The sequence below is a fragment of the Canis lupus genome, chromosome 27, assembly GCF_003254725.2.
Source record: "Canis lupus dingo isolate Sandy chromosome 27, ASM325472v2, whole genome shotgun sequence".
Taxonomy (NCBI): Eukaryota; Metazoa; Chordata; class Mammalia; order Carnivora; family Canidae; genus Canis; species Canis lupus.
Window position 1 is genome coordinate 1,951,468 of NC_064269.1, and position 136,501 is coordinate 2,087,968.

Sequence of the window (136,501 nt, forward strand, 5' to 3'; positions counted from 1 at the left end):
CTTAAGTATTAAGATATTGATACTTATATTTTTTAAAGATTTTATTTATTTATTCATGATAGACTCACACACACAGAGGCAGAGACACAGGCAGAGGGAGAAGCAGGCTTCATGCAGGGAGCCCGACGTGGGACTCAATCCCAGGACCCCAGGATCACGCCCCAAGCCAAAGGCAGATGGTCAACTGCTGAGCCACCCAGGTGTCCCTGATAAATATCTTAGATAAATATCTCAAGATATTGATAAATATCTGTGATAAATACTGACCAGTATAAACATGAGTCACAAAATTCAATCCCTCACCTGAAGCCCTAGCCTCTAGAGACAGCACAGGATGATGGAAAGAAGTTAGAATTTGAGTCTGGAGAGCGGAGGGGGATTCTAGTCCCAGTTCCATTTTATGTGTCTGGGAAATGGGGATAGTAACATTACTACTTCCCAGGGCTTCTGCCGGCCTCCAATAGAATAGCCTGGAAATGCTTTCCACAGGCTGTAACAATGTTTTGCAGCCACTAAAGAAGTATGTCTTGCATGTACTGACAAAAGATGTCAGGTGCATGAATGACTCTGTTGTCTTCCCGAGGATTTTAATTGTTTTAACAGAAAAACGAGATACATTGTTATGTAAAAAAGTTGCAGATGAGCATGATTCAACACTTTGATCAATTTTTTTTAAAGACTTTATTTATTCATTCATAGAGACACAGATTGAGAGAGAGAGAGGCAGAGGGAGAAGCAGGCTCCACACAGGGACCCCAACGTGGGACTCGATCCGGGGTCTCCAGGATCACACCCCAGGCTGCAGGCGGCGCCAAACCGCTGCGCCACGGGGGCTGCCCCCTTGATTCAATTTTTAAAAAAGATTTATTTTAGAGAGAGAGAAAGAGCACGCGCGGGAGCACATGAGCACATGAGAGCACAAGGGGAGCACACGGGAGCACGTGGCAGAGAGGGGCAGAAGGAGAGGGTCTTAAGCAGAGTCTGCGCTAAGCGTGGAGGCCAATATGGGGCTTGATCTCAGAACCCTGAGATCACAACCTGAGCTGAAACCAAGAGTCAGACACTTAACTGATTGTGCCACCCAGGTGCCCCTGATTCAATTTTTATTAAAAACAGAAACAGGGACGCCTGGGGGGCTCAGTGGTTGAGCGTCTGCCTTCAGTTCAGGGCATGACCCTGGAGGCCCGGGATCGAGTCCCGCATCGGGCTCCCTGCATGGGGCCTGCTTCTCCCTCTGCCTGTGTCTCTCATGAATAAATAATAAAATAAAATCTTAAAAAACAAACCAACTGGCACACCTGGCTGGTTCAATCAGTAGAGCATGGGACTCTTGATCTTGGGGTCATGAGTTTGAGCCCTATGTTGGGTATAGAGTTTACTAAAAAAAAACAAAAAAACAAAAACTAATATTAAATCTGTGAATTAGACTCCAAACATTTATTTTTTTAAAGATTTATTTTTATTTATTTATGATAGACATAGAGAGAGAGAGGCAGAGACACAGGCAGAGGGAGAAGCAGGCTCCATGCAGGGAGCCCGACGTGGGACTCAATCCCGGGACTCCAGGATAACGCCCTGGGCCAAAGGCAGATGCAAAACTATGGAGCCACCCAGGGATCCCTGACTCCAAACATTTAATAGTGGTATGTAGAGTGAGATTAAGGGAGCCTGTTGTTTTTTTACATTTTTTATATAAATCGTATAATTTTTTTTAAGATTTTATTTATTTATCCATGAGAGACACGGAGAGAGAGGCAAATACACAGGAAGAGGGAGAAGCAGGCTCCACGCAGGGAGCCCAATGTGGGACTTGATCCCGGGACTCTAGGATCATGCCCTGGGCCGAAGGCAGGCACTAAACCGCTGAGCCACACAGGGATCCCTATTCTTTAAACATATATTTCTGTATTTCATTTGATCATTTTACAATGAGTTCATATAACTTTATTGTAAAAAAAAAACTGTAAAGCAAATGTGAAGTATTTTTATGGCATTAGATCTAATCCCAAGCATGACAAATTTTTGTTTTATAATTCTATTCTGTGCTTCTGTGAGGAACCGGTGGCAAAAAATAATAATAAAAGGAACAGAGAACCACAGGGTTGGGGTGGGAGGAACAGTGATGGGGAGTAGAACCTCGACCTAGCCAAAGGGCTATGGCCATTAGTGGGGCAAAGCCCCTCCTCTTCCTGAGCAGGGACTAAATTTCCAGGAAGAGATAGTCCTCCAGGTCTCAGAACCCAGCACCATCCTCATGACCCAACCCTCCTTCCTTCTTGTCCGCTGGCTCCTGGTTCCTTGGGATGTTTCTGCTCTCCTCAGGATCTCTTAAAAGTTCCAAATCAAATAATCATGCATCCAGCTGGATGGGAAGTCAGAGAATCAGGAGCCTCTTAGTGAAAGATGGTGGTGTGTATCAAGTCTGACACCACGCTGACCTTCCCACTTGAGGAAGAGGAAATGAGTTCAAGTGGAACATACTGACACCCTACTCAGCTGCTCACATACCCTGGAGTCGAAGGCCTCAAATAGCTTGAGACTTCTATCTGGGCCAGGACCAAGGATAAACACTTCTGGGAATCACCCCACCACCAGGATGTGTTGGAAAGTTCTATACCCCATGACAGCCTCATCCATTCACTCTCGTATTCTGATCTAGTTAGGCTCAGCTGGACTGAAAAAGTTTTATTTATTTTTTTTGAAAAAGTTTTAAAATAAAATATAAAAGCAAACACTCATGTGGTGCTTACACTGTGGGCCAAGTGGTGTTCTGAGCACTTAAATACAATAATGCTTTTAGTCCTCAACAGAGCCCTATGAGGTAGAGACTATATTATCATCCTTACTTCACAGATGAGGAAACTAAGGCACAAATTTGAACCCAGGTAGTCAGGCTCTGGTTCCCTGCTCTTAACCGGTTGCCGATACTGCCTCTTGGCAGAGCATCATAAGCGGTGTTTTGCAGGCAGTGTGCTCCCGGTGAATCAATCTCACCTTTGACCCATATGGGCAGATACGAAAATGTGGACCAGATGGCTGAGGCCAAACACTCCTGGTCTCTTGCCCTTGTGCCAGGACAGGGCTTGGGATGAGGGAGCAAGGCTAGAGGGGAAAAGGCAGGTCAGCAAAGACCCAGGGGACACAGGCAGTACATGTCATAGAAGGAGCACTAGGTAGGCAGCAAGGAGCCCAGTTTAGCTTTGGCTTTGCCATTCACTTGCTTCATGCTCTTTATTAAAAAAAAAACAAACATATATATATATATATATATATATATATATATATATATATATATATCAGCACCTACTAGTACACTGCATGGCAAACAGTAAGTGCTTAATAAAAATATATTTAAGACTGAATGGACAATGCGCAAGATGCCTTGGAGCTCCTAACACCCTGTGCATCTGACAGGAGAGAGCCTTCCCCACTCTTTATCTGCCACCAGCCCCTTTGGGGAAAGGTCAGCGGGGACAAAACTAAAGGAACGCCATTGGTCTGTCTCTTCTTCCTATTTCATTATCACTTAGAAATGTGGGGCCCCCTCACGCTTCCATCAGTAAGTAATCACTGTCATCCCAAAAAACAAATCACTAACTAGGCTCTGGACTCTAGTCAAAAGACTCCCCAGATAGGCAGCTCTTGAAAAGCCAGGTGTGAGCTCACCCCTCTCCTTCCAGGTATTTACTGAGCACAGCCACGGGCAAAGCACCCACTACGGGTATATATCGGGGACACAGAGGCAGGAAGACAGCACTGGCTCCTGCCCTCAGACCACACTATAGAGAGAGATGGAAAGTCTACAAATAACTCTAAAATATGACTCGACCAAAAAAAAAAAAAAAAAAAAATATGACTCGGTCCAGCTCAATGGGGCAGAAAAAGGAAGTGGAGTTTTGAAAGAGCCTCTCAGTCTCAAGATGGGGGGGGAAGGAAAAGGTATCTGTTTTTCTGTACTTAACCTCAACTTCTATTCCCTTCAGTCTGGGTGGGGGAACTTTTTTTTTTTTCCTTTCTTCACTGAATAGGGACTTGAGCCCCCCGCCCATTCCTCCTCCTCCTCTGCCTCCCTGTCAGAACCGCATCCACGCTGCATTCCTGCAGCACCAGCTGATATTATCTCTCTGCACATGTTGAAACTCGCAGATTCCGGTACATCTTGCATCTTCCTGTCTGGAAGGTAGACTGGGACCTGGGGAAATAGTGTCAATCCCTTTCCAAAACGGGTGGATCCTCCATGCCAGCTCAAGCACATTCTGGGACATACCCTTGAGCCTACCCTCCCTTCATCCCCACCTTTCTTAAGACTGGCTCTCCTTCTACCGAGAAGCCTGGGTTTTGGTGGGAGGAGGAAAGGGAGATAAAATCAGGTGAGGCAGGGAGGGGCCCACAGAACTGGTGTTCCCACTGGTACTGTTTCCTGCCCTGATGGCTTCCTCACCCTCATTCAGGCTGGGTGGGGAAGAATCAGGTCCAGACAAAGTGTCCCAGTCCCTCAGCCATTCACTGTTCTTTCCCCTTGGTAGTCCTTCACTTAGGTTTCATGGAAGGATACAGGACACAGGACCTGGTGGGAGCACGTGGTGCGGGACAAACAGTCCCTTCTGCCACAGAGACAGAAGGCAGGTAGCATATGTGTGCTGAGGTGCAAGCTTGTTTCTGCAGGAAGGTTTCAGATTTGCCCCAAGGGGTGGTCACAGAGGCAACTCAAGTCCCTGGAATCTCTGTTCACACCACCTGCTCCAGAGACTGTCTCACCCTGATTGTGGAGCAAGGGTCTTGCTGGGCAACTGGAGAGGGTACCTGTCCCCAGGGCAACAAGATATAGAAGACCCAGGAGCCTCAGGCAGTCCCCACCCATTTCAGCAAAGGGGCAATGCCACAGCTCTCGGTTTAAACTGGAGACAGTCTTGGAGACTAGAACTACAAATGCCTTTTGCTAATAAGCCCACCTTCAGCCTCAAACTCTCCGGCTGCCCACACACCAGAAACTACTGAGGTGGGTGCAGGTGAGGATGAGCAAATCCAATCAATGACCAGTTAAAAGTGTTTATTTTTAAATGGAAAGGGGAGAGGGAGTAACACAGAGGCAACTTGTGGCATCTTCTTTCCAGGCCATCACCCCCATGTACTCTCCAACCCAAAGCACTGGCAGGAGGGGCCCCAGGACAGGCTGAGGCCCAGACAGTTGCAAAGTCTGTCACGGAGAGATCTGTATACCACCCCGGAGAGGTGGGATTCGAGAGTCCTTCCCAGTCCCCCTTGTCCTGGAACCGGGCTAGAGCTCAGGGGCATAGGGCTCCCCGGTGGGTGAGGGTACCCGCAGCTCAGCATTGTGCCTGACCACGGTGAAGAGTCCCACCACTGCCAGCAGAGCCATCACCATGACGGCAGAGCAGATGCTGAACATGTTCCGAGTGCCCGTTTTGTGATCACTGTCATGGAGAACTAGGAGCCCCAGGCAGGCCAGCAAGTGCAGGGGCACCCGGAACCAGTTGAGTACACCAGCTTGCTCTGTCTCGGGGATCACCTTTCTCCGCAGGAAGCTCATGCTGGGAAAGTACAGCCCACAGGCCAATTCGATAAGGAGAAAGGCTATGAAGGACTCCACTGGACTCTCCTGGCCTGGGCTGGTGGAGAAAGTCAACATGAAAAGGGAGAAGACAACGATGAGGACAGCAAGGGAGAGTAGGTGCATGGGCTGAAGGTGGTACCTCTTGGAGGTAGCAATGCGGTACAGCGAAGAGCCAAGCAGGCTGGCTGCCATGAAGCTGGAGAAGACAATGCCCAGCGGAGCCCCATGTGGGTCCAGCACAGGCGTCCAGAGGAAGACAAAAATGAAGATGACGCTCTCAAACAGGGCTTGTATGGTGCCTAGCAGCAGCACGCGGCGGTCCGACAGGAGGCAGCGCAGGCCTCCAGCACAAGTCCTTGAGAAGGCACGCTGCCGATCATAGTTCTCTCCCCAGTTATGAAGGGCCAAGGCCCCAGCCAGAGCCAAGAGAGGGATGGCAGCCACAAAGGGCGCCACGGGCCCCAGCCCCATCCAGCAGGCCACCGCTTCAGCTGCCACACCTGCCGCTACAGCCAGCACATGGTTCCAGAAGGCAGCTCGGGCAAAGGTAGCTGGGATCCACTCAGCAGGGAAGTCATGACGCTCCACGTGTTCATGGACGTACCAGGCCTCGAAGGCGGAGAAGAGCAGCGCTGTGGACAGCCCTCCGAGGGCTCGGCCCATCAGCAGCACAAAGTAATCCCAAGAGAGTTTCGTTAAGCAGCAGAGAGAGTAAGTGAGGGAGAAGAGGACACAGGACTTCTTGCGACCCAGCCAATCCACAAGGGAGGAGGCCACCAGTCCAAAAAGGACTGTGGAGGCAAGGCCACAGACATAGAGGATGGCAATCTGCCCCTCCAGGAAGTGGTAATGCTGATAGAGTTTGTAGAGGTAGGGGGCCTGGAGCCAGTCAGCCGCCAGGGCCAGGAAGTAGACCTGATAGAAGTCCAGTTGAAACCGGAGGAAGGAGGGGTTGCTGCAGGCCCTTCCAGGGGGCTTAGCCCGGCATCTTGACAGCTCCAACCCCAGGCAGGAGGCCAGGAGGACCACAAAAGCAAGATAGGCAGTCACCAGCATGGCGGGCCCCCGGACGACCTAGGTAGGGGAGGAAGGGGGGGTGGGATTTACATCCATTGCCCGGGCAGCACTGCCAAGGGGCGGGTGTCCACGCAGAAGCAGCTGCACCCACCCCCCACCCGACCCCACCCCCGCCACCTGCACTTCCCCGCCGCTCAGCTCCACTCCCCCGGAGCTCGGACCGGAGGGACCAGTTGGGTGGGTGGGAGGAGCGGCCCGCCAGGCCGGGTCTCCCGGGACACTGCGGGGCAGGGCGGGGCGAGGGGAGAAGGAGCATCCGCCCCACCCTCGCCCGGCGCAGCAAAGAGGGGGTCCCCTCGACACGGCGACGGCGGCCGCGCGGGTGGAGGGGCTGCTGCCCTCGCCCAGCTCGGCCTCCGCAGGCGCGTCACCCCCACGCTCTCCGGGCCGCTGCACTGGGCCCCCGAGCGTCCCGCCCGCGCCGGCCTCCAGGGCCGCTCCAGGGTCCCGCGCGCGCACCCCGGGCCCGGGCCCCCCCGCCGCGCCCCCGAGCCCCAGCCCGGCGCCCCCGCGCCGCCACGCCTGCTCGCGCCTCGCCCCAACCGCGGCTCACCTGCTGCCCCGGGCTGCGGGGACGCCGCGGACGCGTCCGGCTCCAGGCCGCCCCGCCGCCCAGCCCGCTCGACGTCCGGCTCCGGCTCGGGCTCGGGTTCCAGCAGCGCGCCCGCCCCTCACAGCCCGCTTCCGGGAGCCGGGGAGGCCTCTGGCCGCCGCCATGATGGCCCCGTCACGTGACGGGGTGAGGCGCCCAGGCCCCGCCCCCGGTCCGCCCAGGCCCCGCCCCCGCGCTCCAGGCCCCGCCCCCGGCTCCCGGAGGCCGCCGAGCAGGGCGGTGGTGGCGGCGGCAGCTGGCCCTCCCCGCGGCCTTCCCGTGACAGCCGCTCCTCCGACTCCCGGGTACCTGCGGCGCCGCCTCCACATAAAGACCCACTTCCTCTCTCTCCTCCGTCGCAGGGCAGTGCCGCAGTCCTGCCGACGCGCGGGCTGCCCTCCGCGGGCCGGTCCCGCGGTAGCGCCCTGGGCCCCGACGTGGTGCGGCGCAGACACCTGAGGGAGGCGGTGTGGGTCAAGGGCCTGGGGACTGGGGACGCAGCCGGCCGAGGCCCCAACCCCAGATCCGTCACTTAGTGTCCCAATTTCTTTGCCTGCTGTCAGGGGGGAGCAGTGCCCGAGGAAAAAGGGCGAAGGGTCAGCCCACCTCTCGCCCCTTACCAGCCGTGCTCCCCTGGAAAGGTTCTTTCCCTTGTGCTCCAGATTTAAGAGTGGCTCGACGGCTTCTCACCTCACTGAGCATGGAAGCCCAGGCCTTCGTGATGACCTAGAAACCCTCTGTGTCGGGTTCCTCTGCCACTTCTCTGACTTTATCTACAATTCTCCCTCCAGACTCTTTTTTTTTTTTTTAAAGATTTATTTATTTATTCATGAGAGACACAGACTGAGAGAGAGGCAGAGACACAGGCAGAGGGAGAAGCAGGCTCCATGCAGGGAGCCCAACATGGGACCCAATCCTGGATCCCGGGATCATGGCCTGAGCCAAAGGCAGGCGCCCAACCACTGAGCAACCCAGGCATCCCTCTCTCCAGACTCTTCCTACTCCATCTGTATTGGGGACCTCCAGGGCCTTTGCACACTGTGCCCTGCAAGGTTCTTCTCCCAAGACCCACATGATTCCCTCCTTCAGCCCCTCGGGTTTCCTGTTCCAAGGCTGCCTTATCAGAGAGGCCTTCCCGGGCCATCCTGTTGAAAACAGCAACACGACCACCTCCACTAGAGATCTACCTGCTGTCCTTCCAGCCTCATTCCCCTTTGCTGCCTTTTCTCCATAGCACTTAACACCATCTGGCACATTATGTATTTTATTTATTTATTATCTCTTCTCCCTAAAGGTTTTTATTTGTTCACTTGTGTTTCCAGTACTTAAAACAGTTACTGGGGTGGGGAGTGGGGTGGGGGGAGGCACCTTGCTGGCTCAGTCAGAAAAGCATTTGCCTCTTGGTCTTGGGGGTGGGGTGGAAGTGGGAGTTCTAACCCCATGTTGGGTGTAGACATCACTAAAAAAAAGAAATGAAGTTGAAGAAAAAACCCCAACAGTTATTGGTAAGTAAAAAGCATTCAATAAACATTTGATGAAGAAATGAATAAATTAATCTAGATAAATTAGTCTAAAAAGTGCTGGCCCCTATTAGCTGGTAACTCTCATCAGTCATCTATATGCATCTAAGCTCTGTTTTAAGAATTCCTGGGCTAGGGCAGCCCCAGTGGCTCAGCAGTTTAGCACTGCCTTCAGCCCGGGCGTGATCCTGGAGACCCAAGATCGAGGCCCAGGACCAAGTCCCATATCGGGCTCCGTGCATGGAGCCTGCTTCTCCCTCTGCCTGTGTCTCTGCCTCTCTCTCTGTGTGTGTCTCTCATGAATAAATAAATAAAATCTTAAAAAAAAAAAAAAAGAATTCCTAGGCTATCTGCTATAGACCAATTAACTGTCACAACAACCCATAAGATAGGTACTATTATTATCCTTGAGAGTTGGAAAGGTTATATAATATGCCCAGAGTCTCATGGTAAGAGGTAGAATTAGAACTGGGACCCAGATCTTTCCAGTTCCACTCTCATGTGGTTTCTGAGAAGATTAAATGAGTTTACTCATTTGCACAGGCGATTAGTAAATGTTGGTTTCCTTTATGCTAAAGCTTGGAAGGCAGAGGGATTACATCTTGAGAATACTTTTTTTTTTTTTTAAGTAAGCTCCACGCTGGGCGTGGAGCTTAACACAGGGCTTGAACTCACCACCCTGAGATCAAGGCCTGAGCTGAGTAAGATCAAGAGTCTGATGCTGGGATCCCTGGGTGGCGCAGTGGTTTGGCGCCTGCCTTTGGCCCAGTGTGCAATCCTGGAGACCCGGGATCGAATCCCACGTTGGGCTCCTGGTGCATGGAGCCTGCTTCTCCCTCTGCCTCTCTCTCTCTCTGTGACTATCATAAATAAATAAAAATTTTAAAAAAATTAAAAAAAAACGAGTCTGATGCTTAATTGACTGAGCCACCCAGACACTTGGAGGAATACTTTCTTGTAATAAACAACCAAGATAACCTACAAGTTCCAGAGTTTATTCCCAACTGGCAAACTCCTACAGAGTAGGAAGGGGTAATGGTTCCATGGTTCCCATGCATTCATATAGAAACACAAAGATTAAAAACCATGTTTTCCCCAAGGTAATTCAGTGAATGAGAGGATAAGTAACCCAAATACTCTCCATCCTAGTCCTGGACTAAAGCTTCTTCGAACTCATGACACCTGTTTCTTTTGGAGAGGAGGTCATCCTGAATGAAGGCAAGAGTGGGGCAGGATGGCCTTACATTCCTGGCCTCTTTTCCAGGAGGGAGGCCAATTTTCTCCCATTGTTGAGCTGCATTTTGCTCAGAAGCACTTGGCAAAGAGAGACTTACAGCAAGATTACATTATTTTGGATTTTTTTTTTTTTTTGTCTTTGGCCTATTGTGGGACCTATTAAAAATGTGTTTAGTCTTAAGTCTCCCCGTCCCCTACAGAACTGTGAAGCACAGCTGGGAAACATCCTAACATGGGAAATGTGCCAGCAGAGGACTGGAAAGGATAAAAGGCAGCCTGTGAGCACAACCCATCTCTAGGACATGCTTCTAGTAGAGGGCAAGGAGGGCTGAGGTCTGTGTATTGGAGAGCCACAGGGGAAGTCCTGTTTTCAGGGAAGGTGGGAGAGTGCTCTGGGGATAACTAGGAACCCTGCTCACCAGAGGAGCATCATTTAAAACTGGTATTATGAAAGTGTTCAAACATACACAAGGGTAGAGAGTGTAGTTCTACAAACCCCTATATAAATGTAATAATATTAATTTTGTCACTTTGTTCCTTCTACTCCTTTCAGTCCCTTTTTATTTGCCAAAATTTTTTAAAGTAAGTATGTCACTTCACTCCATACTTTGACCCTACATCTCTAGGAAATAAGGCCCTTTTCTTACACAACCCCAAAGCCATTTTACATCTAACAAAATCAATACTGATTTCTTGGCATTGTAAATAACCAGTCCATAATTAAAAGGCTCTAAAATGCTCTTTTTTACAATTGGGTTGTCCAAATCAGGAACCAAACAAGATCCACATGCTCCATATAATAGTTGTCCTTTAATTATTCTTTATTATTATTCCCCACCTCCCCCAGCCATTGACTAGTTGAAGAAGTTGGGTCAGATTTCCTTGAAAAGTTTCCACATTCTGAATGTGTCTTCCTACTTTCTTACTGTGTCATTTAAATTGTTCCTCCATCCCTGAGATTTCCTTTTAAATGGAAGTTAGTTCTAGAAGTTTGATTTGAATCACATTCAGGTTTTTTTGTGTGTTTATTCCTTATTGTTTGGCAAGAGTCTTTCTTGGTGGTGCTGAGTGCTTCAGATTAGATCACATCAGGATGTACGAAGTGGGTGGTTGTGCCCCTTTCAGTGGTGGTAAGATTCATCAGTGGGGTCAGGTGGTGACAGCTTGATTCCTCCATTGTAAAGTTCCCCATCAACCATCATCTTTGGTTTCCTCCATTCATGATTCTCCCTTTGATTAATTATTTCACTAAGAGTTGCAAAATGGTTTTTCTAATTCCATATTCCTTCCACATTAGCTGGAATTCTGCCGTAAATGAGAAGTTCTCTCCACCACTTAGAGCTATTTGGCTACCCTGGAATATAGTTTATATAGGACAAGCAGCATAAATACTTAATTCTTTTTTTTTCCCCAAAGATCATTTTTTTTTTTTAAGTAATCTCTACACCCAGTGTGGGGCTTGAACCTACAAGCCCAAGACCAAGACTTGCATGCTCCACTGACTGAGCCAGCCAGATGCCCCAATTCTTTTGCTTTTTAATTGCTAATATTCAGAATAAGAAGTTGAAAGAAGGGCAGCCCGGGTGGCTCAGCAGTTTAGCGCCACCTTCAGCCCAGGGCCTGATCCTGGAGTCCCGGGATCGAGTGCCATGTCGGGCTCCCGGTACATGGAGCCTGCTTCTCCCTCTGCCTGTGTCTCTGCCTCTCTCTGTGTGTGACTATCATAAATAAATAAAGATTTTTAAAAAAATAAATAAAAAAAAATAAAACCTTAAAAAAAAAAGAAGAAGTTGGAAGAAGCACCTTTTTTAAAAAAGGTTGAGAGCGGGCAAGCCCTGTTTTTTTCAGCTGTATTATAGAGAGTAAAAAAGAGGACAGTCCTGCCGGAGCCTGTTGGCCGGGTTGTGAACCCTGGAAGGCAAAGCAAAATTCCCACGGATCGAGCTCCATTCAAGACGATGGGCACGCCTTTGTCCTCCTGCTGCCTGTGTCCTGGCTCACATCGAGTCCCTCTTTCTCCTCTGCACTGGGCCTCTCTTCTCCTCTCCTCTCGCTTCCCCTTCTCTCCTCTCTCTCTCTCTCTCTCTCTCCTGTGTGTGTGTCTCTATGAATAAATAAATAAAAATCTTTAAAAATAAAAATAAAAAAATAAAACGTTTGAGCTTAGACCTGAGTAGGGATGGAGGGCCTGGATCATGGAAGGGGAAAGGAAGGTAGCTGTGTCCAGCCCTTGCTCACATCAGTGCTTGGGGCATGTGGGAACAGACAGACATTGGAGGACTCACTGTCCTGAATCTCATGTAGCAGTGAGATGGGCATGACACAGGCATGGTGTGCGGGTACCTCTAGGACCCCCAGAGAGAGAGAGAAAGCCAGATATGGGGAGGCAAGAGAGAGATGAGAAGTGAAAGAAAAGCAGATAGATGCAGAAGACAGGGGGACAAGGACAAAAAGGAAAATAGAAATGAAAGGGATCGGGCAGCCCGATGGCCCAGCGGTTTGGCGCCACCTTCGGCCCAGGGCGTGATCCTGGGGTCCCCGGGTCGAGTTCCGCGCCCCGCAGGGAGCCTGCTTCTCCCTCTGCCCCTCTCTTTCTGTGTCTCATGAATAAATAAATAAAATCTTAAGAAAAGAAAATCTTTAGGCAGCCCGGGGGGCTCAGCGGTTTGGCACTGCCTTCAGCCCAGGGCGTGATCCTGGAGTCCCGGGATCGAGTCCAGCGTCGGCCTCCCCGCATGGAGCCTGCTTCTCCCTCTGCCTGTGTCTCTGTGTCTCTCATGAATAAATAAGTAGGTAGAATCTTTAAAAAACAAAATTAAATTAAAAATAAGTCAGATGGGGAAATGGAGGGAGAAATAGAGAGAGAAGAGGGAAAACTGACATAGAAACAAAGTTAGCTGAAGGCAGAATGTCCCAGGGACGCAAGGAGAAAGTAGGAATGGAGAGAGATTTGTAGGAAGACAGAGGAAGGGTAGAGAGAAGGCTACCCAGGGGTAGAAAGGAAAGAACAAGGGGCCCCAGAGGAGGAGGCTGAGGAAGAGAACACTGGAACAGACTAGTATCTGAGGACTTGAGGAATGTGGGGGGGCACTTGGGGGCTCTCGGCTTAGGGTTCAGTCCTGGGCAGCTTCCCCTGGTGGCTTCTCCAAACCCTCAGCCCTTAGGGACAGGGATTCTGAGCAGCCAAGTGGATGGGATCACTGGGAGCCTGAGTCTAGGGTTCCTAACCGCCCTTGTCCCTGTACCGGAGGAGCATCGGTGTCACAGGTGGGGTTATTGCTGGAAGGCTGAAGTCATGAAAGACAAGACATCCAAAAAAAAAAAAGAAAGAAAGAAAAGGAAGACAAGGTATCCAGGCAGAGAACACCAGGTTCCTAGTAGCAAAGGACCACGAAGAGTGTCATAATATCCGGGGGGGCAAGAGCCAGGAACCCCCTGCTCACCTTCTCTTCTGGTCCAAGAGCCACTGACCGTCTTGGTCTGACTGAAGATGAGAGGTAAGGGGTCCAGGGCCTCTTGGTCAGCCAGGGACATGGGTGGAGGTCCACGGGGCAAAAAGGTGGCCTCTGGACCAGAATCCCCTCCTGCCGTAGAGGAGGAAGGCACCTTGTCCACGCACACTAGACGGGAGCCAAGAAGGCCCTCCTCCGGCAGACGCCGGCTGGGGAAGAAGCTGTCCAACGTGCTCACCTTCGGCGGCCGCGAGGGAGACTCTGAGAAGCGCTTTCTGTTCCAGAAGTCGCGGAAGAGGAGGCCCTGGAGCCGGCGGGACCAGAAGCAGAAGCAGAGAGGAACACCAAAGCTCATGGCCTGCTCTCAGGGCTGAGGGGGAGCCCCCGCCTCTACCTGTCCGGCCTCTCGTCCCTTCAGAGCTTCTGCGTCCCCAGGAAGCAGGTGGCAGGAGAGCTGGGGAGACGGACCACCTCTCGGGGGCCCAGAGCCCCCTAGACTATCAGACAGTGCCTCTGGGCACTGCGCTGTCCCCTGAAGCGGGCGGCTGGGCCCTCAGAGCAGGGGTGGACGGGGCGGGGGCCCTGGCAGGTCGCTGGGCCCTCGGAGCACGGGTAGGGGGGGCAGGGGCCTGTGGAGCAGGGGTAAGGGGGGCAGGGGCCCTGGCAGGCCGCTGGGCCCTCAGAGCAGTAGGGGGGGCAGGGGCCCTGGCAGGCCGCTGGGCCCTTGGAGCAGGGGTAGGGGGGGCAGGGGCCTATGGAGCAGGGGTAGGGGGTGCAGGGGCCCTGGCAGGCCGCTGGGCCCTTGGAGCAGGGGTAGACCGGGCAGGGCGAGGCGCGGCAGCAGCTCAAGTACGGACCAGAGCCCGGGACGCAGGAGCTGTGGGGACAAGTCCAGGGAGGACAGGCGGGGCAGGGGGGGCAGGAGCAGGTACAGGGGGGTCCGGGGAGGCCAGGACAGGAGGGGCAGGTAGCTGCATAGGAGGGATAAGCCGGGCAGGAGCAGGCGGGAGGAGGACAGCCAGGGCAGGGGCAAACACAGGCGGAGGGCGGCCCGGGAGGCCAGGGCGGGGCAGCTGGGGGGCCGTGCCTGGGGGGGCTCGGCGGCCGTGGGTGGGTGGCCCTCTGGTTCCGAGGCCCCAGGCGCAGGCCCAGGGAGAAGTCCATTCCCCTGCGGAGCGGCCGGCTGGGGCTCGGGGGAAGGGCAGGGGTGAAGTAGGCGGGGCGGGCGAGCGAGGCAGGGGTGGGGGCAGGATTAGACCTAAGACCCTGCTGAGCCTCTGCGGATCCTGCCGGGAGCTCGGGAGCTCGGACCTCCCCGGCCAGCCCTTCCCCTCCGGAGGCCCAGAGCAGAACCCTCCCGCCAGGCCTCCAGCCCTTTCTTCCCACTGTTCTTCTGCTGGGCTCTGGATGCTCTTTTTCTTTTCCCTGCCTGGTGACGGTCTCTCATCCCTGAAGTCTTCCCCTTTATTCAGTCAAAAGGTTTCTTTTGAGTGCCAGGCACCTGACACCTGCCTGGGTGAGGCCCCCTGCCCGGATGCTCCTCCGGCCCCGGCCAGAAAGGCTGCCTCCAGCTCCAGGATAGCCACCCCCTAGGGATTTAGGGGGGCAGCGGGGGCAGCAGCAGAGCTGTCTGAGACCCTGAGCCAGGGATGTTGGCGAGAGCGGACGGTGGAAGGAGGATGCCTAGGTTCTGGGGATTTCCAGACAGGGCAAATCCCAGGTGTTTGCGGGGGGTGGGGTGGGGTGGGGGGAGCAATGCCCGGCTGTCTCTGGAAGACTGACAACCAGCCTGGACAATTATTATTTGAGGACTTATCAAGTATCAGGTAGTGAATAAGGCAGCTAAGTTTCCTCTTTTATAGAGCTCCCATAAAAGCGAGGGGTGGGGCAGGGTGGAGACCAAAATGAAACAGGTAAACAAACAAATACGTGAGCTTATTTCAGAGCATGAGAATGGCTGTGAGAAATGCGGGGCAAACCTGATGAAAGGTGGCTCCCACAGGTAGGTCCAGCAGGGGCGGCTAGCGGGCCCCCAGACAGGTATGACAACGCTTAAAGGTTCGGTGGGAAATAGCAGTCTGTCAAGGCCCAGCAGACCAGGGGAGAGCTGCCTGAGGCTGAATGGATCCCTGGTGGCTGGGCTGTGGAGAAAAACAAGACGGGGAGGGATAAGGAATGTGGCAGGTTGCAATCTAATATTTGGTGGTCAGGGAAGGTGTCACCACGGAGAGGGGAAATGTTAGCAAAGACCTGAAGGAAATGAGGGAGAGAGCCCTGGATAGACCTAGTGGGAGGGCATTCAGCGGAAGGTTGAGCGAGGGAGCAGAAGGGGCAACCCTGGACCCTGGGGGAGGGGGGGGCAAGGGGGAGAGTCCTAAGGCACAGGTGGAAAGCAAGGCAGGGGCCCCTCACGCCAGGCCCCGGCTGGGGTTTGGATCTTACTCCAATAAAAGGGAAAATAGGGGAGGGTCTTAAGCAAGAAAGTCTATTGATCTTCTTGGTCTCCCGCCTGCCCCTGGTTAGAAGGTTCTGCTTCCCTTGTAATTGGTGTAACCACTTTGGGAAACAGTCGGGCATTATCTGATAAATTGAGATGGCCCTTAGGAACACTTTGACTCTTAGGTTTTGTCTTTGAAGTAAGCTTTATGCCCAATGTGGGGCTTGAACTCATGAACCGCAAGATCAAGAGTTGCATGCTTTCGGGACTGAGCCAGCCAGGCCCGCCCCCCCTCCCCTGACTCTCAGTTTTACAGCCTGGAAGATCTCTTGCACATATGTCCTGGGAAATGTGTACGAGAATGTTCTTAGCATTGTTTATGACAGGCATACTGAAAACAACTCAAACATCTACCAACAGGAGGATGAAAACATAAATTGTGATATATGCTTTTTTTATTTTATTAAAAATTTTATTTATTCATTCATGAGAGACACAGAGAGAGAGAGAGAGGCAGAGACACGGGCAGAAGGAGAAGCAGGCTCCATGCCAGGAGCCCGATGCTGGACTCGATCCTGGGACCCCGGGATCACACCCTGAGCTGAAGGCAGATGCTCAACCACTGAGCCACCTGGGTGTCCCTAAAAATCTTTAAAAAACAAATAAAAATTTAAAAATTTAAAAATAGAGAAAAATAATTATCACAAAAGTCAGGATGGTGGTTACTTCTTAGGGGAGGGAAGGCATTATGGAAAGAACACATGGGAGCTTCTGGAGTGCAGGAAACACTATTTCTTGACTTGGATGGCAGTTAAGTAGGCACTTGATTTATCTCAATTTATCTGTACCCTATTCATAATGTATTTATATATTGTGTACAGAAAGAAGATAAAGTACCATTTTATTTTCTCTGGTCCATGCCACCTTGTTCAGATCATGACACTGAAGTCAGATACTTCCTGGTCCACACCTATCTTTCCCACCAGATCTCAAGGAGAGGCAGCAACCTTCCCTTTATTTCTGATACCTATCAGTGCCTGGCATGAGGCGGATAATAAATGTTTGAATTGCACTGCGTTGACGTTCCCGTCTCTCGTCCCATGGAGAGAGGGGCCTGCTGCAGAAGAGGAGGCCTGCTGCGGTGAAGAGCGCCAAGACCTGGGTTCCCAGCTTAGCTTTGCCACTTCCTAGCTGTGTGATTTGGGCAAGCTGCTTAACCTCTCTGGTTCTTGGCTCCCTCTTTGGTGAAATAACTGCTCCCTTCCCAGCCTGCTGTGTGGCTTAAGGTACATGCTGAGCACAGTGCTTGGAACACAGTAGGTGCTCAACAACGGACAGCTTCTAGACCCCCTGGCCCTAGCTCCGCATCTTTTCTTCAAAGGAATCTGCTAGATTGAGGTCACCAGCCAGACATCAAAGATGGCCCCAGAGAGAGGGGCAACACCTTTGGGGGCGGCCCCTGGGGCCAAGGTGGAGCTGTTGTCTGGAAGAGTTGGCAGACTGGGGAGAGCCAGCTGAAGCTAAACTGATCCCAGGCAGTCGATGGGAGTTGGCAGAGGAGATAGGACACCAGGGTTCTGGGAGTTTCCATCCAGGGGAAGTCCCAGGTGTGGGTGCGGGGGTGCCAGGCTGGCCCCACCCAACACCCTGGCTCCAGGGTATGTGGGCCTGGGGAGGAAAGTGGGTCAGAGCAGGGCTGGAATTTAACCCCATTGGTCCCATGACCTCTTTGCCAGCTCCAGGGACTGGCGCAGCCACAAAGAAGCCTGTTCCCTCCTCCAAAGGGCCTTCATTCCTTTTCCCTAGAAAGGAAGAATCTTGGCACCTCGGTGTCTGGGCAAGAGGCACTGGAAGCCCCCCCCCCCTGCCCCGTGGATGGAGGACAGCTAACCCTGGAACCCCTGGATTGAGGCTCTGTACAAAACACTGCTACACCCACAGCCACCCACGACGGGCAGACCCCTGCAGCTCTCACCTCACGCCTCGCCTCACCGTACTCCAGGCAACTGAACATGCTCGGGGTTCCAGGGAGGGGGCCGGTCAAGGCCAGACCCCGAGGGGGAAGGGTGCAAGGCAGAGCAGCTTGGAGGAGGAGGCTTTTCTGCCTGGTGAGGCTGCGGCTAGGCAAGCACAGGAATCCCTCACTCTGGGGGATTTGCCAACGGCGTGGGGCCTTGTTTTCTGTGTATAATCTGAGGCCTAAGCCTGTGGTTTCCTCTTCCCTATCTGTGCCTCTATTTCCCTTTCCGGAGGAGGAAATGAAGGAGTGGGTGGAATCACTCCAGGGTGGGGTCACCAGGTGTCCCGCACCCCCCCCTTTGGCCATTAGGAGGTGCTTATCGTCTGTCCCTTGAAGCATCTCCAAATCTGGGTGAGGAACAGGAATGGAGGGGCCCTCTTCTTTCCCGGGGAGGGGGCAGGGTGACTGGGAGCAGGGACCCTGTCCCAGGGCCTTTGCATATGTTCTTTTGCTGCTTTCCTTTCTCTCCACTCTCTTCCTCAGTTTTGCCCAGAAGCCCCTCCTGATCTCCTTGGCTGGGGGAGAAATCTGTCTATTATTCACTCCCATCGTACCTTATGCCTCTGCACGCTGGTTTATCACCTGCAGTTTTGTGGATTTTTTGGTTGACATCTGACTCCTCCACCAGAATATGAGCCCACGGCAGCCAGAACCATACCTGGGTACTCCCAAGGTCTAGTACAGTACTTGGCATGCGGTGGATACTCAAGAGAAAAAAAAAAAAGTTGTTGAATTAATGAAGGGCGCATGCTCAAGGAAGAAATCGCTAGAGTTGTTAGGCCAGTCCCCAGATCCTGTGTTTCAGACTCAAAGCCTTATTCTGTGTGGGGATCTGGGTGGCACTGAGGATGGTAAGGGCCTTCCACCCACAGATTCATTCACCAAGAAAGCCAAAAACTGGCCAGCGGGAGAAGAGGCCTGGCCAAAGGGAGGACATTGGGCAAGCACCTGGGGCAACGCCGGCCCCAGCCTCAGGCTGGCGGAGCGGGAGGAGGTGGGAAGGGAGGGCAGGAAGGGAAAAGAGAAGACACGTGTTGTACAAAACATGTTTTCATCACACCCTCCCTGGGTGCCCTGGCCTCCAAGCTCCGATGGCACTTCCATGCCTTAATGATGTCCCTGGGGGCTGTAGCGTAGCTCCCCCACCGCCCACAGACATCTGCCAGCCACCTCTGAGCCTGGCACAGGACGGCCCCCCCAGCACCAGAGTAGGCATATGGGATGCTTACCCATTCAACAGTCCTCTGGCTGGTGGGGAGAGGGGAGGGTGCTACTTGGGGGTCGTGAGGCAAAGAAGCACAGTCAGGACAGGTGGGTCAGGTGTCCTGTCCTCACAGTGTCCCCTTCTGGTCTTTGTGATGAGGGAAGCAAAGGAAGCCTGGTCCTGCGGCCCCCAAGACATCATTTCTCCAAGTTGCCAGGGTGACCCAGTGGAACAACCACAAACAGAGCACAGGCTAGAAATAGGGATGACAGAAGGGAAGAAGAAATGAGGGGAGTTCTCTCCACGGCCTCCAGCGTAGGAGACCCCCTTCCCAAGTCTCACCCCGGAATCCCTGGGCAGAACACCGGTTGCCTTTGCCTCGCAAGAGGGACAGAGGAGGAAGTTTGACCCCCTCACAATGCCCCACTTCCCAGATCCCCAGTCTGCTGGCTTTTTGTTTTGACTTCGGAACAGACCCCAGTCACTGGGTCCCGGGGAGGGCGGGGGCGGAGGCGCGGCGATCCCGAGGGGAGGGACCGGCTCAGGGCGGGTCTTCCTGGGCATCGCCCCCTGGCCGGCGTCCTTGGCTGGGGACGGAGCAGGCCACCAGAAGGGAGGAGCCAGTTACCAAAGACGGATGGATGGACAAACACCCACCAGAGACAAAGACAGAGGCAGACAGACAGACAAACCAAAACAAAGAGAAGGGCAGACACAGATGGAATTTTGGAGCTGCTGACCCTTTCCAGCCCCCCACAAGTGTTCAGCCCCCCCCCCTTTAGCTTCCCTGTCTCCATCTGCTGCCCCAGCTGCACAGTCCTAGAGCTCTAGCTCTTGACCTCGACCAGCCCCTGAGCCCCTTTAAGAAGGAGAGGGGGAAAGTGCAGGGAGAGGAGATACCCAGCGGGAAGAGTGTCGGGGGTGGTGCCTGGGTGTGTGTCAGGATGCCCGGCCCAGGGCCAGGGAGGGAGTGGTGCCCTCGCCCGGTCATGAGGACAGGAGACTCATTCACTGTAAACCAAGTACAGATGTGCTGGGACGGGGAGGGGGAATTAGGGCCACATTCGCAGACCGCAGTTGGGCTGGCCCTCCTCCCGCCAGCCACCAGGGCAGGAGGGGTTAACTTTGCAGCCTCCTGGCAAGATCCCTGCCACACAGGCGGGCGCCATCCCACCCCAGCCTGGATGCCTGGGTCCAACTCCCCGACACTTGCCCCTCCCACGCTGCTGAGTGCTGCTCCCAGGGTAACCAAGCAAAGTCAACAGCAGCCAGGCCACCTGGGGACGGGACCCTGGAGTACCTATTCCCAGCTCTTTCCACCCCTGGAGTGAAAAGGAGGGCCTTGTCTGCACCCCCATTGACGTCTCCTGTTCTCCTGAGATGGCCGCAGCACGCCCCTTCTTTCCCCCTCTCCATCACCTGACTCTGGCTACCAAAGGCGGCCTTTCCTAGGGGGGCGGACACCTGGCCCCCAGGGTGGTGGTGAGGACAGAGCAGAGTAATTTCGGTACGGAAAATGTGATGACGTGATCAGGAGCCCACGTCCCCAGTGCTGGCCACCCTGGGAGTGTTACTGGGGAAAGGTCCTTGGGGTGCGTCTCTCCGGCCCAGCTGGGCCCCCTTTACTGCTCTCCTTCTCTCCTTTCTCACCCCCACCTTCGATCCCCGTGGGAGTGTTTGGGGTCCACGCACAGAGCGTGGACTTCAGACCCCTCCTTTCCCCTCACTCTGTGTGCGGTAGAACGGAGACAAACCCCTGGGTTCCCAGGGGCCGGCTGAGAGTCTTGGTGGTCGGCGTCCCCGTGTCCCACACTGACGCTGACCCCGGGCAAGCTCGCTCACGCACAGCCCGGGTCAACAACACTCGTGGCGCATCTACCAGGCAAGCAGGCGCTGGTTGAGGCCGACACACACCCTCAGCTCGGGCTTTCTCCCTCACACCCAGCCCAAGGCTCCTCCCACCCGCAGCCACAGTTCCTCCTGCCCTCCTCACCAGCCTCTCCCTCTCCAGATCCAAGCCCCAAGGTGGAGAGGACACTGGCAGCCAGGGACCCCGGCCCCCTCAGCGGGTGAGAGGAGGAGGTCCCGGCCCGGAGCCTCAGCACCCGCACCCCCCCATCCCACTAGTTAAAGCAGTTTGCTCCTGGCACCGAGGACCACCTGGGACAGGCCGGCGGAAGTGGAGCCCCCCAGGGCCTGCAGGGAGGCTAAGCGAAGGGTAAAGACGGTGGCACCGGGGTCATGCCCTGGGGCATCACTGCTGCGCCTTGGCCTCCCCTCGGCAGGCAGCAGAGCCCGGCCTCGCTCAACCACGCAGCCGCGGACAACCCGGCCGGTCCCCTCGATGGCAGGAAGGGGAGAGGTGCCAGGGCAGGGTGGCATCCCGGGCCACGCCGAGCGCTTGGGCCAGCCTGGCCCGGCCTCCGGGGGGGGGGGCGAGGCGAGCCGGGAGGGCAGGGACCCAGGCGTCCCGGGCCGCCCCGCCCCGCCCCCGGCCCCGGGGCACCGAGGAGGGAGCCGGGCAGGGGCAGGCGGCAGGGGAGGGAGGAGCGAGGGCGGGAGGGGGAGGAGGGAGGGGGGGTGGGGAGGGAGAAAAAGAAAGAAAATATTTTCCGTGTCCCCGCCTGCAGAGTCAGTGTGCGGTTTGGGAGAAAATGTGTCGGATATTTTGGGGCGGTCACGTGGGCGGGCGGGCTCCGAGAGGCCCCGGGACTGTCCCAGCCTAGAGCCCGCGCCCCCCCGGCCCCCGCCGCCGCGGCCCCGGCCCCGGCCCCCGCCGCATCCCGGGGCGCCCGACGCGACCGGGCCCGGGCTCGCCCCCGCCTCCCGTGCAGGTGAGCCGGGCGGGGAGCAGGCCGGGGCGGCGGGCGGCGGGCGGCGGGGTCGGGCCCACGCGGGAGCTGCCGGGCGTGGAAGGGCCGCCCCCGCCGTCCGCGGGGTCCCGGAGCCCGAGCGGCCCCAGCGCCTCCTCCCGGCCGGGCCGTCGGAAGGGCCGGAGCCCGCCAGGCCCGGGGCGCCGCGGCTCGGAGGCCGGTGGACTGGGGGGCGCTGGGGGCCCCCAAGGCGCGGCTCTGCATCCCGCCCACTTGGCCCCCTCCGGCCGGGAGGGGGGTCCTGGGAGTCCTCGCCCTCCCGGGGAGCCCAAAGCAAAGGGGGGAAGAGCAGGAGGGCGGCGGCGACCTGGGCGCCCCCCTGACCGGCCTCTGTCTTCACCAGTGACAGCCCAGGTCCCTCGGCCTGACCCAGAATGTAGGAGGGCATCTCTGCAGGTGGCCGGAGGGTAAGAGAACCGACGCCTGGTTGGGGGGGACAGGGCAGCCCCAGGAGGAGGAGGGGTCTCCAGGGCAAGAAGCTGAGATGACCGTGAGTCCAGGGGGGTGCAGTCCCTCAGGTCTGAGGCTCCTGCCCTTGCTGTCACTCCTCAGATGCTGAGTTGGAGTTGAGGACCACAGGAAGTGTCCCGTATCCTTGAGGCAAGGAGAGAAAGGAACGGGCTGGGGGGCAGGGGGCAGTGTGTGCAGGGTGCCTGGAGCTTGGGTATCCCAAATAGACACACACACACACACACACACACATGCACATACACACACACAGGCATATGCATGCTGCAGCTTAAAGCCTGGTAGGAGTACAGGGCACACACCCCCGCCCCGGCACACCCCCACCCCTGGCTCAGAAAGCCACCTAACTGGCACCTCCAGTTCCCCCCTCGGCCCCACCCTGCCCGTGCCCTCCATTGCCCACACACATTCCACTGGCATTGCCTGCCTGCCTGCCTCCTGGGCACTGCCCCTCCCTGGGGCCAGTGGGGTGGAGGGAGGGCACCTGGGGATGAGAGGTGGAGACTCAAGGGTCTGGACTCCCCCAAGGGTGGCACAAGGCCAGGGAAACCCAGGCCACCGCTGCCTCCTGGGGAGCAGGCTGGGGGCCCAGGCTAGAGCAGAGGATGCCTGGGTTCTCCGCCCAGGCTGGGGATGGGGTCATGGAAAAAGGTGGTCGTGTTTATACAGAGGGGAGGGGGGCAGCGGGTGGAGAGCAGCCGACAAGAGCAGCTTTGTTCCGGGCTCTAGAGCGGGCAGGGCGGCCGGGAGACGCGCGCCCCCCCCCCCATCCGGCAGCCCCCTTCATCCATGCCCTCCCTCAGCTCCACCTCAGCCCTAAGAGAAGCAGCTTTGTAAGGGCCCCTTTTCCCTAGTCAGCCCCACCTCCATCCTGAGGTGGCATCTCTTCCTTCCACAGGTTCCCCAAAGAGCCAAGGCATCTGGGGCCCTAACATAGGATTCCCTTTTACTCTGTACCACTGTCTTCCATCCCTTGGTCCCTTCCTCCACCCTGGACCTAAGACCTTTCCTTCCCCTCCCAGCCAGGGCAGGGGAGCCCGGGCTCAGAAACGGAGGACTCTGTCTCCTTCCCCTCTCCATCAACACTCAGGTCCCTTCTCTGAGGCAAAAGAGAAGCAAGCCCAGGGAGAGCTGGGCTGGCCTTTACTCGTTGCAGCTTCACTCCTCAGTAAGGACCAGGAAGGAGACTGAGCATCCCTCTCTGGGACCCCGAGGTCCTCTTGCCCCACACTCAGGTCTCTGCTTCCCACCTGGAAGTGAGAAGCAAAGACGCTGGGTGCCGGAACCAGAGCCCGGGGGCCTAGTCGAAGGCAGTCTGAAGAAGATGGGGGGGCTCCAGTAGCTTCTCATCCTTGGCATTGGAGGGGTTAATCTACCTGGAATGTGGCCCAGCCTGTTGAGCTATGGCCCAGGGGCCTCTGGGGCCGGGACTCCTGGCTCCACCTGGGCTTAACTAGGGATGAGGACTTGAGGGACCAGGGGAAGGAAAAGGAGAAGGACCCTGGGGGCGTGGGACTCAGCCTTTTAAGCCTGGGGAGACACCGGGCTGAGGAGTTTGAGGGTACCAGGGGTATGCGTGATGCCTCGTGAGGAGCAGGGGTTGCTTCACCCATCAGGCCTGAGTGAAGGGCGGTGATGTTGGGGTCTGAGTTTCTGTAACCTCCACGACAGCCTACCTTCAGTAGTTTGAAGGCCAAGGTAGATGAGAGATAGGAAAGAAAAAAAGGAAGGAAGGGAGGAAGGCAGGCAGACAGGCGAGCTGAGGTACAAAGATGGAGAGATACGATCCTGGAAGCAAAGACGGATGGAAAGAGATGCAGAAATGCCTGCCCTACCGCTGGGCCTGCCCACCCCACGGTCTATATCTGTTTCACTCCCAGTCCTCTGTCCCTCTGTCCCTCAATCCATGATGGTTCTGGCTGCTAGAGGAGGTGTCTAGGCTGGGGTGACTCCTTCCAACTCCCCTAGAGTGGGTGGTTCTGGGCCTCCTGGGAAAGTCAAACTTTCCCTTGTCCGAGGAGCATCGGGAGAGAAAGCACCTGCTCAGCCTTGGTGCTTTCCCCTTTCCTCTCTCCCTCCTTCGTCTCTCCCTTCTCTGGCCTCCGGGTTAAAAATCTCCTGGGGCAGGCTACCCTTGAGGAAGGGGAGACTGTCTGGGAGGGCTTCCTGGAAGCAGAGGGTTCAGAGAAGACGGAGAAAAGGAGATGGGGAAGTTAAGTAAGGTGAGGACCAGGAGAGGAGCTGCTCCTGGCATCACACCTGGCACACAGCGGGGCCTCCATTCATACCTGTGGGTTTGAAGGAGAGTATGCAAGGCAGGTTAGGATGTGAGGGACACCTGGAGACAGAGGTAGAACTGGGAGGGGAAACTGGAAGAGGGGCTATCGAGGAAGACGGAGCCAGAAGGAAACGGGGATTACAAGAGAGCTATGGAGGAAGAGAAGGTACAGAGAGAAATAACACGAGACACACGTAGCATTTAATATGTGCCCTATATTATTTTAAACACCTTACATATGTGAAATCATTAAATCCTCACAACCACCTTATGCAGCAGGCCCTATTATTCCCAACTGACTAATGAGGAAACTCAACTCAAAGGGAGATTAAGTAACACGCCCAACGTCCAGCTAGGGAGTGGTGGGGGTCGATTCAGGTAGCCCGGCCTGAGTCCATGATCCTCATCACTGGACCACAACTCCTCTCCAGAGACACGCAGGGCCTCAAAGTTACTTCAGAGATATGTTAGCTTTCCCCAGAGTGGTAGGGAGTTTATTTTTATTTATTTTTATTTTTTCAAAGTTGTTTTTTTTTTAAAGATTTATTTTTCTTTATTTACGATAGACGAGAGAGAGAGAGAGAGAGAGAGAGAGAGAGAGAGAGGCAGAGACACAGGCAGAGGGAAAAACAGGCTCCATGCCAGGAGCCTGACGCGGGACTCGATCCCGGGACTCCAGGATCATGCCCTGGGCCAAAGGCAGGCGCAAAACCGCTGAGCCACCCAGGGATCCCGGTAGGGAGTTTAAATAGCCTTTTCTTTCTTTCTTTCTTTCTTTCTTTCTTTCTTTCTTTCTTTCTTTCTTTCTTTCTTTCTTTCTTTTCTTTCTTTCTTTTAATTAAGTAAGCTCTACGCCCAACATGGGGTTTGAACTCCCAACCCCGAGATCAAGAGTTTCATGCTCTACCGATTGAACCAGCCAGGCTTGCCGAGAGTTTGAATCCTGGCTTCACCACTTAGGGCCTCGTGACCTTGAGCCAGTCACTCAACTTCAGTTTCCTCCTCTGTGAAATGGGAATCATAATTCCTACTTCACATTTCACAGGATTGACGTGAAGGTTAAGCCGAGTGTCTAGCACTGTTGTGTTCAACGGTCCCTTCTCAGCTTAGGGGTCCTCTTCCCCCCCCCCCCCCCCCCCCCCCGCCGGAGTCCTAAGACCTGAGCTAGTTTCCCCTTCCCTGGAGAGTTTTTCTCAACCTGCCTAAGCTCCTTCCCCTTCCTGCCATGTGGTGGAGGCCCCTGGGCCAGGGCAGCACAGATCTTAGAAGCCTGGAGGGAAAAGGCTCCAAGGGGGAGAGGGCCGGGGCTCGGGGCCTTAGGGTGACCGCTCTCTTATCCCTCCCTTTCGTCTCTTTCTCCCTAGGACTCTTGGAGGCCCAGTGGGCAGGCCAGGAAGGACGGGCACGGAGCCTCCCAGGCTGGGGCAGTGGGCATGGGCGGGGGCTGCGGCTGAAGACCTCCCCCGCCCGCTGCAGACCCCCGGGGATTCGGCCTCCCTCACCGCAGCTGCCATGGCCACCAATAAGGAGCGACTCTTTGCGGCTGGTGCCCTGGGGCCTGGATCTGGCTACCCAGGGGCTGGCTTCCCCTTTGCCTTCCCAGGGGCTCTCAGGGGGTCTCCACCTTTCGAGATGCTGAGTCCCAGCTTCCGGGGCCTGGGCCAGCCTGACCTCCCCAAGGAGATGGCCTCTCTGTGTGAGTCTCCGGGTCCTTGGGGGATGAGGGCAGGTGGAAACAGTAGGCCATTGTAGAGGGTGGATGCTATAGAAAAGTTGGTGGTACCCGGTTAGCACGGCTGGCGGGGTCGGGGGTCTGATCTAACGGAGTAGGTGACAGGAGTTGCAGGAGGCAGTTTGGACTGGTTTGCAAATGAGAGTTCTCCTGCCCAACGTGCCTACAGTGTCGTGGCCACAGTGGCCTCCTGAGTCAACGGCAGGGGGAAGGCTTTGTATGGGCAGCCAAGGGTGGGCCTGGTGAAGTCTGAGGCTGCGTGCCGCCGTGGGTCTGGGGAAGCAGCCGGGGCAGTGGAGGAGTCTGGGAGGTCAGTCAGCCGCCTGACATCGAGAGGTGAAATTGTTCTGAGTTAGAGACAGGCAGCACAAGAAGCAAATGAAATAGTGCCAGGTGCCCAAAGACGTGTGGGGTCAGGGAACCCTCCTGCTGGTGCCGGGGAGGGTGGACGCGGCTGCAGAGAAGGTAGTAGCTCTTGCACCAGAAGTAGTCTGGGGGAGGTGCAGGGGGTGTTCCAGAAGCATCCTCTCCTCCAGCAATGTGGGTTTTCGACTCCTCCCCTCCCTCTGGGTCTGGCATGGTGCCCACGTGCTGTGCAGATCCCTACTTGTTCCTCAGGCCTGCCCTCTCCGGGTTAAGCCTTTGAGTGCTGACAGCAGACAAGCCTTAGGCCTCTCCTCTTCCCTCTGGATCCCCTTTCCTCCTACTTCGTAGTTGGTCTTCCTGACCCAGCCATTCCAGGCCTGGGTGCCCATGACCTAGAGGGCCAGGCCGCTGGGTCCTGCGGGGCAAAGGGGCAGCATGTGAGCAGGTGTAGAGAGTCCTCACCTGGAAAGAAGGGGAGGTGATAAAAGGAGAGGCACAGAGAAGGGCAGAAAACCAGAGGCGTAGAGACAGGGAGATAAAAAGACAGACATCCTTTAGAGCTCCAGGAGCTCAGGGAGAAAGAGGTGGGAGAAAGGGGGCCGTGCCTTTGGGGGGGGCACTCAGGGGGCTGTGTGGGTGTGTGAGGGGGTGACCAGATGGGGCTGGCCGTTCTGCTGGAAAGAGTGTGCTCGTCTGGAGAAGGTGTGTGTGCGCGCCCGTGTGTGCAGACCACGTGCAGTTGCGTACGTCCAGCATGTCCTCGAGACTCTCCCCGCACGCACGGAATTCCAGTGCGCGCAACAAAGAGTCAGTGTGAGGAGGCGACATTTAATAGGGCTGCTGACGGTGTGTCTGGTGCTCGGTGAGACCGGCCCGTGGCGTGTCTGTAGACCAACAGGGGATATCTGGGTGGCACGCAGGTGAACAAGAGAGCACAAAGCCCTCCTTTCTGGAAACCTCAGCCCAGCCGGGCTTCCCCTACCTCATTTACACCCCATGAATCTGTCCCTGAGCCTGAGGAGGTAGGAAGAAACCACCCTCCCCCGTGGAAGTACTGCTTGCAGAGAACCATTCAACTTGGTCCCTTGGGACTTGGTTTTCCCAGGTTTGGGAGCAAGGAGGGAGAGGAGGAAAAGGATGGTGGTGGGGGAATGCTGACAGCCAGCAGCCAAGTCCCCAGGGAAGTTCTCCTCTGCCCTGGACACACTGGATCAAGGTCAGGGATGGAAGTAGTAAGGTCAAGGCAGGGGAAGGGGTCACCCTGGGCTCTATCCCCTGGAGGCCACCCTGAAGGAGGGGGACTGAAAGGAGAGATCCAAGGGAGGAGCCAGAACGGGGCAGGTAGCTGGGGAGGGTGCGGCTGCTGGCAGCGGGGACAGGCCTGGGCAAAGAGGTGCTGGTGGGGTGGGGAGAAGGGGAAGGCTTGGGTCCAGACAGCCTGCATGGGAGTGGGGCATGCAGCACCCAGTGGTAAATGAGAGGGAGGAAGAGGGGAAAGGAGGGGATCCCAGAGGCTGGGAGACCTCCCACAGCGGGAGAGCCGCTGAGGGGTGAGAGTGTAGTCTCTCATTTCTCTGACCCCGCTGTCCCTCTGTGCCTGGGGCCACCCAATGGAGAGGGCTTGGAGGCCTGTCTGATGCCAAAGCCGCACTCACCTTGAGTCTGTGTCTCTCTCTTCACCCCCCCTCCCTTAGTCTATGGGAGGGAGGGTGGTCCATGAAGGAGTCTGGAACTTCTCCCTGAGGCTGCCTCCTGGATCCTACTGCTGGGTCCCTAGCACCTTGGAGACATCCACGTTGAGAAGGGAAAGCTTGCTTCACCTCTTGGGGTTCTCCAGGGGCCTGAGTGGGTAAGGCAGGCATCTCAGAACCGTGTGGTGGGAGGGGAGGGGGACGGGGAGGGGGGCATGTGCTGTGGGGGCAAGTGCAGGCCTGTTTGCACGGGAAAGCAGAGGGGGGTGTGTGTGTGTGCACGTGTGCCGCTGGGTGTACGAGCTCACACGTGTCCGCGAAAGCCCCGAGTCTGTGTCTCTCTGCGTCTCTGTGTTTAGGAACACTGGTGTGCTCTGTTTGCTTTGTCAAGACTGCAGGGAACAGAGTGGGATGGGAGGGAAGGGAAGCCTGGCCCTCTTCCCCGTCTTAAGGAGGCTGTCTGTGGTACTGAGGACCTAGCCCTGTTCATCCTCTGAGCTTGGTGGTGACAGTGTCCCTGGGGCAAGGAGCCCAGGCTGCACCAGGCTAAGTCACATGGAGAAACTGAGGGCAGGCTGGCACAGGAAGAAAAAGAGTTCTACTTGAAAGAAACTGAAAAAGACAGACTCCGAGACCTAAAGGAGGTGACAGAGAACTACCCAGGCGGTCGGTCGCTCGGCACAGCCAACAGAGGGAACCCAGACGCTGGGAGAGGAGGCGGCAGAAGGAGCAGGCCAGGGTAAGGGTGGCGAGCGGGCGGCAGCGAGGCCTCCTCCAGGAAAAAACCCCAGCCGACCGCCTCCTTCCCCTCCCCTCCGGTCTCGCTGGGCTCGGGCTCCAGCTCCAGGCCTACACAAACGGGGCTTTGATTGCAACAGGAAACCTCTCCGGCGGGGGGAGCCGGGCAAGCCGCCGCGGCTGGGGCCCAGGCTGCACCCCCCTCTGCCGGCCCCCTACCCAGTCCCAGCCCCCATCCTGCCCAGCGATGCCTGCACCCCTGCTTTGGGCCCCGTCCCTCATTCACACCTCCCTTCTCTCTTTGGCAGCCCCTTCCTCCAGAGACCCCTCCCCGCTGCCCTTCAGGTGGGACTCTGAGTTAGGACTTACCCTTGGGGTGGGGCTTCTTGCTTTGACAAGCCCCCTCTTCACCTTTCTGAGGGAAGGTTTTGGAAGGAAAGGAGAATTTAGCATGAGGAATTCAGAGCCAGTGATCCTCCACCCCATCCAGAAGGTGGCAGGAGGGGGGCGGGGGGGGGGGGCGGAGGGGTTAGCTGTTCCTCCCTCCACAGCCCCTCGTTGGCCAAACTCATCCTTTGCCAGGGTGGTCGAGGCTCTGAGGGGTGACCTGCAGGACTCTGGGCGCTAAGGGCCTTGTTAGAGGGGGAGGGGTGCGCTTCTCTTTGCCTCTGGGGTCTTGCCTTTGTGGGGCTCTGGCTGGGAGGGGTGAACCGTGGTGGTGGGGATCACAGATTGGGGGGGTGAGTCAGGCAGCAGCCCCCCCTCATACTCCCACCAGGCTGGTGGAGAACATCTGGTTCCCATGAAATGCTAGAAGGCTAATGGGTCTAATTGCTGCAATAAGGGCTGGGGGGACTTTGGGGATAAGAGGGGGCACTAGGTTCCCCCATCCCCTTACCTTCTCCTCAAGGCTGTACTAAGACCGGCTAGAATGGGGGGGTTGGGGTTGTCGGGAAGGGCGGGCCTGGCACTGTCCTGCCTCCTCCCTTCTAAGGCCCCCTCTCCCTGCAGTGCCTGGGAAACACACAGATGGGGTGACGAGGAGTGGGGTGCATCTGGTGAAGAGAAAGGGGGGCTACTGAAGACTCATGACTTCCTGGAGCCCTCCAGCCCCCCCTCCTGTGCCCCATTCCCAACCCCCCTCTCTGTGGCCTGGCCACTTCTGGTTCTAATTACCAACCAGGCAGGCCTGACTTAATTGGGACCTTTCAGATTTCGGAGGAGGAAGGGGGTGGTGGTGGTGGGGGGGGGCTTGAGAGCCTGGAGTTGACTAATCAGAGCTCTTTCCCCCTGGTTTTGGGGGTACTTCCCATTTTATAGTTAATTTTTTTTTTTTTTTTAACGCTGCCCAGATTCTGATTCAGAAATCTATCCTCGCCCTCCCTTTTTTGGTGTGTGGGGGTGCTGGACTCAGAAACTGGGCATTCGAGGAGGCAGGGAAGCTCTCGCTGGGTCAGAAGGAACAGCCCTTCCCACCTGGGCCGCACTTCGCCCCCCCACCCCGGTCGGCCCTGCCCCCACTCCGCCCCTCCCTCCCCTCCCCTCCCCCGCGCCCGCCTGCCCCTCCCTGCCCGCTCTGGCACCCCTTCCTGCTCTTTATTCTTCCAAACTGGCGCCCCCCGCCCGCGGCACCCCCGTGCGCCCCCCTCCCGGTACAGGAGATTCTTAGAAGAGCGCGCCCCGCCCTGGCGCAGCCGCGGGGGGGGGGGGGGGTCGGGCGCCGCTCCCGCTCCCGCTGCCCCTCCCCGCCGCTCCCGCTCCCCGCCGCTCCCCCTCCCCGCTCCCGGGCGCTCCCCGGGGGAGCCGCGCTGACCGGGCCGGGCCGGGCGGGGGCGCGGGGCGGGGGCGCGGGGAGGGGGCGGTTTCCGGGAGTCGCGGCCGCGGGCGCTGTCCCGGGGCCAGGGTCCCCGACTCGGCCGGCGGCGAGGGCGAGCTCTTGACGTGGCCCGGCCCCCGCCCCCCTCACCCCTTCTCCGCCGGGCGAGGGCGCTCAGTGCCCGGAAGGGGCCACCGAGGGGAGGGCACCGCGGCCGCGGGGGGTGCAGTGGCCCCGGGACCCGGGCGGCCGACCCGCAGTTGCGGCCGAGAGGGGCCCCGGCGCCCGGGGGCAGCGGGCACGGAGGACGGGCTGGGGAGGGCGCGCTCGCCGGGGCAGGCCCGCGGGGGCACCGTGGGGGCGGCCGGGGGCTTCGTGCTCCCGAAGCGCCGCGGGCTCGAGGAAGGGGACCCGCGGGGAGGCGGCCCGGGACGCGGCCGGGAGGGAGACTCGGCGGCGCAGGAGGGGGCGGGGGACGCGGCGGCGGCGCTGGCGACGGCCTGGGCGGGGCGGGGCGGGGCCGGGTCAGGGGGAGGTGAGCGCGCCCGGCCCCCCGCCCCGAGGGGGGTTCCCGGAGAGTTCACGGCGGGAGCGCGCCCCGGCCCCGCGACCGGGGGCGGGGAGGACGGGAAGGAAGGAGGCGGCGGCGCGCGCCGAGCCGCAGGAATGTACGCTGCGGCCCCGGAGCGCGCGCGGAGGGCAGCGGAGCGGAGGGAGGGAGGGAGGGAGGGAGGGAGGGAGGGAGGAGCCAGGCCTGGGAATGAGGGGGCGGAGGCGGTGCAGGTCCCCGAGCTCCGGAGCGCGGCGCGCGGGGAACCTCCATGTTGCCCTCTCCGCCGTCTCCCCTGACACCCCTGCCTGCACCGACTTGTGTGCAAAGAGTGGAGTGCGGGGGGGGGGGGGGCGGGCGGGGGGAGAAAACGCAAAAGGAAATGCGTGTGCTCGGTTCCTCCACTGCTTCCCCCCCATTCCCGACCAGGGCACGCGCCCAAGTGCAAATGCGTGCAAAGCCCCGGGGCTGTGGAGACGGAACGCCTGCTAGCATTCCCCCGAGCTGGATGTGCCTGCACAAGCGTTTGTGCATCTGTGGCTCCACGCGCGTGCAGCTGCAAGCACGCGCACTGTTGCATATTTGCAAATTCGTGGTGCCTGCCTCGATCAATGCATGCACGGGTGTGTGTCTCGGCCGGCGCGCGCGCCGGGCGCGAGTGTGTGTAAGTGTGCGCTCCACTCCCAGCTCTGCTCCTCTCGGTGCCCGGCCCCCTTCGCGCTCCAAGCCCCACCCCCCACCCCTCCGGGCTTCGCTTTTACAAAAGGTCTCCCCAGCGTTCGCCGCCGAGGCGCCCAGAGTGAGCCGGACCGCGGCCGCTGCGGCAGCCCTGGCTTTGCGCCCCGCCCAGTCCCTTTCCCCTGCTGGGGATCCCCCTCTTCCCCGCCCACCCCTTACCCCCCATGCAGCCTGGCGCCCTATGCTAGCCCTCCCCCTCCCCCCCTCCAGGAGCGGGGCGCCGCCGGGGGAGGAGGGGGAATCGGCTGCGGGTCCGCGGTGTTCCTAGCACCCAGCTCCTCTCCAAGCCGGGTCGCGATGTACGACTGCATGGAAGCGTTCGCCCCGGGCCCGCGCCGGCTGTACGGGGCGTCGGGGCCCGGGGCCGGCTTGCTGCGCAGAGCCGCGGGCAGCTCCTGCTTCGCGGGACTGGAGTCCTTGGGCTGGCCTCAACCCGCCAGCCTGCAGTGTAGGTACCGGAGCTCCGGGGCGGGGTGCGGGCTGCAGGGGAGGCCGCGGCTCGCTCTTTGCGTGTGTAAACGCTGGAAGTGGGGTGCGAGCGGAGACTCCCCCTGTCTCTGCGAGCGGCGGGTGTGCAGCAGAGGTGCTGGCCCTTTAAACGTGGGGACCTCAGCGACTCCTTTGGGTGTGTGCAGTAGTGTTTGGAGCGCGTGTGGCTCTTGGGGTGGGTGCCTACCCGGAGCTGCGGTTGATGCCGCCCCAGGATTTCTGAGGATGGGGAGGGAGCGGGGTGCTCCTGCAGCTCGCGCCCGGGGGGATACGGCACCCAAGGCCGTGGGTGGCGTTTGTAGGCTCCATGTGGGAAGTTGGGAGCGTGAAAAACACTTGCAGAGCGTGTGAACCCCTGAAGGGTGCAGCCCTTACGTGGGCGGTGTGGGTGTGGGCGTCGGGGTGTCTCGCCCGTGGGCCCCGACGGCGTTGGCAGGTCCGCGCGGGGGGCGCGAGGCCGGGGAGGCGTGTGCGCTGCGCGGCCTGGAGGTCGGCGGGGTCGGGGAGCGCCGCGCACGAGGAGCATCCCGGGTGCGCCCCGCGGGCGGAGGGCCGGGCCCTGGCGCCCCTCCCCCGCCCCGAGGAGCCGCGCAGGGCGCTGCGTGCGGGGCCGGGAGCCGGGGGGGGGGGCCGGGGGGGGCTCGCCCCAGGGCCACGACCTCCAGCTGCGCTCGGAAAAGCGAAAAGTTGAAGGCAAAGTCGGCTTCTGGGGCGGGGGAGGGGGGTGGCGCGGAGGAGGCAGCGGCAGGGAGAGTGGGAGCCCTGGTCCCCGAATATCCATCCTCCCCTCCCTGTGAAATGGGAGATGCCAGGCCTGGGGCCCTGGAACCCCTGTGCAGGGCGGTAATAAAAAGCTGGGGACTGAGAGGCAGTAAAAATGAAGTCCAGATGAGAGGCGGCTTTGAAGCCTGGGCCCGAGCGCCTGGCGGGGGTGGGTGCGGGGAGGAGCCGGGAGGGGCGCCGGGAACACCCCCGAATCCACCGGGGCTGGGAGCGCGCCGGGAGCCCGGGGCGGGCGGGGCGGGCGCCGGGGGAGGGCGCGCGCGGGGTCACCGGGCCGCCAACGCGCCGCTCGCTGGCTCCCGGCTGCGCTGTTTACGACAGTGCTCGGCGGCCTTTTTTTTTTTTTTTTTGGCTTTTTCTCTCTTTTTTTTTTTTTTTCCCTCTTCTGATCTTTTTTTTCTTTCTCGGTTCTTTGCTTTCTGCTTTTCCTTTCTTTTCTTTCTTTTTTTGGTCTTCTGGTTCCAGGGCAGAGCTGCTCAGATTGATTAACAGCTCAGCCCGGAGACTAGAGGAGGGAGGTTGCAACCCGGAGACCGCACTTTGGGGTGGGGTGCGGCAAGAATTAAAAGTGTGGCGTTTATAGGGTGGAGAAAGCATGGGACTGTTATTACTTTGCATCAAATCCTGGTGAATGCTTAACTTTCCTTTCAGTGCCCAATAGGAAGGGGAGTTGGGGGTATGTCGGGAGGGGTGCTGAGCGGGAGAGACTTGCCCGGGAGGGGGCTTTATGGGGCTGGGGCCTCTATTCAGGAGCCTGGCGGTCCCTGGGACTTGGCTGGCAGTGTGTTTTTGCATTTCAATTTGGACCAGTCATTTTGGCCTCTAGGGTCTTGGTGGGCTTCAGGCCTGCTCCCCACACTTTGAGGGAGAAAGCAGCTTAGACCCGTGTCTAAGTCAGGGAGGGAACGAGCTCCCTCGTGGAGGGGGCCACACGCTGTGTTCGTGGGTGTTTGCGGGTGTCCTGGTGCTGCGCTCGCAGGCCGGGTGTTGGTGTGGTCGCTGAGCTGCGCTCCTGCAAACGCGAGCTGGATGTTGTGTGGCAGCTTTAGGACTTGTGCGCCCACGTCCACGGAGTGGCTGGGGCGGGCGTGCTTTTCTGCCCGCCTGTGTGTTCCGCGGTGCCAGGGGCCGCTTGGGGTAAAGGAGCCCATCGGTAGCGCGTCTGCTCCTGGGCCTCGCGTGCTTGTTGATGTGTGAGAGCGTCTCCGAAGAGGTGTGTCAGATTGTGAGTCTGGGCTTCTCAGCCCTGTGCCTCGCAGCTGGGAGCGTTTACAGCCGGTTATAAAGAGTTTGTTTGAAGCTCCGCTCAGCCTGGCCAGGAATTTCCTCAATTTCAGCAATTTGGGCTTTAAAAGGAGAAAAACCTAGAGCCCACCCCCCTCCTCCCCAGCAGGGGCCCCTGCCTAGCCTGGGAGCAGCCTCCCGACGGTGGGGACGGTGGGGTCTCGGCCCAGGGCTGAGAAGGGAATCTGAGCAGGCTTGACCAGATTAGCCTTCTCGTGCGCTTCACCCCCAGATTGACTGCCCTGGGGGGCTCAGGGGGCAGAGCGGTGCCCAGAAGGGGTGACGGCACCGCGGGGACAGGAAGGGCCGTCCGGGGCCTGCTCCCTGCGGCCCCCAGGCCGTAATTGCCCGGCTTTGCCCCAGCCGTCGGGCCGCACCCAGGCCCTTTCGCAAGAGAGGAAATGAGGCAGCGCTCTGCGGGCAGGGCGGGCGGCAGCGCCGGGTGAGCACCCCCCTCCGGCTGCGGGCAGCACCCGTGCCCTGCTCGGCCCCCAGGAGGGCTCCCCAGGCCTGGCCCCGCTCCCGCCCCCCGCCCCGCCCGTCGCGGGGAATCTCACTCCGGCAGGATTCTTATGCTAATGGCGAGAGGGCTCCCCTCCTGGGGGGGGTGGAGCTGGCCCGACCCCGGCCTCCGGGGCTGCCTCCGGCCTGTGGCGGCAGGGGGCGGACGTCGGACCAGGTGGGCTGAGGCCGGTTAGGAGGAACCAGGTGCTCCCAGGTGGGTGCGTGGGCTGCTCCCCATGGAGGGTCTTAGCGCTTTCTCGCCTTGACATGGGCCCCCTAGGTTTGGGCGCCAGGTCCGACAGGTTGAGTAGTTCCTAGATCTTTCCAGCCTCTGAAGATCAGCTACGGACCCGAAGCCCCGAGTCAGGAAGGGCCCCCTGAGCAGCCCCGGGACCCCTCTGAGCTGCGATTGGGAGTCTGGGGGGCACGTTTCGGGGCGAAGTTTGGAGGCTCAGAGTCCAGCGCCAGCTCCCCTCCCCCACGGGCCGTTTACCCACCGGCACCTGACTTTCCTGCTTTGCTACACCCCCAACCGCGCTACACCCCCAGCAGCTCTGGACCTGAGACTCTAAGCAGATACCTCCGTCTCGCCTTCCCCAGCTTCTCCGAGTCGCCGCCCGGCGCCTCGATCTGGTCAGGGGACCCGAGAGCCTGGGCTCCGCCATCAGCTGGCAGGGTGGCACCGGGCTGGCCACTGCCCTCTCCTGGCCTCCGTCCCTTCAGGTGTAAAATGAGGATGTTGGATATCCTCTAACCTGCTTTCCTGTGTCCCGTGTGCTCCACTGCCTCAGTGGTTTCTGGGGAAAAGGACCCTGGCAGCTATTTGGGGAGTGGCTGGAGAGGGAAGAGCAGGGGGATTATCTACCCCGTATTACTTGGGAGAAAACAAGGTCCCCTGGGGCCCACTGAGTACCCCAGCAGGTCTCTTAGCCAAGCGCTAGCTACAGGTGGCCGGTACTTGGCCCAGATCTGTTGCCTCATAAGGAGGATGGTGGGGGCTAGACTACTGGGTGGACCGGCGGGACAGGCAGTGATAAAGAGTGCAGAGCCACAGCCCATGACCCTTCCAGCTGCCCACTTTATAGCTGGGGAATCTGAGGCCGGGGACATTACCATCCAGGGTGGCCTTGGCCTGGAATTTGGGGAACTGAGCAGGATCATGAGGGCTCAGGCTGGCACTGTGGTGCAGGGAGATGGCCAGGCTGCAGGAGGTGCACTGATGGCTTGGGGCTTTCTGGAAGTATTTACTCTAGGGCTGTACGAGGACTTGAAGTCACTGGTGGGGATGGTGTTGTCAACTCTGAGCCAGAGGGAGAAGTAGGGATGGGGTGTGTGCTGTGAGGATGCCTGGAGATCGGAGGGGTCCCGACCCTCACGTCACTGCTTCCCCCCCAGCGGTGGAGACTCAGAGCACTAGCTCAGAGGAGATGGTGCCCAGCTCGCCCTCGCCGCCTCCACCTCCTCGGGTCTACAAGCCGTGCTTCGTGTGCAATGACAAGTCCTCTGGCTACCACTATGGGGTCAGCTCCTGTGAAGGCTGCAAGGTGTGTGAGTAGTGGGGGTGGGAGCATCGGGCCTCTGTCCAGGTTGTGGGGGGAGAGACTCCCGAGTGAGCAGCTGTTCCTGTGGGGTGGGAGGGGCTGCTGCCCACGGAGGTGGCTCCTACACTAGCTCGGGCGGGGGCAACCCTGCAGGCCTGTGAGAGGCTGGTACTCCCAGCAGCCTGCCTCACTGCCCACCCCCACCCCCAACTCCAGGGCTTCTTCCGCCGCAGCATCCAGAAGAACATGGTGTACACGTGTCACCGCGACAAAAACTGCATCATCAACAAGGTGACCCGGAATCGCTGTCAGTACTGCCGGCTACAGAAGTGCTTCGAAGTGGGCATGTCCAAAGAAGGTGGGCCCCGGGCCTGAGCCCTGAGCGGGAGCCTCCTGTCCTTGCGGGTCATGGCTGCCTTCTCCCCACTGACCTCTGAGACCTGGCCTGCCCTGGGGTGCTGCCTCCACCCTGGCCAGGCCTGTGTGGTCAGTGCCATTCACCCGGGAGGCCCCACCCCTTGGGTTCTCCCTCTCAGAGCTTAATCCTTCCTGTGAATGAGTGAAGGGGGGTCGCTGGCTCACTTGGCCCTCTTTCATATGGGGAGGTTGGGGGGGGGCTTGCCGGTCCCTCCCCTGCTCCCAAGACTGAGCCTGAGGTGGTTCTGGGGCGCCCCCCCCCCTGCGCCATTGTGCTGCCAAGGCTATAAGTGGATATCCTGCCGCCTGCATATCCTGCCCCCCCCCTCCCCAGCTCCTGCAGGGTGACAGGAAGGGCAGGATGGAGCCAAAGGGCTTGGGGAGGGAGCAGGGGCTGCAGGCCCTGGGTGGGGCTGGAGAGAGCCAGCCTGGGAATGGGAGCTAATGTACCAGCTAAGGAAACTGAGGCAGTGATAAGGAGTGGACACGTGACAATTGGGGTGAGGGGGGTACCAGAGGGAGGTTCTGAGGGTCCTGACCCTCTCCTTGCGCCTTCACCTTCAAGCTGTGCGGAATGACAGGAATAAGAAGAAGAAGGAGGTGAAGGAAGAGGGGTCGCTTGACAGCTACGAGCTGAGCCCGCAGTTAGAAGAGCTCATCACCAAGGTCAGCAAGGCCCATCAGGAGACCTTCCCCTCACTCTGCCAGCTGGGCAAATACACCACGGTGAGTCCGGTGAGGGCTTTGGGGACGAGGTCGGGGTTGTAGGGGGGTCACAGTCCGGTGTCGAGGACGAGGAAGGGCAGCAGTGCAGAGGGCAGAGCCTGGGGTCTGGGCAGAAGGAGGCCTCAGCTTGCCTTCCGACCTGCCCTCCCTAGAACTCCAGCGCAGACCACCGGGTCCAGCTGGACCTGGGGCTCTGGGACAAGTTCAGCGAGCTGGCCACCAAGTGCATCATCAAGATCGTGGAGTTTGCCAAGCGGCTGCCTGGCTTCACGGGGCTCAGCATTGCGGACCAGATCACTCTGCTCAAGGCTGCCTGCCTGGACATCCTGGTGAGTGGGGGCCTGTCTCCCGCCACGCCTGACTCCGGGGGAGCCCAAGGAGTTGTCCGCACAAAGATTTCAGTGTCTTTCCCACCCCTGTCTGGTCTGGGCCTCCCCAGATCCCCTCTAAACCTGAGGTGGGTTCTTTGGGTCTTACCCCCACCCCAAGACCTGCTCCTGTGCTCCTGGACGCCCTGCGTCCTTCCGACTTCTCTTCCCTCCCCAGCTTCGGATCCTCCACCCCCGCCGCCCTCCCCGCGCGTCCTGCAGGTTGCCCTCCTTCGGGCCTCCCCACCCGGTAGGTGCTCCTGCCCAGACGCAGCACCCACTCCTCCCCGTGCCCACCTCTAGATGCTGCGGATCTGCACGAGGTACACCCCAGAACAGGACACCATGACCTTCTCCGACGGGCTCACTCTGAACCGGACCCAGATGCACAACGCGGGCTTCGGGCCCCTCACAGACCTCGTCTTTGCCTTCGCTGGGCAGCTCCTGCCGCTGGAGATGGATGACACGGAGACAGGGCTGCTCAGCGCCATCTGCCTCATCTGCGGAGGTGCAGGGGCGCCCCCTGGCGGTTACTCGGGCTCCTCCCCCCACACCCCACCCCGGCCCTCTGACCAGGCTGACCTCGCCCCTGCCCTGTCCACAGGCCTCTCAGGCGCACCCCTGAGCATGACGCGGACGGGGGGGCAGAGCAGAGGGAGAGCAGAGGAGACCCCATGTAACTGGTGCACCTGCACCAGATAAGAGGGGTCCGGGCAGGAGCGGTTTGCCAGAGGGGAGAAGGTGCAGGGCTCGGGGCAGGGGAGGTGGCCTGGGTAGGCTCCCGAACGACAGGCAGAGGGCTGATGGGACAGATTGGGGGCCCGGGGGAGCCCTGGGGCAGGGTCTGGGACTCGGCAGCCTGTCACCAGTCTCCTTCCCACCCCTTCCTCTCTCACTGCGCTGTGCTTGTCCCTGTAGACCGCATGGACCTGGAGGAACCAGAAAAAGTAGACAAGCTGCAGGAGCCGCTGCTAGAAGCCCTGAGGCTCTACGCCCGCCGGCGGCGGCCCAGCCAGCCCTACATGTTCCCAAGGATGCTCATGAAGATCACGGACCTCCGGGGCATCAGCACCAAGGGTTAGTCACGAGGGAACCTCTCCTCTCTCCTTCGGGACCTGCTGGTCTCTCAGGTCAGGCAGCGGGTAAGCAGAGACCAGAACAGAGAATCAGGCGGTCTACGCTGGAACCCTAGGCCTGCCGCATGCTCGTGGGGAGACTTCGGGCAAATTCCGTCACTTACTGAACCTTGTTTTCCTGTTTGTAAGCGGGGCTATACGTAGACTGACCCCCTCAGTTACTGTGAGGGCGGAGGGAGCTAACACCACACACACGGAATTAAAAATGCAATTCCTCCGGGCGCCTGGGTGGCTCAGGCAGTGAAGCGCCGCCTTCCACTCAGGTCATGATCCCAGGGTCTGGGGATCGCCCCGCGTTGGGCTCCGTGCTCGATGCGCAGCCTGCTTCTCCCTCTTCACTGCTTATGCTCTCGTGCTCTCTCTCTCTCTTAAATAAATGGGTGAAATCTTAAAAAAAAAAAAAAAAAAAAGGCAGTCCGTCGGTTGCTGTAGCCGCATTTCAGGTGCTCAGTGGCTAGTGAGGATTGTATTTTACGAAGCAGATAGTTCCATCATCACAGAAATTTCTGTCGGACCGTGATGGTTCAGAAGGATGCTTGGCAGGTAGGGGCTCGGTACATGTCAGCTGTGATTATAAAGATGAGTAAGAACAGGCCTGGGAACCACCGGCCGGCCGTGGACATGGAAGGTGGAGTGGGGTGCGCGGGGGTTGCACTGGCAGCGGGCCCGGTGTGACCCTTGAGGAGACCACCTAAAGGATGGGATGGGTGGGCAGCAGACTGGCCGAGGAGGCAGGCAGGGTGGCCTCCGGGACCCCTGGAGTCAGGAGACGGTGACCTGGGACAGTGGTGGCGGGCTTGTGCCGGGAGCCCCCTGGGGAAGAGGTTGGGGAGGTGGCCTCAAGGGGGCCTGGGCTTCTGCTCCCCTGAACCTCTTTGTCGCTCTGTCACAGGAGCAGAAAGGGCCATTACCCTGAAGATGGAGATTCCGGGCCCGATGCCTCCCCTAATCCGAGAGATGCTGGAGAACCCCGAAATGTTTGAGGACGACTCCTCGCAGCCTGGCCCCCACCCCAAGGCCTCTAGCGAGGATGAGGTTCCCCGGGGCCAGGGCAAACGGGGCTGCAGCCCCCCGCCTGACCAGGGCCCCTGACTTCCCCTGCCGTGGGGGTTGGGGCTCTAGGCAGCAGACTGACCATCTCCCAGACACCGCCAGTGCCCGGGGGAGGACCTGCTCTGCCCTCTCCACCCCTTCCAGTGAGCTCCTTGTTTTTGCCAAAGTTTCCAGGGGTGCCTCTGTGTTCATCCCCTTCCTGCTCCAACTGGCTCCCTCTCCAGTCTCGGGGGCCTGCCCTGTTCCCGCTGGGAGAGAGGGCGGAGGGGTGAGCCTCAGTGTGGACTCCCAGATCTCAGCACTGCCCCTCAGACCCCAGGGTCCTGGGCTCCCCGGGGCAGGAGGACGACCCTGCCGGTTCTACAGCCCCCTCCTTTGCCGGGTGCTTAGGCCTCTGGGAGCCAACAGGAACACTAGAGACCAAAAAGGGGATGTAGGGGGAGGGCTGAGCCCACCCTCTTGTCCCAGGCCTTGGTGCCTCACGCACCTGCCGGATGCACGCTGCCCTCTGTGCCCCGTCGTCGCACCAGGTCGCACCAGGTCGGGTTGGGGCAGGCTGGGCCCTGCATTTCTCTGGGGGCCAGAGGGTGAAAGGGACAGATGCAGGTCCACTGGGCACGGTTTGCTTGGGCCCACAGTTGACCTTGTGGCCTCCGTTACGAGCCCCTCCCCCAGCCCTGTCATGTGCCTTGGGCTTCCCCTGCCTCCCATCTCAGCCACCGGGGCAGGGACCCTCCTACACTACAGAGGGGCCCGGGGACCCCCTCTCCCCCCTAGTGCCTTCCCCCCCTTGATCTCCAGAGCAGCTTGGCCCAGGGAGGGGGGTGTGGGCGCTGCTTAGCTGATCCTTCCCTGACCCAGAGGAAACCTCTATTTATTTATTAGCTTTTGTTTACACCCTGGACTTGACCCCTTCCTCCAGGGGTCTTGGGAGGGGGAGCCCAGGGCCCTTGTGACCCCTCCCTCCTTCCTCCAATCCCCAGTTTGTATTTAGCTGCCAAATAAGATCCCCACTGGCTCCCCTTTTTCTCTGGGGGGTCAGGGTGCTGTCTCCTCCCCTCTGTTTACATCTCCCCTCCACCCCGCTGTATCGCATATTGCTGAGTTTTCTATTTTTGCAAAATAAAGTGATGGAAACTCACGACATGTCGCTCCCTCTGGGAAGTGGTAGGGGCAGTGACCCGGCGAGGAAGGTGAGCTCCTGGATTTTGCAGCTTTCCTAGGGAAACCAGAGAAATGGGGATGAAATGTGCCTGGGTGAGGATGGAAGGAGGGTGGGGAAAAGGAAGCCCACAGGGGCCTTCCTGGGTGTCTGGGCCTCCCACAGCCACCAGGTGTGGTTCTCAGATTGGACCCTATGGACCTCTGGGATGGTGTGAATGGGCCCAGAGGTCTTTAAGCTGCCCCACACCCCCGGTTGTGTGTATGTGCGCCTCTGCCCTCTGGGGAGGGGGTTCATTGAGGCTGCACTTGGTTCTCGTGAGGGTCTCTGGGCCCAGAGGAGAAGAAGCACAGCTTGCATCTGAGTTAGTGCTTCTGTTTTACACCAACCCTTTCCCATTCTAGGACCCCACTATCGCCTTGGAAGTCCCTCCCTCTGTCCCTTCTAACCCTTCACCCCATGACCCCACTGTTACCTTCTGTCCCAGTATCTCTCCTTGCCCCTGCGTGCCTTACCTCTGCAACGCCCCATCCTCCGCGCACTGCCTGTGGCCTCTACCCCTGTGCCCCTCGCCCTCTGCGACTCCCCCTCCACACCCCCCCACCTTCTTCCCTGGGGCAGCGCCCTGCCTACCTTGTGCCTGGCTTTCTTCACCGATGATCTGTGCGTGCGAATGGGAGAGGGAGCTTGAGGATGTGGGAGTAGGAGAGAAGAGTGGGGAAAAGCAGAAGAAGAAAGTGAAAGAGGCTCTGGAGGAAACCACAGGGCCTGCTCAGGGCCTGCGGGGAAGGAGGGGTCATCGCCATGGTAACCCCTCCTGGTGGGGGAAGGAAGGGTACGAGGTAGAGGTAGAGGTCTGGTGGGCTGAGGCCGGCTGAAGAAGCCCCCCAAGCCCCAAGGGCTCCCCTGGCCCGGCCACTCCTCCAATCCGCCTGCCGCTCACTCCCACCCGCCGACAGGTGGGCACTGGCCTAGGGGCCGTGGCTTCTCGGTCCCTGCTGCGCCCAGGGGCCTCCTGGCAGCCGAGGGCCACCTGTGGACACAGATCTGCGGGCCCGGTGCTGCTCCAAGCTCCCTGTGGCCAAGCGTGAGGCGGGTGGAGGGGGGGGTGCCCTGTCCCCGGCCTCTCCCCTTCTCTGCTCCGTCCCCGCCTGCGCCGGCCTCGCCCGTCCCCAGCTTCCCAGCTCCGGCACCCAGACTTTCTCAGCCTCTCGCTGCTCCCCATCTTTCTCAGCCCCCGAGGCCTGGAGCCTCTTCCCAGGCCTCGGGTGGGCCGGGTCCTCTGGGGAGCCACTGACGCGCGTCACCTCCTTCAGTTCTCCGCAGCGCTCGGTTCCCCCGGAGCCGGGAGACGAAGGCGCAGGAAGGTCAAGCGGCTCGGGATGGGCTCGGGGACCGGGCCAGGGGCCGGGATGGGCCGGGGATGGGCCCGGGATGGGCTCGGGCGCTCCGGCTCCACGGCCCGCGGGTCCAGCACCCACTGGTACCCCGGGCATCGGCTTTTCAAAATTAGTGCGCATGATCCCTCATCCCCCCACCCCTACCGTCTGCCTCCCTGTCCCGCCCCTGTAGGAGGAAGTGGAGACGGCACAGCCTCTTGGGGAGCGGGCAGCCCTGGATCGAAGCCCCCCCAGTAGCCAATGGATGGCTCTGTGGCCTTGGGCAAAGACTTGTATTTCTTGCCTCTGAGCCTCAACATCTCCCTTTCCTCTTAGCCTCTACATCTGTAAAACTGGGGGGCTGTGTCCTGGGAAAGGTACAGCATGGTGATGTGCCCAGTGAGTGATAGGCGCTCAGAAGGCAGCCGAGCTTCCTGCCTTCCTTCCAGATCCCTCATCGTCATCGTCAACCCCCTTGGCTCAGTTCCACCCCCTTGGGCTCCACCTTCTCCTAGGTCAGTTACCCCACCACCCCGAAATCTCCTCCACCCCACCCCAGGGCGTGTCACTTCCTCCTCTGCAGCCTCCCAGATCAGTACACAAAGGCCACTGCTGCCGGAGGAAGGGCTGCTCTGCACGCACCTGTGAGTACCAGGGCACAGCCCTCCAGCCTCCTCTCCTCACTGGCCCAACCCCCACCTGCTCCCCAACTTCCATGAAAGAGGGTTCCAGGGGGCTCTGACCTGAGGATGGACACCCAGGATCTGGCTGAGACTTGAGAAAGACTCTGAACTCTTTTCTGCATTCCTAAGATCCTCATCCTAGTTCCCTCCTCTAGTTTCTCAAGCTCTCCCTCCGTCCATCTCTCCTGCATGGGTTTCCCAAAAGTGGGGCCGGAGGGAGGCAAAGAAGGTAGGGGAAGCTGCTATCATGTGAGTGCCCCCCACGTGCCAAGGATTATGTCAAGGTAGGGCTCTCCCAACATGACTCCCCAGCTCTACCCCTGCTGCCTGGTGGCTGGTGCTCAGCTCAGATCTGCCAGTGGCACGTTGGTATGGATACCACAGTCCTGGGAGACCGTGGCCCAGGGGCTCAGTTCTCTTCCCTCCCCGTGCTGCTGAGTGGGCAGCAGAGGATTCCACTTGGTTTGGGAGATCTGGTGGTTGGAGAAATGCTCTGTTTCTCAGGTGCTGAGGGGATGTTAGGGTGTATGTTGGAGTCAGGATTGAGGCCAGGAAAATGAAAATCATGGAGGGAAAGAAGGGAAGACTGAAGAAGACCCCTGTCCCGTCCCGCCCCAGAGTGGAGCCCACTGGAGCCGGTGGCGAGAAGGCACAGCTTTTGATGATGATGGTGCCTGGGTTGGAAGGGAGGGAAGTGGCAAACTGAGCCTCACCTGTCTTGGTCCCTGTTCGCTGTGTGACCATGGTGGGCAAGTCACTTGCCGCTCTGGGGTTCAGGGTTCCATTTGTAAAAAGAGGGGGATGAAGTAGACAATCCTGCTGCTCTATGGTCAGGATATGAGGGAAAAGGAAGTAAAACAAAGAGCTGTAAAGAAGTGGAGAAGAGAAAAGCAACAGAAAGATGTCATCAAATTTTTGAATGGGTGGGGGTGGCGGGGAAGGGGAGGGAGAGAGAGATGAGCAGAAAGAAGCAGAAGTTCATGTGTCCCCAAGTAAGGAAGGAGGAGGAAAACTGGGAGTAGGAGGAAAATTGGGGAGTCCTGTGCAGGGAGCCCCAGGGGGCTCCCTTTAGGGGAAATGAGAGGGTTTGAGATCTCTGCGTTTGTCTAATCCTGGGGGCCCCACCTGTGACAGATGAGTCAAAACTGGGTTTTGTGCTGTAGCATCTCCAACCTCCTCGACCACAGGCGTGCAGAACAAGCGGGGCTGAGGTTACAGAGGCTGAGCCCTGGGCCGGCCTCGCACAGACGTGTGGCTCAGTGACATATATACGCTGCACCTGAGGTCTCAAGTGGTGGCAAGCGGGGGAGGAGGATAGCTGAGGTAACAACGTGGCACCCCACCCCTTCCCCACACTGTGTAGAACATCAGTCTGAACCTAGGCCCAGGCTGAGGGGGATGCGGATGCTCCAGGCCAGAGTTAGCCGCCCTCTCTCACACACCACTGGCGGGAATATACCTGGCCTAGCTGCCAGAGAGGCTATGTCAGGAATACTCGCCAACATTACAAAGGATACCTATTTCTTGGCCCTACAAATCCTCTTCCAGGGATTTATCCTACAGATTCACTTGCACACATGTGAAATCTTCATGGCAGCTTTAGTGTTTTGTTTTGTCTTTTTAGGATTTTATTTATTTGAGAAAAAGAGAGAGAACAGAGGGAGAAGCAGACTCCTCGCTGAGCAGGGAGCCTGATGCGGAGCTTGATCCCAGGACCCCGGGAGGGTCCTGAAGGCAGATGCTTAGCTGACTGAGCCACCCAGGGGCCCCTGCAGCATTCGTTTTAACAATGAACAATTAGATAACAATTTAAATCCCCATGAGAGGGGGTCCCTGGGTGGCTCAGCGGTTCAGCGCCTGCCTTTGGCCCAGGGCATGATCCTGGAGTCCTGGGATCGAGTCCTGCATCGGGCTCCCTGCATGGAGCCTGCTTCTCCCTCTACCTGTGTCTCTGTCTCTCTCTCTTTCTCTCTCATGAATAAATAAATAAATAAACAAAATCTTTAAAAAAAATAATAAATCCCCGTGAGAGACTAACTGCCATGTAGTCCATCCATCTATGCAATGGAAACCTATACGGCTGTGAAAACAAAGAAGCAAGTTCTTTACTTTCTTGAGTAACAGGATCTCCAAGTAGTTAAAAGACAACGAAAAGGGCAAAATGGTGTGTACGGTAGAATTGTGATTGTAGGATTCCATCATTAGATTCTACCATTTGAGGAGTATATATACTCACATTGGTTTGTGTGCATGAACAATCCCTAGGACTGTACACAACAGGAGATCATGGAAAAAGATGGTCATTTAGTTGGAGTAAGGTGTGCAAATAAATGGGAGGATGGGGGATAGGAGTGGGAGATTCTCACTATCCTAATGTTTTGATTTTTTAAAAAAATTTTATTTATTCATGAGAGAGAGAGAGAAAGGCAGAGACCCAGGCAGAGGGAGAAGCAGGCTCCATGCAGGAAGCCCGATGTGGGACCCAATCCTGGGACTCCAGGATAACGCCCCGGTCCAAAGGCAGGCGCCAAACCACTGAGCCACCCTGGGATCCCTGATTAATGGAATTGAGCATCTTTCTTCTGCACTTGTTGGCCATTTGTCTATCTTCTTCAAAGAAATGCCTTCTTAAGTCCTTTGCTGTTTAAAAATGAGGTGGTTTGGGACACCTGGTTGGCTCAGCAGTTGAGTGCCTGCCTTTGGCTCAGGGCGTGATCCTGGAGTCCCAGGATCGAGTCCCACATCGGGCTCCCTGCATGGAGCCTGCTTCTCCCTCTGCCTGGGTCTCTGCCTCTCTCTCCGTGTGTCTCTCATGAATAGATAAATAAAAACATTAAAAAAAATGAGGTGGTTTGCCTTTTTGTTGTTGAGTTGTAAGGGTTCTTTATATATTTTGGATACTTACCAGATAGATGGTTTGCAAGTATTTCCTCCCTTTCTGTAGTCTGTCTTTTCATTCTCTCCATAGTGCTCTTTGATGCACAAAACTTTCCTATTTGCACATTTATATTTTCATGAAGTCCAGTTTATCTATTTTTTTAAGATTTATTTATTTATTCATGATAGACACAGAGAGGGAGAGAGAGAGAGAGAGAGAGAGAGAGAGAGAGGCAGAGACACAGGCAGAGGGAGAAGCAGGCTCCATGCAGGGAGCCCGACGCGAGACTCGATCCTGGGTCTCCAGGATCACACCCTGGGCTGCAGGCTGCTCTAAAGTGCTGCGCCACCGGGGCTGCCCATGTTGCTTGTGCTTTTGATGTCATGATGTCATAGCTATGAATCCATTGTCAAATCCAAGGTCATGAAGATTTACCCATTTTCTTCCAAGAGTTTATAGTTCAAGGACTTACATTTGGGTCTTTGATCCATTTTCAGTTAATTTTTGTATGTTGTGAGGTAGGAGTCCAACTTCATTCTTTTACATGTGGATCGCCAGTCATCCCAACACCATTTGTTGAAGCTTGTTCTCTCCCCATTGAATAGTTTGGCACCCTTGTTGAAAATCATTTGGCCGTAAATGGATGGATTTATTACTGGACTCTCAATTTCATTCCATTGATCCATATGCCTACACTTATGCTAGCACCGCACTGCCTAGATTACTGTAGATTTCTAGGAATTTTGGAAGAAGTGAGAGTTCTTGCCAAGATTGTTTTGGCTGTTCAGGGTCCCATGCAATTCCGTAGGAAGTATAGGACCAATTTTTCCATCTCTGTAATTAAAGGCCATTGTGATTTATCTTTTTGATTTAAAAAAATATTTTATTTATTTATTCGAGAGAGAGAGAGAGAGAGGGAGGGGCGGGGGGCAGAGACACAGGCAGAAGGAGAAGCAGGCTCCATGCAGGGAGCCTGACGCTGACTGATCCTGGGACCCGATCCCGGGACCCCAGGACCACGCCCTGGGCCGAAGGCAGGCACTAAACCACCGAGCCACCCAGGGATCCCTATCTTTTTTATTTATTTATTTATTTATTTATTTATTTATTTATTTATGATAGTCACATAGAGAGAGAGAGAGAGGCAGAGACACGGGCAGAGGGAGAAGCAGGCTCCATGCACTGGGAGCCCGATGTGGGACTTGATCCTGGGTCTCCAGGATCGCGCCCTGGGCCAAAGGCAGGCGCCAAACCGCTGCGCCACCCAGGGATCCCTCTTTTTGATTTTTAAAAAAATATCTAGTTATTTATTTGAGAGAGAGTACGTGTGTGTGTGTGTGTGTGTGTGTAGAGAGAGAGAGAGAGAGAGAGAGAGAGAGTAGTGGGGAGGGTCAGAGGGGGAGAGGGAGAGACAGGGAGAGAGAGAGAATGTGAGGCAGACACCCCACTGAGTGCAAAGCCAGATGTGGGGCTCAGTCCCACAATCCTGAGATCATGACCCGACCCTAGCTGAAACCAAGAGTCAGACATTGAATCCACTGAACCAGCCAGAAGCCCCTTAACTTTTTGATTTTTGAAGCATGGCTATAGGCTTGCCTATTCGAATTTTTAATTAATACGTTTTTAAAAATCAGAAATTTGCTTCGTTTTCCCTAGAGGTCATGGGAGAAGCAGGCTCCATGCACCGGGGAGCCCGATGTGGGATTCGATCCCGGGTCTCCAGGATCGCGCCCTGGGCCAAAGGCAGGCGCCAAACCGCTGCGCCACCCAGGGATCCCCTAGAAAGTTTTCTTATGGCCTAATCTTTATGCCCCTCACTGCCTTCCCTGCCTCTTTCCAATACTCCCTCGTCAGCTCCAGCCTTCCTTCCTCTCGTTCCAATTTCCTGACTTTCCTCCCTTAAATTTAGCACCCTTGACCCTCTTCCTTCACTTAGAATCCAAGATTATGAAAGCTGCAAAGGCCGTCCGATTACTTGTTCTCTGTCTCCTTACAGATGTGGAAGCCAAGGTCCAGGGAAACAGCCTGACCTGCCGTAAGCCAGTGAGTGACCGAGGCAGGACCAGAATCCGCTGTTTCCTGTCCGGTTATTCCCGCTGTGGCTTGGAATCCTGGTGAATAGACCTGGGCGGGTGTAGGCTTGAGCGCTTCCAGGCCCAGTCCCCAGACCCTTGTTAGGCCATTTTGCCCACCTTGGCCTAGTGAAGTCTGCACACAGGAGGGACTTCTCCCAGGCTCCCACCCAGGTGTGGTACCTGCCTCTTCCTGACATTTTAAAGAAACTGCTGAATCCACAGGAAGGCTGTGAGGGGAGATAAAGAATTGGGATTTAAGGAAAAAAAAAAGATGAATTGGGGTCGTGGGCTCCCCGTCCCCCTTAAGTAAGCTCTATGCCCAAGGTGGGGCTTGAACTCACCACCCTGAGATCAGAGTCAGCTGCTCTACCGACTAAGCCAGCCAGGTGCCCCGGAGGTAGTTTTGAGAGTGACAACCACAGGCTAAGTTTAGAGGACTGAGACTTTGGAGGGCCTCCCTAAGGGCCCACGTGACCCCGATATTCCATTGCAGGCCATGGTGGCTTTGTTAACGGTCCTTGTTCTCCTGCTGGCCCTGAGGAGAGGGGAGAGTGAATTGGATGCCAAGATCTCCTCCGCAGAGAAGGCCACAGAATGGAGGGATCCTGACCTGTCCCTGCTGGGGTCCTGCCAGCCTGCCCCCTCCTGCCGGGAATGCATCCTCTCACACCCGAGTTGTGCGTGGTGCAAGCAACTGGTAAAGATGGGCCTGTGGCCTTTGAACCCGGTGTATGTGTTTGTGCAGAACAGAGATACGTGTGTGATTGTGTGAGCAAATGTGTGATTTTCTGGGTGCACTCTGCAGTCCCATGTGTGAGTTTGTGCACATGGGACTCCTGTGTGTGACTGTGTGTGTACACATGCATGCAAGGTTCTGTGTGTATAGGTTTATGCATCCGTGTATTTGTGTGTATATGGAGAAGAGTTGTGACCATAACTCTGGAGCTGGAACTCACGCTCGTGTGTAGGTAGAGGGAGCCGTGGTACATACACATGTGGGAAAGTGCATTTGTCAGCTGGGCTGTCATGACAGCATCCCACAGGCCGGGTGGCTTAAGCAACGGGCATCTGTTTCTCACAGTTCTGGGGCCTAGGCATCCGAGATCAAGACGCCAGCCCATTTGGTTCCTGGGGAGGGCCCTCTCCCTGGCCTGCACACAGGTGTAGACCAGCTCTTTGGTGCCTCTTCTGGTAAGGGCAGCAATCCCAGGGCGCGAGGGGTCTCCCTCCGTGCTCCCACCTAACCCTAATTTCTTCCCATTTTCAAATGCCGTCACATTGGGTGTTAGTCCCTAGCACAAAGTGGGTGACTGGGTTTCTGAGTTTGTGTTGGGGCGCGCGCATGAGGTTCCCAGGTATGGAGCCGCCTGTGGCTGGGAGAGCAGAGGGAGGAGCTGGGAGCCGGTGGGCTTTGGGGAGAGGCCGAGGCTGCCCCGGTGGGCGCTCGGGAGGTGTGTTTGCCCGGCTGGTCAGGGCTGCTCTCTGTGCCTCGGGACAGGGCCCAGGGTGGGGGGGGGGGGCGGCAGGTGCCAGGGCCTGGCGGCTGCCTGCACAACAGCCACCACAGGGTCCCAGGCAGAGGGAGAGCTGGGTGGGAGAGGGGACAGCCCCCTGAGACAGGCTCCCTGGGAGCCGGGTGGGCAGCAGGCAGAGCAGGAGGTGCCAGGCCTGGGCCTGGGGACACCAGGCATGTGTCTGCCTCCTTGGGTATCTGTACCTACCGGGGGCCTCAGGACCAGTGGAGCAGCCACTGTAGGCATTCCCTCCCTCCGGCGCCTCCCAGCCCCCAGGTACCGCGGGGGGGGGGGGGGGGGGGGGGGCGGGGTGAGGGAGGGGAGGAGGGCCTGAGCCTGCAGGCAGGTTGGACCTGGAGGCCAGGCTGCTCCTCCCCTGGAGGTAGTGAGTCCCCCCCCCGCCCCCCCCATAGCTGTAGGAAGTCTGTGGCCGGCCCTGCAGGGGGCCGGTGTAGGTGCTGGGGAGGGGGGCAGCGGTGGGTGCTCGAGGAAGTGGGCTGTGACAAGGACCTGTGTGAGACCGCAGGGCAGGAGGGGAGGCATGGGGGCTTGGGGAGCTGCCTGCGAGGTGAGGGCTGCTGGGGCTGCGGTGGGTGCTGGGGGGGTAGGTGCTGCTCGAGGGGGTGTAGGTGCTGGGGGGGTAGGTGCTCGAGGAGGGGGGCGGCGGTGGGTGCTCTAGGAAGTGGGCTGTGACCAGGCCCGGGGGCGGGGGGGTGACCGCGGGACCGGGAGGGGAGGCCTGGGGTGACAAGGACGTGTGTGACCACCGCGGGGTCGGGGGCGGGGGCCCGGGTGGGGGGAGCTGCCCGCGAGCCGAGAGCCGCGGGGTCCCGACGCGCCTCCCTTGGCCCAGAACTTCACGGCGTCGGGGGAAGCGGAGGAGCGGCGCTGCGGCCCCGCCCAGGAGCTGCTGGCCCGCGGCTGCGCCCCGACGGCGCTGGAGGAGCCCCGCGGGCGGCAGGAGGTGCTGCAGGAGCGGCCGCTGGGCTCGGGCCTCCGCGGCGAGGGGGCCACGCAGCTGACGCCGCAGCGGGTCCGCGTGGCGCTGCGCCCCGGTGAGTGGGGGGATGGGGGGAGGATGGGGAGTATGGAAGGATGGGGGGAGGATGCGGGGTGGGGGGATGGAGGGATGGGGGAGGACGGGGGGGGGGTGGGGGGATGGAGGGATGGGGGATGGGAGGGGAGGATGGGGGAGGATGGGGAGTATGGAAGGATGGGGGGAGGATGCGGGGTGGGGGGATGGAGGGATGGGGGAGGACGGGGGGGTGGGGGGATGGAGGGATGGGGAGGACGAGGGGTGGGGGATGGGGAGGACGGGGGGTGGGGGATGGAGGGATGGGGGAGGACGGGGGGGTGGGGGGATGGAGGGATGGGGGATGGGAGGGGAGGATGGGGGTGGATGGGGGGTGGGGGACGAGGATGCCCCCCCCAGGGATCCCGCAGCTGAGCCCCCGCCCGCCGCAGGGGAGCCGCAGCGGCTGGCCGTGCGCTTCCGCCGGGCCGAGGGCTACCCGGTGGACCTGTACTACCTCATGGACCTGAGCTACTCCATGAAGGACGACCTGGAGCGCGTGCGCCAGCTCGGCCACGACCTGCTGGTGCGGCTGCGGGAGGTCACCCAGTCGGTGCGCATCGGTGAGCCCCCGCGCCCGGGCCGCCCGCCCCGCCCTGCCCCGCCCCGCCCCTCCCCTCCCGGGCGCGGCCTCGCGCTCCGCCGCCTCCTCCCAGAGCTGCCGAAGGGGCCCCGCAGGGACTCTGGAGGCTGCGGGCGCCACCCCCCTCGGCCCAGGGCCGCGCCCCAGCGACCCGCCCCCGCCCCCGCCCGCCTCGGCCCCGCGTCTCTCGCCGGGACCCAGTCGCCGCTGCACCCTCGACCCCCTGCTTTGCCGCCGGCTGCACCGTGCACCCTGCGCCCTGCTCCTGCACCCTGCGCCCTGCGCCCTGTGCCCTGCGCCCTGCACCCTGCACCCTGCGCCCTGCACCCTGCACCCTGCTCTCCGCCTCGGGACACCCTGCGCGACCTCCACCTGGCCCGCTCGGGTCTCCGCCACCGCCCACCGCCCGAGCCCCTGAACAGCCCGGCCGCCCTGCCCTGACTGTCCCCGCGCCCCCCAGCTTTGTGCCTCCTGCGCCCCGCAGCGGCCTTCCACCTGCCGCCGGCCGGTGACCTCTGGCCCAGCCTTCACCATGCCCCCTCCCAGGCTTCGGCTCCTTCGTGGACAAGACGGTGCTGCCCTTCGTGAGCACGGTGCCCGCCAAGCTTCGCCACCCCTGCCCCACCCGGCTGGAGCGCTGCCAGCCGCCCTTCAGCTTCCGCCACGTGCTGTCCCTGACCGGCGATGCCACAGCCTTCGAGCGAGAGGTGGGCCGCCAGAGCGTGTCGGGCAACCTGGACTCGCCCGAAGGCGGCTTCGATGCCATTCTGCAGGCTGCGCTCTGCCAGGTGAGGCGCTGCCAAGGGACCGGAGGCCGAAGCCCCGTTTGGGGCCAAGACTGCCACCCCGGGTCTGGCCGGGACCCAATCCTAGGGGAGCCCTCTGGACTACAGCCTCCGTGGTTGGCATATTTATTTTAACAATTTCCTGGTGGATTAGAGTGAAAGATCGCGAGGGAGAGGCAGGTTTTCCTAATTCATGAGGAGGCCTCAACTAACCCAACCCCGCCTGGACGGCTGGGGAGCAGAGGCGCTGCCGGCCCAGGCACACGCAAGCTGACTCAGAACGGGGCTGGCCAACCTTTGGCTCCTACAGCCCGGGTGCACAGCCTACCTCCACCCCACTCCCCCGGCCCCAGGAGAAGATCGGCTGGAGAAACGTGTCCCGGCTGCTGGTGTTCACTTCAGACGACACGTTCCACACAGCTGGGGATGGGAAGTTGGGTGGCATTTTCATGCCCAGCGATGGGCACTGCCACTTGGACAGCAACGGCCTCTACAGTCGCAGCCCAGAGTTTGTGAGTCCCTGCCCTGAGTCACAGCTCCTCTGCCCCGAGGACCCCCACCCCAGCCTTACCAGTGACCACCCCAGCAGCTCCTCCTCTCCATGTCCCCCCCGCTGCTCGGTCACCCCCCGCCCCAGCTGCTCCCTCCTCCTGCTGAGCCTCCAGGGTCCCACTAGCTGGTGGAAGCCTGGTTCCTGGACTTCCTGCGCATTTCCTTGGATGGTGTTTGGGGGGACCTGCGGCGCTCACCTTGTCCCCTCTCCCGTGCCCAGGACTACCCCTCTGTGGGCCAGGTAGCCCAGGCCCTGTCCGCAGCAAACATCCAGCCCATCTTTGCCGTCACCAGTGCCACGCTGCCTGTCTACCAGGTGAGAGCCCGCTGAATGCCACAGCTTCCCACCTGGAGCCTTTCTCGGCTCCCTCAAAGACCCATGCTCCTCCTCCCCGAAAGCCCCCGCTGCAGACCCCCAGAAGCCCACCTCCCCCGAACTGCGACCCACCATTGCCCCGGACTCCTCAATAACCCAGGAGCTGAGCAAGCTGATTCCTAAGTCCGCAGTGGGGGAGCTGAGTGAGGACTCCAGCAACGTGGTACAGCTCATCATGGACGCGTACAATGTGAGGGGCTGGGGCTGGGCCTGGGCGAGCGTGGGGACGGGTCACCGGAGAGGGGTCTGCAGGCTCTCCGTCACAGGCCCCTCGCTCTGGCTCACATCTGGAGAGCTGAAGCGTCTGGCTTGCACAGAGCACGGAGCCCCGCTCGGGGCCAGGAAGGAAAGGAAGCTTCACTGAGCTGCTATTTCATGCCACGCGCTGTCCTAGCGCACTTGCCGTTTGCCATCTCGTTGACCCCCCTAAATCCCTGTTGGCTGACGATTATTGCCCCTATTTTATAGATGGGGATGCAGACACAGAGGGCTGAACGACTTGCCCAGGCTCATGCAGATAAGAGACCGAAGGGCTGGCACTGGCGCCCCTAAGTCCGCCTGGAGCCTGCCTTCACTAAGCTTACAAATAGTTCAGAGATTCTCTTCACGGGAACCATAGGATTTTACAGGTAGAAGGAACCGCAAAGATCCACCAGGGTTTCTTGGGCTGAGGTCTTATCCCTGTAACCATGCCACAGGCTTATGACGGGTCATGGCCTCAACCCACGGCGAGAAAATCTGCGGCAGGATCCAAGTGCTCAGGACAAACTCCCTCCGAAGACTGCCCTTGAGCCCCTCGTGGGCGTAGGCCATATATCCTGATCTGGGGTTTGAGAAGCGGCCGCTGCGCGTTGCCAGTGCCTGTGTCCCCGCCCCCGGCAGGGCCCTTGCGGCTGCACTGCCCCATGTGGTCCCTCCGAGCGCTCACACTTCTTCCTGCAGAGATGCCTCCCGCCTGGGCAGCCTGGTGGGGGCGAGGGGCCCCAAGGCGGCCGAGGGCAGGGTTAGGGTGAAGGTTGGAAGGGCTGGAGAAGGCACGAGGTGGGGCGGGAGTCCTGCCTTCACCTGGTTACTCACTGTCTCCCTTCCACAGAGCCTGTCATCCACTGTGACCCTCGAACACTCCGCGCTCCCTCCTGGGGTCCACATCTCCTATGAGTCTCTGTGTGGGGATCCTGAGAAGAGGGAGGCTGAGGCTGGGGACCGCGGCCAGTGCAGCCACGTCCCCATCAACCACACGGTGAGAGCCGGCCCGGACAGGCCCAAGGAAGGAAGTGGGGGCGGGGGAGGGAAGTTGAAGCCGCAGGAAGAGATGGGGCAGACACGGAGAACAATGCAGAGGCTTGGGGTAGTCCTCGTGTCCTCTGGAAAGGCCTTCAGGAGCGGCTTCCTCCAGGGGGGCTCTGCGAGATGAGCGTCAGCATGACCCTCTCCTTTAAATTCCGAAGGACCAAGGTTCTGGATGATGAATGGGTTTGGGGTGTGCGTGCGTGTGCGCGCGTGCACAGGATCTTGAGTCTGATTTCTGCCCACGCGTCCTCAGGTGAACTTTTTGGTTACTCTCCAAGCTACCCGCTGCCTCTCAGAGCCCCATCTTCTGAGGCTCCGAGCCCTTGGCTTCTCAGAAGAGCTGACTGTGGAGCTGCACACACTGTGTGACTGTAACTGCAGCGACACCCAGCCCCAGGCGCCCCACTGCAGTGACGGCCAGGGGCTCCTGCAGTGTGGGGTATGCAGGTGAGGCCGCCTGCTGCCTTCTCCCCACGTGGCTCCCAGCACACGCCCGAGCCGGGTATTCCTCCTCCGTCTTCTGTCCCCCACTGGCGTCTCTAGACCTCTTGTTCAAGATGCCACCCTGACTTTCACCTAAAGCTTCCCGGACGCGCCGAGACCCTTCCCTCCACACTTCTGCTCCGCGGCGCTCAGCTACACATCGGCGTCCCTTCAGCCGCTCATCTCCCTCCAACTCTTTTGGGATCTTAGGCTTAGAGGATCCTGGGGACGATGGGTCAAGGGATGGTCAGACCCACCTCTCCTCCCCTGGTTGTGCTGACCCTGCCTCCTCCTCCCCTCCCAGCTGTGCCCCCGGCCGCCTGGGTAGGCTCTGTGAATGCTCGGAGGCTGAGCTGTCCTCCCCAGACCTGGAGTCTGGGTGCCGGGCCCCCAACGGGACAGGGCCCTTGTGCAGCGGGAAGGGACGGTGCCAGTGTGGACGCTGCAGCTGCAGTGGACAGAGCTCCGGGCCTCTGTGCGAGTGTGATGATGCCAGCTGTGAGCGACACGAGGGCATCCTCTGTGGAGGTACCTGTGGACTTTGGGAGAAGGGTGGGGTCAGAGTGGGTCCCAAGGGTATTTCGGCTCTGGAACTTCATGGCCCAAGGGAAAGTATCAAAGTTTCTGGTGTAGGAGCTGGAGGGGTCTGGCACACTCGAGAGGGAACTGGACGCACAGGAACAGCCCATGGTGGCGTGTGACACCCATGAGGAGTGAGGAGTATGGTTGTCACCCTGTGCGTGGCTCTCCCCAGGCTTTGGCCACTGCCAGTGTGGAAGGTGTCACTGCCACGCCAACCGCACCGGCTCAGCGTGCGAGTGCAGCATGGACACGGACAGCTGTCTCGGTCCAGAGGGGGAGGTCTGCAGCGGGCACGGGGACTGCAAGTGCAACCGCTGCCAGTGCCGGGACGGCTACTTCGGTGCCCTGTGTGAGCAGTGCTCAGGCTGCAAGACATCATGTGAGAGACACAGGTGAGGCCTTGGGTCTTGCAACTTGGGAGCAGGGGCCCGGGGGGGGGGTGCGGGGGTCGGGGTGCGCGGAGCCGCTCCCACCTGCCCCCTCCCTGCCCTGTGGTGCGAGCGACTGCTGCCCAGCTGGTAACCTATTGGTGTCCACCGGACAGGGACTGTGCTGAGTGTGGGGCCTTTGGGACTGGTCCCCTGGCCACCAACTGCAGCGTGGCTTGTGCCCATTACAACGTGACTCTGGCTTTGGTCCCTGTCCTGGATGACGGCTGGTGCAAAGAGAGGACCCTAGACAACCAGCTGCTGTTCTTCCTGGTGGAGGAGGAAGCCGGAGGCATGGTTGTGTTGACAGTGAGACCCCAAGAGAGTAAGTGGGCAGGGATGCTGTGGACACACCACGGGGAGCCCCGGAAATTCGAAGGGTAGGGCCTCAGAACTGGGGTTGGGGAGGTGACAAGGGGAGGAAACCAGGCCAGGAGCTGAAGTAGAGCAGGGAGTCCAGGCAAAAGTGGAGGCGATGGGCCAAGCGGACAAGGCTAAGGCCCTGGGCCCTGAGGAGAACCTTGCACCTTGCTGGGTCCCTTTGTTTTAATGGCAAGCGAGGCTGGGAGGCTGGACCCGCTACGGGCAACCGTCAGTCCCCGTGGCCGGGCCCCCGGAAGTCCGCGTGGTTTCCTCCCGCAGGAGGCGCGGATCACACCCAGGCCATCGTGCTGGGCTGTGTAGGGGGCATCGTGGCAGTGGGGCTGGGGCTGGTCCTGGCTTACCGGCTCTCTGTGGAAATCTACGACCGCCGAGAATTTAGCCGCTTTGAGAAGGAGCAGAAGCACCTCAACTGGAAGCAGGTGGGGGCTGCCTCCTACCCCCCCAGGCCTTCCCTGGTTAGGACCGCCTGGCTCGCCGCTTCCCGCCCCCCCCAGCCTCGACTCCTTTCACCTTGGCCCCCCCACTTTGGTCCGTGTCTGCTGTGCCCTATGCCCTGCTCTTAGGGCGCTGCTCGATTCCAGGGTGGCCCCTTGGGATCAGACAGGGGAGCAGCCCTGGGGCTTTTCCTCATCATTTCTGCCCTTCTTCCCCAGGAAAACAATCCTCTCTACAGAAGCGCCATCACGACCACGGTCAACCCCCAGTTTCAGGAGACAGGGAGTCTCCTTTCCTGAAGTGGGGGAGAACACTCAGGACTCCTGAGGAATGGTTGTCGCCTGCTTCATCCCCCGAGGGACACCGAGGGGCCTCCTGCTGCAGCCTGGCTTCCCTCCCTCACAAGGAGTGGGGCGTAGCCCCTGCTGCTCCCCGAACGCAAATAAAGTCTTCCCCCCAGAGCACAGCTGTCATCGTGCCTTACCCAAGGCCAGAGCAGGCTGTGGAGCCTGGGCCTCAGGAAAACCCAAGTGCATTCCTCCCCCTGCCACCTGAGGCCAGGGAGAGTCTACCTGACGTGCAGGAAACTCAGGTGGCTGCCGGGGTGGGGGCGCAGCAGGTGGAGGTGGGCTGCTCAATCCTCAGGTAGCGCTGACCTAGGCTACAGAGCCACGCTTCGAGCAGCTCGCTGGTACCCTAAACTCCCTCTGTTCTGGCGGGCAGGGCTTTGGGTTTTTCCCTACTCAGAAGGGATACCCTGTTTCTACTTTCCTTTGTTGCTCTTCTGTGGAGGAGTTTTAAACCGGTGGTTTCCAGGATGCTGGACGTTTAGGGTAGTTATGCTGGGGGGGGGGGACGGAAAACCACTTTGGCCCCAAGGTAAAAGCTTTCCCAAAAAAGAGATAGTATGTAGAAAAGCCCCATTTTCTTTTTATTTAAATATCCTAAATATATCACGAAGGAACATACACTGCACTTTAATGGTAAAAAGATACAAGTTTATAACATCTTATAAAAACTACCATTTAAAAGTGATCTTGTTCATTTGATATTCCCCTCCCCCAATAGCAAAATAAGTATATTAAAAAAAAAAAAAGAGAGAGAGAAAGAGAGAAGAGGACAGAGAGGAAGAGTAGGAGGGATTGTTAAGATAAAAGCCCCAGGACTGCAGCAGAGGCAAAGAGCATCTGGGGAGAGGGTTAGAAGTTGTGGCGGGACCCCACGTCTCATTTAACCCTCCAAGGTCAAGCCATAGGGCACAATCAGTAGCTAAGTGATGAAAGAGGCTGTTGGGGGCTGGACGGAGAAGAGTTGGGGTGCAGGGAAGGGCAGGGCTGGTAGGGCCCGGTCCAAGGGCCCACCCAGAAGTGGTGCTACTCTCCCAGACCCCCAAATCCCATGTCCTGGTCTCTGAGAGCCTGCCCTCCCTCCCTTTCCCTTCACTCCAAATGCACCTGAGGCATCTGTCCAGTGCTAGGCCCCGTGAGCTGAGGAGGGCGGGGGCCTTGGGCCCAGGTGCCTCTGCAGCGCTTAGTCTGTGGTTTCCCTGGGGTTGTGAGGGGGCTCCTGGGCCCCCTGGGAGGCTGAATCACTCCTTTCACCTCTTTGCTCCTCTCTCCTCACACATCCTTGGCCCCAGCAGCTCAGCACCTGGATGACTGAACTAACCACCTACTGCTCCTGAGTTTCCCCCACACCCAATCCTTGGCAGGGGTGCTTCTGGTATGGCTCTTTATACATCTGCTCACAAACTGCCTCTCCTCCGCCCACCCTGGCAGGAGGCTGGGGCCGTGGGGGTCCAGGGCGCACTGTGACCTAAGCACACATCCGCACACGTGGGGGCATAGGTCACTCATGGGATTTTCTCCACACACACCCCAACCCTCAACAGATTAGCTGCAAGTGGCAGGGAACGAAGCCTCCTATTTTCAAAAGTGCTCGTGGGAGAATAGTTTTGTAGATGGAGCTTCCTTCCAAGAATGTATTCCCAGAAGTGAAGGATCAGTTCCAGCCCCAGCCCCAGCACAGCCCTCACACACAGGAAGACCCCTGCCTGCGGGGACCACAGGGCAGCTGCGAGGACTGAGGTCTAGGTTCTGGACCGTATCAAATGGAAGTGCCAGCACAAAGCTGGAGAGCACAGGCAGCAAACACGCGCCCCGTGTCTCTCCCAAAGGATCTCAGGTGCCATTAGGGAAAGTCTGTAGGGTGCCACGCCTTTCTTTTTCCCTGAAATCCTCACATTTCAGAGGTATAGAGCCCCCCTCCCCCCGCCCTCCCAAATAGGTAGCAGCCGGGAGCTTTCTGCGGCTGTTCCCTACACTTTCCAGGAAATGAAGTCACACCGCCTGGAGCTGCCATCCTAGATCCCCACTGACAGCATGGTCAGGTTCACCAAGCCTCCATGATTACTCCCCTCTCCAGGTCAGGGCAGGTCACAGTGGGGGCCAACCAAACCCCAGAACCTTCCACAACAAGGTTTTTTTTTTTTTAATTTCACTTTAGAAAATTCATGTTTACAAGCTTTGGCTTGGGTTAAACACCCTAACCAGCCTGCTGAATCAATCCCAAACCCCCCTCCAAAACAAAGCCCTTCACTCCCCTAAATCGAGTTCCTCAGCTCCTTCTGGGACCTCAAGCACCCTTCAGGTTCCGTGGTGGTGGTGGTGGGGGGGCTGTTTCATGCTCATCCTCCCCTGAGCTGAGGGCCAGAGAAGGGTTTGGCTCAATAATATGCCATCTCCAAACGCAAGCACACATGTGAATGAACACACTCCTGCATGCACGCACACGCACGCTCTCACACGCACACACACACACACACACACCCCTGATCACTTTTTTGGGGATGGATAGGGTGGTGGTGTTGGGGCAGAGAGGAGCAAAGAACGTGATTAAGAACAAAACCTACAATAGGTTTCTTCCTCAGTCCTTTCTCTGCAGCACCCCTTTCCCCCCTAATTCTTGGTTGGGTAGGGATGGCCATTAAGAAGGAAGCGAAGATCTTATTCTTTGGAACCGAAGGCCACACCCTATCTCCTCTACCTGAATACAGTGATAGGACTTGGGCAGGGAGAGCAGCTCACGCTGCTCAACAGTCACATCAGGGGACACCAAACTCCTTTGTTTCTTGAACAGTTGCTGCTCAACTTGGGACTAGTCTCAGGTTGTTCCTAAGACGACACAAGGAGAGACAGCCCCACTTTGATATCCATGACTACGCGCTCAACACCTCTGTCTGGCTCAGGAGTCCATGGCAGCGAGGTAGCCACACACTATCTCCAAGATCGAGTGCCCAAGAGGGCATGGAAGGGCTCCGTGGGCCGTTCTCACCCAAGTTCCCTCCACAAGGCACTTGAGCTGACCCCATCAGGTACTGGGTGGCCTGGGCCATGGCAACAGCCGTGGGCATAGCTCTTGCTTGTCCCCGGAGGAAGTAAGAGGTACCTGCCCACTCTAGTTGGACCCAGCCCTTGTCTGCTCCTCCCGCCATTCTTCCTTCTGTCCCTACAGTGTATAAGGAGACCAATGCAAACTCAGCTGCCATCCCTGATACTACTCTCCTTCAAACAGAAGGTGAGGTGCAGGGCTGTGAACACTGAGGATCAACTGCAACCAAAAACTCAATTTTGGGGAGGGCTGGACCAGCCATAGTCCCTGCTTTGACCAGGGCTCTATGCCTCCATATTACCTGTATCCACAGTGTAGCTGCTAAAATTGCTTTTGGAAAAACAAAAACAAGAACAGAACAGAACAAACAAATCCCTCTCCCCAATCCTTTCCATGTCAGCTGCCAGCTGGAGTCCAAGGCTGTGGGAGCCACACCAGTCTTGGTCCTGTACCTTCAGTCCCCACCTATAACCTCAGCCAAGGGTCCAGGGACTAGCTTCCCTACCCAGGAATGCTGGAGGAACGTCCCAGAGATACTCATAGTCTCAGATTATTTACAGAGCTGAGGCTCTGAGGCCGCTGTCCCCTGATGCACTCTTCTGGTTTCCTGGGTCCACTCCTCCAGGAGGGGGACAGGTACAGACGGGGTGGTGGTGGCACCATCACACCAGAGAGGGTGCGCTCTTCGGTAAATTCTTCTGATCACTCCCACCACCCAGGGCCCCTTGCGCCTATAGAGAAAACTGCCCGTCGGAAGTCTTGGACTGGCACCCTTGGCACATCCGTTTGTGTCTGAGTAATCGATCTGTCCGAGAAAAACACTGAGAAGAAAGGAAGGATTAAGTGTTGAGAGGAGAACCTCAGCTACCTGCTGGCTAGCTCTGCCTTCCCCACACGGGGGCCGCATCCTGTTCCTCAAGCCCTCAACGAGTACGCAGATGGCAGGAGCACACAGTGGTTAAGAGCACAGGCTCTCAAGTCTGAGTCCTGGCTGTGCGCCCTTGGCCACGGTATCTAACAGCACTCAATCTGGACACTCATCTGTAACGAGGCTAAAAGTACCTTCACAGAAGGGCTACGTCATTCATCCAATATTTATTGTCTGTCTCAAGGCAGGTACAGTTCTTGGGGCTGAGGATAGAGTGGAGAACCGGAGGGGCAAAAATCTCTGCCTCATGGAACTTCCATTCTAGCGTTTTGAGATTCAGTGTAAGAGAGTGGAGCAAAGCATCCAGGAAATGTTAGCTGTTATCATTTCTCATCTTTTGTTCGTGTCTTGTTTTGGTCCTCTCACATTCCCATCAGATCAGACACTGAACCCCCCCAGGGCAGAGAGCGTCTTTCTTCTTCCAGGTGCACCAGCTCTGAAGTCTGACTGAATCCTGCCTCTGCCCTCGATCTACTGTGTCCTTAGAAACTTAACTCTCTTTGAATCTCAATTTCCCCCAAAGCCAAATGATGGCAACACAGCTACTTTACGGAGTTAACATGAGGATTAAAAAAATAACCTATTGCAAATATGCTCTCACAGTGCCTGGTGCAGAAGTACTCAAGAAATGCTGCTATTGTTGTGACCATGATTCCCACGGCCCCTCCCCCAAAACAGTTGCATAAGGCCGGAGAGATGCACCTCACCCCGAGGTAGTAAGTCTATGGTGGCCAGGAGTGTGAGGTGGCTTCCTATTGGGCAGAGGATGGCGGCTAGTCCTGGTTCTCGGTGAAGGAAATGTTTGCTGTGTGGGGCGGATGGATGACGTGAGCTTACCTGATGACAACGTTCGCACTGGTAGGGCTTTTCGCCACTGTGCACACGCTTGTGACGCTCCAGGTGGTACTTCTGGATGAAGCGCATATCACATATATCACACTCAAATGGCTTCTCACCTGGCCCAGGTGGAGAGAGAAGTTAGTATTAGGAGGTACACAAGGCAGGGACTTCATTCCAGCTATTTTCCCAGAAACGTTTAATTCTTAGTAATGTGCAGACACCTAATTGGGAAAGGTCCTCAAAGCTGCTGGTCTCAGTGACACTAGAAATCTCTCCAGCTAATTCACTTATCTTCTTCCTCTATTTCTCACGCTCAGCCTCTGAAACATTTTTTAGTATGTGTGCTGCTGAAGTGAGCACATCGGCCTCTAAAAACAAACCCAACAAGAGCTGCACACACACACTAAAAACTACAAACTACTGACTATGAGCAAAAGACTTACCAGTATGAATAAGGATGTGCCGCTTCAGGTGGTAACTGCTCCTAAAGGCTCCAAAGCAGTGTTCACAAATAAAATTTTTGGGAATCTTTACTTGAAAAGAGCCGTTTTGTTCCACTACCACCACCTAGGGGCAACAATCAGGCATGTCATAAGGCTATCCTCTCAGCCTCCTCTCGGCCCCCATCCTACTCTGAGTCAATTTCCAGTTGCTGGACAAAGTAATCTTTCTGATGTTGTCATCTCCCTCATCCCTAGAGTTAAGAGACCCTCTGAGGCAGGAGGTGGGCATGGGTAAGCTGTCTGCCCATCAAACCCAACACCTCCGAATATGACCTGAGGCTGGGGAGGCGGGGGACACTGCCTGCCCTTTGCCACAGGATCCCACACTTCCCTGGCTCCTGTTCCTTTACCAAGGATGTTCCAAAGAGTGCAGAGATCAAAGACCAACGCGGTCTATGGAGGAAATCAGTGACACACTCACTGGCTATGAGTGACCAAAATATCTAGGGAAAACTCCAGGTTGAACCACAGAGGAAAGAAAAGGAGGATTAACCCCATTACCAAATGGTACCAGACTGGGGATTACCCCATTACCTGCCTTTTTAACAGTCTTCTTTGAATGAGAGGACTCAGCCAAGCTGTCATCATCTTTGCGACTCCGGGACTTATCACTGTCTTTTCGGTGGCCCTTTTAAAACAAATCAAAGCTAAACTCACAGTCTATCTCTGCACACAAGACAGGAAACCAAATGCTGCTTGCAGACTTCTAAATGAGAGTAACCACCTGCCCCAAAGGTTTAGAGACGGTATTCATCCATTTCCTAAGTGCTATGGTGTTAAGGGGTTAGAGATAAAGAAAAGTCCTTCCTTAGCTCTCTAATATACCCACATTCATTCATTCCCCAGCTGGATCCCTTTTTCCCACTTCCCTAAACAGAAGCGCTGAGAAATCAAAGCTTGGCATCTCCTGGCAGAGAGCTTGGGCCACCCGACCCCCAGGTGCCACGATGGACTCAAACGCTGTACCTGACTCGAGCACCTCAGCACATCAGGGCTACCTGCCCGCTCTCCATTCTCGGCCTGCTTGCTGGCAATCTGGCTCAGCATCATCTTCTTGCTGGCTGCAGTAGGAACCAAACTCACACCTGCTAGGCCTTCACAAGCCAGGAGACTTGCCTAAGTTGAAAGGAGATGAGGTGTCAGGTCACCTGGCAGGGCAGGGCAAAAACAGGCTGCCATCTTCCGTAGAACTACCTTACACACCCAGCCACAAACAAACTGCCTCCCTAAGGAGCATCCCTCTTCACTCTTCACGAAACTGCTTCCTTCAAGAGTCCTCCCTAACTCACCTCACCAGGAGTCAGTTGTTACTCATCAGCATTTAGATACACATCAAGTCAATAGCCAGGTATCATTGACACTTCGGTCATTAGCAATGTGGTAGGGACAGTGTGTCAACGTGTTACTAGGTACTTCTAGGCCCTGTGAATGGGCAGGAGGGTCGGCTAACCCTGCTGAGCCATGGAAATGGGAGAGCAAACCTTCCTCCTCTTTTTTTTTTTAAGATTTTATTTATTTATTCATGAGACACACACACACACACACACACACACACACACACACAGAGGCAGAGACCTAGAGAGAGAAGCAGGCTCCATGCAGAGAGCCCGACGTGGGACTCGATCCTGGCACTGGGATCAGGCCCTGGGCTGAAGGCAGATGCTCAACCGCTGAGCCACCCAGGGATCCCCATCCTTCCTCCTCTCAATAGCAGCTTCAGGGGCCACTTATGATGGGCGGACCTCACTGGTGCCAAATATATATTCTATCAGGTCCCATAAACATGCTTATCAGCAAAATTAGGTCAATTCTCCCCTTAGATTTTTATGTTTCCTAAGTGTCATCAATTATAACGGGTACAGAAATTAAATCACTTGGAAAGATTTTACCATTGAGTATCACTTTCTCTTGACCCCCAAGTCCATTTATCTGTGTGCAAATCCATATATGCTGTTTTCCATATATAATCCGTTATATCCATTTTCACATTCTCTACTCTATGTACACCTTAAAAATTACTGAAATAGGAACGATTAAAAAAATTTCTTTTCATGGCTATATTCTCCAAACTGACTTTGTTTAGACAGCACTAGAGAATGTACTTTTCTTACTTAGAAAAAAAATTTTTTTTTTTTTAAGAAACACTAAAGAAATAGTTGATCAGTAAACTTCCACAAGTGATTTTATTAAAAAAAAATTACTTTTGGGGAAAAAAAAGTAATAAAAATTAAAAAAATTTCTTTTAGAAATTCCTTTTAGTATATCCTGGGACCCCCTCTCTCTCCTTCAAGGACTTTGGACAGAAAGGTCTAGAGGTGGAAAGTTTAGTTCTGCTGTTTCACCATGTGAGCTTGGGCAAATTACTCCACCTCTTCAGATCTCATTTTCCTTAAATGCAAAATGTTTATGAGAGCATCTACTCTTGCAGGGTTGATGAGAATGAAAATAAGATACAAATGCCTAGCAGTACCCAGTACAAAGTTAGTGATCAGTGAAAGGCAGTCTTCTCAGAACAAGAGTGAACATGATGCCATGAAGTGGGTTGCAAACAAAGGAAGAAGAAAACGAAGGGCTCCTAATCGGCATGAAAAGGAGGAAGCTATGCATGTGGCTGGAAGAAAGCCAATTATACTATAATCAGGCTGTCATCCTGGTGAGACTAGTAAGGGAGGGTCCCTGGAAGAAAGCTGGGAGCAGCTCTGAGGATGCCTGCACATAGCTTTGCTATCCACACTTAAAACAACCTAACAGATCATCCTGTCTCTCCAATCCATCCTGTCCCCTCACAATGACAATTACCTTCTAGATGCACTGATCTGACATTACTCTTAACGTTCTTCAGAAAGCTCCCATTCTCTACAGAATAAAGTTGAATTCCTTAGCAAGGCATAAAAGGCCCTTGGGTTATACTTGTACTTCTCCAGGAAACAACTCCCTCATCCTAACTTTTCCCTTTATCACTAACTACCCTATCCCCATAACCCGTTTAAATTTTTTTTTAAAGATTTTATTTATTTATTCATGAGAGACACACAGAGAGGCAGAGAGAGAAGCAGGCTCCACGCAGGAAGCCTGATGTGGGACTGGATCCCGGGGCCCCGGGGTCACGCCCTGGACTGAAGGTGGCGCTAAACCACTGAGCCAACCAGGCCACCCCCCATAACCTGGGCCGCCCCCCCATAACCCGTTTAAATTCTTTCCTCCTTAATTAGCCAACTACCCGCAGTACTCCTAACCTCATCACATTCTCTTATGCCTCTAAGTCTCTGCCCATGCAGTTCTCCTTGTATGAATGCCCTGTTCTGCTTGTTTATCTAGCAAAATCCCATGCATTCTTCAAGCTTCATCTGCTTCTTTTCATCCAGGCAGAGGTACCCTTCTCTCCTCCGCAGTGTACATACCTTTATTATTGCACGTTTCTTCAATCAACAGATCCATTGATTTTTCTACTGCTAACCAACCAGTATGCAAGGTATTGTGAATATAAAGATAAATTATAGACTGTCTCTCCATTTCCCCCCACCCCAACCCAACTAGCCTGGAAGCGTGCTGGGGACGGGGACAATCTTATTCATCTTTGTATCCCCAGCACAATGCCTTGCATGTAACAGGAGCTCAATTAATTCCCGTTGGAAAAAAAAAAAAAAAAAACAAACGAAGCATTCACCACACTGTTCACTCCCTCATGCCCCTCAGCACTCAACGTACCAAGTGTAAACTGAGCAGTTTTACAAAAGTCCCATCAGTGCCTGTGATGCAGAATAGCCTACCTCCTTCATTTGACTGGAAGCTCCCTGAAGGCAGGGGCTGTGGCCTGTCTCCTTTCCTTCCTCTAGATCTCCCCCTGGTGCTTAATACAGAGCTCGGCTCACTGGGTTGGTCAATATGTTGACTAAGGCAGCATTCAAGAGTGAAACTGCAAACACGCTTCCCAGTGATCTTGAAGGAGGAGGATTCTATAGCTTTTTACCTGAGCCATGCTGATTTCTCACTTAATGTAACCCAAAAGTTCAGGAGTTTCTTGGTCCACCTTTCCTAAGACACTGTTGTGTGAAGAACTGTCACCAAATCACTGTAACAACTCCTTCGTGTCCCTTCAGTCCCGCTGCCATATTGAACTGCCTTTGTCTTCAAATAAAACTTAGTGTCCTCCAAGTGGGGGGGAAGATAGAGGTTCCAAGAATCCCTGGACTCTGCCTGGCTCCTGTCTATGGTCTGAAGAAACAGTCGGCCAGTCTTGGGTTTTCCAAATGAAATCTTCTCGTTGAAGTTCCACGCTCCGTTTCAGAAACCTGAAACCACAAAGGGAGACGGGGCTGTTAGGTGCAACATTCTCAGGCCAAAGGACGTGCGCGGTAGGCTGAACTTTTGTTGTTGTTGTTTTGTCTTGTTTTTGTTTTTGGCTGGGTGCTCTCTGTGAACCTCAGAAAGAGGACGTTAGTCCAGCAGAATTTTCTTTCTAGGTCAGAAGAAGAAACTGGTCTCCAGGGCAAAGAGGAGCTGCCAACGGGAGTAAAAGCGACCAGGGGGCGGCGGGGGGGTGGGGGGGGGGGCGCTCATGGAGGAACTGCAACAGGCCCACGGCTTGGATTTGCCTTTTTACGAAGAGAAGGGGGCGGAGGCCCTTCGGGGCTTTTGTGTCGAGTGGGCCGGGCCGCAAAGCTCGCACTTTATTAAGGAGGCCAGCACCGGGGAGTAGAGAAATGCTCGGAGGCGACCGCCGGACGCTCGCTCGGGCAGCCGGGCAGCCAGGCAGCAGGCCGACTGGCAGGGTGCGCCGGGCCGGCCCACACGTGCGCGCTCCCCGAGTCCGCCCGAAGGTACGGAGACTCGCTGCGGCGGCGGGGAGGCGGGCAAGCGGGCATGCAAGCAGGCGGGCAGGAGGCAGGCAGGCGGGCATGCAGGCAGGCGGGCAGGAGGCAGGCAGGAGGCAGGCAGGCGGGTAAGCAGGCAGGAGGCGGGCAGGCCGGCAAGCAGGCAGGCAGGCCGGCGGGCAGGCGGGCGGGCAGGCAGGCCGGCGGGCAGGCGGGCGGGCAGGCAGGCGGGCAAGCAGGCCGGCAGGAGGCAGGCGGGCGGGCGGGCAGCAGGCAGGAGGCAGGCGGGCAAGCAGGCCGGCAGCAGGCAGGCGGGCAGGCGGGCGGGCAGGCAGGCGGGCAGGCCGGCAGGAGGGAGGCAGGCAGGCGGGCAGGTCGGCGCCGCGCGTCCCCTCCTCCCCCTCCCCTCCCCTCCAGCCGCCCCGAGGACGAGCGCGCCCGCGCCCGCGCCCCCGCCAGGCCACCCCTCCGCCGGCCGGGGACGCGGCCCTCCAGGCGGGCGGGGGGCGCAGCGCGCGCGTCCCCGGCGCTCCCGGCGCGCCCCGGCCCGCCCCGGCCGGCCCCCTCCCGCCTTCCCCTCCCCCTCCCCCTCCCGCGCGGCGCCCCACGGCCTGCGCGCTGCCGAGGCGCTGCCGCCCGCCCGGACGCCGCCGCGCTCCCCGAGGCGCGCCCCTACCTGCCGGGCGCGGCCTCCCGCGGCCTCCCCCGCCGCGCGGCGCCTCCTCCAGGCCCCAGCGCCCCGTGCCAAGCCTGGGGCCGCCGCTGCCCTGCCGGGACCGAGGCAAGTTTACAAACACCAACCCGGGGCCCGTTTCCCCGGAAGCACTTCCCCCTCCCCCGCGCCCCCTCAGCCGAGCAGCGATATCCACTTCCGGGCTCGGAGCCGGGGACCGGCGGGAGCAGCCAGAAAGGGGGTGAGGCCGAGGACGCTGGGAGGGGGCGCCGCCGGCGAGGGGGCGGGGCCGGCGCGCGGGAGGACGGGAAAGGGGGCGGGCCGGCGGCGGCGCGCGTGCGCCGTGCCGTGGGCGCGCCCCCCGGCGGCCATCTTGGCTGAGGGCAGGAACGGAGACCGTCAGGTGACGCGCGCCAGGTGCGCTTTGAGGGTTCTGCTAGGTGGGTCGATTAAGGCTCGTTGGGGACGCGCCTTGGCCTCCCTCGCTCGCCGACCGTCTCCCTGTCGCTTCTGAGCCTGGGCCGCCCAGCCGGCCGGGAGGAGTTAACTTTCTGCGGGGTGAACTCGAGCCAGGCCCCCGAGGCGACCCTGGGTGCCCCACCGCGCTGCGCCAGCCCAGGCCTGCGGACGGGCGGCATCTTCTCCCCGCCGGGAGGACGCCGTGGGGCCCGGCTCAGCGCACGGTCAGCTCCCTCCGAGCCTGAGCGCCGCGGCGGCGCCTGTGTCCGCGCTAAGGAAACGGAGACCGTGACCCCTCCTTAGTCTCCCACCCCCGGCCGTTGGGGGCAGGCCCCGCTGATGATGGACTGTGCCAGGTGCTCCTAATGGAAGGAATTGTCGGTTCCGTTTAAGGCCCAGCTTCTGCTGCAGGTGCTGTCAGGCTGTGGGTTTAGGAAACACCAATTGAGATGTCAAAAGAAAAAAAATTAAATTGTGAAAAAAAAAAAAGAGGCATTCCCAACTATCCCTTTGTACACGGGTTTCGTTTCCCCCAGCGCTTTGTGTTTTGAGCCGTTGACAGCAAATCTTTGTGCTCTTAGACTCATGATGAAATTGATGAAATAGAGAAATGTTATCAGAAATAAATTTTTTTTAAGGGTTTTTATTTATTGATGAGACACAGGCAGAGGGAGAAGCAGGCTCCATGCAGGGAACCCGACGCAGGACTCGATCCCAGGACCCCGGGGTCACGCCCTGGGCCAAAGGCAGGCGCCAAATCGTTGAGCCACCCGGGCTGCCTCGAAATAAATTTTTATTTTTTATTTATTTATTTTTGAAATAAATTTTTTTTCTTTTTTTTTTTTGAAATAAATATTTTTTTAAAAATTAGCTCATACTTATTTTGACAGATCCTGCACACACGAAAGAATAAAAGGCAAGAAGTGTGAAGTTTTTTCTTCTACTATCCTGTGCTTCTGAAGATAGTCACTCTTACCAGTTTGGCAAATGTACCTTCAGGTCTTTTTCTATATTCATACAAATTTTTTTTTTAATTATTTACTTTTTAAAAAAAAGATTTTATTTATTCATGAGAAACACAGAGAGGAGAGAGAGAGACAGGCAGAGACACAGGCAGAGGGAGAAGTAGGCTCCATGCAGGGAGCCTAAGGCGGACTCTATCCCAGGACCCCCCGGGTCACGCCCTGGGCCGAAGGCAGGTGCCCAACCGCTGAGCCACCCAGGCTGCCCTGAAATAAATATTTAAAAAATTTTTTTGAAATATTTTTAAAAAAATTAGCTCATATTTATTTTGACAGATGCGCACACACGAAAGAATAAAAGGCAAGAAGTGTGATGTTTCTTCTTCTGTACTTCTGAAGATAGTCACTTTTATTAGTTTGGCAAATGTACATTCAGGTCTTTTTCTATACTCATACAAATATTTTTTTAAATTTTTTTTTTTTTGAGAGAAAAACAGGAGGGAGGGGCAAATGCAGATGCTGGGCTGAGCTGGGAGCCCAACGTGGCTGGATCCCAGGGTGCTGGGATTCTGATCTGAGCAGAAGGCAGATGCTTCACAGATGGAGCCACCCAGTTACCCCTTGCACAAATTTATTTTTCATCCAGTGTATTTATTGAGCACCTTCAGTGCTGGACAGAAGTGTTAGATTGTAGACATCTAAGTTCTTTAATATTTTAACAATTGTTGTGTAATATTCTAACTTCTATTTGTACTTTGATTTGTCCAGACTCATCCTTTTTTTTTTTTTTTTTGTCCAGACTCATCCTGATGAACATTTAGGTTAATTTCGTTATTTTGGCTTATAAACAATGCCATAAGGAAGATCTTCATATGGTTATCCTTTTGCATTAGTAGATTTGTAGATAGGATATGTGCATTTTAAATTTCAGTCAAGGGCAGCCCGGGTGGCTTAGTGGTTTAGCACTGCTGTGGGCCCAGGGCCTGATCCTGGAGTCACGGGATCAAGTCCCACATCTGGCTCCCTGCGTGGAGCGTGCTTCTCCCTCCGCCTCTTTCTCTCTGTGTGTGTCTCTCATGAATAAATAAAATCTTTAAAAAAAATAAATTTCGGTCAATTCTGTAAAGTTGAATTTCAGTTTGTAATAATTTACAGACTCACTCAGAAACAGGAGTGAATGTCCCCATTTCCTGCAACATAGCAATACTGGATACTATGAATTTTTAGTGGAGTTGCCAATTTAATAGATGAAAAATAGTAATTTCATCGCTTAAATTTGTGTATCATCAGTAGTGGAATTTAGCAACCTCTGTTGCATCTTCTCTAAGTTATATTAACTTTTCGTTTGTCATTTGCATTTAAAATACTTTCTCTTAGTTTTTTGTTTATCAGCCTTTTCTTTTTTACAGCAAATCATGCTTTACAGGAAATTATCTGAAACATTCCTATCAAAAATAGAAATAACATAAGAATGTTTACCATTAAAACTAATATTTTACTGGAGCTCTTGGCCACCGAAAAGTCTCATTATTTTTTCTTTCTTCTTTCTTTCTTTCTTTCTTTCTTTCTTTCTTTCTTTCTTTCTTTCTTTCTTTCTTTCTTTCTTTCTTTCCTTTTCTTTCTTTTTCTTTCTTTCTTCTCTTTCTTTCATTTATTCAGAGGCGGAGAGAGAGAGAGGCAGGCAGAGAGGCAGAGACACAGGCAGAGGGAGAAGCAGGCTCCATGCAGGGAGCCCGACATGGGACTTGATCCCAGATCTCCAGGATCACACCCCAGGCTGCAGGCTGCGCTAAACCGTTGCGCCACCGGGGCTGCCCTTTATTTTATTTATTTATTTATTTATTATTTATTTATTTATTTATTTATTTATTTATTTATTTTCATTATTTTCATATGATATATTCAACTAGAAAGAGGATTGATTGACAAAATATGAAAACTAGTGAGTTCAGTATGCTCAAATATGAAATTAACAAAAATTGTGTACATAAAATATACGAACAATAGCATCCATAAAAATGTGAAATAAATAATCTCACAATAAGAATATTACTACATTTCTAGGGGTGCCTGAGTGGCTTAGTTAAACGTCTACCTTTGGTTCAGGTCATGATCCCCAGGTCCTGGGATCAACCCCTACATTGGGTTCCCTACTCACTGGGGAACCTGCTTCTCCCTCTGCCTGCTGCTCCCTCTGCTCTTGTGCTGTCTGTGTCAAATAAATAAATAAAATCTTCTTAAAAAAGAAATTCATGGGATCCCTGGGTGGCTCAGTGGTTTAGCGCCTGCCTTCGGCCCAGGATGTGATCCTGGAGTCCTGGGATCCAGTCCCACTTCGGGCTCCCAGTATGGAGCCTGCTTCTCCCTCTGCCTCTCTATGTCTATCATGAATAAATTAGATCTCTTAAAAAAAAAATTCAGACTGTTTTAGTGAAAGACAAAAAGGTCTTGGTTGAATGGATAGTTTTACCATGGCTGTTAATAGAAAGACAATTTTGTAGAGATGTGAGTTTTTGCTATTAATTAAAACAGGACCTTGCGGGTAGCCCGGGTGGCTCAGTGGTTTAGCGCCACCTTCAGTCCAGGGTCTGATACTGGGGACCTGGGATCGAGTCCCACATCGGGCTCCCTGCATGGAGCCTGCTTCTCCCTCTGCCTCTCTCTCATGAATAAATAAAATCTTAAAAACAAAACAAAACAAAAACCCAGGACCTTGCATGGAATTTAACCCAATATTAAAATTTTCATGGAAAAGAATAATTGCAAGGAGAGCAAAAATCACTTTGGAAAACATGGAATGGGTAAAATAATGAGGGGTGGGGTAAAGCCATGAGTTATATTTAATCACTTTATTTTTTTATTTTATTTTTTAATCACTTTAATGGTGTGTTTCTTTACACAGAATTTTAAAAGTTTTATGTAATCAAGTTTGCCTGTGGCTCTGGGGTTTTTGTGACACTACCTCAAGATTACAAAAATATTTCCCTGTAGTCCCATTTGACATTCTTATAGTTGTGTATTTTCAGCTTATGTCTTTATCTTAGCTGCAGTTTATTTTTGTGTGTGGTGAGAGGTAGTGAGAAATGCCAGACTTAAAAGTAACCAGTAATGTAGTGGGAGAGGTACTAGCCTAGAATTCAGAAAATCAGAGATCTTGGCATGTTCTTGTGTCATCTGTGTAATCTTGGACAAATTAACTCTGAACTGATCTCTGGTCCTCATCTTGAAAACCAGAGTGAATAAGTTAATACCTTTCAGTCTGATTTCCAGCACTACTGTGAGGATCAAATGAAGTCATAGATGAGAAGGCTTTTTTTTTTTTAATAAAAAAAAATTTTTTTTTTTTGATGAGAAGGCTTTGACAGAGAAAAGTCCCTTTGCAAATCTTCTAAATTATCATTAATACAGATTTTTGGTCTATGCAAATGAAATGTATGTAGAATGCAGCATTATTTTTTAGTACCTGGAAATAGTTGGTCAATTCACCCAGATGTTTGTTGAGTGTCTTTGTGCAAGACCTTAGGGGAAGAGAGAGGAGAGTGGGGAGGGATGAAAACTAACATTTTTTTGAGTGCCTTTTTTGTATTTAGTGCTTTCCTTAAAGATAAGTTTTTAACCCCCAGGAATTTACAACCTAGAAGGAGGAGAAAACACTGTACACATAAGGAGAATTGGTGCCTTTATGGATGTGGGTATTGAGTCTGTGGGATTTGTGAACAGGTAGATAGGATGGAGGTCAGTGTTGTCATTTTCTAATTAGAAGCCTGGCCGAAAATGCTTTAAGAAGCAACTGCCCTGATTTTTTTTATGCCTACAGGCAGGTTTCCTCCTGTGTGACCTTCCCTAACCTCTGTGACACAGTTCTTCCTCTCAGGCCCACCCTATCAGTTATTCAAATAGTATTGTAATGATTACTGATTAGTCTTTTCCTGTACCAGCTCTCTATCGCTTTAAGTCTGGCATGTTTTCTCTTTGAAGGCTGCCCTGGGCCAATTGAGCAGAATTAGCCAGCCCTGCCTTTCTTTTTTTTTTTTTTTTTTAAAGATTTTATTTATTTATTCATAGAGTCAGAGAGAGAGAGGCAGAGACACAGGCAGAAGGAGAAGCAGGCATCATACAGAGAGCCCGATGTGGGACTTGATCCAGGCTCCCCAGGATCACGCCCTGGGCTGCAGGCGGCACTAAACCGCTGCGCCACCGGGGCTGCCCCAGCCCTGCCTTTCTTGGTGAACATTCCACTCCTTTGTGGCAAGTGCGTCTGCCCACCTCCCTACTGGCCTGTTAGCTGGAGGGCACAGGGCAGACACAGTGCCCTCCCTCCCCCCCAGGTAGTGCCCGTGCCAGGGATAGATACTGAGTCAGTGTTTGCTGAGCTAGATAAACCTGTTCCTCTCTCTCCATTTGGGCTGCGCAATAGAAATGAGCAGCATAGGGCTACTTTTGTCACCAGTTAGACCTTTTTGATAAGAGAGAGTGGACTGGGGACTGGGAAAACCACATGATTGTACCAGGGCCATTCTTGAGCCTGGTGGTTTGTATATTTTGGAGTTTTCATTGCCCCTTAACCTCCTTAATCTTTCTTGTCGATCAAAAAATCCTTTATTTTAATTACGTGAGTAATATGAAGTTATATACAATTATAAAAGTATAGGTAGATAAATAAGAAAATTAAAATGGTCTATAATTCCAATAGCCAGTAATAACCATACTTAATATTTTGAAGGCTTTTTCCATCTCTTTCAGTCTTTTGAAAAATGCATGGTGATTCATACCTGCTAATAGGTATGAGGTTTCTCTTTGGGATGATGAAAATGTTCTGAAATTAAATAATGTGAACAACACACAACTTTGTGAGTATCCTAAAAAGAAAAAAAACAACAACCCACTGAATTATACAATTTAAAAGGATGAACTTTATGGTATGTGAATCATATCTGAATAAAACTGTTATTCTAAAAATGCTTATAGATACAGTGTTGTCTTTTTGTGAACTAAGAGAAAGTTGCAGATATCATACTCCTTTTCTGTGAAATGTTTCAGTACGTTTTCTCAGAATAAGAACATTCTCTTACATAACCATGGTACAATGATCAAATTAAGGAAATTTAACATAGAATACTAATATTTGTGATGCCATGCACAGTCCGCTTCCACCAGTTGTTCCAATAATGTTCTTCATAGCAGGATTTTTTTCTTCCTCATCTGGGAGCTGATTTAAGTTCACACATTCCTTTTGATTGTAATGTCTCTGTTTCTGGAACAGTTCTTCAATCTTTCTTTGATTTTCATGACATTGATTTTTTTTTAAAGATTTTATTTATTTATTCATGAGAGAGAGAGAGAGGCAGAGACACAGGCAGAGGGAGAAGCAGGCTCCTCGAGGGGAGCCCGATGCAGGACTCAAACCTGGGACTCCAGGATCATGCTCTGGGCCGAACGCAGATGCTCAACTGCTGAGCCACCCAGGGATCCTGACGTTGGCATTTTTGAAAAATAACAGGTTAGCTGCTTTCTAGAATGCCCCTCAATTTAGATATATCTGTTTCCTTACAATTAAATTTGGATTATGCATATTTGGCAGAAATGTAACAGGAGTGCTATTGAGTGCTTTCAGTGCCTCACGTTAGGAGGACCGTATGTCAGTCTGTTCATTATTAGTGATGTTGCCTCGATCACTTGGGTAGGGAGGTGTCCACCAGGTTTCTCCACTATAAGGTTACCATTTTCCCTTTGAAGTGTTTTTAAGGAAAAGAATTTTACAACATAGCCTATAGTAAAAATGTGAAGGTTTACCACGTTTTACTGTGTGCTGATGTTTTTGAATGAGAGAGAAAGATGTAACAATATTTGAAGTTTATTTTTATTATTATCATTATTTTTAATTTATTTATGATAGTCACAGAGAGAGAGAGAGAGAGAGAGGCAGAGACATAGGCAGAGGGAGAAGCAGGCTCCATGCACAGGGAGCCCGTTGTGGGATTCGATCCCGGGTCTCCAGGATCGCGCCCTGGGCCAAAGGCAGGCGCCAAACCGCTGCGCCACCCAGGGATCACCAATATTTGAAGTTTAAATGAAAAGGAAAAAAATTAGTGAAGGATGAGGAGACAGGAAATCAATCAGAATCTAAGTTTGAGGGCAGCCCTGGTGGGTCAGCGGTTTAGGGCCGCCTTCAGCCTAGGGCGTGGTCCTGGGGTCCCATTGAGTCCCACATCAGGCTTCCTGCTTGGAGCCTGCTTCTCCCCTCTGCCTGTGTCTCTGCCCCCCACCCCCCTCTGTATCTCTCATGAATAAATAAATAAATAAGTAAATAATCTTAAAAAAAAAAAAGAATCTAAGTTTGAGTAACCAGTAGAAGATGGTGCCTTTCATCAAACCAGGGAACCTAAGAATGAGAGCATATTTGAGAGGGCTGAGATGGAGTTTAAATTTGGGCCTACTGAGTACGAGGTGCCCATGAGACTTCTAAATTAGGCAGGTGGCTTCTCGGACCTGGAGTCAGGAGAGAGGTCTGGAGTGGAGGAGCTACCAGCAGGTAGCCCTAGGGACGGATGCGATTGTCCAGAGGGTGGTGCAGAGTTCAACAGGTAAAAGAGGCACTCACAGGGCCCCGAGGGCCTCTAGCATTTGCGGGAGGGCCAGAGGAAGGTGAAAGTGTGAAGGCAACTAAGAAATGGCAGGCGGTAATCATATGGAAGCCAGTGAAGTAAAATGTTTCTGGGATAAAAGTGATGTGTGTCCATCGGATTTGGTGGTGGGCTGAGGAAAGCGTGAGAGGAGGGAAGGTGAAAATGGGGTGGAGACCATTCTTTTCAGAAGGTTGGTGGTGACGAGGAGGTGGCTAGATGGGGAATGGGTGACAGGTTTAAACAATTTAAAACACTATGAGTGTCTGTGTCTCTCATGAATAAAGAAATAAAATCTTAAAAAAAAAAGAAAAGAAATGTAAGGAGCAAAAAATAAATTAAATAAATAAATAAATAAATAAATAAATAAATAAATAAATAAATAAATAAAACACTATGAGAGATAGTAGGAAGGAGAGTTGAAGAAATGAGGGGGGGATAATGAGAACATCCCCGAGGGAGGAGGAGAGGACCCTTTAGGCCAGGGGCTCCGACTCGGTTATCTACAGGACCAGGCAGGTAGATGATGTGCGGATGTGTGAGGTGGACTGGTGTGGACTGAGGCGAAATAGAATGCAAAATTTTGAGGGCTGATGTCCAGTTGGCCTTGCGACAAGAGTTTACATCTCCACCAGGGCCATGAGCTTTGCAGCGCACACCAGGGGGAGGAACGCACATCCTCATCCCGCTGCTTTGGGGTGTGCCCTGGTCAACAGGGTGGGAGCACATGGGCCATATCCCAGGGAGGAGCAGAAGTTTTTTTTTTTTTATTAAAGATTTTATTTATTCATAGAAACACACACAGAGAGAGGCAGAGACACAGGCAGAGGGAGAAGCAGGCTCCATGCAGGAGCCCGATGCGGGACTCGATCCCGGGTCTCCAGGATCACACCCCAGGCTGCAGGAGGCAGCTAAACCGCTGCACCACCAGGGCTGCCCAGAAGTTTTTGTTTTTTTTTTTTTTTGGCCAAGAAGTTTTAAGAGTGGATGGTTTTTCTCTGCCTTTTGCGCCTTTCCTTCTGCCTTGAGAACATTGTGTCCCAGGTAGGGGCTGTTCCTTCAGCCTAGGTCTTGGAATAAAGGTACATGAATCTGAATTCTAGCCAACCACACAATCAACATAAACCATGAAAGAGAAAGAAACTTCTGTTGTTGCCAGCCAGTAGGATCGTGAAGCCATTAGTTACCACAGCAAAACTGATCGATGCAGCTGTTCAACTAACATAAAACCATACTAAGATATCATTTTTTACTGCTCAAGCTGAAAAGATGCAGAAGTTTGACAGCATACTCTGCTACGGAGGCTAAGAACGCAAGCACTTGCATACACCGGTACGACCTCCGTGGATGTTGGCAATCCTTATCAAAATTACAAATGCAGTGGCTATAACGAAAAAGCTAAAAAAAAAAAGAAAGAAAGAAAAAGCTAATAAGTCTGCCAAGGATATGGAAAAATTAGAACCCTCATACAGTACTGATGGGACTGTAAAAATGGTACCAGCACCTCGGAAAACTGGTTTGGACTATTCCTCAAAACGTTGGACTTCCCGTATGACCCAGCAAATCCACTACCAGGTTTGAACCTAGGAGAATTGAAAACATGTACCCACACAAAAACTGGTACATGTATATTCATAGCAGCACTGTTCACAATAGCCAAAAAGTATATACAATCCAAATGTACTTTCGTTGGCGAATAGTCAAATAAAATGTGGAATATCCATATTACGGAATATTATTTGGCTATGAAAGGGAATGAAGTGCTGATAATATGCTTTAACACGGATGAACCTTGAAGAAAACGTTATGATCAGTAAGAGAAGCCATGTCTTCAAAGGAAGGTCATATTTTGTATGGTTCTGTTTATATGAAATGTCCAGAATAGGCAACTCTGTAGAGGCAGAAAATAGGGTAGTGGTGGCTGGAGGCAGGGATGGGCAGGTGGATGGGCAATGGAGAATGAGGAGTGGCCACTAAAGAGTTTCTTTTTGGGGGGGTGATGAATTTGTCCTGGAATGACTGGTGGTCATTGTGCAATTCTGTTACTATACTGAAAAACCCCTGAAATGTGTAATTTAAAGGGTTATATTTTATGGCGTGTGAATTCCACCTCAATAAAGCTGTTTGATTAAAAAAAAGAACATGGAAGTTCTGTATGTACTGATAAAGGATCACCTGTGTATTGTTAAGTGAAAGCAAGGTGCAAATCAGTGATTATATGCTATCCTTTGTGTGAAAACAGAGAAAAATAGGAATATATACCCACATTTGTTAGTATTTGCATTAAAGACTCTAAAAGTTACCCAAAAAACTATTAGAGGGGATCCCTGGGTGGCTCAGCGGTTAAGCGTCTGCTTTCGGCCTGGGGTGTATCCTGGAGTCCTGGGATCAAGCCCCATGTCAGGCTCCCTGCATGGAGCCTGCTTCTCCCTCTGCCTGTGTCTCTGCCTCTCCCCCCCACCCCCACCATGTCTCTCATGAATAAATAAATAAATTCTTAAAAAAAAAACATTAAAAAAAAACTATTAGAAATTGTTACTTGTGGGGATGGAGGTGGGAATGGGGTACATGGAATGGGGTGGTAATTAGACTTTTCACCATTAATATTTTTATATTTTGATTTTTGAGCTACCTGAACATATTGCTTACTCAAGAATTTTTAAAAAATGGAAAGATAGCATAATGAATGCAAAACTACAATAATAAAAAGGGGCAACTCCAACTACAGGTGATCGTTGCTATTTATTAATTCAGACTAGTATTGTTCGGCCTTCTGATTTTTTTCACGAGAAGCTAGAAGTTTCAGTATTAACAATTATTTTTAAAAAGCTTTATTTTTAAAATTATTTTATTATTTCTTTTTAAAGCTTTAAAACAGCGTATTAAACTTGAGATGGAAGAGGTGAGTCGGGTCTCAAAATGGAGGGCCATGATCCAAAGGAACCAGAGCAGTTGAGAAAACTGTTTATTGGTGGTTTGAGCTTTGAAACTACAGATGGTAGTTTAAGGGAACATTTTGAAAAATGGAGCACACTTAGAGATTGCGTAGTGATGAGAGACCCCCAACAAAACATTCCAGGGGTTTGCTTTTGTGACTTACCCTTGTGTTGAAGGGGTGGATGCAGCAATGTGTGCCCCACCACACGAGGTTGTTGGGCGTGTAGTGGAACCAAAGAGAGCTAGTTCTAGAGAGGCTTCTGTCAAGCCTGGTGCCCATCCAAGAGTGAAGAAGATTTTTGTTGGTAGTATTGAAGAAGATGGAGGAGAATATAATTTGAGAGACTACTCTGAAAAGTATGGCAAGGCTGAAACCATAGAAGTTATGGAAGACAGTGGAGAAAAGAGAGGATTTGCTTTTGTAACTTTGGATGACCATGATACAGTTGATAAAATTGTTGATCAGAAATACCATATGGGCATAATTGTGAGGTGAAAAAGGCCCTTTCTGGGCAGCCCCGGTGGCGCAGCGGTTTAGCGCCTCCTGCAGCCTGGGGTGTGATCCTGGAGACTCGGGATCGAGTCCCACATCCGGCTCCCTGCATGGAGCCTGCTTCTCCCTCTGCCTGTGTTTCTGCCTCTCTCTCTGAATAAATAAATAAATAAATCTAAAAAAAAAAAGAAAAAGAAAAAGAAAAAAGAAAAGAAAAAAAAGAAAAAGGCCCTTTCTGAACAAGAGATGCAGTCTGCTGGATCACAAAGAAGTCGTGGAGGTGGAGCTGGCAACTTCGTGGGATGTGGGAGAAACTTTGGAGGTGGTGGTAATGTTGGCCGTGGAGGAAACTTTGGTGGAAGAGGAAGCTATGGTGGTGGAGGTGGCGGCAGCTGAGGTGGTTATGGAGGAGGCGGTGGTGGGTATAATGGATTTGGAGGTGACGGTGGCAACATGACAGTGGTCCTGGTTATAGCAGTAGAGGAGGCTCCGGTGGTGGTGGACCGGGATATGGAAACCAAGGAAGTGGAGGTGGTGGTGGAGGATATGATGGTTACTCTGAAGGAGGAAGTTTTGGAGGTAACTATGGTGGTGGTGGGAACTAGACTGATTTTGGAAACTACAGTGGACAACAGCCATCAAATTATGGACCCGTGAAGGAGGGCAGTTTTGGTGGAAGAAGCTCGGGCAGTCGCTCTGGTGGTGGTTATGGATCTGGTGGTGAAAGTGGTGGATATGGTGTAGCAGCAGAAGGTTCTAAACAATTTCAGAAGAAAAGGGCTACAGTTCTTAGCAGAAGAGAGAGCCAGGATTGTCAGGAAGGCTGCAGGTTACTTCGAGACGGTCGTCCCGAATGCATTAGAGGAACTGTGAACATCTGCCACAGAAGGAATGCTGATCCGTGGTCACAGAAGCGACTACAGCTTCAGCCGGAACCCTTCTTGTTCAGGACTGTCATAGCCACAGTTTGCAAACAGTGCAGCTGTTGGTTAATGCAATGTGGTGTCAGTTAGGTGTAAATCCCTGAGGTCTTTTATCTGTTGTAGCTTTGTCTTTTACATGAAGTATATTGGCCTGTAAATTGTGGTAGTGATATCATACAGGAATAAAAAATTAAGGAATTTTTAACTTGGAAAAAGAAAAAAAGCTTTAAAGGAGAGGTGCCTGGCTGGCTCCGTTGGTAGAGCATGTGACTCTCGATCATGAGTTTGAGCTCCACTTTGGGCATAGACATTACTTAGGAAAAAAAAAAAAAAGACAAAACATGCTATGCAAACCAAACAAAATCACCTCTGTGCGTGAGAGTTGGCTTACGGGTGACTTTGCTCGGACTGCGAGTTTCATGAGGGCAGGGCTGTGGCCTTTTCCTCTTCTTCTTCTTCTTCTTCTTCTTCTTCTTCTTCTTCTTCTTCTTCTTCTTCTTCTTCTTCTTCTCCTTCTCCTTCTCCTTCTCCTTCTTCTTTTCTTCTTCTTCTTCTTCTTCTTCCTCTTCTTCTTCTTCTTCTTCTTCTTCTTCTTCTTCTTCTTCTTCTTCTTCTTCTTCTTCTTCTTCTTCTTCTTCTTCTTCTTTTTAAAATTTATTTTATTAAGTAAGCACAATGCCCAACTAGGGCTTGAACTCTCAACTGAGCCAGCCAGGTGCCCCAGAATGCTTGGCACATATTCGATACTGAACGAATATTGAAAGAAGGAAGGGAGGAAGAGAAGGAAGAAGGGGGTGAGGATCCAGGGAGCAGATAACAAAAGTTAAGTGCTTTTATCCTCTGAATGTGGTTACTACCCTCACTACAGCCCTTTGTATTCCCCTCACCTCTCTTCTGTGTTGGAGGTGGTTTATTTGGTTTGATTCTCTGTCTTTTGTCTATGACCCAGTTTTGGTTCATTTGTTCATTTTGTTTAACCTCTGGAAGCCTTTGGATCCTCCACTATTCTAAGACGATATTATAATCTGTCTTCATATTGGTCATTCAGTGGATCCTTTTAATTTATGCTTCTGTTCTATAAAGCTTTCTTTGATTTCTTTCCTCCTTTTTCCCTTCCATTTCTGAAACTTCTGTTACTTGACTATTGGGCCTTTCGGATTGATCTAGAGTTCTTTTCTTTGTCCATCTCTTTATATTTTTATCTTTCTGTGTGATTTTCTCGGCATCGTTTTATTTCTAATTTTTCATTTCGGTTGTATTTTTAAAATCCTAGAGTTTCCTCCTGTTCTCTGAGTATTCCTTTTTGAGGGCGACCTATTTTTTAATGAATGCTGTATCTTCTGGAAATTTTGAGGCTTGCTTCTGCTCCCTACATTCTTCCACCGAATGCTTCCCCCCCCCCGCCCCACCCCCCCGCCCCCCAGCTTGCCTGTTTTTACCTTTGTGGTTCAGGCTAGGGGCTTTCCTGTGGTGTCTGGTAATCTCTGGCTGGATGGCTGCTCACACTGAGGCATGTTGGAAGGCCCAAGTGCAAGGCTAGGCCATATTGACTTGTGGGCACCACTGACCAGGTGATCAGGTGAGAACTGAAAGAAGAGCATTAGGAGGTCTTTTCTCTAGGGTTTTGGAAGTCAGTTTTTCCAGAGAGGAATGCTCTAGCGTCCTGGCCCTGGAGGGTTTACCCCTGGCCACCGGTTCTGAATGCTGGTTAGGAGACAGGAGTTGATTTGATAGTCACTTCCTTCTAATCCTCCTGTACTCAGTGCAGTGCCTCATGCTCACCTGCTGTGCCTCAAGTCTCTAAGTCCTGGCCTCCCTAAGTCCCACCCTACCTGTTTCAGTTTCTTTAGAAAACAAGTCTTTTGCTTCTTTGGAAGTAGGGGGAGAGGAGGGGGTTGCCTAACTGAATAGGTAGGGGAGAAGAGCCAGGGTCTAATTGTTCCTTATACAAACTTCTACAACCCCTTCCTGCCTTCCAAGATTGCTAGTGTTTCCGATTCCTGAACCTTTCTGGGTTTCTGCCCCAAGAGCCAGCTTGTTTCCCATTTGCTTAGCCTTCTGTGGACATACCGGTTTTGACTTTCTGCCATGTGCTAAACCAGTTGCCACTTCTCATCTGCTTTCTATCTTCTGTGAGTATTGACATCTCCCATCTCTTGTCTCTCTTCTCATTTGTTTTATTCTTCCGAATTTAAAATTCCACTCATGTAATTTTAGTAGTGTTTCAGGGAGGAATAGTGGTAAACGTAGGTGTTTAATCTGCTGTGTTTAATTGGAATGAGCCCAGAGACCATGAATTTATATCAATTTGAATGGTTATCAGTGGATATCAGTTTGAATGGTTGGGTGGCTTTTGCTACCAAAATCTAGCAATCCTGGTGGATTGGTAAGAGAAGGGCTCACCAATTGGATAGGGTTTTCACCAGGTGGATTTGGTGGAAGGACCAAAGGGCTGGAGAGTTGAGGATTTTGCACAAAGAGTGGTTGAAACAACAGAACATACAGTCTAGGTTGCATAAGTGAAGAAAAGAAAGATATGAGGGAATTGATGGTTAGAGGAGTTGATGGGCTAGAGATCCCATGAAGTCGGAAGAAACTTGTGGATTTTTTTTTTTAACAAACCCTACTTGGTCTTACCAGCATCTTCTCAGCCAGGGGCTGAAGCCCTGTCCCTAATCCATTCATGTTTCTTTGCTTTGTTGTTCTATCTTGCAGGTTAATGTCCTTTCTTTTAAAAAGAAAAACTCTGGGGTTGCCTGGGTGGCTCAGTCGATTGGGCATCATCTGACTTTTGATTTTGGCTCAGGTTGAGATTATGACCTGAGCCAAAATCAAGAGTCATGGGATTGAGCCCTGGATTGGGTTCCACACTCAACTCAGAGTCTGCTTGAGGTTTCTGTCCCTCTGCCCCTCCCCCTACTCCTGCTCTTGCACATTCTCTCTCTCTCTCTCTCTCTCTCTCTCGTAAATAAATCTTTAAAAAAGAAAAGAAACCTCTTTGCAGGCAGAGGCTCTTCCCTCTGTCTGGTACCCAGGGCAGGACTCTGTATGGGGAACAAGGGTGGTGGTGTCTCACCTCTCTATTTATCCCTGGAGAAAACTGAGGGTGTTCAGAGCTCTCACCTCCAGATTTCATTTCTGAGCCATGCCTGAGGTGGAATAGATGAAGAAGGTCCTGGGAGGATAAAGTCTTCCCTACAGATCCTTTCTTTGGAGCTTTGGGAAAAGCGTCCCTCCTGCTAGCGATCTCTGTTTGCTCACCAGTTGTTCCCTCTTGCAACCTGTTTTCTATCCCCGCTGCGATAGAAAAGCCTCCCCTGGCCTACTTGTCATATCTACTGGCCTGAGTCCTATGAACACCAGCAGATGCCTTGGAGTTTCTCTCTTGAAAACCCCTTAATTTACAGAAACTAAGACCCTGGGGTGTCCTCACTCCTGGTCCAGGGTTCTTTGCACTGCAGCAAATTCAATGCCTGAGAGGCACCTAGAGGCAGTCAAGAGTGATGGTGAGGAACAGGGGCTTCAGAGCCCAACACGCCTGGGTTCAGACCGAGCTTGGCCATGTGCCGGCTGCGTGATCTGAGCCAGTTATATACATAGCATCTCGGGAATCTCCGTTTAAGGTAGGTAATACGCTCGCCCTGAACAGTTGTAAGATGATAATGCATATCAAGTACTGAGCGTGGCATGTGGAGAATGCTTCATTGGTACCTATCTTTCTTTGCTTCTCCTCCTCAAGCCTCTCTGCCCAAACACCCCACTGCTGTTACCCCTCAGGCGAGCTAAAATGACACTGATGAAGGATTGACTCTTTCATTCTCAAGGCCTGGGTCAGCTCCCCTATCTCCCCCAAACCCAATCTACTGAGGAAAAAGTTAAGGGTTGGATCACTAGGGTTCCCTGAACCTGTACTTTCAACTAGCCTGGGGTCCAGTGGCTGCCAACAGTGGATTATAGGAGAGCAGCCCTAGGGATCCCTGGGTGGCGCAGCGGTTTGGCGCCTGCCTTTGGCCCAGGGCGCGATCCTGGAGACCCGGGATCGAATCCCATGTCGGGCTCCCGGTGCATGGAGCCTGCTTCTCCCTCTGCCTGTGTCTCTGCCTCTCTCTCTCTCTGTGACTATCATAAATTAAAAAAAAAAAAAAATTAAAAAAAAAAAAAAAAAAGGAGAGCAGCCCACTTTGAGGAAGGTTTCTCTTTATGGTTCTTTGATCCTCTTCCCCACTCATTTGGGGGCTTCCTGGACTTTGGTGTTTTCCCCTCTCCCTGGCCATCTCTCTGAGCATTTTATCCCATGGGAAATGGAGCCCATCACAAGGCTTCAGCTGTACCCCGACTCTCAGATCTGCTCTCTTCTAGCAGCTCATCAGAGCTTTGGGCTGACCTCCTCATTCCTCGGTCCTTTCCTCCCCACACCACCCTTATCCAAATTGTGGCTTGCTTCTTGCCTGGTTTACAGCAACACCCTGTGCATTCTGTATGTGCCCTACACTGGTCTGAGCACCAGTTTCATCACATTATTCCTTGCCACCGAGTCTTTCAGTGAGTTCCTATTTTCTTTTTCTTTTCTTTTTAAGATTTTATTTATTAAAAAAAAAGATTTTATTTATTAGAGGGAGAGTGAGCACGAGCAGAGGATGGGCAGAAGTAAACTCCCCGGGGATACCTGGCTAGCTCAGCATCTGCTTTTGGCTCAGGATGTGATCCCAGTCCTGGGATCGAGTCCCACATCGGGCTCCTTGCAGGGAGCCTGCTTCTCCCTCTGCCTGTGTCTCTGCATCTCTCTGTGTGTCTCTCAGGAATTAAAAAAAAAAAAGAAAAAATAAGTAGTAGACTCCCCGCTGAGCAGGGAGCCCCACTCGGGGCTCAATCCCAGGGCCCTGAGATCATGATTAGAGCTGAAGGAAAGATGTTTAACCGGCTGAGCTACTGAGGCGCCCCAATGAGTTCCCGTTTTCTGCAGGATAAAATCTAGATCCTTGGGCCTGGCTGGCACTCAGGGCTCCCCAGAATCTGCAACTCTGCCCACCTTGCCTTTGCTCCAGTCTCATCTTGCAGACCTCCCTCCAGCCAGCCAGGTGCCTTCCCCGACCTTACATCAAGCCATATCTTTCCCCTGTTGGCTCATGGCATCCCCCTACCCCCAATGCCTCCCTCCCTCCCTTTTGTTAATCTCACTTCTGCCCACTTTCAAGATTCAGCTCCAGTCCTGCTTGCAGATCTTCCCCAGCCTTCAGCCGCCATCTGCCATCCGTTTCCTCTTTTCCTCAATAGCATACGGGGGCAGCATTCAGCCTGTGACTGTTGCACATGCATCTGTGTCCTCCCAGCAGACAGGGAGGCTCTTTCTGTCGCCTGCAACCTGTCGTGAATGCAGTTGGTGCTCATTTCAGATAACGCTTTGTCTGTATTGAGCACTCTCAGCCTGCAAGGCACAGGATTCCACTTGTTAAACAAAATGTTTCCTCAACATAACCCCCTTTCTTTCCTGCTCCAGGAGAGGGCTTTAGAAATGAAGATAGTTCTGGAAAGCCCTCTCTGGGGGTGGGGATGCAAAGAGACCAACCATTTCTTTTTTTTTTTTTTTTAAGATTTTATTTATTTATTCATGAGAGACGCACAGAGAGAGGCAGAGACCCAGGCAGAGGGAGAAGCAGGTTCCCTGCAGGGAGCCTGATGTGGGATCCGATCCCAGGATCCCGGGATCACACCCTGGGCCCAAGGCAGGCACCAAACTGCTGAGCCATCCAGGGATCCCCGAGACAAGCCATTTCACCTCCACCTATCTCTCTCTGGCTCCCTCCCCCTGTGTCTCGGGGTCATTGGCAGCAGTTTCTTGCCCCTCCTCTCCCCTCCCCTCCCCTTGTCTCCTGTCCAAACATTCTGCACGTGGTGGCCAAGTCCCCTCTCCAGCCCTCTGATTCACAGTGGTTCTTCCTGCTGGCTGCTCTCTCAGCCCTGATGTTAATGTTTTTGCTTTTCATCTCGTTTCCCCCTTCTTCGAGCCAGCTAATGATTATTCAGGGACTTGTCTCATCCAGCCGTCCCCTATCCCTAAGTTCTCTTTAGGGCAAGGGTCACGAGAGTGATCTCATGGCCATGTGACTGCTGCCTATACCTCACCCCCTCCGCTGTCCTGATCCTAACACTCTCAAAAGCTGGTTGTGTGCCCTGCCTCCAGCCACCTGAACGGAGACCTGAGTGGGAAGGTAAGCCTCTGGTCCTTGCCTTAGGCAGGCAGTGGCCACGAGTTTCCAGCTGCTCGGCTCCCGCTGCCTCTTTGTTCCCCACCTGTTGCTGCTTACTGACTTTCTCCCTGGGCACCCGCTTGCCCTTGTCTGTGCAGTGAAGGCTGGGGCGGAGCTGCAGGCAGCCGGGCCCTGCTGTGGCCATGGGGTCCTGGCCGCCCGGGCCCAGGGGATGCGCAGGCTGGGTGGGGAGTAACTCCGGCTTTGCTCACAGATTTCCTTCCGATGGCTGACTCTAAACCACTCTGCTCCCGTGACGGGGACCCCATGGCTGCAGAAGCCTTGCTCCGGGATGTGTTTGGGATTATTGTGGATGAGGTCATTCGAAAAGGGACCAGTGCCTCGGAGAAGGTGGGTCCTGCCCCCTCCTCCCGCCCGCGTGCCCGGCTCACAGCTCGCCTCCTGCCACAAGGCTTCACCCCAGAATTCATCGCTGTCTCCCCGTGCGCCTCGGGGCCGCGTCCTGGGTCCTCCTGTATCTGTTGGCCCTGGTTCCTGAGTTGCTTGGGAGGCAGCGCTAGCGCGTTGAGTGCAGGTGCACACGGCTGGGACAGCCACGGGGGAGGGGGGTCCCCGGGCCCAGGACCTCCGCCCCTGCCCTCTCCCGCCAGGTCTGCGAGTGGAAGGAGCCCGAGGAGCTGAAGCAGCTGCTGGACCTGGAGCTGCGCAACCAGGGCGAGGCGTCGGAGCAGATCCTGGCGCGCTGCCGGGCCGTCATCCGCTACAGCGTCAAGACCTGTGGGTGCCGGGCCGCGGGGGGCTCTGGCCTGGGCGCAGCCCGCGCTCAGCTCCGGCTCCTTCCCCAGGCCACCCGCGCTTCTTCAACCAGCTCTTCTCGGGGTGGGACCCGCACGCGCTGGCGGGGCGCATCGTCACCGAGAGCCTCAACACCAGCCAGTGAGTGCCCCCGGCCCGGCCCCCACCCTGCTTCGGCTGGCAGCGCCGCTGGCACGTCTGTCTTTCTGCTCATCCCCTCGGGCCCCTTTCTCCCAGCTTTCGCAGGCCTCCTGACCCCAGTGTTTCCTCCCTGTCCGTCCCTGGCTCCTGGTCGCCAGCTCGTCCTCCCTGGCTGTCCCCCCTCCTGCCCCCCCCAGCCTGGCCTGGGCAGCCCCCCCTCCGCTCGCCCTGCCTCATGCCCGTCTCCCGGCAGGTACACGTATGAAATCGCCCCCGTGTTTGTGCTCATGGAAGAGGAGGTGCTGAAGAAGCTCCGGGCCCTGGTGGGCTGGAGCTCCGGGGACGGGGTCTTCTGTCCGGGTAGGTGAGAAGGAGCGGCCCCCCTGTGGCCCTCGCAGGGTTCCTCCCCCGGCCCTCTTGCCCTGTGCTGGCCGGGAGGGGCGATTCCTCTTTGTTTCCTCTCCAGCTGGGCTCGGGCCAAACCGGGGAGAAGCTGCCCAGGCCCCTGTATCCTCGTGTTTGCCAAACAGCCTTGGGATCAGCCCTCCAGTGCCTGCCCGGGAGGGGAGGCGCTGTCCTGGGTCAGCCTGGGGTCCGGAGGGGAGCGGTCGGGGCGCCCGTCCCGGGTCATCGGGTCATCGCAGCCGTCCCGGAGCCCCGGAGCTTATCACTCGTGCTGCTTGGAGCCGCTCCCTTGGGTGGAGAGGTCGGGGCGGCCAGCTCCGGTTTTGACCCGCTGCTCCTCCCTCTTGCCGCCTTCCCTGCGACAGGTGGCTCCATCTCCAACATGTATGCTGTGAACCTGGCCCGCTATCAGCGCTACCCGGACTGCAAGCAGAGGGGCCTGCGGGCCCTGCCGCCCCTGGCACTCTTCACGTCGAAGGAGGTGGGAGGAGGCTCAGGCCTACCGCGGGCTCCTGACTCTACTGTCCGGCCACTGAGCCTCCCTGCCCCTACCTGTTGCCAGGGCCAGCCTGCCTCCAGCCGGAAGTGCTTCCTTCCAACCAGGGGGCTGAGTCAGTGCTCCGTTCCCCTTGCCTTCTGTGTGGGGAGCAAAGGGACGAGTGCCGCACCCTTTCTACTCCCAGTGTAGTCTGTGGACCAGGAGCATCAGGAGTACCTGGGAGCTTGTTGGAAATGTGCAATCTCAGGCCCCACCCCAGATGTACCAAGTATGATCTGCATTTGAACCAGAGCCTTGGTGATTTGTAGGCGTGGGAACATTCGAGAAGCCTTGGTCTACAGTCTCATCTGTTGTGGCTCACACATTTACCAGTCTCTCTCCTCCCTCTCCTCTCTGCCCTCTTGCCGCTAGCCTAATCTGCCCTTTGCCTTTCTCCACAGTGTCATTACTCCATCAAGAAGGGAGCTGCTTTTCTGGGACTCGGCACTGACAGTGTGCGAAGTAGTCAAGACAGATGAGAGGTAAAGGCCCTTCTGTTCACATGGCTCAGACCCAGCCTGGCACAGTGTACTTCACCACTGCCAGGAGCTCTGGCCTCGGGCCCATGCCCCAAATGGGTTTGTCTCCTCCCCTCTCTGTTTCTTCTTCTTCTTCTTTTTTTTTTTTTTTTTAAGATTTTATTTATTTATTCATGAGAGACACAGGGGAGAGAGAGAGGCAGAGACACAGGCCGAGGGAGAAGCAGGCTCCCTGTGGGGAGCCCGATGTGGGACTCGATCCCAGGACTCCAGGATCAGGCTCTGAGCTGAAGGCAGACGCTCAACCACTGAGCCACCCAGGCATCCCTCTCTGTTCCTTCACAGGTTGTCCCTTCTGCCTACTGGTGCCTACTGGAGCCCCTGAGATCTATTTACCCCTTTAGGGAAAAAAAATCAACATTGTGGCCTCTGCATAGCTAGCCCCATATTATCCTATTCTCAACAGTTGTGTCTTCCAGCTGAGAAAACCGATTACTTCTTTACCCACTCGGTTTTCTTTTCTATTTTTCTTTTATTTTTTATTATTTTTATTATTTTTTATTTTTTTATTTATGATAGTCACACAGAGAGAGAGAGGCAGAGACACAGGCAGAGGGAGAAGCAGGCTCCATGCAGGGAGCCTGATGTGGGATTCGATCCCGGGTCCCCAGGATCACACCCTGGGCCGAAGGCAGACGTTAAACCGCTGCGCCACCCAAGGATCCCTCTATTTTTCTTTTAAAAGATTTTATTTATTTATTCATGAGAGACACAGAAAGAGAAGCAGAGACACAGGCAGGGGGAGAAGCAGGCTCCCCGCGGGGAGCCCGATTGGGGACTCGAGCCCGGAACTCGATGCCGGGACTCCAGGATCATGCCCTGGGCGGGAGGCAGGCGCTAAACCGCTGACCCACCCAGGGATCCCCTTGGTTTTCTTTTCTAGAGGAAAAATGATTCCTGAGGATCTGGAGAGGCAGATCGGTCTGGCCGAAGCTGAGGTGAGTGAGGGAGGGGTGCTGGGGCAGTGGAGCGGGACCCCTTGGTCTCTTCTTAGAGGCTCCTCTGGGCTCTCCCCACTGAAGAGCTCATCCCTCTTCTTGACCTCTGTGTCCATGTCCCCCATGAGCGGAAGTGATCAGGACACTCTGTGCTGCTCTCAGGGGCTTTGCTGAGACCCGCAGGTGGGACCAGACCCCCGGGGTCAGGAACAGGCCTGAGTCACGGAGTGGAGTCCCTAGGCAGCACCAGCAGGGAGTATGTTGGGGGCCTGAGTGTAGCGTGGAAGGTTTCCGTGAGCTGCGCGGCTCCGTGCAGGGAGAGCTCAGGAAGATGTGCCAGCCGGCAGTGAGGAGGGCGGGATTTGGGCAGTGGGAAATGCGGAGGCGCCCTGCACGCTCGGGGCGCGTGGAAACTGCTGCAGCCATCGTGAAGGGCATTTGGCACTCTCTATACAATTTTTTCTTTGTATCTGCAAGGATTTTATTTATTTTATTTTTTTTTATGTTTTTAATATTTTTTAAAAATTTTTATTTATTTATGATAGTCACAGAGAGAGAGAGAGAGGCAGAGACACAGGCAGAGGGAGAAGCAGGCTCCATGCACTGGGAGCCCGATGTGGGATTCGATCCCGGGTCTCCAGGATCGCGGCCTGGGCCAAAGGCAGGCGCCAAACCGCTGCGCCACCCAGGGATCCCCTATCTGCAAGGATTTTAAATTTTGCTTTTGTGTGTTTTTTTTTTTTATTCTAATATCTATGCAGCAATAGCACTTCGTGATTGAATTTTCTTAAGAATTAATGATGTTAAAAAAAAGAATTAATGATGTTGAGTATCTGAGTATCTGTTACTGCACTTCTTTGCTATCTTACTGGTTTCTTGGTAAATCGAATGTCCAAATGCTTTGCCCATACATATACACATATACACATATATGTATTAATCGAAGTATAGTTGACACACAATGTTCCATTTGGCTCAAGTGTACAACTTAGTGATTCAGCATGTTTGTGTTATAGTATGCTCACCACAAGTGTAGCTGCCATCTGTCACCATACAGTGCTATTACAGTATCATTGACTATATTCCCTATGCTCTACCTTTTGGCACTATGTCTACAATATCTTTTTTTTTTTCAAAGATTTTATTTATTTATTCATAGACACAGAGAGAGAGGGGCAGAGACACAGGCAGAGGGAGAAGCAGGCTCCATGCAGGGAGCCCAATGTGGGACTCGATCCCGGGTCTCCAGGATCACACCCCAGGCTGCAGGCAGCACCAAACCGCTGCGCCACCGGGGCTGCCCTACAATATCTTTTTTTTTTTTTTAAGATTTTATTTATTTATTCATGAGAGACACAGAGAGAAGGCAGAGACACAGGTAGAGGGAGAAGCAGGCTCCATGCAGGGAGCCCAGTGTGAGACTTGATCAACCGCTGAGCCACCCAGGCATCCCTCTACAATATTTTTTTAAGGTTTTATTTATTTATTTATTTGGGGGGAGAGAGAGCACGCACGTGCATGCCCACTTGTGGTGTGCAGTTCAGTGGTTTTTAACAGAGTTGTGCAACTATCACTACAATTAATATCAGAACATTTTCATCACCCCAAAAGGAAACCTTTAGCCATCAATCCCCAATTTTCCCCAGACCTCCTACTAGGCAGCACTAAGCTAGTTTGTCTCTCTATGGATTTGCCTGTTCTAGATTTTTTTCATATAGACGGACTTACATTATGCATGGTGTCTTGTGATGAACTTCTTTTACTTAGCATGCTGTCTTCAGGATTCATCCTCGTGGTAGCGTGTGTCACTACTTCATTCCTTTGATCGCTGGATAATATTCCGTTGTATGGATCTACCGTATTTCATTTATCTGTTCATCAGTTGATGGATTTCCACTTTTCAGCTTTTTTGAGTAATGCCGCTCTGAACATTTGTGTACAAGTTTTTGTGTGAACACGTTTTTCCCTTTCTCCTGTTTATATACCTGGGGACAGAATTGCTGACTCACGTGATAACTCTGTATTTAACTTCTGAAGAGCTGCTAGACTGTTGTTCAAAGTGGTGGTGCCAGTTTCCAGTCCCACCAGCAGCGTATGAAGGGTTCCAGTTTCTCCACATCCTCACCATCACTTGTTATTTCTTTCTTTCCTAGTTTGTTTCAGTTGAAGTATGATTTACATAAAGTGTTACGTTAGTTTCAGGTGTACAACATATTGATTCAACTGTTCTATCTCTACAGTACCCAGTGCTCACTACAATAAGTGTTGTCACCATGCATTATTACAGTATTATTATTATTTTTTAAAGATTTTATTTTTATTTATTCATGAGAATATACAGAGAGGAGAGAGGCACAGGCACAGGCAGAGGGAGAAGCAGGCTCCATGCAGGGAGTCTGACATGGGATTCGATCCTGGGTCTCCAGGATCAGGCCCTGGGCTATAGGCAGCGCTAAACCGCTGAGCCACCCGGGCTGCCTTATTAAAGTATTATTGACTAGATTCTTTATGCTGTACTTTCATCCCCATGACTTATTTTCTAACTGGAAGTTTGTACCTCTTAAGCCACTCTATTTCACTCATCCTCCCCCAACCTCCCCTTTGGCAACCACCAGTACCGACTTAGCCAGCCAGGCGTTCCCTCTGCCCATTTAAAAAAAAAATTATTTATTTGACAGCAAGAGAGAGCATAAGCAGGGGGAGTGGCAGAGAGAGAAGCTGGCTCCCCACTGAGCAGGGAGCCCGACACGGGGCTTGATCTCGGGTCCCCAGGATCATGACCTGAGCCAAAGGCAGACACCCAACAAACTGAGTCACTCAGGTGCCCCCCCCCCCGCCCAAGCCCATTTTTAAATTGGGTTATTATTATTTTTTTATTTCTCTTTTTTATTTTAGTGGGTGTGAAGTGTTGCCTCGCTGTGGTTTTGATTTGCATTTCCTTAATGACTAATGATGATGAGCATCTTGTCATGTGCTTACTGGCCATTTTTATATCTTTGGAGAAAAGCCTATTTGTATACTTTGCTTAGGTTTTTTTTTAAGATTTTATTTTATTTATTTATTTGTCTGTTTATTTATTTAATATTTTATTTATTTATTCATGATAGACATAGGGGGAGAGAGAGGCAGAGACACAGGCAGAGGGAGAAGCAGGCTCCATGCAGGGAGCCCGATGTGGGACTCGATCCCGGGTCTCCAGGATCATGCACTGGGCCAAAGGCAGGCGCCAAACCAGCTGAGCCACCCAGGGATCCCCCCCAATGAATTATCTTGACATCTTGATGAAAATCAGTCGATTATTGGAGCACCTCAGTAGCTCAGCTGATTAAGCATCTGCCTTCGGCTCAAGTCATGATCCCAGAGTCCCAGGATCGAGGCCCACATAGGGCTCCCTGCTCAGTGGGGAGTCTGCTTCTCCCTCTGCCCCTTCCCACTGCCTGTACTCTCTCTCTCTCTCTAATAAATGAAATCTTTAAAAAAGAAAGAAAGAAAGAAAGAAAGAAAGAAAGAAAGAAAGAAAGAAAGAAAGAAAGAAAGAAAATCAGTTGATTGTAAATGTGAGGTGGTGTTTCTGGATCTGGATTCTTAATTCTGTTCCATCCATCTGCACGTCTATACTATAGACCACATTACCTTGACTAAGATACCTTTGTTGTAAGTTTTGAATCAGGAATTGTGAGCTTTCCCACCCTGCTCCTTTCCTAGATGGTTTTGGCTATTCTAGGGCCCCTAAATTTCCATATGAATTTTAGGGTCAGCTTGTCAATTTCTGCTTCGAAGCCAAGTGGGATTTTTTTTAAACTTTTTTTTTTCCTTAAAGATTTTATTTATTCATGAGAGACACACACAGAGAGAGAGAGGCAGAGCCACAGGCAGAAGGAGAAGCAGGTTCCATGCAGGGAACCCAATGTGGGACTCGATCCTGGGACTCCAGGATCACGCCCTGGGCCGAAGGCAGGCACTAAACCGCTGAGGCACCCAGGGATCCCACCAAATGGGATTTTGATAAGGATTATGTTCAATTGGTAGATCCATGAACATGGGATGTCTTTCCATTTCCATCTTCTTTGGTTTCTTTCAACAATGCTTTGTAGTTTCCAGAGTATATGTTTTGCACTGCTTTTGTTAAATTTATTCCTAAGCATTCTCTCTGATGGTCTTATAAATGAAAATTTCTTTCTTTCTTTCTTTCTTTCTTTCTTTCTTTCTTTCTTTCTTTCTTTCTTTTTTCTTCCTTCCTTCCTTCCTTCCTTCCTTCCTTCCTTCCTTCCTTCCTTCCTTCCTTTCTTTCTTTCTTTCTTTCTTTCTTTCTTTCTTTCTTCTTTCTTTTTTAGAAGAGTTTATTTGTTTCAGAGAGAGAGCACTAGCAGGGGTGGGAGGAGCAGAGGGAGAAGAAGACTCCCAGCTGACAGGGAGCCTGACGCAGGCCTCCATCCTAGGATCCTGAGACCATGACCTGAGCAAAAGGCAGACATTTAACCAACTGAGCCACCCAGGCGCCCCAAATGAAATTGTTTTCTTCATTCTATTTTTGGATTGTTCGTTGCTAATGTGTAGAAATACAGTTTTAAGTCTTGATCTTGTACCCCTGCAAACTTGCTGAACTCATTTATTAATAGTTTTTTTAGTGGATTCCTTAAGACTTTCTAGTTATTATATTATGTCATTCAGAAGTAGAGATAGTTCTGCTTTTTGCCTTTCCAGTCTGGATGCCTTTTATTTTATTTTCTTATCTAATTGCACTGCTAGAACTTCAGTGCAATGTTGAATAGAAGTGGGGAGAGTGGCCACACTTGTTATGTTCCTGATCTTAAGTGGAAGGCTTTCAGTTTTTCAGCATTGAGTATGATGTTAGCTCTGGGCTTTTTGTAGTTGTCCCTTATTAGGTTGAGAACATTGCCTTCAACTCCTAGTTTGTTAAGTATTTTTATCAAGCGGGAGTGTAGGATTTTGTCACATGTTTTTCTGTGTCTATTGAGATGTGTTTTTTCCCCTTTATTCTGTTGATAAGTGTGTATTACATTAATTGATTTTTGGATGCTAAACTGAGCTTGTTCTCCTGGGACAAATCCTTTTGTCATAATGTATAATTTTTTTATATGTTGCTAATTTTGGTTTGCTAATGTTTTATAGATTTCTATACCTATGTTCAAAGAGGTATTATCTGTAGTTTTCTCATGATGTTTTGTCTGGTTTTGGTATCAGGATAATACTTGCCTCATAGGATGAATTCAGAAGTGTTCCTCTTCTGTTTTTTGGGGATTTTTGTGAAGAACTGGTATGAGTTCTTTTTTAAACATATTATAGAATTCATCAAAGAAGAGAGGCAGAGACACAGGCAGAGGGAGAAGTAGGCTCCATGCAGGGAGCCCGACTAGGGACTCGATCCCAGGACCCGGGATCACGCCCTGGGCTGAAGGTGGCACTAAAGCGCTGAGCCACCCAGGCTGCCCTGTAGTAGTTTTTAAAAATAAAAATTCAAGTTCTCCATGAACTTTTGTACTATTAGAATTTTTTAAATAGCATTTTGATCTTCCAGTAAAGACACTAACATTTTTTGAAAGTGTATGAGCTTTGGAAATAAACCAGCAGACTGACCTAGGATTGGAATCCATCTCTGGAGCTTAGGCTTGGGGGCTAACTTTGTTAATACCTCTGAAGCTTAGCACCCTCGCCTGCAAATTAAATGGGATAGTAGCGTGTTGTGAGGTTGAAAGGGCCCAGGTCAGGGATGCAGTAAGAGTGTAGAGATGGCTCAGCCCCGGGCTCTGGGTAGCTTTTTAGAGACCTTCACAGCTTCTTTCTTCTGCATGTTTGCTGCAGGGTGCTGTGCCATTCCTGGTTAGTGCCACCTCTGGCACTACTGTGCTAGGGGCCTTTGACCCCCTGGAGGCAATCGCTGACGTGTGCCAGCGTCATGGGCTGTGGCTCCATGTGGATGTGAGTGAGACTTGGGCCTGAGGGTGCGGTGGGCTGAACCAAGGCCAAGGCCCACGTTGTTCCTTTTACTCCACAGGCTGCCTGGGGTGGGAGCGTCCTGTTGTCACAGACACATAGACATCTCCTGGATGGGATCCAGAGGTGCATATGGCCACCTGCTTCCTGAATCCCACCCTTCAAATCCTTGGTCCAGAGAATAGTCCTGGACTAGGGAGCTTCTGATGGCAGTGAGGGAAGGAGGTTGGCGGGAGGGGCGTTGGAGAGATGATGGAGAGATGATGGAGAGGGCTGGGAGGTCAGAAGTCCCTCTCACCGCTGAGATGAAAGCCCCTTTACTGAGGGTTTGGTAGAGGAGGGGTCTCCGGTTGAGGAGCAGCCAGCTGACCCGGCTTTGTTCTGCGCACCCCAGGGCTGACTCGGTGGCCTGGAACCCCCACAAGCTGCTCACAGCGGGCCTGCAGTGTTCAGCTCTTCTTCTCCGGGACACCTCGGTGGGTCGGCTCACCCTGGACCTCCGTCTTTTTCTCTGGCCTACCTCAGAGAGGGTGCTGGCCTTGCTGTGCCCTCCCCCCTGCCCGCCCCGTCCGAAGCTACGAAGCTACGTATCCGTGACCACCTGCAGCCCTGTAGTGCCCTCACCCCCTGTCTGCTTCTCCCCCCACCCTCCCACCCCCACCCCGCCGCCTGTCTGCAGGCAAAGGGAAGAGCTCCCAGCTTGATGTAATCGAGGGGATCCTGGGCCGACCTTGGGAAGAACTCTGGGAGAAACCCAAAGGGGCCCGAGTCTGCGGCCAGCGCCCCCAGAGCCGGTGCCGGGAGGAACGGGTGGGCTGAGCTAAGGAATGGCAGGTGCAGCTCTGGAGGCAGCGAGGGGGTCTGACAGGCCTCCCCCCGCCCCTCCAACCTACAGAACCTGCTTAGGCGCTGCCACGGGTCCCAGGCCAGCTACCTCTTCCAGCAGGACAAGTTCTACGACGTGGCTCTGGACACTGGAGACAAGGTGGTGCAGTGTGGCCGCCGGGTGGACTGTCTGAAGCTGTGGCTCATGTGGAAGGCGCAGGGCGGGCAAGGGCTGGAGCGGCGTGTCGACCAGGCCTTTGCCCTTGCCTGGTAGGAGGGGGGTGTCGGAGGTCCTGCCCCCGCCCGCGGCCCTGCGCCTCACATTTCCCTCGCCCTCAGGGTCTCTTGGCTCATTGTCGGGGGCTCTTCTGTTTCTGTGGCTCGGCTTTTCCTCCTCTGTTTGTGATTTCTCCCTCTCGGTGTGCAGGTACCTGGTGGAGGAATTGAAGAAGCGAGAAGGATTTGAGTTGGTCATGGAGGTAGGAGCGAGTCTGCGCTCTTTTGCAGCCCCGCTCCCACCCCCTACCCCCTACTCCCCCCTACTCCCCCACCCTCCCACCCCCCCCACGCCCCCACTACCCTACTCCCCTCTAGCCTCCCACCCCCCTACCCCCCACCCCCCCACCCCTGTCCATCCCACACGCAAAGCCCTCAAGGGGCAAGAGGGCCAGTGAGGGGGGCAGCCCCCCTCCACAGCCCGCACACCTTGTCCTCCTGTTCCTCCCAGCCCGAGTTTGTCAATGTGTGTTTCTGGTTCGTGCCCCCCAGCCTGCGGGGGAGGCAGAAGTGCCCGGATTACAGTGAAAGGCTGGCCAAGGTAGGCGCTCCTCTGGGCTCCTCGGAGCCCACTGTCGGGAACTGCTGCCTCGGGCTGCTGCGGGCTGTCCCTGCCCCCTGCTGGCGAAGTGGCGGCCTCCGAGGCTGGCCTTGCTCCTGAGCTGGGGGTGGGAACTGGGAGACGCCACCAATTTGTCCTCATTTCCGTGGGGGTGGGATAGGAAATAAGGTATGTTTCTGGAAAATGAAAAGAGGACCGAGAGGGATGTCATGGGAGAGGTCACCAGTGCGCAGTAGTGGCCCGTGGGAGTTGTGCTGGGAGCTCGGGGCGGGGCTGGGACAGCCAGGTGAGGCCTCATTCCCTGCCGCCAGCAGCCCTACAGCCCTACAAGGCCGTCCAGACGTGCCTCCCGGAGGAAAGGAGCTATGTCATGTCCCTGAGGATAGATTGGTACTAGGTGCCGCAGATAATCTGGAAGGACAAGAACGTTCTTGCCCTTAAGGAGTTATTTAGAAGAGCAGAGTTGCCTAGTTGAAACCAATAGGTTTGAGGCAATCTTGTGACTTGTGTGTTACATTACAGGGTGCAGATCGCAAACATCCCAGGCATTCAGAGAGGGGAGAAGAAGGTGTCAGGGCTGTCCAGGGCTAGAGGGTTAGACGAAAGCAGTGTTGGGAGTCAGGGAACAGTCAGGATTGGGCAGAAAATGGCCCATGTGACAACTTGGAGATAGGTAGGATGGGAGTAATGCAGAGGCTGGAGGAGACAAGCAGGTGGGATGTAGTGGAAAAGGTGACCTGGGGCCTCAGGAGCTGAGCGATGAGCCTCCCTGGGAAAGGTAGCTGAGTGAGAGGGAAGTGCACCTAGGGGACCTGCCCCCGAGGCTGCCGCTGGAAATTCTCTCCACCTCTTCTGCAGGTGGCCCCAGTGCTCAAGGAGCGCATGGTGAAGGCAGGCTCCATGATGATTGGCTACCAGCCCCACGGGACCCGGGGCAACTTTTTCCGCATGGTTGTGGCCAACCCCGCGCTGACCCGGGCTGATATGGACTTCCTTCTCAACGAGCTGGAAAGGCTAGGCCAGGACCTCTGAGCTTCCTCCTCACTGCTGGCCTTGGCACCCCCCCCCCCCCCCCCCCCGCTGTCTCTGTGCATTCGCCTGTGCTCCAAGAACAGAGTGACCTTAACCACGTTTGAGTGTGTTGACCCGCTAACTCTCCTATGAAATATTTGCCATTAGGAAAATATTTAAATAAACTAACAGTATATCCATATGATGGAATGTTTCTCTGCCATTAAAATTATATTTACAAACAATATTTTTATTGATAGGAAAAAAATAATGTGCTACTGGAAAAGCTGGAAACAAGACTTTGTGTATAGTAATATCTGAGGGTGTTTGAACATACATAGAAGATGGATAGAATGAAATATGCCCAATGTCAATAATTTTCCCTGGGATGGGATTATAGGCAATTTAAAATTAACATTTCTAGGGATGCCTGGGTGGCTCAGCGGTTGAGCACCTGCCTTCAGCTCAGGGTGTAATCCTGGGGTCCTGGGATTGAGTTCCACATTGGCTCCCTGCAAGGAGCTTGCTTCTCCCTCTGCGTGTGTTTCTGCTTCTATTATCTCTCATGAATAATTTTTAAAATTTTTTAAAAAATTAACATTTCTAAACCTTTTGTGTTCCCCCTTTTATTATGTAATGAATATACATTACTTTTACAATAGGGAAATAATAAAGTTAAAATTTTGATTATATCATTTTAGTATGTTTTAAAGTTTGATACCTTTCAACCAAATAATAGAGAATGTGAATTTTTTTATTATTATTTATTTATTTATTTATTTATTTTTTAAGGCAAGTGTAAGAGGGATGCCTGGGTGGCTCAGCAGTTGAGCATCTGCCTTCGGCTCAGGTCATGATCCCAGGATCCAGGATGGATTCCCAAATCAGGCTCCCTGCAGGGAGCCTGCTTCTCCCTCTGCTTGTGTCTGTTTCTGTGTTTCTCATAAATAAATAATATCTTTAAAAAAAAAAAAGCAAAAAAAACCAACCAAACAAACAAACAAAAAACCCAAAAAGCAGGTATAAGAGAGGCTAAAAATGGGAAACTTTTTTCTCAAATCTATAGTAGGAGAGGAAAGACCACAAGTGAAGTAGCTCTAAATTAACTATACTTCAGTGGCATTGAAAACAAACTGGGTACTGATTATGTTGAGACCAGAGCTGTGTCCACTTATCACTCTTGAAAAATCCTCACACACAAAACAAAGGAAGAATTTACCTCCTTGTATAGGTGTGCCTGGCTGGCTCAGTCAATAGAGCATATAACTTGTGATCTTGGGGTTGTGAGTTTGAGCCCCACAGGAGAGATTTACTTACTTAAATATATACATACGTAAATTTTTTTAAGAATGGATTTTCCTTCTGTAATTTGAACAACAGAAACCAAGCTAAAAGAAAGAGACAAAGAAAGAGAGAAGGGAAGAGAGAAAGAAAGAAGAAAGAAAGAGAGAAAGAGGGATCCCTGGGTGGTGCAGCGGTTTAGCGCCTGCCTTTGGCCCAGGGCAGGATCCTGGAGACCCGGGATCGAATCCCACATCGGGCTCCTGGTGCATGGAGCCTACTTTTCCCTCTGCCTCTGTCTCTGCCTCTCTCTCTCTCTCTGTATGCCTATCATAAATAAATAAAAATTAAAAAAAAAAAAAAGAAAAAAAAAAAGAGAGAAAGAAAGAGAAAGAGAGAAGAAGAAGAGAGAAAGCAAGAGAAAGAAAGAAAGAAAAGAAAGAAAGAAAAAGACCCAGCAACCAGACATCCATTTTACACTTACAGTCCTGGGCTGGTGTTGCTTTTCAAGTCATTTTTGGGGAAAGAGGCCATTAGCTACACGAGTTATTTGCTTGGTTTTGTTTTGTTGTCCAAGGTTTATTGAAGATAATTACAGCAGGAAGAGTCAAATGGCTCCATGTGGTGGTCTGAAATTCCTCTCAACTCTAGGCTGAGTGACCTGCCGTTTGGACAGACCACCAAAGTCTGAGACCTTCAACATTTCCTTAGTGTCAGGTCTGCCTTCCTGATCTCCTGATCCGGGGCTGAGACCTCAGGAACGTAATTCTCTCACCTTTCTCCCTCTTCCTCCTGCGGCTTGATGGAGACCCCTCTCACTGGGCCTCTCTGAATCTGCTCCATCTGCCCTGTGACAGCCTGTTCTGTTGTGGAATTTCCTGCCGGGGAATAACGAGGCCTCCTTACACGTGTGCTTGTTGGTGTGGAATCGATGCCCAGGGGCATGTACTGCTTCTCAATGACCACCCGGCCCACCTTCTTCATGCCTTCCGTGCAAGCTCAGCCCACGTTGGTGGACCTGGTAAAAGAGGAAACAGTGCTGCACAAGTTATTAAGGACACGTGGCAAATCTACTGGAACTTTATGTTATTTCCAATTCCTGAAAATACCATTTATGAAAACAATAATGTGGTCATGTAAAAAGTCATCCAAAGTTATTTGAAGAGGCAAATACAGACTGTTCAAACCATAGTGAAAGAACATCCAAATCGTAGACCCAGGCAGCCCTGGTGGCTCAGTGGTTTAGCACCGCCTTCAGCCCAGGGTGTGATCCTGCAGACCTGGGATGGGGTCCCATGTCCGGCTCTCTGCATGGAGCCTGCTTCTTCCTTTGTCTCTCTCTCTGTCTCTCATGAATAAATAAATAAAATCTTAAAAAAAAAAATCGTAGACCCAATTCTCTTGACCATCTGGCAGGGGGAAAAAGCCTTTCTACTCATAAATTACTAATAATTCCCCCTATAAACTTATTTTCCCACAAATGCTATTTGACTTCTTCCAAATAATAAAATTGTTTGAGGTTATTAATAATTTGAACTCTAAGCCCTATTCTTTTTTTTAAAGATTTATTTATTTATTTATTCATGAGAGATACACAGAGGCAGAGACACAGGCAGAGGGAGAAGGAGGCTCCCTGCTGGGAGCCCCATGTGGGACTGGATCCCTGGACCCCAGGATCACACGCTGAGCTGAAGGCAGATGCTCAACCACTGAGCCACCCAGGTGCCCCTCTAAGCCCTATTTTTAAAGAGTTCTATATATCTGCAAAATGTCTTAAACTTTGTGGAAAAGACAAACTAAAAAAAGATCTTCAACTCAAAACAAAGCTAGAAAACAAAAACAAAACCAAAATCTCCAAGATCCTTTAATCATCTCTATCTGAGAAATATATATTTTTTTTCTGAGAAATATTGTTTTTTAAAGATTTTATTTATTTATTCATGAAAGACAGAGAGAGAGGCAGAGGGAGAAGCAGGCTCCATGCAGGGAGCCCAACGTGGGACTCGATCCCCAGCCTGATCCAAAGGCAGGCGCCAAACCGCTGAGCCACCCAGGGATCCCCTCTGAGAACTATTTTAAAGCGAAGATCAGAAAGACAAGACCCGGATTCAGTTAATTACCAGGTTTTCTCCAGCTTTATGAGCTGATGCTTCTATTCTTCTATTGTGTGGAGTTTTTGTTTTGTTTTGTTAAATTAGCTCTACACCCAATATGGGGCTTGGAAACTCACCACCCTGAGATCAAGAGTCCCATTGAGCCAGCCAGGTGCTCCTACTCTCCTATTCTCAGAGCTCAACCTTTAAATCTCTGGACACAGTGTGGCAGTCTCCGGCTTCCTCTCTCCCGTCTGCATTTACGGAGCTCCTGCTGTGTGTAATTCCTTTCTCTGCCTTCAAAGAGTTTAAGATTTAAGTAGTCCTCCCTCATTGGAGGCCTGTCCCTGCTTCAGGGCCTTTGCACCTGCTGCCCCCTTTTGGCTCAAAGTTCATCTAACATAGTTCGCTCCCTTATTGACTTTAGATTTCTGTTTAGATGTCACCTCCTTAGTGAAGCTTTCCTTGAATATTCTACTTAAAATACATTTCCCCCTTAGTTCTTGCGCTTCCTATTCTATTATCTGCCCTGTTTTTCTCCACGGCATGTGTAAGTATCTGGCATAGTCTATATTTCAGTCTATCTATCTATCTATCTATCTATCTATCTATCTATCTATCATCTATCAATATATTTATTTAACTTTTTTCTGTCTCACCCAACTAGAATGTAAGCTCTGGGAGCAGGGATTTTGTATCACTGCTTCCTAGAGTGGAGTCTAGTACTTCCTGGATGGGTGATGTTGAGTGAATGGTTAACGGGCTCCACGTAGTGGTTGACTTGCTGTCAGTCACAGGGCTGCGTGAGTGGTGGAGTCAAAGTCGAATTTAGCCCATCTCCCTCCAGCACTTACCCATGGACCTAGACGGCTTCTGTTGTCACACGTACATAATGTATAGATGTGTGGTTGTCAGGGCCGTTTTATTATCTATATGCTGTGGATCTGCTGCTTTCAGGAAGAATGAAGAATGAAGCCATGTGTAGGTTCGAATACCCATCTTGCCCTTGGCCTGGGGAAATCGTATTTTCATCAAACAGGAAACAAGAATGTGGGGAATACCTACCTAGGTGAGTTGCGTGTTGGGATAGGTTGTTTGTTTTGGGGTTTGGTTTTGGTTTACAGCGGTCAAAATACTCAAGTGGCCAGACTCCACAGGCCTGGGGAAAGAAAATGGTACCTTCACAAGTAGGCCATGGGCTGAGGAGCTTAAAGCTGGGTGGGGCACCTATGAGATGGCAACTCTTTTTTTTTTTTATTGGGCAGCCCGGGTGGCTCAGCAGTTTAGCGCCACCTGCAGCCCGAGGCGTGATCCTGGAGACCAGTGATCCAGTCCCACCTCGGGTTCCCTGCACGGAGCCTGCTTCTCCCTCTGCCTGTGTCTCTGCCTCTTTCTCTGTGTCTCTATGAATAAATAAATAAGTAAAAAACCTAAAAAAAATATAAAGATTTTATCTGCTTCTTTATTCGTGAGCGACAGAGAGAGAGGCAGAGACATAGGCAGAGGGAGAAGCAGGCTCCCCATAAGAAGCCTGATGTGGGACTGGATCCCAGGACCCTGGGATCAGGACCTGAGCCAGAGGTAGACACTCAACCACTGAGCCCCCCGGGTGCCCCTCTTATCACTCTTTTATATGTGTACTATAACTTTTTTGTTCTGAACCACTTGAGAATTGGCTTCATACAATATACCCCTTTATCTCTGAAACTGCATATTTCCTAAGAACAAGAATATTATTTTAAATATTATTTTAAATAACCATGGCCCAATGATCAAATTCAGGAAATTTCACACTGACACTGTACTTTAAAGTCCACATTCCAAAATTGTCAGTTGTCCCAAGAGTGCCCGCTCAGGCATTTTCCTTCTCATACGAGAACCCAGGCCAGGATCATGTGTCACCTTTTGTGGTCATATTTCTGCTTCCTTAAGCTAAAGTAAACTAAACTTAACTGAAATGGTTCCTCAGCCTTCTTTGTCATTAATGACATTGACCTTCTTAAAGAATACAGGCCAGTCATTTTCTAGAATGTTCATCTATTTGTTTTTCCTGATGGTTCCTCTTGACTAGATTCAGGTTCTGCATTCTGAGCTGGAACATGACATAAATCTTGTGTGTTCTTTTCAGGGAATGAAAAGCCAATGCCAAGGCCCACAATGTCCATCTGCTTTTTATTGGTGATGTAATTTGATCAAGGTGTTTTCTGGTTTCCCCACAATATAGTTAATATTTGCAACTAATACACAATCTAGGAGGAGACATTCTGAGAATACACAAATACCCTGTTCTGCTTGTGCTTCCCCACCTAGACTTACTATCCTCTCATGATCCTTGCCCAAGCCAACTTTCATCATAATGTTTGCAAAATGGTGATTTTCTGACTCCAACATTCCCTCCACTTTTATCATTTGGCATTCAACTACAAAGGAGAACCCTCCCTTCTCCTCATTCGTTCATTCAACGATTAACTATCAAGACGGGCCTTTGTTTTATCCAGTAAGTTATAATCCATTTCTATCCTTGCTTATTTTAATGCTCAAATTGTACCACTTTTGACTGTAAGAAGCCCCATTAATCTGGCTCCCATGTCCTTTCACCATGACTTTTTTTGTCTTGGCACTGCCTCTGTTCCTGGCACAACATAAATGTTCCAGGCTTATCTTGTGCTTTCTCTGCTCCACTTGGAATCAGCTATGTCTTCAAGGAACCCTGTTTCCTTTCCGTGGAGAATGAATGGCATTTAGAAACTACAATCTTGGGGCACCAAGATTGGTGGGGTGGTTCAGTCGGTTAAGCGTCTGACTCTTGATTTTGGCTCAGATGGTGATCTCAGGGTTGTGGGATTGAGCGCTCTGTGCTCAGTACCAAGTCTGCTTATCCCTCTCCCTCTTCTCCTCCCCCCACCCTTCACACATGTTCTTTCTCTCTCTCTCTCAAATTAATTAAGTAACTAAAAAAGAAAAGAAACCATGATCTAGGCACCAGGTATGTTCATAGCTACTGGATAGATCTATGGACTTTTAAAATTTAAACTCACATCCTTTTGGATCCCCCAACCCATCTTAATTGTGCTAAGGGAAACAAAAGGCCAGAGCTTTAAAGGGAGAAGTGATGTTCCTTCCCCTGGGAGATACCACAGGTGCAACAGAGAAAATGGGGTGATAACCTAGGATGGTAGGTGGGGGGTTGAGGTACTGAATTGGGGTGCTTGATTATTTTCTTTTTTTCTTTCTTTTTTTAGAAAGGTATTTATTTATTTAAGATTTTATTTATTTATTAATGAGAGACACACAGAGAGAGAGAGAGAGAGAGAGAGGCAGAGACACAGGCAGAGGGAGAAGCAGGCTCCATGCAGGGAGCCCGACACGGGACTCTATTCTGGTTCTCCAGGATCAGGCCCTGGGCTGAAGGCGGCGCTAAACCCCTGAGCCACCAGGCTGCCCTTAGAAAGGTTTTTAAATGAAAAAAAAAAAAAAAAAAAAAAGAAAGAAAGGTTTTTAAATGTTAAATGGAGTACTTGGAAGGTTGGGCTTTGTATAAAGAAGGCAACATTCTCTCAACCCCTGGTTTAGCGTTGACATTACAAGTGTCATAAAATATTAGGTCTTGGAGTTGAAAGGCCTGTACAAGTACTCACTTGATACAACCTTGGCTTTAGGCGAATTTTTTAACCAGTATTTTATAAATAAGGCAACTGAGGCTGGGCAAAGCTAAGGTTCTTGACAAAGTCACAAAAGTGTCTCTTAAGCAGAAGATATAGTTTATACTAAACAAATATCATTTGCTTGTACAAGCCACCGTCTCTTTAATTGTATCCCCCCAGTGCAACCATTCTGTGCTTTCTTTCCTAGATTGACATTTTGTCAGTTCTTGAGATCCAGTTTCCACATGTTAGAGGAATCCAGTAGTCTGATGGCCTAGTTTTGAAAAATTCCTGAAGTTCATTTTTAGCAAATTCTCCGGTGCCAACATAATTAGCTTGCACATTTCCTTAGTTTGTAGCATGTTATTTTTAGTTTTTTCCTTATAACCAAATACATTTTAAAGTTGGATGAGAGGTTTAAGCGTTTTTAATGTCAGCTGGAGGTGTTTTGGTGCTGTTCCTTTCTGCCAAAGGAAGATAGATTTGAGGGTTAAATATACCAGGTATTGATACTGGGATTGGGGGGGGGATTTTATTTTATTTTATTTTTTATTTTATTTATTTATTCATGAGAGAAACAGAGAGAGAGAGAGAGGGAGACGCAGAGACACAGGCAGAGGGAGAAGCAGGCTCCATGCAGGGAGCCCGACGTGGCACTGATCCAGGGTCTCCAGGATCAGGCCCTCAGTTGAAGGCGGCGCTAAACCGCTGAGCCACCCGGGCTGCCCATGGGGGGGCAGATTTTAAACTACACATTCAATTCCTTTAATAGATGAAGGCAGTTGAGGGGTGTTTCGTTTTGAGTATGCTTTGGTATTTTTATATTTTTAAAAAATGGTCTATTTTGTCTAAGTTGCAGGATTTATTGATATAAACTTGTTTTCTTATTACCTTTTTAATATCTGTAGAATCTATAATATTGTTACCTCTCATTCCTGATATTGATGACTTGTGTCTTCTCTCTTTTTTTCTTGTTCAGTTAGTTAGAGGTTTCTTGCTCTTGATGTTCTCAAAGAACCAGTCGTGGTATTACTGAGTTTCTTAATTGTTTTTCTTCTTACTTAATTTCTGCTCTGATCTTTATCCAGGTGAGTTTTCCAGATTGGCAGTATTTGGTGCATACTGTCACACATCGGTGCTGAAAGAGTAACATCTCCTGAGGAAATGGAAGCTGTGCTTGCTACAAAACTATTGTAATCAACACAATGTGGTCTACAGTATAGACATGCAGACCAAAGAAATAGATGGAGAATCCAGAAATAAGCCTTCACATTTACAGTCAATTGATTTTCAACAATGTCAAGACAGTTCATTGGCAGAAAGAATAGTCTTTTCAACAAACGGTCCTGGGGCAACCGGATACCCATATGCAAAAGAATGATGTTGAACCCCTTTATTACATCATATGTAAAAATTAACTCATAATAAATTATAGAACTAAAAATTAGAGCTAAAACTATAAATCTTGGAAGAAAATAGAGGAGTAAGTCTTTGTGAGCTTGGGTTGGGCAAATTTTTCTTACATATGACACCAAAAGCACAAGCAATCAAAGAAAAAATAAGCAAATTGGACCTCATCAAAATTTAAAACTTGTGCTTCACAGAACACCATCAAGACTGTGAAAAGATGGGGCACCTGGGTGGCTCAGTGGGTTAAGCATCTGCCTTTGGTTCAGGTCATGATTCCAGGGGCCTGGGATCAAGCCCCACATGGGGCTCCCTGCTCATTGGTGAGTCTGCTTCTCCCTCTCCCTTGGCCCCTCCACCCCATTCATGTGCATGTGCTCTCTCTCAAATAAATAAATAAAATCTTTAAAAAAAATGTGAAGAGGCAATGTATAGAATGGAAGAAGATACTTGCAAATTATATGTCTGATAAGGGACTTTTATATGGAATAGATGAAGCTTTCTTACAACTCAATAATAAAAGACAAATTACCCAATTAAAAAATGGACAAGGGATCTGAATAGGTATTTCTCCAAAGAAGATATACATATGGCCAGTAAGCACACGACAAGATGCCCAATGTCATTAGGCATCAGGAAAATGCAAATCAAAACCACATGAGATACCATGTCATACCCACTAAGACAGTTATAACAACAACAACAAAAAAGGGAGAAATAATACATGTTGGTGAGAACATAAAGAAATTAGAATCCTCATGCTCTGCTGGTAGAGTTGCAAACTTGTGCAGCGACTTTGGAAAACAGTTTGGCAGTTCCTCAAAGGTTCAATATAGAGTCATCATATGACCCAGGAATCCCACTGCCAGGTATATACCTAAAAGAAATGTGATCATATATCCACACAAAAACGGGTATACAAATGTTCACGGCAGCATTATTCATAAGAGCGTCGAAGGGGAAACAATCCAAACGTTATTGTATTGGTCAGGGTTCTCTAGAGAAACAGAATCAGGAGGGTATATATAGATAGAGAGAGAGGAGACTTACTATAGTAGTTGGCTCACCTGGTTATGAAGGTTGAGAAGTTCCACAATCTGCCATCTGCAAACTGGAGGGCCAGGAAAGCCAGTGGTATAACTCACTCTGAGTCCAAAGGCATGAGAGAACCAGGGAGTCACTGGTATAACTCCTAGAAAGAGGCTGAAGGCCCAAGAACCGGGAGTTCTGATGTCTGAGGATAGGAAAAGATAAATTTTCCAGCTCAAGAAGAGAATTTGCCCTTCTCTTGTCTTTTTGTTCCATTTGGGCCCTTAAAAGATTGGATGATCTCAAAGAATGGCTGCCCAGATTGGTGAGACGGGATCTCTCTACTCAGTCTACCAAATCAAACACTCTCACAGACACATCCAGAAATAATGACTTACCAAGCTATTTGGGCATCCTTTCACCTAGTCAAGTTGGAACATAAAATTAACCATCATATTCATCAGCTGATGAATGAATAAATTAAATGTGGGCTATCCATACAGTGGAGTGTTATTTGACCACACAAAGGAATGAAGTACTTGTATATACTACAACATGGTTTAACTTTGAAAACATCATGTTAAAAAAAAAAAAAAAAAAGAAGAAGGCAATCTCAGAAGACTATATATGGTGTGTTTCCATTTATATGAAATCTCCAAAATAGAAAGTAGGTTTGTGGCTGCCCAAAGCTGGAGGGTTAGAGGGGAATGAAAAGTGTTTCCTAATGGGTACAAGAGTTTGGAGGGCAGTGATTAAAATGTACTAAAATTAATTATGGTAATGCTTACACAAATCTGTGAACACATTAAGATCATTGACTTGTACACTTTAAATAAATTGAGTGGTAGGAGAAAATATGAGTGGGAAATATCAGAAAGGGAGACAGAACATGAAAGACTCCTAACTCTGGGAAACGAACTAGGGGTGGGGGAAGGGAAGGTGGGCGGGGGGTGGGGGTGACTGGGTGACGGGCACTGAGGTGGGCACTTGATGAGATGAGCACTGGGTGTTATTGTATATGTTGGCAAATTGAACACCAATAAAAAATAAATTTATATAAATAAATAATAAATTGAGTGGTATATAAATTATATTTGAATAATCCTGAAGTATATATATTTGAATAAAGCTGATATACTATATATGTATATATCTGTCCTTCTAAGATCAGGAACAAGACAGAGTCCACACTCACTCCTATCTAATGTTGTACTTGAAATTCTTGCTAGGTAATAAGGCAAGGGGAAAAAAGACATACAAATTGGAAAGGAAAATGTAAAATTGTTTTTATTTGCAGGTGATATGATCATCTATGTAGAAAATTCTCACAAGCCTATGAAAATGCTACTAGAACCAGTTTAGCAAGCTTGTGAGATACAAGATCAATATACAAAAATTAATTGTATTTCTGTACACCAGTGACAAACTATTGGAAGTTGAAATTAAAAGACAGTATCATTTATAATGTCATCAAGAAAGAAGAGAGAAATATGTAGGGACAACTTTGATGAAAGATGTGCAAATCCCACACACTGAAAACTAAAAAACATTGGTAAGAGAAATTAATTAAGACTTAATGGAGGGGGCAGCCCGGGTGGCTCAGCGGTTTAGCGCCGCCTGCAGCCCAGGGTGTGATCCCGGAGTCCTGGGGTCAAGTCCCACATTGGGCTCCCTGCATGGAGCCTGCTTCTCCCTCTGCCTGTGTCTCTGCCTCTCTCTCTCTGTGTATCTCTAATGAATAAATAAATAAAATCTTAAAAAAAAAAAAAAAAGACTTAATGGAGGGGCACCTGAGTGGCTCAGCAGTTGAGCATCTGCCTTTGGCTCAGGTTGTGATCCTGGAGTCCTGAGATCAAAGACTCCTGTCCTGCAGGAGATCAAGTCCTGCAAAGAGCTCCCCACAGGGAGCTTGGTTCCCTCTCTGTCTCTCATGAATAAATAAAATCTTTTTTTTTTTAAAGACTTAAATGGAGAGATATACAATGTTTATTCATTAAAAGCCCTAATGTTGCTGAGAAGTCAATTCTCTCCAAACTGATTTATAGATTCAGTGTAATCTCTATAGAAATCCCAGCATGTTTTTTGTAGAAATTGATGATTCTAAAATTCATATACAAATACAAGGGATCTAGAATAGCCAAAACCAATTTTTGAAAAGATTTTATTTATTCATGTGAGAGAGAGAAAAAGAGAGAGAACACATAAACCAGGGTGGGGAGGGCAGAGGGAGACAGAGTGGGAGAAGTAAGCTCCCTACTGCCGGGAGCCCAATGCGGGCCTCAATCCCAATGCCCTGGGTTCATGACCTGATCCAAAGGTAGATGCTTAACTGACTGAGCCACCTGGGCGACCCCAAAAACAACTTTAGAAAAGAGTTTGAGGCACCTGGGTGGCTTGGTCAGTAAAGCATTCAACTCTTGATTTCTGCTTAGACCATGATCTCAAGGTTGTGGGATCAAGCCTCACATCCAACCCCATGTGGAGCTCCACACTCAGCAGGGAGTCTGCTTGAAGATTCTCTCTCTGCCCCTCCCCCAATTCGCACATGTGCATATTCTCTTTCTCTCTAAAATAAAGAAATTTTTAAAAAGTAGTATATATATATATATATACATATATATATGATGGAATACTACACAGATATCAGCAGAAAATTACATATTTAAAGTAGCACCATTTCTATATTTTAAAACAGTGATGAATAAAATGGAATGAGATTTATAGCATAAATTACTTGATATAAATTAAAAAGGTAAAGTACAGCACCGTATTTTTCAAGAATATACACAGATTTGTCGTGTACTAGAGTGGATCCCTACAGTGAGAAAGGAGATGACAGGAAGGGATGGGTGCTGGAGTAATGGCCATACTAAACTAGGAAGAGACATCTTTGTAGACCCATGATTAGCACAAAAGTTAAAGGAGGTGAGGAAACAGCCATAGTGAGTAGACAACTTTTTCCAGAAGTTTGGTTATGACAGGCAGCTGAGAAGTGGGACAGCTTGATGAGGATGTGGGGTGAGGAGGGGAAAGCTGGAGATGGGACATAGTAGAGGAGCATACATGGGTGCTGATGACATGTGGTAGAGAGAAGAAAGGAGGGGGTGGCGCCTGGAACCCATAAAAGAGACTTAGTGTTTGAGGTGTGAGAGGCAAGAGAATGGCCTGTGATGTGAAGAGGGCAAATTCCTGCAGCTCATAGGAGGAACTTGGAGTGAGGAAAGCTGGGGAGTGTGTGTGTTGTTGGGTGGACCTATAGAGTTGGAGAGGGATGGTGGGAAAAGAGAGAAGAAATGAAATTGTTCTTTTGGAGAGTGGAAAAGGAGTCCTCGAGATTAATAGGATCACTGGACATCACTGAAATGCCCATTTGAGTTGTGTTTCAGAATTTTGGAGTGTGTGTATAGGAGGGGTGCCCCCAGCAGTAGAGCGAGGGAGGAGTACCATGGGAAGGAGGAACTCCAACTAGTGGAGTATGAGATGTTATGGAGGCCACAGACCACTGGGCCAGCACAGAATAGGAAGAGGGGACCACAGAAGAGGGGAGTGGCTGTTGTACGGGGATCCCAGGACAAGCAAGGAGATTTGGAGAAAAGACTGGACAAAAATCAAAGGGGTGAAGAGAAGGTGTTTGAGGTAGAGGATGGGCATAGAGTTTGAGGGGTACAGATAGGGCAGCAGCAAGGAGACCCCAGACAGGAAGACAAGGTGGTTCGCAGCCCAGGAGGAGAGCCCTTCTGGGTGGGAAGGTGGCGGCAGCGTCCTCCCGCCTCACAAGGGTACCCTCACTCGGGGCGCTTCCCACCCTGTATCCCCACTGACCACCTGGAGGGAGAGGTGGGGAAACTCTGCTCCCACCCTCCAGATACCAGGGTAAAACAGGGGTACCGGGGGGTCCTGAGCCTATGCAGGAGGAGGCTTTCTGGCCTGGCCCACCTCTACTCCACTTCGGTGCAGCCCAAAGGTGTCCTGCTGGGGGTGCCTTTTGACCCTCTGCCACTCCCCGCTTCTCACACCAGCAGTCAGGGCAGCGAAGCACCCTCGGGGGCTTTGGTGGGTGGTGAGGGGGCCTGGATGGAGCCCCGTCACGGACAAGCCTCAGGACTACGAACAAGTTGAAGAACCCAAGGTAAAATGAGGAGACAATACCTCCCTGACATTGGATTAATTTCCTTACCACAAAAAAACCCTTTAATTTTGAAGGAGGAGGAGGACAGCTTGGTTTCGTGTATTCTCATGCAGTGGTTGTCAAAGTGGGGTTCCCAGTCCCGCAGCATCAGCGTTCCTTGGGAATTGGTTAGATGTGCAAAATCTCAGGCCATGCCGTAGACGTAATGAATCAGAAACTCCTGGGGTGGGGCTCAGCATCTCTCCCAGCGAGCCCTGGAGGCGATTTGAGGGCGTGCTCAAAGTTGACAGCCACCGTTTAAAGGGAATTTCCATCCCATCTCCAAGCACCTGCCTCTCCTTAACCATTTTGCTGCTGGGGCCAGGGGCAGGGTGTGCAAGTGATCGCTTGAACTTGGAGTTAGTAAGGGGAAGGCCTAATGAGCAGACGTGGTGAGGAGCTTCCTCACTCTCACCGTGTAGGAGTCTGGAGACCAGCTCTGGAGAGCCCCTAAGCAGAGGTCAGGACCATGGGCGATCCTGCAAGAACATGACTCAGAGGACCCTGGCTTTACAGGGATGAGGTCATCGTGGCTGCTCTTCCTGCGTACCAGACAGCACAGGAACCACTGAAGAGTTGTAAGACAGTTTCAGAAAATACTAGGAGCACTTAGAGATTTGAGGAGTGTACAAAAAAACCCACAAAAAAACAAAACAAAACAAAACAAAACAAAAACAAATTTTCTGGAACTAAAGAAATGTTATTTCAACCAAAAATTTAGTGTATGCATCGAAAGAGAGAGGTCTGGTCACTGCTGACACTCAAATTAGTGGCTTGGAAGAACAAGTGGAAAAAATATTTCCAAGCACGGAGCAAATAATACAAAGAGATGGAAATAACGAGGAAAATATGAGACTTGGAGAAGAGATCCAGTAGTCCTAACATTCAAATATATTAGCTCCAAAAGAACAAAAAGGCATAGATGGAGGAGAGGCAATAATTTAAAAATAGAAAAATACTTCAGGGACTTGAAAGATCTGAGCTTGCAGACCGAAAGGACACAGGCAGACACAAAAAAGGAAAAAAGAAAGAAAGAAGGAAAAAAAAGAAAAAACAGACATCTAAGCAGGAAACTTCTGAATTCCAAGATTAAAGAAAAACATTTTCAAGTTTCTAGACAGAAAGAGCAAGTTCTGTATAAAGAGAAAAGAAAAAAAATAAAGAGGAAAGAATCAAATTGACCCTGGACTCTTCACCTGCAGCACGAGAAACTAAACGTGGGGACAGTGAGAGAGAAAAGGATCGGCGGCCCGGGGACCTCATCCCCTGCCGGAAAAGCTCTCACCTGTCAGAGCAAAAGAAAGATATTTGAGCTATAAAGAGTATATCAATCTTTTATCTCACCTGAGAAAAATACTCAAGCAAAAATTTGGTTAGAGAATAGAGAAGTCACAATAGAGGAGGACAACGGGGAGACAAAGCCTGCGGTGAGCAGGGCGCTTGGCCGAGTTTCCTGCTGTTAAGCGCTCACGAAGCTGGACGGACACCTAAGTGCACCTAGGACCCTAAGCACTGTGCTCTCTCAGCCAAACCTGGGGTGGGAAGCAGTGTAAAGGTCTCTCTTCTCTGGGTAGAAGTACCAGGAAAATAAAACATCTTTTTTTTTTTTTTTAGATTTTATTTATTTATTCATGAGAGACGGCGTCGTGCTAAGTGAAATAAATCAAGTAGAGAAAAGAGAAAGACAGATACTGGATGTTTTCACTTATATGTAAACTCTAAAAAAGAAATCATAGAAGTAGACAGTAGATCGATGATTGCCAGGGGCCGAGGAGGAGGGAAATGGGAAGGTGTTGGTTGGGCAGCCCGGGTGGCCTAGTGGTTTCGCGCCGCCTTCAGCCCGGGGCATGATCTTGGGGTCCCGGGATTGAGTCCTGCATGGGGCTCCCTGCACGGAGCCTGCTTCTCCCTCTGCCTGTGTCTCTGCCTCTCTCTCTCTCTCTGTCTCTCGTGAATAAATAAATAAATAAAATATTAAAAAAAAAAAGGAAGATGTTGGTCAAAGGGCATAAACTCCCAGCAGTAAGAGGCGTGAGTTCTGGGAGCTAACGTACAGCGTGGTGACTCTACTTAATACTGGGTTATGTGGGGATCCCTGGGTGGCGCAGCGGTTTGGCGCCTGCCTTTGGCCCAGGGCGTGATCCTGGAGACCCGGGATCGACTCCCACGTCGGGCTCCCGGTGCATGGAGCCTGCTTCTCCCTCTGCCTATGTCTCTGCCTCTCTTTCTCTCTCTGTGTGACTATCATAAATAAAAAAAAAAAAAAAAAAAAAAAAAAAATACTGGGTTATGTGTTTGAAAGTTGTTAAGAGAGAAGATCTCAAATGTTATCACTACACACGTGCACAAACACGCGCATGCGGGTAATGCTGTGAGAGGATGGAGGTGTCAACTAACCTTTTTGTGGTAATCATTTTGCAATGTATACATATGTCAGCTCCTCACATGGTATGCCTTAAACTTCGTATTTTAATAATATCTTAAAAAAGATAAACCTTCCAGAGGGAAGTTTGGCAATATATATAAAATTGAAAGTAATACGGCCCAATGTTCCAGTAATTCTGCTTCTAGAAAATTCCTGTAGGAAAATGCACAAGGATGTGTATATATACAAGAGGGAGTTCATCACAGAATTCTTTTTCTTTTTTTAAGATTTCATTTATTTATTCATGAGTGACACAGAGAGAGGGAGAGAGAGGCAGAGACACAGGCAGAGGGAGAAGCAGGCTCCATGCAGGGAGCCCGACGTGGGACTCGATCCCGGGTCTCCAGGATCACGCCCTGAGCTGAAGGCAGTGCTAAACCGCTGAGCGACCCGGCTGCCCACAGAATTCTTTATAAGAGCAAAATATTGGAGGGATCCCTGGGTGGATTAGGGCTTGTGGAAATGTGAGCTGAAGAAGGAGTAGACGTGGAAGGGAAGGTGAGGTTGGGTTTAGGAGAGGGGAGGGCATTCAAGACCCTCAGCCCCTCCACCTGCAAGTCTGGCTCTGCGGGCACAACTCTTCAATCCATCTGTCGTGCCTGCCAAGAGCAGGCCTTCAACAAATAATGAATGAAGGATAAACGAATGAATGAATAAAAAGAGACACGGAGTTTATTACTGTATTGGAAGCCATATGAAGGGCGGGCCAAACCCCTCTCAGACCTTGGGGGCTCCGGCTTCTCTGGTCACCCTGCCTTCACCAAATCTGGAAGATCCTTCAAGTTTTCTCAAATCTGGGCAGTCATGAGGTAGGAGGGGGCTCTGTGCCCAGCGGAGGGGGCTGGCGGCTCAAGAGCCACCACCATTCTGAGTCTGTGCTCAGCTGTCCTACAGGTCCACCGATGGCAGTTCCTGGAGTTCCCTGATGGGGTCATGCGTGCCAGGCCCCCGTGGCTTGGAGCCAGGTCTGTGAGTGCGGGCAGAGGAGCCACGGTCCCGGGCTTTGCAGGCTGAGAGGAACGTGGTGGTGTCATCTGGGCAGTGAGGGTGCCCTGACCTCTAGGTATGGCAGGACCAGGATCGAGGTGTCACCAGCCCCCAGAAGGTTGTCTGTGCCAGAGAAGGGTGAACTGTGCATGAGTTCCCTCCTGTACCCACCCCACACATCTGAGATACTGGAGCGCGTCACCCCCACACCAGGCCCTGGCCCCAGACCCCGAGAGTTGAACTAGGTAACAACAGAGGGCTGGCTGCTGGGGAGGGGGGTGTGTCCCTCCGGATGGGGAGCTGAGTGAGGGTCGTGGTCCCTTACCTGGGGCAGGGGGCAGTGTCGCCGAGCATACCATTCCTGGCAGTACAGGCTGACCTGGATGCCTTGGCCCAGAAAAAGCATGGTCCACATTAGCACATTCCACGCGGGGCCTGTGTGCCGGTCATGCATCATGAAGTTCATCAGCCCTGATGCAGGAGGAAGGGCTGTTACTCCGGTTCCAGACACCTGTGTCCCTGGCTGCCTCCCATCCCAGGGCGCTGGGGGGAGATGGGACAGGAAGGCACCACGGGGCAAGATCTTGAGCCCGGCTCCAGCAACACGCGGTGCTCTAAGGGGCTCATGTAAAAGCAGGACCCCTCGGTTCATACGTCGGCATCCTGGGTCTCATGCTAACCCCGGCAGCCCCACGCCAGCTCTCCCCTTTGCCCCCCATGTGTGCCCCGCTCAGATGCTCCTCTGCAGCCAGAAATCTTCTCCTACATCCCTGCTGCTCCCCCCGCCCCCCGCCCTGTTCCCAAGCTCCCGGTCGCCCAAGGGTGGGTGTCTTCCCCGTGCGTCTGGAATCTCCAGGAGCAGGACTCCGGGGCTCCGCCCTCTGGCTGGAGAGGCACACAGAGGCCAGTGGCACAGAGGCCAAGCTCACCTCCGATGACCAGGAAGAGTATCAGCATGACAGGGTAGAAGAATCCCAGGACAAAGCAGAAGATGTACTCGTGGACCACTGCAGAAACCAGGAACACAGCCAGCATGGCCGCCCCGCGGGCCCGGCCACCAAGGAGCTGGGGGTGGGGTGGGGTGAGTCTCCCCAAGACTCCCCCACAGAGCCCCCTCCTCAAGGAAGCCAGGAGAGTGTACAGCACAACAGAATAGAATATGGTATTTGAGGGGCCGAATTGGCTTATTTAAGAGCGCTGTATTAGCTCTTGGGCCTTATGTGCAATTTTTAAAAGGGGATATAATAACACTCGCTTCTCAGGGGCACCGTGCAGATTGCGTACGTGGAAAGTCTTGGCAACTGAGAGTTACTATATGCAGGGTCCTTAGAAGGCTAAGGAGAAGAGGAATGTTCTGCGGAGGGGCGGAGTTAAGGCTCAGGAAGGAAGGAAGTTAGACCATAAGGAGGATTTTCTGCCCACTGGGTTGGGTAGAAGAGGGTAGAGGGAGTCAAGGGGGCCCCTAGGTCTGGAAAAGGTAGGTGGTGTAGACGGAAGGAGGGAGAATGTCCTGGAGAGGCTCCATTAACTGTGGGGGCCCAGGGGTCGTCAGAGCCCTTACCCACAGCCCGTCCTGATAGACGTAACTGTACAGCCAGTCATGGACCACCACGTTCCAGGTGCGATAGTAGTTGGAGAAGGACGTCGAGTTCCACCAGTCCTGGGGAAGAGGGAAGGAGGAGAGCATCAGGGTCCTGACTCTTCCAGGCCCCAGCCGCTCCTCCCTGCTTCTTGCACCCTACCCTGTCCCAGTGTTCCACAAGGGCTGGCCTCTGGCAGAAGAGAGACAGCAAGCACTCTCCAGCTGCCTCTTCAGGACCTGGGGCCCGCCCTCCCTCCTTCACCCCCTCTCAGGAGAAGAGGATTCCAAAGCACCGTGCACACAAAAGCAGTTAGCCTTAACTGGTCGGGGGTGGAGGGCTGGCATTGGAGCCACACCTGGAGGAGCGCGTTTCTCATGTGGGAGGTTGACAGCACAGCTGGGGTGACACCCAATGGAGCTACCATCCTCCCCAGATCACTGCCCAGCCCTCCCTGCATCCAGCTCCCGTGCAGCCAGGTCTGGGCCTCACCCGATAGAACATTCTGTCTCCAAATCGTAGCATCTCTGCAAAGGCGTTCAGCCAGCAGTGGAGGAAGGCAAAGAAGATGAGCAGCAGCATGAAGATGCCTGGTGAGTGGGGACAAGGGTTGCAGGTCAGCCTGGCCCACCTGGATCCCCCGGGAAGCTCTGAGGGGCCCTCATCAGCAACCAGGGCCCCGACTCCTACCAACCATTTATTAGTCACTCATTGATTCATGCATATTACTCCGTCCATCTGCTCATGAATCCCATGGCGGGTGTGGGGGATGCAGAGATGAACCCCAAAGTCCCTGACCGTTGGGAGTTCACAGAGTGGTTGGAGAGAGAGAGAGGGAGAGACAGACAGAGGCAGAGGCAGAGACATATGGAACCGTGCATCAAGGTCGGATGTGCTGGGAGCTAAGCATGGTAGCCGTGGGTGCACCTGGGAGGGCAGAGCAGGGGTAGGTCGAGGTGATGGAAGGCTAACACTGACAGGATTCCTAGATGAGGAGGACTCAGTGTAGGCCTCCAAAAAGGGATCAGAAAACAAAACAAAACAAAAAACAAAAAGGGATCAGATTTCACAGCTGGCAAATGAGGAAAGGCCATTCCAAGCTGAGGGACCCAGCTGAGCAAAGGCCAGGAGGCGTGAAGGATCAGGGCTCAAGAACAGCGGAGGGGCGCTCGGCCTCAGCGGTTGAGCCTCTGCCTTAGGCTCAGGGTGTGACCCCAGGGTCCGGGGATCGAGTCCCGCACTGGGCTCCCGACAGGGAGCCTGCTTCTCCCTCTGCTTCTCTCTCTGCTCTCCCTCTTCTTCTCCTTCTCCTGTGTCTCGGCCTCTCTCAGGGATAAATAAATAAAATCTTAAAAAAAAAAAAAAAAAGGGATCCCTGGGTGGCGCAGCGGTTTGGCGCCTGCCTTTGGCCCAGGGCGCGATCCTGGAGACCCGGGATCGAATCCCACATCGGGCTCCCGGTGCATGGGGCCTGCTTCTCCCTCTGTCTGTGTCTCTGCCTCTCTCTCTCTCTCTCTCTCTGTGTGACTATCATAAATAAATAAAAATTAAAAAAAAAAAAAAAAAAAGAGAGAAAAAAAAAAAAAAAAAAAGGAAGAGCAGAGCTTGTGGTAGGATGAGAAGACCAGCTGGGGGGCTTTGGATGCCAGGCCAAGGGTGGGGAATGATAACCTGTAGGAGGGCGGTTCCTGCGGGCGGCAGCGTCAGGGCAGGCGGGAAAGGAAGCGCTGGAGGGGTAAGGGAACAGGTGAGGACGCCCACGTGGAAAGTGAGAGTGCAGTGGCGCCGACCTGAGGCCCTGGCAATGAGCAATGGGGGGGGGGCACCCGTGGGAGAGGTTCCGAGGCGGGAGGTGCTGAACCTGACAGAAGGGAAAGAGCGAGGGGAGGGAGGCAGCCCGGCCAGGAAACCTTCCACCAGGTGCAGCCCTCCCGGCCCTGCCCTCAGGCGGCCACGTACCTGGCAACGTGGCGTGCATGATAGAGAGCACCAGAGCCCGGGTGCTGAAGGGCTCCCGGCTCATGTTGGCAAAGACAGGAACGCAGAGGCGGCTCAGGATGAAACAGGCATAGAGCACGCAGCCCAGGGCCTGGGGGTGCAGAGGGCGGGGGACACACACTTGGGAGGCGTCACGCAGCTGCCCCTCCGCTCTGGAATTGGGTTCGGGCCCAGCACCCACCTCCTCTTACCTTAGCACCACCCTCCGACCTCCTCCCTCCCCGGGCCTCCTCACCTCCCTCCCAGAAATTCCCCCTCGGCCACCACAAGTCCATCCTTCTACCCCATCTTCTGACCTGAGCAAAGTTCTTGGCCACATAATTCCACCTGACGTTGGGTGTCCTGCAGCAGCAAGGAGGATAAGATGTTTCTCGTCCTTTTATTTTGTTCCCTGCCCGTTGGGGCACAGGTTCTAGAGCCCCCTCTCCGAAGCTCCCTCAATTGCTCAGGCCTTGGGAAGACTATCTGGGAGGTAAGGGTCTAGAACACTTTGGAACCTTCTGTAATAGACACGGCAGACAGATTTTTTGCTCCAGTGTCAACTAAAGTGACTAACCATCAGGAGTCTGCTCCAGACCGACAGGTTTCCCAGGGGGTAGGATTTTCGACACTAAAGCTGGGACAGTCCTTGGCAAACCGGGACAGTTGGTCACTCTCGTGTCACCATGGGTTGTGCAAAGGAGAAGGGGCAGTCTACCTGCCAGTTACTTCCCGTTTTAATTATGGGATGCTTCCTGAGAAAGTGGCCAGTGTCTGGGGTGAGGCCAAAGACCTCAGAGAGAGGAAAATAGAAGGGCCGGGTCCCTGATGGGCCTGGGCACTTGGAAAAGAGGTGCAGGTCTTACCTGGGGTAAGTCTTCCTGTAGATCAGCGTGGGGCAGAAGAGGAAATAGAGGTAGCTGGAGAAGCTGGGGGCCTGCATGCCCTCACCTGGGGAGGAGTGAGAAGGAGCCATCAGTGAGGGGGGAAGGAAGGGGGTGATGATGGAGGCTGGGGAAGGGCTGGGGCTGGTGGGTGGGGGGCTGGATAGGACAGGGGTTCAGGGGATGGGGATGGGTGAGCGGCTGGCATTGGATCTGGAGGCTTGCTGGGGAAGGGGAGACTAGGCAGGAGCTGAAGCTGCTCTGCGACACTCTTGCTTCCATTGCACCCTAACTTTCTGGTGCAGGACCTGCTGTGGTAGGAGCTTCATGTGGCACCTCAAGTTCCACCACACGTTCTCTCTCTCCTTCTGTTCTGACTTCCTGAGATAAGGCTCTCATACCCTGGGTCTTTCCAAGTTAGCCCTGGACGTTGGAAAGTGCCAGAAGTCCCGGGCAACAGAGGCGCCACATCTCAGAGGCGGGACCTGAGAACCCCGAAGACTGCGGCCCACAGAGCCCAGCTGGAGGCCAACAGGCCTTAGGAAGCCAAAGCTTCTATGAGAGTCTCCCAACCGCTGGTTCACTCCAACAGCCTAAAGGCCTGAGTTCACAGCAGGGCCACCCAAGGCCTCACCTACTCTGGCACAAAGGGTTCCGGGCAGAGCCTCTCTCAGGAAGGAGTAGCTCTTCATCAGGAGCCTGACCTGAGACGAACGGAAGGGAGGGTAAGCTGCTGCGGGGCTGTGATGACTTCAGGATCTCTGTGCCTCGCTTAGGGAAGGGAGGCGGGCAGATTGCAAGATCTATGCGGTCAAAGCCCAGACTTTATCTTTTCGTGGGACAGTCTCACAGCCTAACAGGTAGCTGCTGGGATGAGCCCAGGGCAAAGGAGCACCTGCGAGGCCAGGGCGGGGCCTCGGGCCAGCCAACCCCTGCGGCTCCCCGCAAAGCCAGCCGAGCATTTCCTTGGAGCCTGCAGAGCACCCCAACCCCCAGAGCTCCCCTTCCGCGGGGCCCGCCCAGCCACGCCCCGCCGGGTCACCTGCTCGAAGACCAGGATGCAGCGGGAGGCAGGTGGCAGCTGGTACTTCAGGGCCACAAGCACGGGGAGGGCGCAGAGCCCCACGGTGTGGGCCACCAGCAGCACGCAGCCTAGGCCGGCCCGCAGCACCCAGGCCCCTCCGGCCCGCGGCCTCGCCCCCAGCCGCAGGACCTGGTAGGGCACCAGCAGGGTGGAGAGGAACATGGGCACCCACGTCATCAGCGCCAGGGGCAGCTGTCCGAAGCTGAAGATCAGGAGGTCAAACTCCAGCATCAGCCTTGGAATGGAGAGGGAGAAATGACGTAGACCAATGTGTGGCCCACCCCTGCCCCTCCCTCTGCAGTCAGAGCTCTTGGAAGGTAAACCCAGGCATTTTGCTAAGGGTTCCAGTGCCCCATATCTGAAGGTGTTCAAGGTGTGCCTCTGTTGTCCTGCACTTGTAGCACAAGGTGTTGCCGGAAAGACTCAATCATGGGACGGGCTTGCTTATGAATGACCTTTAGAGCCCTCTGCATCTTATGGTGGTGCAGGAGGGCTCAGAGCTTCATATGCCGAAGGTATTATTAGAATATGAGGTATTTAGAATTTAGCCTCGATCTTCGTTAGTTGTGTTCTTTTGGAGTGTTTATAGCTGTAGACGGGAGTTAGTAGAAAGTAGGTTGTTGGGTGTTTTTGCTCATGTTAAGACCGTATGGTTTGTAATGGTGAAAAATTGGAAACCACCTCATGCTCATGTTAAGACCGTATGGTTTGTAATGGTGAAAAATTGGAAACCACCTAAATGTCCCTTAGGAAAAGACAAAGCTGGCGTGCCAGACTGCAGTCATCAATAACAATGGGCTGACATGGAACAATCTCTAAGATAGGAAGGTAAATTGTTAAGGAGTGGGTATCTTATTTATGTAAAACCCCACAACATACCCCCTCTTGGTTCTTATATACATGTGGATGCCAAGACATGGAAAATGTGCTGGAGGGAAACTCTCAAAACTGTTAAAAGGCTGTGGGAAGAAGAAGTCTAAGAATGAGTTTTAGCTGGGAAGATTGTTGGAGGCAATGTTGATGTGTGTCCAATAATCAAAGGATCAATGAGCGGGGGGCCTGTGCTCATCTGGCCAATGGCAAATGGGACACTGGAGACTTGGGGGTCTGATTTATGTGCCTATCCCAGGCGGGAGGCCTCCTACCTGCCCTCATCAATGAGGTCGATGGCCAGGGTGCTGATGATGAAGACGCACAGGCCGGCGATGAACATGTGGTAGATGGTGCGGAAATGCTGCACCTCCATCAGCTCGCTGCAGGGACAGGGGCCCGAGTGTCGGTGTAGGAGGGTCCTCGAGGTCGTGCGGACCAGCTCCAGCACTGTACACGTGTGAGGTAGGGGACTAGCGATTGGGAACTTGTCGCTAAGGGCAGGGACATGGCTGAGCCTTTTCGTGCTGGGGCCTTTCTTCCACAATTACAGCCGGGGGAAGTGGGAAAACTGAACGTTAGAAAACCTCTCCAAGACCTGGGATCGAGTCCCACGTCGGGCTCCCTGCATGGAGCCTGCTTCTCCCTCTGCCTGTGTCTCTGCCTCTCTCTCTGTGTCTCTCATGATTAAATAAATAAAATCTTAAAAAAAAAAAAAAACCCTCTCCAAGTCTTCCCTCCAAACACCTAGAACCTGAGGAGTAGGAATGAGGGGTTCTGGACCCCAGCCAAAGCTCTTGCTTTTCCTCCCACCCCCTGTCCTTGATGTGGACTTACTCGAGCAGGGACTTCCGGATGATGAAAATTTTCCGTTTCCCGGGGGATGGCTCCCGGCCCCTGAATAAAGACAGTTGTTCGGGTCAGGACCCAAAGGGTCAGGACTTGGGAGCCGAGGGCAGTAGCAGAGGAAGGTCAGAGTGAGGGCCCCCAGAGGGCAGGACCAAGTGGGAGGTCAGGGCCGGGGCAGAACAAGGCCAGAGGTGGAGGTCGGTGTCAGGCAGGCAGAAGCGATGAGGGCGGAAGAGAGAAGGTGGACGTGGGGGTCATGTCAGTGCTGGCAAAGGAGGTGCGAGGTGACATTAGGGCTCACAAGCCTCATGAGAGAGGAGCCTGCTCCAGCCATTCCCCAGGCCCCAGTCCCTCAGGCTCTTACTTGCTCAAGGAATCTGGAGGCGTGGAGGGCAGAGGTCCGCCTTGCGGCGGGTAGGACCGTACGGCCTCCCACATGGCCCGATCCAGCAGCTCCGTCAGCTGTCCCTGTGCATGTTCTAGCAACTGTGTCTTCACAACCTACAGGACAAAGCAGGGCAGGGCCCGCTGTCTCCCCAGCCAGCCAGCTCTCCTCTCCTTCGCCGTATACTTACTGAGCTTCTCTGGGTGCGGGCGCGTCCTAAGTGCTGGGGACAGAATGGTGAACAAGCACAGCCCGTGCGGCCCCCACCTCGCCCCGCAGTTTATTTCTCTCTGGCTTCCCAGGGCAGCAGGGGGGAACCCGGAAAGACCCTTCCAGCGCCAGGGTCTGGATGCCGACCGCCTGCCATCCCTCACCCTGCTGTCCTCTCCCTGTCCTCAGCCTTCCCTCTCCTGCCCTCTGGTCCCACTAACAGAAGTCTGTTCACTGGCTGACTTTTGGCCCCTGCCCTGCTGACCTGTATTTCGAACCCCTCCATCTTAATCCTTGGCTGTAAGCTGATCTGAGGGGTTTGAACCCAAGAACAAATCGCCTTTGCAGAGCCAGTCCTCGCCCCTACTCCCTCCCTCTGCTCCAAGACCTGTCCACCTTGACCTCTGACCTCCTCACCTCCATATGTCTTGTCCATTGCACCAAGTCCAGGCCTCTATCCTTCTCGGTGCTTCCTAGGAGGAGGGGTCAAAGGGCACACCCAAGGGGGAGGAGTCAGGCCTCTGCTGCCCAGTACTGGACCCAGAAGCATCCTCTGTCCAGGAAATGTTTTCCACGACCAAGCTCAGCAGCCTCCCTGCCCCCAACCAGTGGAGTATCTAGCATCGTGGGGGGCCATCAGAAGGGGAAGTTATACTCCTGCAGGGGATGAGGAGGCCACTGGGAGCCTGATGACACTAGCTGGGAAACAGGAAGCTACTCCGGTCACTCACCCCTCCCCCCCCAGGGGTGGGGGTTGGGGGGGTGAAAGAGTCTACAAGATAAGGCAGGGCCCCAGCTCGAGTATCTCTCCACTTCCCTCTCGTGGCTGGGCAGTGAGGGGCAGGGGCAGCGGCTGCCTTCACGAGCCTCCCGAGACCGCAGGAGCGCCCTCTCCACGGTGCGTCCCCACCTCCAGCACCTCCCAGCTCTCTGCACCCCCAGAGGGGGGTTCACCTTCTCCGGAGGGCCGGTCCTCTTGCTCTCCTCTCGGCCCTTCTCCTCTCCGCAGCCGGGTTGCCTTTGGCTCCATGATGTGTCCCGACTGGGCAGCAGCCGGCTGTGAAGTGCTCCCTCCCCTCCTTCGCAGTTGCCAAACTCTTATCTCACTCAGCTCATCAGCTCCAAAGACTAAAGTCCTTCCAGGGAGCACCGATAGGTTATCCGGTCCGGAGGGTGACGCTTCTCAGCTACAGGCTCCGCTCTGCTGGCTGCCCCAGGGATGGTCACTAATCCCCAACAGACCAACCCACCACACAGGTGCCTAGCTGAGTGAGCTGCCCCTCCCACAGGGACAGCGGCTCTGCAGCTCTGCACCTGTCTGTGTCGTGGGGCGGGGGCCTGGGCTTCCCTGGGGCTTATCGCCTAACTTGAGTTGCCTGCTGGATCTCCCTCCCCGCAGCCTGAAGGATCATCAGGTGCCCTCAGCTCCCTTAGACCACGAGATAAGATGTGTTCCATGCATGTGATTCATGTTCTGATGGGGTTGACACCTGTGACAAAGGTGATGCTGCGGCCCCTCCAGGAAGTGCTGGGCGCCAGGGCCCCTAGGCGGCAGCTCTTCCTTACACCTGCTTGGGTTAGCGCGTAGGCAGAAAGGAGGCCAAAGGAGCACTCAGTGCCTGGGGGACTCCAGGCATTGGCACAGATGGAAGAACAAGATTTCAATCCTCCCTCGGTCATTTACCGACTGTGTAACTTCAGGCAAGTGACCCAAATATTTTAAGCCACAGTTTCCTTCTCTGAACAAACAGGGGCAAAAGTCCCTACCTCACAAGCTTATTGTAAGCACAAAATGAGGTAATCCACATAAAAACACACGGCCCAGGGTCTGGCCCCTGGGAGGGGCTTGATAAGTAAGAATTTCCTTCCCCTTTTAGGAGGATGTAGCAGAAAGGTAAGTGCTTTGAGAGTTCCTCTTGATTGGGTTCCTGCTGGGGATTAACTATTAATCCCTCCTCTCCCCTCTCCCTTTGTGTCCAAATATTAGTGTTAGAAACAAGGTCACAAACTCAGACAGAGGCCACGGCCTCCATGTCTCCCCTGCTCCCACTCCCTGGTGGGTGTTGGGTGAGGCTCCAGGGCTGAAAACCTCTGCCACTGTCTGTCTCCTGCATTCCAAGTGCCACAGGAGCGCCAGCAAGCAGTCCACAGGGAAGGAGAGCTCCACTGGGGGCTTTGGGGTGGGGGCAGAAGGGGGGAGACAGAGGGGCCAGGGGCTCCACAGATGTGAGAGGTGGACTCAGAAACGTAGGCCAGAGACCCCCAACACAGCTTTATTAACACCCCAAGCCCACACCAACAATCTTTCCATGTGCAGGGTCCTGGGGGGTCGGGGGGTAGTGGGGGGGGGCCTGAAGGTGGAGTGTGGGGCTCAGGGCTCCGAGTTACTCATCACTCAACAAACGACCCAAGAGGACAGCCCCATGCTCCTTCCACTGGCCGGGCAGTGCCCCCAGCCCTGCCCCCAGGCTTAGCCACTGCTCCCAGGGGGGCAGGAGGAGCTTCCATCACCATCCGGGGACCCCGACAGCGGCTGGCCCATCCGATCCACACACCAGCAGGGACCTCGGCGCTGCCCCTGGGAGGAGCGGCACTGGGGAGAGAGGCACAGGGATCAGAGGTGCAGCAGCGCTGAGGCTCCAGCGGGAGGGACACGAGGGCCCATGGGTGGGGATGGGCTCTGTCCCCGCCCCCCCCCCCCCCTCGTCGTAATATGCAGAAACATCTGAGAACTCTTAGGACAGGGAGGCTCTCTGGGCTCCCTTCTCTTGCTCCCCTCTTCTCTACCCACTAAACTGGGCCTATTCTTCTAGATCAGAACCCTAGTTCTCAAAATACTAGGGGCTGTGTTAGAAATGCAAATCCTCAGACTCCGTGGTAGGCTCAGCCATCCACCTGTTCTCAGCCCCTAGGTGACTATGAGCCACCTCATAAATGTGAACCTCCGAGTTAGGCATTCCTGAGTTGGGCGGTCTGGCTCCTCTTCTACGTTTGTGTGGGCCCTAAAGCTGGGAGATCTTGAAGACAGGGGCAGTGTCTTCCTTATGCCCCTTTATAAGCTCCCCTCGTCCCATCCCTGGCAGGAGCCTCCTGCTGGACCAGGTGGAAGAGAGGAGAGGAGGGGCCTCACCTGCCGCTTCCGGTAGAAGCCCTTATGGTCACAATTAGGCACGTAGAGGGTGTGAACCCCTCGATACACTTCGGTCTGTAGCTGCTGTAGCACTGAGTCCAGATGTCTGCGGCACGGGCCCTGGGAAAAGGGACAGCAGGCAACTCTGAACCATTGCAGCCTCCAGGACATGGCCCCCTGGCTCCCCCCATAGCCAGGCTCCAGGACCCACGTGGGAAACCTCTCCAAGCTCAAGGTGACAGCCTCAGATGGAATGTCCGGGGCTCCCCACCCCTCCTGCTCTCTGCCAGCTGCACACGCACCATTTCAGCATCTTGGACACCACCAGGATTGGGCCGGCCGGAAGTTGTAGTAGAGGCCCCTGGATTCCTTTGTTGGTCTCTGCGGTTCACATCCTGTGGACGAGTGGTCCCTGCTTGGGGTTTGCTCTCCTTAGGATTCTCCCCTACAGCCACAAGAGGAACGAGGAAGGGAGAGTCCGAGAATCAGATGTCAAAGACCAGAACCAAATGGAAGAGAGCCTTGCTCACCCGGACTCCCTGCAGTGGGAGGAAGAGAAGGTCTTTCCAAGTAGTAGAAATGAGGGTGGTTAGAACCTGCCTCCACCTTTACCTTCTTCTGGCCTCAGTTTCTCTCTCTGACAAAGGGTTATATGACCTTTCCTGACAATACCCCCAGACTAGTCTTAGGTCTTATAAGGGAGAAGCACTTTGGAAAGCAGACACAGAGGACAAATACAAATATATTGGGAGGCCTTGGGCTTGGGGTGGGGAGTGGGGGGGAAGACCTGAATGTTTGTGGAGAAGCCAGCAGGGGGTGCACCAAGCCAGAGGGATGAGGAAAGGAGAGCCGGGCATGTGGGAGGGGGTTAGCAGGGACCCAAGTGGAATGTGTGTCCCCTGTGTGACCCTGCTGTGACTCAGCCCACCCTTCCCAGGCTTCAGACATGATTACTTTTGGGGCACCGCAGCGGGGTCCTCTCCCTTCTCTGGTCCCCCATGGCTCAGCCCAACCAACCCCAGTGGTCCCAGGAGCAGGGACAGGCAGAGGGCAGGTTGCAAAGATGCAGGGAATGAGGGGCTTCTAACCTGTGGGCTGCTCCTGGCTCTGGAGAAAGTGTCACACATGGTGTCTGGGCGGCTTGGGGAAAGCTCAGGATGGAAGGGGGTGAGGAAATAAATCAGGACGCCAGGGTGAGGAAAAGGCAGGGAGGGAAGTATGCACTGCTTGGAATTTGGCCCAGCTGTACAATTAGATGTTGTGGCCCCTAAAGGCATCATCTCTCCTCTTCCGTGTCCAAAGACGAGCTCTGCTCAAGGTCCTGATCCCAAAACCTAGACAGTTGCTCCCACTTGCCTACTCCCTCCCACCCCAGAGCCATTCCTCTGCAGCCCTGCCTCCCTGGGCATCCTTCTTCCTCTGCCCTTCTCAGACCATGATCATTCCCTCCACTTAGCACCCTACCTCCCCCATGCTCCCACTGCCTCCTCTGACCCACCCAGGCAACCCCTAGCAGCCTGGACCCAGGCATTCAGGACTGAAAGAAACTTCACATTACCATCTCCTCCCTTGCCTCGGAAGGAACCAGGAGCTCGGGTGCCCCGGGGTGGGGGCGACTGCTTTCATTTCCTGTCCTCCCTCTGTCCCGTGCTGCCCCCCATCTTTTGGATTCTGACTCACTTCTGTCCCACCCACCCAATGACTCAGCCTTCTATTTTCCTCCCTGGGGTAGGGTGGGGTAGGGTGGGTGGAGGGTTCTGAGCAGCTCGTAACCCTGATTTGGCAGATTCCTTCTTTCCCCACCTCTGTCCCCTTCTCGGGAGGCCCCCAGAGCCGGCCCTCTGACCCTAGTCTAGTCTGAAACAATTCTGGGTTTGGGGCATCTTCTGTTCTAGACTTCACGTTCAGGTGCTTTGGACACCCTGATATTAAGGGGAAAAGGGGGGATACTTCTCAGTGCGCGCGGGATTTGGGAGTCTGGGTTCCCTTCCCTCTTTCTCCAAATGGAAGCTGGGAACACCGTCTGGATCCTTTCTCCAGCTCGGGGGGATGGGGTCGAGGGAAGGAGCTGAGATGCTGTGGCCTAGGACCTGACCCGAAACCCCTCCCTCCCCACCTTTCCCTTCCAGGGAAAATAAACAGAGCGGGGTGTTGGGGGGGGAAGAGATGGAGAGCTCAGACATTTCCCTGCTTTGCCCTCAGGGCCTCCGGCCGCGCCCCAGGCTTCTAGCTGCTTCCCGCCCTGGCCCGTTCGCCCCCCAAAACCTGCCCCCCTCCCCAGGGTGAGGAAGACGGAGCATCGGGGCAGAACCCAGGGGCTCGCGGGGCCGCCCGCACCCCGCTCCGCAGCACCCCGCGCGAGGGGGCGGGGCTCCGGGTTGGGGGCGGGGCTAGGGGCGGGGCTCCAGACGGGCGGGGGCGGGGCTCCGGGCGGAGCTGGGCTCTGGGGGCGGGGCTAGGGGCGAGGCTCCGGGCGGAGCCGGGCTCTGGGGGCGGGGCTCTGGTGGGAGGGGGCGGGGCTCCGGGGCGGGGGCGGGGCTCCGGGGCGGGGGGCGGGGCTCCGGGGCGGGGGGCGGGGCGGGACTCACCCGGGGGCCCGCGCGCCCGGCGGCAGCGGCCGCGGCCCAGCAGCAGCGCCCGCAGGGGGGCCTCGTCTTCCTCGGGCGGCTGGCACTGCAGTCCCGGGACGCAGTTGGGGGTGTAGACCCCGCACAGCTGCCCCTCCCTCCTGAGACAGCCCCCCGCTTCGGCGCAGCCCTCCGCCGGCGGCCCCCCGTCCTCCTCCTGCACGCAGGCCCCGGGACAGCCCGCCTGCGCCCCCTGCCCGCAGCCTGGGCACCGCGCCAGGGCGGCTCCCGAGCGGGCAGCGAGCAGCAGGCCCAGCAGCAGCAGGGGCGGCAGCAGCCTGCGGGGGGTCATGGTCAGGGTGTCGGCCCCGTCCGCTCCTCGCAGGGCAGTCTGCAGCAGCTGCCGCCCGCCGCCGCCCCTCTGCCTTAAGTAGCCGCCGGCCAGGGGCTGGGCCCTTTAAGAGCCAGGTGAAGGGGGGTGGGGGAGAAGGCAGGGGCATTCCCTAAACTGGGTGGGACTGGAGAGGCCCCCCCCACCTGGGTCCTCCCCACTTACTCTGCCCCCTCCCTTCCCAGTTTCTGTTTACTTCCCAAATTACTCTGATTTTTCTTGCTTTGTTCCCGGGACTCTCGGGCCGGAATTTGGGAGCTGGACAGCTGGCTGCAGGCACTAGAGGGTGGGGAGGGGTGGAAGGAGAGGACGGGAGTTGGGATGAAGGGAAATCCAGGAACCCAGTTCATGTGTATGTGTGGGCGATGAAGGGGCGCGGGGTCTCTGGTGGGGAGTGAGGGGGTGCTGTTTGAAAGGAAGGGAGAAGGGATGGGGTGTGGGAGTCACGGGAGGGATGTGTGTAAAGGGAAAGAAAAGAAGGCCCCGATGATGGATAATGCGGTCTTGAGATAAGCGACTGCTGATGGGAGAAAGTAGCCCAGGGAAGAGGAGAGGAAGAGCAAGGTTTGACATGTTACTGTGGGAAAACGGGGGCCGGGGGCCAGGCTGGGCTAAGGCTGTAGAAGGGGTTGGGGGAAAGCAAGGGGAGAGGTGGGGAGAGGGTGGGCAGGCACACCTCGAATGTGTAGGCTTTAACCCTAGGATGGTGGTGGGGCCACCAGAGTAGCCCAGAGGGACCAGTGTGCAAGGGTGGGAATAGCTGAACACCTGGCAGGTGGGGACAGGGCAGTGTGAGAGACTGGCCCCTTGCAATTATGGAGGTGGAGGCGGGTGGGGAACCCACACTCTGGGTGCTCTTGGGAACAGTGGACAGAGAACTACCATCCCCTCCCCCACTTCTCTCCTTCATCCAGGTTGGCCTCCATTCCTTTCTTAGAATCTGCCCCTTAACTCCCAGTATCACCCATTGGGTTGCCTGGATTCATCGGTTTCCTCAGCTTTGCCAGGGGGTGCTGGCCTGGGACTGGTCTGGGCGGCCTCCGCTCCCCCGGCTCCCCCACCCGCGCTGCCCACCTCCCCTCCCGGGGCACTGCCCCACCCATCCCAGCCTCCGAGCTGCGCCCGCCTTCCCGCCTTCCTAGAGGCCGGAAGAAGGACCGCTTCTCTTGGCAGCTCACACCCGCCCTGCTCCGGATTACGCAACAAGAGCCATCTCATTCTTTCCTAAAACAAGGGCTCTGGGCAGTGACTAAGTTTAAATTCTGGGCCCCCAAGCAGTAATGTCAGCAAGGGCTTCCTGAGCTTTTAGGTAAATACCAAAAAAGAACTTCACTCCCGGCCCCCCTCCACCGCCTTCCCTGGCTACCCTGGGACCCTAGAACAGGAATTTGGGGAGCAGTGTCTTGCAGTAGCTCCGGGCCGCAGAGGCAGATTGGACAGGCTGGGAGGAGGGGAGGAGAGGGAGTGGGGGAGAGCTCTCCCCCACTCTGCGGAGACTCTGGGACCTCCTGCCCCAAGCTCTGACCTCAGGGTGGAGAACTAGCTTCATCCTGTCCCCAAACTCTTATCACTATTTATTCTGCCCTGAGCATGGGTTCCAGCGTGTTGTTCCCACCTCAAACAGGAAGGCCATCAGAAGTTTGGGATGAGGAGGAGATGGAGTCCTCCCTGCAGGATCCCAGTGTGACTTTCTAAATGTTCATACTTCTCCTTTGTAGGTTATATTGCAGGAGAGCCCCCTACTTGGGTAGCCTCTCACATCCACCACTCCTTCTCCATACCCCCTCCTCACACCCCCTTCCCCCTCCTGCACCACCAGCACCCCTACAACAGAACTACCCTGTTTACTGCCCCCACCGCCCAGCTTCTCCTTCCCTGCAGCACAGGCTGGACGGCCCAGTCCAGTACCACCACCATGCCAGCACCACACTGCCCTTCCCCTGCTCCTCCAGCGTGGAGGTCCAGAGCTGCACTCTGTGGCTGTTGGAGCCTAACCAGTCTCTTTCTTGCAGGCTGAGACTTGGACTCTGCTTTTCCTCCCTTTGGGATGCCCTTTACCACAGCACCGGAAATAGTGGGATCTGAAGCAGATGCTGAGTGCTCAGAATGGAGTGTGGGCCAAGGTGCAGACCTTTGGGACTCTGGCCTCCTTGTGAGAGAAGACTTTGCTGAGAGCTTTGCCAGGGCTGGGAAAACAGGCTTTTCCAGAAGTAAACTCTGCTGGGCCTCTTCCTTCTCTTGCATAGGACGCTCCATTCTCTGGATCCCTTATGCTGTCTCTCATGGCCAGCCTGTCTGCCCAAGTCCCCAGCACCCCAGGTGCTGACTTCCTTTTGAGGGGAAAGGGTAACGGAAAGGGCCTGCCTAGACCCTTTTAAGCTTTGAGTTCAAGTGGTGGCCCATCTCACAGGCAGAAAGCCCCCCAGGATGCGGATCAGTAACGCGGCCCAAGTCTGGTGTGGCTTGGATGGGAACTGTTGTGATAAACTCAGCTGGCCTTGGGCCTTTGATCCCGGCGATCTGTCTCCCACACAACCTTCCAGCTGGTCCTGCTGCCCACAGTCCTGCTCATATGACTCTCTCCTCCTTGAAGGCCTCTGTGGTATGTCATGTCCCCTACATCCCACTTGGATAAAACCTGTGCTCCCATCTACCATTCAGGGCCCTGTGGACAGTGAGCCCTGGTTCAGCCAGCTGGTTGGATCACCTTCCCCAGAACCCCCTGGCAGTCTCCCATCTCTGGGCCTGAATGGAGATTAGGGAAGTGAATGTGTGGCCCTAATTGGTGCTCAGAGGTGATTTCTTCCTCTGGACTCCAAGCTTTCAGCTCACAGGAATAGAATCCTCATTTCCCTCAATACAAACTAAATTCTATCCCCTCTTCCTCACCTGCTGGGCCAGCTGTCTGCTTTCCTTTGAATTCATCCACATTATTGTGTTGCTGTCCTAAATTTTTGTTTATCTAGTCATGTGTCTTACTTTTCCAGTTAGAGTGTGAGTACTTTGAGGACAGGGGCCCTACATGCTCTTTGTCTCTAGGCCCCCAGTTCCCAAATAAAGAGTTTGGAATTGATTTAAGTAAAGGTTGGTGTTTCTGGTGGGAACAAAGGTAGTCCTGGGGGAGGGCATTGAGAGGTTATGGGGGTACCTCTTCTGGAGGTTCCACCATTGCTCCTGAACTTCTGGGCTAGCTCAGCCTACCCCAGGAGGTCTCCTGGCCCGCCCACCTCTTCAGCCCTCCTCTCTTTTTTTCTTCCCCTTGCTTTGGCCAAAGTAAAGGCCAAAGAGTCTAAGAGGCCCAGAGGGTGGTCAGGGTGCAATAGGAGAGGGAAACCTGGCTCCAGATTAAATAAAAGAGGGCTTTCTAAAGAATACAACTTTATAATAGAGTTTGGGAAAGTTTGGGAAGACAGCAGGGCATTTTTCTAGATTGGGCTGGAATCAGCCAGACAGTTTGGGAATTGGGGATCATTAGTGGACAAGGAACAGCAACTGCAGATCTGAGGTTTGCTTCTTTGCAATTAAATGAACAAAAGAATATTCAGTAGATTCATGGAGCATCTATTTATGTGGATCTGAATAGGTAATATGGCCACAAATAGAGAGAAATTGTGCTCTCAGAGAGCTTAGAATTTATGTATGTCCATCAAGTACACACCTCATAAACACTTAAAAACCAACAAGGATTCTAGGGTATTCCAGGATAGAATGTAGACTGTTGCAAATAAATCTAACTGTATTCTAGATCTATGACATAAACATACTGAAGGGGGTGAGGGGCAAAAAGGTGCTGACCTAAGCAACTCTAGAAAACCGTGTGTTGACTAGAAACTATAAGGTTAACGATTAAAGGCACAGCATAATCTACATAAACACCGTGCTCTAGTTGATAAATATTCTCACAGGCTTATAGGTTACAAATTTTTTTTTTTAAATTTTTATTTATTTATGATAGTCACAGAGAGAGAGAGAGGCAGAGACACAGGCAGAGGGAGAAGCAGGCTCCATGCACCGGGAGCCCGACGTGGGATTCGATCCCGGGTCTCCAGGATCGCACCCTGGGCCAAAGGCAGGCGCCAAACCGCTGCGCCACCCAGGGATCCCTAGGTTACAAATTTTTAAAAAAGATTTTATTTATTTATTCACGAGAGACACACAGAGAGGGAGAAGCAGGTTCCCTGCGGGGAGCATGATGTAGGACTCTCGATCCCAGGACCCTGGGATCATGCCCTGAGCCAAAGGCAGATGCTCAACCACTTAGCCACACAGGCGCCCCAGGTTACAAATTTTTGAAGCTGCCTTGGATATATACTGGGATTGAACAAACAAGTTATGGATATTGGGAGCCAGGTTTCTCTTTGTTGGTGGGAGAAGTCACTGATAAGTAAGGGGGGGAGGCTAGAATGTATCTTCTGGTGCTTGGTTAGGAGTCAGAGACCGCAATATGAACTTATATTTAGCTTGATATACATATAGATGGGCAATTGCTAGAAACAACTCTAGGGATTCCTGGGTGGCTCAGTCGGTTAAGCATCTGCCTTCAGCTCAGGTCATGATCCCAGGGCCCTGCATCGGGGTCCCTGCTCAGCAGTGGGTCTGCTTCTCCCTCTCCCTCTGCCCAGCACTCTCCCTGCTTGTGCTTTCTCTCTCTGTCAAATAAATAAACAAACAAACAAACAAAATCTTTAAAAGAAAGAAACAACGCTAGGTTTGTGTATATACATGAGTTAGCATACATATTATCTAACTCCATTCATGTAAGGGTTTAGAAGCAATGGCATCCCAATAGCGGTGAGCACAGCTAGCACCCAGATCTTGGTTTCTAAGTACCAGTCTCCAATAAAAGGAAGCAAAACTCCTTCCAGGAATAGCTGATTCTAGGCCTGGTATAGGGAAACAGAAGAGGAGCTAGAGCTTCTTATAGTACTAGCAAGTAAAGAAGTGCTCAAAAAACAAAAGGATGGGAGCATATTAGAGACACATAAGAACCAACCTGAGGGGGATCCCTGGGTGGCGCAGCGATTTGGCGCCTGCCTTTGGCCCAGGGCACGATCCTGGAGACCCAGGATCGAATCCCACATCAGGATCCCGGTGCATGGAGCCTGCTTCTCCCTCTGCCTGTGTCTCTGCCTCTCTCTCTCTCTCTCTGTGACTATCATAAAAAAATAAAATCTTTAAAAAAAAAAAAAAAAAGAACCAACCTGAAAGGACTCTCAAAGGTCAAGCTGAAAAAATTTTGTGCAACAAATACATAATATCATACTGAATTAAATACGGTATAAAGTAAATATAGGGCAGCCCTGGTGGCGCAGTGGTTTGGCGCCGCCTGCAGCCCGGGGCGTGATCCTGGAGACCCTGGATGGAGTCCCAGGTCAGGCTCTCTGCATGGAGTCTGCTTCTCCCTCTGCCTGTGTCTCTGCCTCTCTCTCTCTCTGCATCTCTATGAATAAATAAATAAAATCTTAAAATAAATAAAAAAAAATATACAAGTGCAGACCGATTGTATTCATTTGCTAAGGTTGCTGTAACAAAGTGCACAGAAATTTATTGCTTCCCGGTTCTGGAGACTAGAAGCCCCAAACCAAAGTGCTAGCAGGGCCACGCTCTTTCTGAGACTCTGGGTAGAACCCTTTCTTGCTGTTTCCTCACTTGATTGGTAACCATCAGTCCTTGATGTTCCTTGGCTTGCAGATGCATCAGGCTAATCTCTGCTTCTGTAATCACATGGCCATTTTCACGTTGACTACCCTCTGTGTGCATCTATCCAAATTTCCCCTTTTAATAAAAATACCAGTCATATTGGATTAGGACCTGCCCTAATGATCATAACTTGGTTAAATCTGCAAAGACCTTATTTCCAAATAAGGTCACGCTCTGAAGTACTGGCAGTTAGGACTTCAACATTTCTTCTTCTGAGGGACACAATTCAGTCCATAACACTGATATAAACAAGCAGTTGAAGAAGAAGAAAGAAAGAAAGAAAGAAAGAAAGAAAGAAAGAAAGAAAGAAAGAAAGAAATCTTCCTTCCAGAAGACTTCCAGTGTATGTAGGTACTCTGTCCTCCAGAAGGCAGAGCTTAACACCTCTCCTGCCTTGGGCTAGACCTGGTGACCATGCTTCTAAAGAATAGAGTACAGGGGTGAAAGGGGTTTTTCCAAGAGTACCGGGGAGAGGGGAGAGAAAAAGAATATAGTACAGGAAACAAAAATAGTAACTTCATAGGAGAGACACCGGGCAAACACTAGCTTAACCGTGTGATCAAGGTTAACCTCACCACAGATGTCAGGTGGGTATTCATGTGCCCCTTGATATGATGACATGGAAAGCACTTCACCTCTGTGAATTTCTTCCCACAAATCCATAACCCAATCCAACCACGAGAGAAACATCAGACAAATCCAGATTGTGGGACATTTTACAGGATACCTGGCCTGTTTTCCTCAAGACTGTCAAGGTTATGAAAAGCAAAAAAAGA

The 136,501-nt window shown here is 53.3% G+C and overlaps 8 protein-coding genes, 2 long non-coding RNA genes and 2 pseudogenes across 25 annotated transcripts; 4 read left to right on the plus strand and 8 right to left on the minus strand.

The window, feature by feature from the left end:
- Positions 1-5,033: 5,033 nt before the first annotated feature.
- Positions 5,034-7,370, minus strand: MFSD5 (major facilitator superfamily domain containing 5). Its single transcript, XM_025458775.3, has 2 exons — positions 7,206-7,370; positions 5,034-6,649 (listed from the first exon to the last, which is right to left on the minus strand). The coding sequence occupies exon 2, from the start codon at positions 6,629-6,631 to the stop codon at positions 5,279-5,281; it is 1,353 nt and encodes a 450-aa protein (XP_025314560.1). The 5' UTR covers positions 6,632-6,649; positions 7,206-7,370; the 3' UTR covers positions 5,034-5,278.
- A 6,781-nt stretch (positions 7,371-14,151) lies between these two features.
- Positions 14,152-14,704, minus strand: LOC125753869 (sperm mitochondrial-associated cysteine-rich protein; the record flags this gene model as incomplete). Its single annotated transcript, XM_049102821.1, has 1 exon — positions 14,152-14,704. A coding segment is annotated over exon 1 (465 nt), but the record flags the coding sequence as incomplete, so codon positions are not given.
- A 1,644-nt stretch (positions 14,705-16,348) lies between these two features.
- Positions 16,349-21,204, minus strand: LOC125753882 (uncharacterized). The gene is made up of 4 exons (XR_007406615.1): positions 20,806-21,204; positions 19,139-19,366; positions 18,464-18,613; positions 16,349-17,691 (listed from the first exon to the last, which is right to left on the minus strand). It is a non-coding gene; the product is annotated as an uncharacterized LOC125753882 (long non-coding RNA).
- Positions 21,109-41,805, plus strand: RARG (retinoic acid receptor gamma). Of its 4 annotated transcripts, XM_049102962.1 has the most exons (11): positions 21,109-21,331; positions 21,744-21,947; positions 22,330-22,393; positions 26,097-26,428; positions 36,819-36,967; positions 37,181-37,322; positions 37,947-38,107; positions 38,260-38,436; positions 38,779-38,983; positions 39,394-39,552; positions 40,504-41,805. In XM_049102962.1, the coding sequence occupies exons 4-11, from the start codon at positions 26,245-26,247 to the stop codon at positions 40,701-40,703; spliced, it is 1,377 nt and encodes a 458-aa protein (XP_048958919.1). In that variant the 5' UTR covers positions 21,109-21,331; positions 21,744-21,947; positions 22,330-22,393; positions 26,097-26,244; the 3' UTR covers positions 40,704-41,805. The 4 variants fall into 4 exon arrangements, with proteins under 4 accessions (XP_048958919.1, XP_035562865.1, XP_025314562.1 ...); XM_035706972.2 differs by lacking the exon at positions 21,744-21,947 and having other exon boundaries at positions 21,142-21,182; XM_025458777.3 differs by lacking the exons at positions 21,109-21,331; positions 21,744-21,947; positions 22,330-22,393; positions 26,097-26,428 and adding an exon at positions 32,423-32,811.
- LOC112667194 (uncharacterized) lies at positions 26,427-30,800 on the minus strand. Its single transcript, XR_003141084.3, has 4 exons — positions 30,158-30,800; positions 29,629-29,674; positions 28,486-28,671; positions 26,427-27,714 (listed from the first exon to the last, which is right to left on the minus strand). It is a non-coding gene; the product is annotated as an uncharacterized LOC112667194 (long non-coding RNA).
- Positions 41,806-42,648: 843 nt separating the features above from the next.
- Positions 42,649-57,786, plus strand: ITGB7 (integrin subunit beta 7). Of its 8 annotated transcripts, none has more exons than XM_035706961.2 (17): positions 42,649-42,785; positions 43,789-43,849; positions 48,763-48,880; positions 49,335-49,538; positions 51,209-51,410; positions 51,820-51,990; positions 52,557-52,798; positions 53,149-53,307; positions 53,568-53,663; positions 53,824-53,913; positions 54,817-54,963; positions 55,267-55,460; positions 55,801-56,024; positions 56,251-56,470; positions 56,623-56,831; positions 57,149-57,309; positions 57,544-57,786. In XM_035706961.2, the coding sequence occupies exons 4-17, from the start codon at positions 49,338-49,340 to the stop codon at positions 57,622-57,624; spliced, it is 2,397 nt and encodes a 798-aa protein (XP_035562854.2). In that variant the 5' UTR covers positions 42,649-42,785; positions 43,789-43,849; positions 48,763-48,880; positions 49,335-49,337; the 3' UTR covers positions 57,625-57,786. The 8 variants fall into 8 exon arrangements, with proteins under 8 accessions (XP_035562854.2, XP_035562857.2, XP_035562860.2 ...); XM_035706964.2 differs by having other exon boundaries at positions 48,763-48,809; XM_035706962.2 differs by having other exon boundaries at positions 42,650-42,785; positions 43,765-43,849.
- A 449-nt stretch (positions 57,787-58,235) lies between these two features.
- Positions 58,236-68,726, minus strand: ZNF740 (zinc finger protein 740). 6 transcript variants are annotated; one of them, XM_035706975.2, is made up of 7 exons: positions 68,477-68,722; positions 66,757-67,278; positions 63,953-64,102; positions 63,525-63,614; positions 62,927-63,050; positions 62,481-62,599; positions 58,236-61,536 (listed from the first exon to the last, which is right to left on the minus strand). In XM_035706975.2, the coding sequence occupies exons 2-7, from the start codon at positions 66,763-66,765 to the stop codon at positions 61,447-61,449; spliced, it is 582 nt and encodes a 193-aa protein (XP_035562868.1). In that variant the 5' UTR covers positions 66,766-67,278; positions 68,477-68,722; the 3' UTR covers positions 58,236-61,446. The 6 variants fall into 6 exon arrangements, with proteins under 6 accessions (XP_035562868.1, XP_048958921.1, XP_035562867.1 ...); XM_049102964.1 differs by having other exon boundaries at positions 63,953-64,134; positions 66,957-67,278; positions 68,477-68,721; XM_035706974.2 differs by having other exon boundaries at positions 66,957-67,278; positions 68,477-68,719.
- On the plus strand, positions 67,666-99,756 carry CSAD (cysteine sulfinic acid decarboxylase). Its single transcript, XM_035706969.2, is given in 16 exon segments — positions 67,666-67,806; positions 87,333-87,469; positions 87,730-87,856; positions 87,925-88,015; positions 88,269-88,375; positions 88,786-88,901; positions 89,360-89,419; positions 89,421-89,440; positions 90,381-90,435; positions 96,259-96,375; positions 96,452-96,516; positions 96,785-96,866; positions 97,286-97,485; positions 97,643-97,694; positions 97,943-98,032; positions 98,912-99,756. Coding segments are annotated over 15 exon segments (1,482 nt in total). The 5' UTR covers positions 67,666-67,806; positions 87,333-87,343; the 3' UTR covers positions 99,086-99,756.
- Positions 69,350-80,404, plus strand: LOC125753870 (heterogeneous nuclear ribonucleoprotein A3-like; annotated as a pseudogene).
- A 105-nt stretch (positions 99,757-99,861) lies between the features above and the next one.
- Positions 99,862-101,754, minus strand: LOC112667270 (40S ribosomal protein S17-like; annotated as a pseudogene).
- Positions 101,755-115,761: 14,007 nt separating this feature from the next.
- SOAT2 (sterol O-acyltransferase 2) lies at positions 115,762-126,117 on the minus strand. The gene is made up of 15 exons (XM_025458783.3): positions 124,892-126,117; positions 124,355-124,410; positions 123,707-123,843; positions 123,331-123,390; positions 122,769-122,876; positions 121,582-121,858; positions 121,174-121,243; positions 120,522-120,606; positions 119,973-120,018; positions 119,638-119,767; positions 118,171-118,268; positions 117,660-117,758; positions 117,028-117,163; positions 116,424-116,569; positions 115,762-116,221 (listed from the first exon to the last, which is right to left on the minus strand). Exons 1-15 carry the CDS (start codon positions 124,965-124,967, stop codon positions 116,171-116,173), a joined length of 1,575 nt encoding a protein of 524 aa, XP_025314568.1. The 5' UTR covers positions 124,968-126,117; the 3' UTR covers positions 115,762-116,170.
- A 68-nt stretch (positions 126,118-126,185) lies between these two features.
- On the minus strand, positions 126,186-130,045 carry IGFBP6 (insulin like growth factor binding protein 6). The gene is made up of 4 exons (XM_025458785.3): positions 129,656-130,045; positions 127,370-127,512; positions 127,068-127,187; positions 126,186-126,530 (listed from the first exon to the last, which is right to left on the minus strand). Exons 1-4 carry the CDS (start codon positions 129,984-129,986, stop codon positions 126,408-126,410), a joined length of 717 nt encoding a protein of 238 aa, XP_025314570.1. The 5' UTR covers positions 129,987-130,045; the 3' UTR covers positions 126,186-126,407.
- Positions 130,046-136,501: the final 6,456 nt, after the last annotated feature.

Coding starts and splice junctions, on each gene's coding strand:
- MFSD5 (XM_025458775.3), bottom strand. CDS start 6,631: ATGCTGGTGACTGCCTATCTTGCTTTTGTGGTCCTCCTGGCCTCCTGC.
- RARG (XM_049102962.1), top strand. CDS start 26,245: ATGGCCACCAATAAGGAGCGACTCTTTGCGGCTGGTGCCCTGGGGCCT. Junction 26,429..36,818: donor CAAGGAGATGGCCTCTCTGT/GTGAGTCTCCGG, acceptor CTTCCCCCCCAG/CGGTGGAGACTCAGAGCACT. Junction 38,108..38,259: donor AGCTGGGCAAATACACCACG/GTGAGTCCGGTG, acceptor TGCCCTCCCTAG/AACTCCAGCGCAGACCACCG.
- ITGB7 (XM_035706961.2), top strand. CDS start 49,338: ATGGTGGCTTTGTTAACGGTCCTTGTTCTCCTGCTGGCCCTGAGGAGA. Junction 51,991..52,556: donor CACCCAGTCGGTGCGCATCG/GTGAGCCCCCGC, acceptor GCCCCCTCCCAG/GCTTCGGCTCCTTCGTGGAC. Junction 53,914..54,816: donor TCATCATGGACGCGTACAAT/GTGAGGGGCTGG, acceptor TCCCTTCCACAG/AGCCTGTCATCCACTGTGAC.
- ZNF740 (XM_035706975.2), bottom strand. Junction 63,615..63,952: donor TGCTGAGGTGCTCGAGTCAG/GTACAGCGTTTG, acceptor TTGTTTTAAAAG/GGCCACCGAAAAGACAGTGA. Junction 61,537..62,480: donor AGTGCGAACGTTGTCATCAG/GTAAGCTCACGT, acceptor CTTTCTTCTCAG/TGTTTTTCTCGGACAGATCG.
- SOAT2 (XM_025458783.3), bottom strand. CDS start 124,967: ATGGAGCCAAAGGCAACCCGGCTGCGGAGAGGAGAAGGGCCGAGAGGA. Junction 124,411..124,891: donor GGACCGGCCCTCCGGAGAAG/GTGAACCCCCCT, acceptor CCCTCCTCCTAG/GAAGCACCGAGAAGGATAGA. Junction 123,391..123,706: donor CCTCCAGATTCCTTGAGCAA/GTAAGAGCCTGA, acceptor GTCTTTATTCAG/GGGCCGGGAGCCATCCCCCG.
- IGFBP6 (XM_025458785.3), bottom strand. CDS start 129,986: ATGACCCCCCGCAGGCTGCTGCCGCCCCTGCTGCTGCTGGGCCTGCTG. Junction 127,513..129,655: donor CCGGGCGCGCGGGCCCCCGG/GTGAGTCCCGCC, acceptor TTGTGGCTGTAG/GGGAGAATCCTAAGGAGAGC. Junction 127,188..127,369: donor GTGTCCAAGATGCTGAAATG/GTGCGTGTGCAG, acceptor CCCTTTTCCCAG/GGCCCGTGCCGCAGACATCT.